Raw genomic sequence first — 144179 nt, forward strand, 5'->3', positions numbered from 1 at the left:
CTCGAGGAGAGGGCAGCGGGTGAGGCGCTGTGTCCGGCGGAGCTCATCGCGCACAGTGCCTGGGCTCGCCGAACCCGCGACGCAGAAAGACGTCCCTGCAAGGCCGCCGTGAGCGAGTTTGTGCTGCCGCTCAAAATCCACTTCAGGTACTGCTGGCTCTTCTCCGGGATTCCCGTCAGCGATGCGGCGCGACCGAGAGACGCGTGCCTGCCGGGAGTTTTAACAGATCTCGAAAGAGTTCGCTTCAACCGCGTAATGATGTCGGGAGACGGCGATCCCGAATTCTGCTGCGAGGGAAGGCTCTCGGACGTCTTCGGGATGAAATCTTTCTGGCTCACCACCGACGGAAGGTTGGTCGTCGTCGACTCGCCTTTCGAAGACGCCAAGTTGTCTCTGCTGAGGCACCGAAATCTCACGGACGCCCTGGCTCTCTGGGAAGTGCAGCCCGAGCTGTGCTCCCGGCTCACCGAGGACTCGAGCGCTGCGCACTCAGCCTTGATCGGGCTTTGCGGGGACGCGTGCCGCCTGAGCCGAGGCCGCTTCTACAACCTGTATGCCAGGTACCCTTTGCCCGTGGAGAAGCAAAGCGGCGGCCTCGCTTCCGCACCTCCCCAGAATCGTAAGGCCCCCGTCGAGGAATGCGACGTCTCCGCTCGAGAGATACGTTCTGGTCAGGAGTTGCTCTCGATCCTCGCACCTCTCTACGCCACGTATTTCGCCTTGGTGGAGGGGGACCCGGCTCTGGATGAGCTCTGGCGCAGAGTGGATCTCCTCGGGGCGAGGTGGCTGGTTCGAGAAGAGTTTTCGGAGCTGAGCCTCTCCGTCAGGCTGCGCGACAGTCGGTTCGCGAGATTGGCGTTCGCCTGCGCTTTCTTTCTCTCCGGCTGTTGAGCATGGCAGGTCTTTTGGGCGCAGAAACCGCCGCTCATTAATCCTGGACGCTGACCCGCGAAGGCCGCCGTGATCAGCTCTCGCTCCACCGAAGACATGGACCCTCCCAAGTTCGAAGACAAGGAAGAAACGATTAGGTCCATGCTCAGCACCCGCTTTGGCAGCTACCGCGTGGTCTTCAAGCAAGCTGCGTGCGACGTGTGGGTGCGAGGCAGAGATTGCACGGTCCAGTACCAGGTGCGCAAGCGCCCGGACGGGGCCGGGTGGTACGCCTACTCGAAATCCGAGTCCAGAATATTGGGGGAGTCGGCGGAAGACGTGATAAAGCTGTGCGTGAAGGACACGATTTCCGAACAGGACGAACGGGAGGACGAGGTGGTGGGGAAGGAGGACAACGAGGATGAGAACGAGGCGTCGCGGCACGACTACGAAGTGATACGCAAGCTCTTGGAGCGCGAGAAAGACAGCCGGCCCCAGGGAGAGACGATCCCGGACGTCGGGGACTATCGAAGGGCCGGGGGGTGGTTGAACTCGGGGCGGAGATGCGAGGATGGCGACCGATCGACCGAGGACGACGAGAGTGGCGATGAGCGAGACCGCTTGCGGGAAAGCTTTGGCAACCTCAGGCTCGGGGCAACGGATCGTGTGAAAGTCCAGCACCGCCATGCCGCTCGCCCCGTCAGCCCGAGTCTGGCTAACTGGGACCTCGACCCATCCGAAAGACGCTGGCCTGGCTTCCCCCCTCCAGTCCGTCGAGACCTGAAACCCGTGGAGCGCCTCTTCGCCAGGGGAATCCGTTCGATCTATTGTGGTGACGAGGAAGTCACGGATTCGAAAGGTCCATCGGAGTACGACAGCGAAGAGGATGGATACGCGTGGGGCTGCCGAGATAACAAGTCCTGAGCGTCGCAGCAAGCACCCGTACAAGCGCAAGGCAACGGGGCTGAATTTAGAAATTTAGAGTGTGTGTAATAATTTTTTTTTAAATTTTATTTCATTTTCTACCCATTTTCATCGGAACCACTTTACACCTCAGAGCTCCGGTCTATGTTCCGTGGAGATGAACGAGGTCGGACGAGCCTTTCCCGTCTAATTGAGCCCATAAGCAGCATAAGAGCGAAGAGACGAAGCCTCGGTCTTGTCTACTTGTCTGTTTCTGGAGCGTACACTCACACGAAAGCAGTCTGATACAACAAGCCCATCCGCCACTGCAGCAATGTCAACCACTCCAGAACAAGACTTGTACTCCTCGGATGTGACGCGCACCAGGGCATCGTCCTTCACGGTCACAACGGACACTGAATCGTTCACCACGGCCCGCAGTCCCGAAGGAGACGGTGTTGTTCCCGTATTCTCGCCCAGAGAGATGGCCCGCTCGGAGCATGACGGCGATTCGGGCCTTGAGGAGACCGAGGCCGAACCGGACAGCGTCCTTTACCTCCAGCTCTCGTCGAACCCTGGGATCGCAGAGCCGCGGATCGATTTCGAGCCCCCGTCCGATTCATCGGGAAGCGAGATCTACAGCTCCTCCGATGACGATGAGGAAGACAGCAGCATAGAAAATTATGATCGCTACGACCCAGCACTCCGGTGGCACCACCCAGACGTTGTAGACCACATGCGAGGACTGGGCCTGGCCATCGACGAAGAAGGATACTGGTTCGATCCGGGTTCCTTCCCCCTCTTCTCTGAGCCTAAAGGCGTCGTGTTTGAAGACGACGATTGAAGTTCTGCTTGCTGTGTGTGTGTCTGTTCACATTTTCGCTACCATCTTTATCTTATGAGACTCAATAAAGGTTCTGCTATCTGATAACCAGTGTGCTTGGGTTTGTCGAGAGCTCCCGACGCTCGTGCAGTGAAAGGTTTAGGGGGAGCATGGGTTCGAAACCCTAACGCCGGGAGTTTGAAATGGGGGACATAAAATGAAATAAAGAAACGTGACCACCGGCAACAGCAAGCGTTTGAGCCTTTTCCCTTTTCATTTTATTGAGGTGAAACAAAACAAAACACAGCTGCATTTCACGTACAATGAACCTCTCCGCATATTCTCACGGAGCTCTCTCCCCCGTGAATCTCGTCTCTTGTGTGGCAAAGGAGCAGAAACGCGGAGAGCACGTCGTCCCTGGTGTATTCGCCCGCCTTGGACTTTTTGCCTCCGGTGACCACGGTCCCCCCGCCGCCCTTGGCTGACTCCTTGATCGAGACGGCAGCCATTTCCTCCCTCAGTTTGCCCAAGAGCCGCTTCCCGTGCTCTGCGTGCAACCTGTCGGCCAACCTGCTGTCGGGTAGGGAGATGGTGTCTCGGATCTCCAGAGCTCGAGCGGTCGCGTCCGTGGCCAAATTGATACCGCTCCTCGACCTCCTGTACATGTGCACGGCCATGGAGGAGCCGGTTCTCGTGCTGGAGCCGGCGCCCCGAGAGACGCCCAGGGTGGCTTCCACGGCTCTGCCCTTCCCCACAGCCTCGGCCAGCACGGCCCAGCCGAGGGACATGACGCACTCACAGTAGCCCAGATCGTCCCTCTCTATGGCGGACACGGTGCTGAGCACCATGGCCAGTTTGGTCTTGGCACTGACGTGTTTCCCCAGCATGTACCTGGAGTTGACCTGGGACCACTTGCTGTAAAAGAGCACCCTGAAGCCAGCGCGTGCCAGAGCGTGTTCGAGCAGCTCCTTCAGGTCGGCCAGCGCATTCACGTAGGTGTTTTGCTCAAACACCACAACCACCGGCACCTCTTTCCAGTGCGCTGAGGGCAAAAGGACTTTGAGCAGCCTGACGTGAGCGCTCAATAGGGCCGCGTACACCCTGGTGACTTGATCTAGGTCACGTATCTCCAGCTCGTCCAGTGACATGATCTGCAAAGAGACGGGGGAGAAAGCGGGTTTAGGTACTTTGTGGCGAGAAACGAATTGCACATAGGAAACCGCTGGGCGCTCAACACGATCACATTCAGCTTCTTAATCATCATCATCATCATCATCATCATTATCATCATCATCATCACTTGTTGCAATATCACCCTTCGAATAAGACTAAGGTTACGCTTTGTCAACATGTCTTTCTGCCCCGCGTGCCGCAGGGCTCGAAGACAACTCTTGAGCCTGATGAGCATGCCGTGGGAGCTGCTACTCTCCCGGTACGAGTTCATGGTAGCCCTCGCTTCGTTCCGCCGCAACATGGACCTGTTCGTCGAGATGGACATCGGGCAACTGAGGACGGCGTACAGTCAGGTGGTGTCGTTCTCGCCCGCGAGGATACTGGTGACAGACTCGCTCGTCTCTCATTACGTGCTGAGTTCGAGGAACGAGCACTCGGGACGAGAAGCTCTGGCTTCGGCCCCGCGCGTCCCCGTGGAGCTTTCGGAGGCAGTGACCCTTGCCCTCGGAAACAGCGTGCCGAGACGTTTTGTGCACGATTGCATGAGCCAGCATGAGTGGCGTGGGCACGAGGAGATGGTTCTCTCTGCCTTCGCCTCTGCAGAGTCTGTGCGCGGCGGGCCCCTAAAGTACCTGGCCCTGGTAAAGGCCAGCTCCCGGAACGTGGCCTCTCTGCACACGGTGGTGGCGCTCGCCATTACGGGCTGGCTGATGGAGCTGTCGGGGCATAGCGTGGGGAGTTGCGAGTGCGGGGTCTGGGAACAGGCCCTGGAGCTCATCTCGTGCTCCGTGCCAGACGCGGAGACCTCCCTCAGCGTGCAGGACGAGAACCGCGTGAGCGCGTACATCTGCACCCTGATGGACGTGAAGCCCGGGCCCCAGGAGCGAGCTCTTCCCGGGCCGGCTCCCGATTACGGGTACGTTTTTAGAGATCTTCTGGTGTCCGGTTTAGGGGGGACAGAGGAGGAAGGCGCCGATCGTGGGCGGGAGACCTACCACTAGCTTGCCTCCAGCGATCTCCACGGCGCAACACACTCCGGCGCAGGACCTGGAACCTCCCCCGAAGGTTGGGTCCAGACACAAGTAAGCCTTGGTCACGATCGATCGGGCCACGTCTTCCAGGGCCCAACAGTTGTTGGACAGGAACCTGTTGATGACGGAAGCCTCGAACGGGACTGTGGTGTCGGTCTTGATGTCCTCGGACGAAGTGCTGCTGCTGCCTGTGACCTCGCTCTCGAAACCCTTGGGTGAGACCATGTTCATGAGCTCCTTGAGCTGCCCGTCCACCGAAATGTGTTGCGGGCAGTAGACGCCGAGGCAGCAGCAGGTGAGCCCCGGATCCCTTTCGTGGTATGCGCATTTGAAACTCTGAGACACCACGTGGTAAGCGGGGCCTCCCCGGTCGTCGCGGATGTCCGCGACCTTGTTCAGCCAAGGCGTGTTGTTGACGTGGCTGGTGATGTGAACCTGTTTCCGTCCTCTGAACGCGATGTTGGGCAGGACGGCCAGAAGCACCTTGGAATTCACGAAGCCTACTTCGTCCACCAGGATGAGGTCGGCGCTCTGTCCCCTGCTCGCCTGTGAAGAGAGGCAATAAAAATTGATAAGGAACAAAGAAAAGGGAAAGGAGAAGAACACAGAGAAAGGAAATACGAAGGGAGAGGAGGAGAATCGAGAGACGCTAAGGGAAATACGAAGGGAGAGGAGGAGAATCGAGAGACGCTAAGGGAAGCGCCGATGGACCGCTGGCCTTCAGAATTAATAGACGATCCGCAGTGGGTGAGCCACTGCGTGGAGGAGGAATGCGCTTTTGACGACCGATACATCCCGGGCTGTTACGTATGCTCAGCGCACCTCAGCAAGCACTCGTGCTCGGGATTCGACTGCGCCCTCGTGCGGGCTATGGCCGCCCGAGTTTCTTACGCCTCGGCGTCGGGGGAATTTTCCTGCCCCGTGGTGGGGCTAGCCGCATTTCGCAGGGAGGACCCTGACTTCAGGGGGCCCTGGTACTATGGAACGGAGGCGACGGTGGGCTACGGAGCATTGGAAGTTGACCCGCGGACGGGCGGACCTCGCGGAGGTCCGTGGGTCGAAGACCAGTGCGGCGTATCGGCGCGGGTGCTGAAATCCTGCCTGCCGGCCATGATTGCACTTTTCTCCACCATCCTCACGCGGGAATTTGCAGACGAGTACCGGACCGTTGAGCGCGGAGAGGGTCAAGTCCCGTCGCAGCGCTGCCGATGGACCTCTCGAGTGTTCAGGCTCGCGGGCTGTATCGAGTTCCGGACCGTCGGCGAGCGGGTCCGAGCGGACCTAGGAGATCTGGGAACCGTGAGGGACGCCGCTCTCAAAAGCGCAGCCGCCGTGTCCACCCTTTTCTGCTCACCCGAAGCTAGGATCAAGCGCTTCGTGAAGAAAATGGTGAACAAGCAAAGCGACAAGCACTCGAGGAGAGACGGCTTTTACACTCTGGTGATCATGGCCTCTCTTTGCTTCTTCCCTTACTTAAAACTCGCCGTGCTGAGCGAAATGTTCGACAACAGGACCCTGGTGCTCATGTTTTTCGACAAGACCCTCGCCAGGCACAACCAGTGGTCCATGCTCTCTACCAACGTCCACCTGCACGTGAAACGGCCTCAGTTTCAGAGAGCGCTCGCCGACGCCGACCCGGGTAGACTCCTGCCACTGGTCGTGAGGGCCGCCTTGGACGACTACGTTTCTCTATCGGGTCAGAGCAGCGAGCTGAAATGCCTCCCGGCCACAGTAAGGGCCGCGAGCCAGTCCGAGCCTCGCTCGGAGAAAATGGAAACGCGCTCCGATGCCGCTCCCGAGGCAAAAGGGGGATGCCCTCTCCGGCGGGCTTTTACGAGGTCCACAGAGGCAGGGTCGAGGAGAAGAGAATCCGCGTGAGCGACGAGTCGCCCTCGTCGCAGCGATCCAGACAAATCCGCGTGGGATGACGACATGCTACCTTTCGTCCGATGTCTTCGCATCTCACGCTGAACATTGTACCTCGAGGCTGTTGTTTCTCTGCTGTGTTGTACCTACGCTACCTTCAATAAAATCTCCAACGAAAATGTGTCTGATGTGTTGGTTTGCATGCCTTGCCATCTTTTCTACCCCTTCATCCCCCCTTAAGAAAAGAACGGAAAAAAACAAACAAAACAGCGCTTGTTCAAATTCAGGTTTGGTGTATCGGCTTTATTTTCCCAACCATGTCACCCCAATGATACAAAGAAACGATGAAACGAAAGACAACGAAACAAAAAACAAAACAAAACAACAAACATAGAACCAGCAACTCGCACACGTTCCACAGCAGCACAAAGACACAGGAGGGCCTTAGACATCCCCATATCTCTTCTCTTTCAGTTTCCTCCCTTTCTTTCGCTTGGAGCACAGAGGTCTCTTCCATTCCACCCCTTTGCGCCTCGCGCGTTTCGCCTCTCTCGTCTCCACGTGGCCGGACGCGTCCTGCTCCCGTAGGGCCGCGCTCTCCAGAGGCAGCTCTAAGAATCGCAGAGCACGATCCGATTTGAGCTTCTGCAGCGCCTCCCTCTTCCACTGGAGGTTGACCAGGGCGGTCAACGGCGCGTGTCCGAATCGCACCAAAGCGTCGTACGAGCTTTCTGGGTTGGCCCTCGCCAGCCTATCGGCGAAAAATCTCACAAACGCGATCTCGCATCGCAAGCAGTTCCGCGATGCGCTCGAAGGGCACGTGGGCTGAGGCCACGGGTTGGGCCGAGTCCGATCCTCTTTGTCCTCTCGCAGACAGCCTGAATCCAACGTGGTCGTCATCAAACACGTAGATCCCGTCCCGAGACAGTTCCTCGGGCGAGTCTCCCATGAGCACGTATCCATGAGGAAGCTTGCGCAGTGTGCAGTACGATGTGATGTGAGCGAACAGCCAGACCAGAGAAGCGATCTTTCTGTTATAGGGCGTGGGTCTTGTCGTGTGTTTTAGCTGTCTGTCCACTCCCTCGCTCAAAGTCGCTCCGATCAGCGGAACCTTCGCTACCCGAGACACGCTCCTCACCAGGCTCCACGAGGTCTCCACCGACAGCCCCGACGCCACCAGGTGCTTGAACAGAACGATCCTCTCGGCCGTCCCGTTGTACCTGTCCGTGTATCTGCGGACAGGGTCCAGCGAGGCCATGCACACGTATGAGAGCAGTTTGTCATTGGTACCCGTTGAGGCAACGGAGGCCAAAGACAGCTTGAGCTGCTCCACCTCGAGGCCCGCTCGCGTGCGATAGTCCTCCCTCGCCGGGTCGGGGCAACGCGTCGCCAGGAGCCTGGCCCTTTCTCGGCTCCTGTTCAGCGAACCGTAAAAGCGGTGCAGCCAGCGCACGGGATGGGTGCTCAGGTACCTCGGGGCTTCCAGCTCCTCCAGCGTGCGCACGTACGATCGGAGCTGATGAACCACTTCTTTCCCTAGGGCTATCTGTTTGTCCATCTCGTCCCGCCGCTTGATCGACTCCAGCTGCTCGAGGAACCTCACGGACCTCGGGCCACCACCCGTACCTTCCGCGGGCCGCTCCGTCCCGGGAAACGCGCCTCCGCTCGGCCTGGCCCCGGCCACCTCCCCGAAGCCTTCGCTGTTGCCCAAGTCCAGCGCGGCCGACGCGGCAGAGTCCGGGTCGACGGGGGGCTCCGCGCCCTCGTGCCTCAGCGTGAAGTGGCAGCAGGAAAACATTCTCCTGGTTTCTTCCCAAGTGTCCAGGGTAATGTCGGTTTCGAAATAGCACTCAGGGCACTCCTTGGTGTCTGCGACCAGTCTCGGAATCATTGGGTAGCGCAGCACCAACGCGAAAAAGTCCCTGAGAGAGTCCAGCGCGAGCAACGACTCTTCGGTCGAGATTGTGCCGAACTCCCTGCTCAGCCTCGCGTACACCTCCAGGGCTTCGGAGAACGTGAGGGGTTGGCCCGGCCGCCTGGCGATGGCTTCTCCTTCTTCTATGCCTCGCACCGCGAGCCACAGGGTGAACTCGTTCACTCGCTCTCCGCCCGGGTCCGCTGGGGTCGAGGCGGCCGTGCGGGGCTCGGAGAAAGTCCTCGCGAATTCTAGCAGCGTTGCGTCCGCGTGGCCCAGCAGGCGCGCCGCACAGGCTCTGTCGTACAGCTCGGCCACGGACCTCCGAGCCGTCACGGCTCTCGCTTCATCTCTGGAGCCATCAGGGCTTCCAGGGCGCCCGGAACCAGCGCGTTCGCGACGAGCCGGTGACCTTGCCACTCGGCCAGACAAACCATGAGTCCTATCCATCGCGGGTCCCCCGAACACGACGGGTGCTTCACGTCTGACCTGAGCCCCGCCTGAGGCCAGAGGGTTGTTAGTTGAGCGAACGTGGCCGCTCCGCTCTCTGAGAGGAACCGCCTGGGTTCGCCGTAGACGGGTCGCGCCCCGTAGCTCGACGAGGATGGCGATGCGGCCAACTCGCGGTCCAATCTCTCGGGCAGTTCTTCGAACTCGTAGGCCCCTGCCTTCGTCACGATCACGCAACGGGAGAGCTCTCGGGCGCGCTTCAGCATCTCCCCTCTGCCTCCGCGCACCACCAGCGTGACACCGAACCGTCCCGGGGGCGCGTCCGTCGATAGCACGTCGCCCAGCGCCAGAGCGCAAAGGGCCAGGTCCAAGATCTTATCCCCCGCCGGGTCTGCCGATCCGTGCTCAAACACTGGCCTGAGGCCGCAGCCGAACGTCAAAACGGTGTGAACGTGATACGTCAGGGGTGAAAACGAACAGGGTCTGTAATAGCGTACGAGCTTGCCTCTTTCCGTCAGATCGAAATGCCTTTTCCAGGCCGGGTTGGGAGTGGGTGCGAAAAAAACGTGGCCCTCCACGGCAGGGACGTCTGGAACCAATTCGATTTCCAGTCGAGAGTTCAACGTGAGGATACTCGAAAGGCCTCTCTCTCGAAAGTCGCACTTTACTCTCAGGGGCGCGGGCGTTGGTACCGCAGGGTCTCCTTCTTCTCCTTCATCCACAGCTACCCCTTCTAGATCTTGGTCTTCTTCTTCTTCTTCTTCATCCTCCTCCTCTTCTACCCGTTCGTCTTCATCGTTTTCAGCTCTCTCGGTCTGCACCTGTGCATTTCCCGCCTCTGCATTGAGCGTCAGGGAGGCAGCTCGGCGCCTCATCTCGACGAGCGACGCCTTTGTGTCCACCGAATGCCAAAACCTGTCTCGCTTGAGCACGAGTCGACCGTCTGGGCTCCTCTGCCATCTCGGAGGGCTCGAACGTAGACGGGGAAGCCATTCGCAAGGTCCTCGAGCTGGCGCTTCAAGCGGCGCTTCGGTTCCCGACTCCCACCTGAACTTCAGCTCGGCCACCTTTGAGCAAAACGATCCTGGCTGTCTCTTTGACCACGGCGAGGGGTCCTTCCAGGTCTCGGGGCCTCGTATCCCCCCAGGCACTCCGTTCATTTCGCAGAAGGCCATGAGCGAATCTTTGTTGCGCATTCGCAGAGTCTCCTGCTGCTCCTCCGATGGTTCGGCGTCCTCGGGTGCGCTGACGAGCACGTGCAGGCCGGGATCGCCCCGTATCGCTGCGGCCCTTAGGGTCCTGGGCTCGGAATGCAGCACCAAGTTGCCAGAGTGTCTCACCGGTATGACCCCTTTGGACCTTTCGACCAGAAGCGCGATAGCATCGTCCTCCCGCGGGCCGTCCGGACGTGACACCAGGTACCCCGTCCTTCTGCTCCTCAGCACGTCCAAGTCCCTCGGCAGCGCGTGGGTCCAGCGACAGGCGAAAGTCTGCGAGTCTGCCTCCGGGGTGTACACAGTTACGGCGCGACTCCTGAAGGGGCCCGTGGCTCCCGCGAACCAAGCCACCGCGCGCTGCAGGTAACCGTACAGACCGCGTCTCGAGCATCTGATCTCCAGCTCTGCGTGAGTGTTCCCCGAGAGCATGGCTCTCGCGAGCGAGTCGGCGAACTCTCCGGCCGAGCTCACCTCGGCCCGAAAGCTCCAGCTCTCGAGCTCCTCTTCGCCGTCGGCCTCCGGCTCGCGGCCGTCGTCCTCGGGAACCGGCTTCGCGTACCACCTTCCGGGCTCCGCTATTTCGATCAGGCTGGAGATGGGCATGCGAGATTCGCGCTGAAACCGACTGGTGCCTCTATTCGTGACGACGCAGAGGCCTCTGGTCCACCTTCTTTCCGAGGGGCACGTCAAAACGCGCGATCGCAGCACGTCGAACCCTCTCCACTCTCTTGGGTTCAGGGCCCTGGCGTGCCCGTCTGCCATCTCCACACGCCCGAGGCCCTCGCCGGGGCGGCCGTGGTGCGTGAACTCCTCCGGCGGAGCCCCGCAGAGCCATCTGACGATCTCGACCCCTGCGCCCTCCGGGCCCGCGGACCTGGAGCTCCGGGACACCGGGTAGTCTCGCTCCCAGTCGCTCGGGCGCGAGGTCTCGGCCGGGACTTTGGCAAAAGTCCACAGAGCGTCCTTCAGTCTTTCCCAGGAGCTCTCGCTCGTGGCGTAGCCCTCCAACGGATCCCTGCGCCCCCGACGCATGAACATCTTGTCGATGGCGGACGCTTTGTCCAGGCACTTGATGCGTGCCCTGGCCTCGAGCGGCTCGGGAGCAGGCCACGCGGGGTCTTCGTTCGTCAGCGCGTCGGTCCGGAACAGCGAACAGTTCTCCGCGACCACGGCCACGGACTCCAGCCTCTGAACCAATGGGCCTTTGCCCCTCAGGTAGAACAGGGGAGACTCAGAAGCGAACGCCACCGTGTGCCCGTCTATCACGGACATGCCGGGGCGTCTGGCGGACGCCGTCGACTCGGGTCTCGAGGCCCCTTCGCTCGCCAGCCTAAGAAAGCTCCAGTCCCCCAGGCTCGTCGAAACTCTGCCCGGGAAGGTCTCGACCCTCTCGAACACCAGCGCGGGTCCCAGCGTCTCAGAGTACGCCCTCAGGAGGAGGTCTTCCTCATCCCCCCGAGGCAGCAGCTCGCTCCCGGGGCAGAGCTCGGAAGCGCTCAGGGGTCTGGGCTCGCAGCACCTGGCCAGGAGCGGAGCCAGCCTGTGGTCCCGGGAGCAGAGGAAGGCTCCGATTGTGTTGACCCTGAGGCTGCGCGAGTGGCGGACCTCTGCGTCCGTTCCCCTGGTCCAGGCAGACGCACCCCTGTGCCTGCTCAGCGTGAACAGCTTGCAGGCCGGGTGGCAGGTCAGTCTGCAGCTCTCGGCCAGGTGGCCCAGGAGAGCGTGCGCCGGGGGCAGAAGGCCCCGTCCGTGCAGGACGAACTCGTAGTCGAGCATCACGTCACCCCGGCTCATCTCTGGCACGCAAGGGTGCACGGCTCTGTAGAAGCGAGTCAGGCAGGCGCTCACGTCAAAGTCCTTCTCTGCCCCCCTCGTCGCCAGGACTCTCGCGCAGTGGCCCAGCATCACAGCCTCATCCAGGCAGGCTTCGTACGCAGAGCCGCACTCTCCGGGGCACCTGTCGGCCCTGTCCAGCGCGAAGCGCTTAGGGCGCGCGTTCGCCGCCAGGTTCAGGTTGTATTCACGCAGGGGATGGGAGAGGGCGTCCTCCGAGACGCTCCCGCTCGACTCCTTCTCGGCCCTCGCCACCTCGACCGTGGGGAAGAACTCTCCGTCCCCGATGGCGCTGTGGCACTGTCGGTCCGCCGCCGGCGACCTGAGCCACGAACGCGTGTGTGGGGGCTCTCCTCCACACGGGCCTCGAGCGAAAGGCTCGTCTACGGCCAGCTCCAGCTCGCAACGCCCGGCCGTCCGGCGGGAAGATCTGAAAATGCGCGACAGCCTGCGCTCCTCGTAACCCCTGGCCTGATCGCTGCGCACGGCCCGTTCCAGGCTGGACGCGGCGTCTGCTGTGACCGGGAAGCGCTCCAGTTCGTGGCCGGAGCGGCTCCAGATACGTTCCCTCCCTGTCTCCGGGGCGTAATTCAGCTGAAAGTAGCAGTCGGGCGGCGGGATAGTCGAGGAGGCGGCGATTTCGCGCAAGTCCTCGGTGAGCCTCGTGCAACGGGCGCCACCTGATGCGCGGGAGCCCGGGCGCACGCCCTGCGTGTCGGGAATCTTCAGGAGGGCCCTGTGACGGCCGCGTCTCGAGTGAAACACCCCGCAGACCCTCAGTATGTTCAAGTCGGCGGGCCCCAGCGTGCGTATGCCTATCGTGACCCACTTGAAACGAGAGCTCGGCCCGAGCCCCCTCCCGAAAAGGACGATGTGGCCCGTGGTCCTCTCGCAGATCGACGGAGAATCCACGCGGGCCGGCGGATCTGCCTCTTTGATGCCCCTGGCGTCCGAGAGCGGCGCCCTGCTCGGGGTGCCCCGCAGCAGAGCCAGGTCCCCCTCCAAATCCTCGTGCATCGGGCGCTCGGGCGACTCGGACGGCCCAAGACTCGCTAGGCGAGGACAGGTGCCAGGTACGTGCTCTGACACGATCTGCCTGAGCTTCGACAGAATGGAGCAGTCGCTCGCCTCGAAGCGAATGCTGCTTTCCCTGGAACCTCGTTCGAAGCCCGCGTTTTCCATGCGTAGGTAAGAAAGGACCAGTGCCCGCGCCTCTGTCCACTCCAAGGGCCCCGAGAACCATAGGCTCGTCGGTACGTCTGGGCCCGCCAGCCTCGCGAAGACTTCCAGCGCGTACAGCACTGCCGCGCAGCTCGCGCCGTCGAGCTGAGGAGGAGCGATCACGTCCATGCCCCCGGGGATCAGACACACGGCCCGATCGAAGAGGTACGCCTCTGACCTGAAGCCCTGCGGCATGACACCGCTGTACCGAGGGGTCCTGTAGACACGCAACGTGGGCGTCCTGCTTGCAGAAGGTGATCTAGAGTTCCCTCGGACGACCTTCGGCGAGGATATCAGCAGGCGGGGCGCCCCTGGCGCGCCTGTCTCGATCTCCAGCACAGAGTGCCCGCTGGGAAACCATTCGGTGAGCCGTCCGCTCGGGCCTTCCGCAGCTGTCCTCGTCCTAAATCTGCTCTCGCTTTTGCTTTCGGCCTCCCGGGTTTCCCGTGCTGTCGTCTTCCCGCCTCTGCTCACACCTGCAGTGTCCTGGCGGCCCGTGCCCCTTCTGGCGTTCGGACTCGACTTGGGCACGATCACCAGAGCATCCCTGAGAAGGTGCCTCAGCACGGCGACGTGGTCGTTCTCGGCGAGCACCGAGAACGCCAGTGGCGTGGAGATCACCTCCCTCAGAGCCGCAAGGCCGGAGAATGCGCCGTGGCGACTTTCCGCCGTTCCGTCCAGTTCCCGTAGAAATCCCTGCCTCCCGCTGGCGCCGGGGCCTAGCGCGGGCCCCGGGAACCAAGGATCTTTAGGCTCCAGTTCCCTCAGGTCGAACGCGCGGTCGCCTTCTCCGGGTAGCACGCACCGCAGGGCGAACCGCGTCCCCAGCCCGCAGTCGCCCAAGGCAAGGGCGCAGAGCGTGCGGACAACCTCCTCGCGGCAGTCGGGCGAGAAGACGAGGCAAACGCGAGCCTTCCAAGAAGACACCACCTGGTAGAGCGACAGGCCATCTGAAGCGTAGATGATACCCGGGACGACCTCGGCTCCGCTCACGTCCCTCTCCTCGACCTCGTAGCCCACGCTCGTTTCTGGCCACCAGTGGGAAGAGCCGCCCGATTCGATCTCTGAGCGCTTCGAGATCACCAAAGCGGGCTCGGCCCCACCGCCTGCGAGCGCCCTGAAGGCCACGTCCGAGAACACAGACAGGGTCTCCCTGAACACGGCGAATGCGCTGTCTGCGGGCCGCAGCCTCCTGGGAGGACGGGGCTCCGCGAATCGCTGGATGCTCAGCAGTCTTCCATCCTCGTCGGCGGTGATCAGCGCACCGTCACCCAGCCGCGTCGCATAAAGCGTCGACGAGGAGCTCAGGGGGCTCTGGCGCAGGCGCCGCCGACGTTCCTGCTCGTATGCGTGGCGGCACCTCAAACGGTAGCCTTCGAGCCACTGCGGATGAAGGCGGGCTCGCAGGTTTCGACCCCGTGTCCCGAACAGGTAGGCCAGCTCGTCGTCCGAGAGTTCCGCTTTGCCGGCGCAGAGGCACGCGTAGATGTAGCAGATGTACTTATCACACATGCGGACGATTGGCCCCGAACGGCCCCCTCCCAAACGTTTCGGAGGCAAACGGGCTTCGAGGGAGCTGCTCCCGAAGGCTTCTACCCCATGGACATGACCGCGACTTTCTGCTCCGCGTGGAGCCGGGCCGCCGGACATGCCAGCGGATCGCAGCAGGCAACGCTGGTCCAGGCTGTGGAGTCTGCGTTTCGGAGGTATGAGGAAAGGGCTCGGAGGGAGAGCGTGGAACGCAGGGAGCGTGAGACGAGCGGAGGGGAGCGCGGCGAGCGCAGAGCCGGAAGGTTCCCACAAGACGACGTAGAAATGTACACAGAAGGCGAGTCGCTCGATCTGGACTCTCCATCCGAGAGGTCCTTAGTGAACCTGAGGCGCAGCGAAAGCGAAGAGAGCATGTCTGTGCACTCTCAAGGCAGCGAAGGCGAACCTGAGGGCGAACCCGCGGACAAACGCGAGTACAGCATTTCCTGGGTACCCGTGAGACGGGAAAGACGCCGGCGCGAAGACTCTCTGAGCGACGGAGGCCTCGGACCGGGAGATCCACCACAAGGGCCTGCCCGGTGCCTCAAGTGCGAAGCCTACGACGCCCACTGCAAGTCCGCTGCCGAGAGCTACAGACGGACCTTGGGCTGCTACACGAAAACGGTGTCCGAGCTCATGTTGGGCTTTAGAACCGTGCTGGAGAGGTATCCCGAGCTGAGGGTCGACACGGGCGACGAACGCCTGCACTTCATGGTTCAAGCTGCTCTGGGCCGTAACAACCTGGTCCGAGAAATGGTCCGCCTTTCCGCGAGGAGGACTCACGATCGCACGCGTGGGGAGTCCGGGCAGGGAGAGTCCTGTCGAGAGTCTGCGTCGGCGGCGGCGACCGTGTGCGAAGCGCTGAACTCCTGCTACACGGACGGCGAGGCGCTGCGGATGATCCTGGAGCGCTACACCGACCTGTACGTGAGATACATGGAGGTGTGGAGGGGGATGTGCGCAAAGATTTCCAGGGATGTTACGCCGCTGGAATTTGTGGAAATCGTGCGGGACAGACCCGGGGTGAGCCACGGCGAGCCGTGGAGCGAGGCAAGAGCGTACGTGGGTCGCTTGCTTGTCAAGGCGTCTTTGCTGGTGCCCAGGCGCGTCGGGGACGATTGCGCCCGGACGCTCAGGATGCTGGACGTCGAACTTTCCCGAGCCAGACCTCGAAGCTCAGAAGGTCGGGACAGGGTCCTCGTAGGGCACGTGGAAGACGTGCGCGATCTTCTCGACGAGGCAGGCTCCGGCATGTGGAGCTGGGATTTTCACTTGAACGACGCCTACTTTGACATCAGGAGCGACCTGGCGGTTCTCGAGAGCCTAATCGGAATCGGCGACATCTCCGTCAAGAGCCTGCTTTACGAGAGATCCCTACTGATCTCTCAGTTGAGAAAGGTCGTGAGGAACGAAGGCTCTCTGGAGCTCAGCCTGAGCAAGGCACGCGGTGAGCTCACGGAGGCCCAAGCATCGAGGCGCCGGCTTGAGGCCGCCGGCTCCTTCTTCGCGTTCTGAAGGTGTGCCTATGGGGGTGGGACGGGACACGGTAAGATACTTAACGCGGCCGGCAGCGGGCCCAACTCGACCACCCCCCTTACCATGGACGTCGACTGCGATTACTTGACGGTCGGCGGTGTCGACGCTGAACCTGACGGCCGGAATGACCCCTGTCCGCATTGCTCCTCCGCGCGCTCCCTGCGCAGGGCCCTGGTGTACAAGCCAGTGCACCAGGAATCTGATGGGGTCTCGGCATCCATTTCGGTCAGGCCGGTCACCTTCGAGGAGGCTTCGTCCGGCCGAATGGTCCCCTACGTGCTGTCGCACGAGACAAGGTACGGTCGCGGCATCGACCCGGAGGACGGGGACGAGACCGCGCATTACTACACGGTGCGGAACTGCCTCGCCTCGATCCGTGGCAGCGTCCACCTGAGAGACGCGGCGGAATACGGAACCTGGCTGTCAGAGGTGGACCAGTGTGCGGCGGCACTCGGCCGGTTGCGAAGCGCAGCTCACGTCTGCTCTCACCTGCCCGACCTGAAACGATTTGTGCTCGAGCAGAAAAATGACGATGGCCTGCTGCACCTCGCCAGCAAGTGGCTCAGGCGGGGCGAACACGCAACCGTCGGGATCGAGATGTTCGGGCCCTTTTTCGTCGATGTGGCTTTCGCGCCGGTTCTTCACAAGATCTTGAGATCTGACTGGCTCGTTATGCGCAAACGGAACTGTGGCACCTGCAACGAACTGAAACCGGGCTGGGCTCAGGAGTTCTACGACGCTCGCGAGGTCCCGCGCTCGCCAGACAGTGAGATGAGGTTCGTGGGCCACCCGACTTGTCCTTGTTGCAAGCCGGGGGAGGCGAAGGACCTTGGCGTCGTGGCTCGGGCCATTGTGAGGGAGATGAGGCTCTGCGGATACACCCCTTGGTCCGCTGTGCAGGCGGTGCGGCGCTGCGAAAGCTCCATGCTGGAGCTGTCGTGCTCCGAGTGCCGTCGGGTGATTTTTACCCATTGCGCATTTCTCATGGAGTGCGCTGCGGTCGAGGCTTCTCGGGAACGCGACTGGCTGGTCCGCAACGAGGCCGTGATTCAACTGTGCTGGGTCGTTCATTCCCTCCTTCCGCTCGAGAAGCAAGCCGCGTTCCCTGCGACGGACCTTTCAGGCGCCTGCTGCGTATCGGAAAACTTTGCAGAATCAGAAGATGGGGGTGGAGGAGAAGGAGAAATCCCCAGACGAGGAGAAGAAGGAGGGAACGGGGAAGGAGAAGAGGATTTGCCGGCCTGCGAGACGCGCCAGCACGGAGGGGCTGCTGCGATGTACGCTTGGGCTTTTTCGGTGGCCGCGCACTGCGTCGCGTTTCAAACCTACGAGCGAAACGGCTCGCTGGATTTGGAAAAGATCGTGGTGCTGTACGCAAACGATCATCTCCCCATGCTCCTCGACGATCAGGACGCCCGGGGAGAAGGCATCCTGACGACGAGCGTGTCGCCGGACCCCAGACTGTTTGAGACGGCAGCGCTGAACACTGGCTTCGTCTCTCCTGGGCTCGACCCGAGGGATCGCCTCGAGGAGCGGGACATGCGGGTCCCCCCCGCCGGAGAAGTGCTGTACGAGCTCCCTGCGCCGAGGACATTCCGTCGCTCGGGTTCCTGGACCCCGGTCGCCCTGGCGGAGATCCCCAGTCACACCGAGGCCCGGGCTCAGGATCCCGAAGCGATAGCGGCCGCCATAGCGCTTCACTTTCCCAAAGTGTCGCCGTGCGCTCTCGACCGTCTGAGCCTAAAAGTGCCTCGACCCAGCTCGCTCAGGGCTGACGCCAGCTTGTTCTGGCCTGTGTTTGTCAACCCCACAAGGTCCTGCCACAAGCTGTTCAAGGCCCTGGCTCTGCCCGCGTCTCCGAGTCCCGCTTACGCGCTAGAAACGTTGGCGCGAGGATGGCGACGGGTGAAGGACCTCGTGCGACCAGACTCGCCTCTGCCCACCGCCTCTGGAGGGTGGGTCGCTGTGGAGCGCGAGCATTACGAACGTTATTTCGAGGGCCCCCTGGACCTCTTGACGCGCGCAGGGTTGACGAGTGAGAGCGAAAAGGAGGCGATGCAAGAGGCTTTGGCGAGAGGCGTTTTGCCGTGCTTCGCGGCCGAAGGGGAAAGCTTACCCGACTCGCTTGTGAATTCCACCCTGGCGCTATCGTTCGCGGCCAGCGGGTTGAGACTCTCTGCGCCTCGTCACCTTGGAGGAGTAGAGCGGGGCCGGCGAGGAGTAGAGGCGGACGGCCGGTCCGCGGTGAGAGTCACCGTGGCGGGTCTGTTGTACTTTGCGGCGTGGTACGTGCTGGTGTACGGTAACGCTCTGCACTCTCGTCCCAGCGCTCTCGAGGTTCTGGCTCGCAACCCGGGAGGAACGGACGCAGACAGGCACTTGCGTGCGGCCATGGAACTGAAGATCGACCGACGCGCCACGACAGGAGACTGGGGAGAGGACGACGTCGGCCCAGACCCGTCTTGCCGCTACTCTGTCCGCGGGTACAACGACCGCAGCATCGTGAGAGCCATGCTGATCGTGTTTGAGGGATTGCTCGATGCTCGAACCGTGCTGCGCGCGGCACAGCTGTACGTGCCCGAGCTCACGGCTCAGCTGCCTTTCTTCATGGCCCTAAACGTCGTTCCCTGTACGGTGAAGAGCGCGATCGAGGCACGCGACTCGTGGTTCGCTGCCCGCCTAGGCAACGCGGAGTCGTCTCCGGACGACCCGCCTTACGCCTACCTGGGCGACATTGCCCACGGGATTCGCAGCAGTCTGAGAGGCGCCTTAGATCGCGGCGACGAGCGGCCCGTCGCGGCTCCTCCAGCGAGCCTCGACGCTCGAGCCTCAGACCCCTGGCACGGCTGCCTCCTGTCTCTGAGCGAGAGCGACGACGACTGGGGTTCTATCCTCAGTTGCGCGACGCGCGACCTGGAGAGTATGTCTGTTCAGAGCGACCCAGATTGCTGGGAAAACGAGGTGGAACCAGGGAACCAGTACGTCGATTCGACCGCTCGCCATCCAGGCACTGCAGACGGGACGGAACGAGTAGCGACCTGCTCTGAGAGCGCCCCTCGAGACCCCCCGGTCGCCTCCGGAGATCAAGACGTTCCGAGCGCGGCACTCGCGCAGCGTGACTGCCCTCGGTCGACGCTGGAAACGCTGCTGGTGGTGGACTCTCCAGATAGTCTCGGCTTTGCGCACCAAAAGGTTTTTCCCAGCGAAACCGCGGACGCGAACGGATGGCCGGGCTTTGTTGGGGTGAGCTCGGTTCCGAGTCTGAGAAAGCCTTGCCTGACGAACGTGTGGAATACGACTTTCGCCAAGACGCGCAGGGACGCCGTGCCGAGCTCAGAACCTGCCGTATGCAGCTCGGCGTCGCGCCCGTGCAAAACCCTGGCGGAAGCGCTCTGGCTGATGTTCGTCGGCGCGTACGGACGCCGAGAGTCGGACTCGGCTGCCCTGACGGTGGAAGCCCTCGCGGTTGTTGTACACTTGGCCTCGAAAATCATCGATAGAAATTCTACCTCAGGCCTAGGGCCCTGCAAAGACATAAAGGCCCTGTGCGGCGACTTGTACGCAGCGCCGGAACAGTTTCTGCCCGTCGTCTCCATAGCGGCAGGTTTGTTCGGGCGCAACGTCACGGTCTGCTCGCAGGGGACCTTCTTTCACATTTGCAACAGCCATCACGGGAACTCGTGGGTGCAGGGCTTTCTGGAATGCGACGGATCATCGTGGCAGCTGAGGGGCCTGCCGCCGCACACGACTCCAATCGAACTTCTGTTCGAGAGTGGACCGAATCACAGAGCGGGCTCGCTCCGCGCCTACGCGAGGCTACACGACCTCGATGTGATCGAGGTTCCTTCGGACGGTTACTGCGGATTCCACAGCGTAGCCCAGCTCCTGTTCAATGACACGGCCAGAGGGGAAACCCGCGCGTCCCTGGTGACGAGGACGGCCGAGTTTGTGTTTCTCAACGCGGAAAGGGCAGACGTCAGAGAGACGTACCTGACAGTCAACGGACCCAAAAACGTCTCTGAGCTGAAGCGACTCTTGTCTGAGGAGAAGAGGTGGCTCAGTGTACAGGAGGTAAAATACATGCTAGAAGCTCACGGCAAACGCTTGGGACTCCTCACGGAGACGTCGTACCCGATCTACGATAGGGCTTGCGCTCACATCGTGTGGACCCGAAACCATTACGAGCCCTTGAAACCCAAAGTGTTACGATGCTGAGCTATGCTGTTTTCTGTCAGATGTTTTTTTTTATTTTTCCTTGTTGTTTCGATGAGGTGATGGAAATAAAAATCAAAGACATACCAAATTCTGTGGTGCACGACTGAATTCTTTATTTTGTGAAAAAGGAATACACTGGAAATACTGTACATGAACACAAGTACATGAACACAACCGCAATGCAGTCAGAGGGTGAGTTTCTTTGCTTCATGCGAGATAAAGTAAACTGCAAAAATGGTACATGGCGACTGCTCTCGGTAGAAGCGATACGGGTCACTACACAGTCAGAAGGAACATTCGGTACACTGCCCCGTTGCCGAGTGAGAGACGGTGCGTGCGCTACAAATTGAAGCAAATTGAAGTGGATGAAACCTAATAGTACATGCTGCTTTGAGTGTCCTCTTCCCGCTGAGGGAGCCCTAGAGAGCTTTCCCCCGCCCCGTCACCGTGCGTGTGCTCAGACCCTCTCGAGGTCCACCCGTCTCCAGCCACTCCTTCCCCGTCGAGTTCTTCGTTCTGATTGGCAAAGGCGGCGGCGAGCGCTCTGGTGACCAGGTCGTACCTCTCCAACGGGTTGAGCTGAGCGAGGGTCACGGGCCCGGCGACAGCGGGCTCGACCACAATCACCCGATTCCACTTGATGACTTGATTTTGTATCCGTACGACAAACGGGCCGTAGGGTTGCACCTCGAAGCCTTGTTCCGTGGGCAGAGAAAGCATTTCGTATCGTCCGTCTCTACCCAGCACGTCCTCCAGCGGGCTTCGCGGTCCCGTGGCTCTTTCGGAAAAGCCGCACAGCCCGTACACTTGGTGGATGAGCTCCTCGTCCTCGGGCAAAGTCCACTCTCTGAAGTAGTTTCTCATATCCCCGGCCTGGAGCCACGACACGCAGCTGCGCTCCTTACTGCGGCCGCCCTTTGAGCACATCGGAGAGCCGTAGGCGGAGTGCGGGCACGCTCCGAAAACGGCGATGTACGCCCGCTTCAGCTTGTCAGCTGCCGCGTCGGGCACGTATTGTCGCAGGTTTAGCTGGGAGAGGGTTTCCCACACGGCGGCCAGACCTTCCAAGGCGCCCCATGCGGGCCCGTTCCCGTCCCAGACGTACAGCGTGTCGACAAGGCACGCCAGCAGGTCGACCCTAAATCCCGTCTTGACCCTCCAAATGCGAGCCGGCTGTATGCGCTTCATGGTGAAGCCGAGAACCCTCAGGGAAAGGATCTGAACTCTGAGGAGGCACTGTAGCACGTGGTAGGCCAGCAGTACCTTGTCGTCGTAGAACCACGACACGAGCGACCCCTTAGAGCACCCGAGGTTCACAGACCCGGGGCTCTCGCCCACAAACACCCCAAGCGCCATTTCCTCCGTGTCTTTGGTCACGCAGTGTAGGGCGAAGGTGCGTGCAGCAAAGGAGTGGACTTGCAGGCGCGTGTGCATGTCCAGCAGATTCACCAGAGACTCGTAGGCCATGTGAATCCTGTGTATGATCAAGCCCTGGACGTCCTGGACGGTGCACACGGCACCCAGGTAGTTGGTCTTTTTCCCGAGCACTCGAAGGAGATGTGGCGTGTCCTCCTTGCACAAGCTCGGCAAACTGTCCACGAGAATCTCCGTGAGCCTGAAACCCCGGTCCGGCGGAGCGGAGAGGTCCACGGTGAAGTACCACTGCTCCGAGAGCTCGCAGTTGAGCACGGTGCGCTCCACCGCCGGCACGTAGGCAAACCCTGTGGGCCATGAGAGCTTCGTGCACCGGGCGTGCCCCCGTCTCGTCATATCCCCGTCCCTGTGCGAGTACTCTCTGCCCATCCTCCACAGAAACCTTTGGCAAGTGATTGATCCGTGTACCAGGTCCAATACAGCTGGCCCCCGCTGCATTTGCTTGTCCTTTGCGCCCGGGCCCCACGCATCCCATCGCTCCGGCTTGTTGAGTCCGTGGCACGGCCTGCTGACGCAGTCCTCCTCTGAGTGACGTTTCACGGTGAGGTTGCTGATCAAATCGGTTATGTCCCTCGAAACCAGGTAAGTGACGGGGTGAAAGCGGGCGCAGTCTGACAGTTGCCTCTCCCGCCGCGAGAGCCCTCTGGACCTCCATCTCATGCAATTAGCCTTCTGCACCCGCTCGCGTTTGGCCGAGCTGAGACTGTCCTCCTCGCCGCGACTGTCCTCCATTCGGATGGGGCCCTGAAGCGACTGCCTATCTGCGCTTCCCGAGGGGTTGAGTCCTCCCGAAGCGACGAGCGCCTCTTCTCCGTCGCACCGGGTCGTCTCTGGCAAGGGGTCCTCCGATTTTAGGCGAAGAAGGGTTAGAGTCGTGTCCGCACTCGTGCTCTGCTCGGGGTAAAAGGACTCTTGTAAGACTCTGTACACCATGTCGCTGCTCTGGAAATTGTCGATGTCAGTTCTGGCGAAGAAGAGATTCGTAGTGTTGTCTGTCACAATGCAGTCCAGGGAGCCTGCCGTGTGGAGGGAGCCTGCCGTGTGGAGGGAGCCGGTCGAGCGAAGGGAGCTCGCCTCGTCCTCGTCGCAAAGTCCGAAGTCCTGCAGCTCGGCGAGGGCGTCCCGCTTTTCGACCTTGGCACTGGGCGAACTGTGGCAGCCTCTGGGTGCGCGGCGATCCAATCTCTCCCATTCCGCAGAGAAGAGGTCCTCGTTCAGGGGGTTCACGTCCGCGTCTAGGTAGGTCACGGTCCGCGGCTTGCTGGAAGGTTCGCTCGACGACCCGCGAGAGAGAGCCAGTTCCCTTGTCAGATCGCTGCTCATCTTCATAATGTGCTCCAGGCCGCAGCATTCTTCCAGCGTCCGCTGGCTCGCGGACTGGGATGCCTCTGGAAAAAGCGGCTGACAGGGATCCATCGTCATGCTTTTTGTGACGTGCGGATTGCTCAGCGTGTTACTCTTGCGCTTCCTCCTGCCGGTCTTGGTTCGGGCTGGACTGGTGGCACGGGCGCGTCCCGAAGCCTGGCAAGATAGAATTTCCGCCAGGGTCTTACAGCGCTCCAGTGTCCTCCTCGCTGGCCCCAGCGAGGACAACTCGTCCTCCTTCAGGACCTCTATCATGCAGGCGAGCCCGGGCGCCGCTGCGGCCCCGTCGCACCGCGTCAACCAGTCGAACCGCTCTCTCAAAGAGCTGCGATCCCTGGACCCGGGCCCCAGCCACGTGGCCCGCGGCCAGCGCCCCGTCTCTTCGGACCGCGGCGGTCTCCCGAGGCAATCCAGCACCGTGGACCAGAGGTGAGCGTCCGCCATGCCCGTCCTGCAAAACTCAGAGATGGCGGCCTCCGTTGTCGAGCCATCGTCCGGGAGCGCTCCGGCGCGCAGCACGCTCAGCGCCAAGTTGGAGCACGCGGCACGAAAACTGTCTTCGTCGTCCGTCAGCGCAGAGGCCCTGTAAAGCCCGGGCATGGAAACTAAGGGGAGCAGCGACATCGTCTCCCCTGTGTGTCGGTGGATGACGAAGGCGCATGAGAGCTTGGAGGTGCGGCTGTGAGAGTCGTCATCCTTTGCGTTCTGGTACAGAACTCTGCAAGGATGGCGATCGGTGGAGCGGAGGTCTCTCAGGGAGTCCAACACGCAGACCAGCGCTCTGCGGACCACGACGTCGCGGACCTGCTTTCCTCGGGTCTCCCTCAGCCAGCTGTGGAGCGGCAGCCACCCGGCCCCCGACGTTGTCACCACGTGCATGACAGTCGACGGCGCTCCTCCCGCTTGCTCCAGCGCGATGCAATCGAGCTGAGGGTAGTGCTGCCCGACCCCCGGCGAAAAGACCTGTCCTTCGTCTTTCAGCCTGACCCTCCGCCTCGCTCTGCATTGGTTCTCGTAAGCCCTCGCGGCTTCGTGCAAGGTTTGCTCCAGGTGTTTGTTGGAAACCAACACACTCAGGACGACGGAGACGTCCCCGTGGAGCGAGGTGCGCACCTCGCGCACCCTCACCAGCGGCTTACTCTGTGTCCTTTGGCTCGTCATTTCGGGTCCGGGCGCGGCCCTCAGCTCGTGAAACAGGCAATGGTTCCTCACGAAGCCGTAGAGGGGTTCGGGCATCCTCAGCTCGAAGCGGTCGGTCGACGGGGTCCACGACCAGCTCTCCAGCTCCGAGCCCAGGTTGAAGTAGTAGGGAATCGAAACGCCTAGCCTGGTGCTCTGCTTGTCCTGATATCTCCACCAGAGCTTGAGGATGCTGGCATGAAGGTGAAGCTCCTCTTCTGGGTCGTGAGGCGAGCGCCGGGATGCGTCGGGACCTAGCGCTAGAAGTAGGTGCCTGGCGACGTCCCTCAACTCGCCGGGGGATCTGTAAAACGTGTAGCGCCTCCTTTTGGCCAGGCTGACGAAGAGCATTACGAAGTACGGAGTGTGGAGGGTGGCCAAGTGTTCCAACCGCCGCAGGTTCAGCCCCACTTCTTGCGGTGCGCGGTTATCGCAGCGATCTTCCACCTCCAGCACGTGGCGACACAACGATGGTTGGAAACGTATTTTCACCCCTCTGCACAGCTGACAATATTTGCACTGGCCTGAGACGAAAAACGAACTTAGTCCGATCGAGCCCCTTAGGTCTTGCGGGTGGTAGAAGTAATCTCTGCGCTCTGCTGCGAGGCGGTCCCGCTCCCCCGGTGGAATCTCCCACGTAGCCCGATTGCAGAGGTAACAGATGGCCTCTTCGACGCAGTCGAAGCAGTCTCGGTCGACGTGGAGTTCCAGAGCACCTGCGTGCAGTGCTGCGGCTGCCACCAGCCACTTGGAGACGCCGTCCTTTGGATCCATGGGCTCAGCTGCGCAACTGACAAAAAGAACATAACACAGAGGAATGGTTGGGCAGGGGTGAGAGACAGAGGAAAGGACTCAGATGATGATGATGATGATGATAATGATTATGATTTGTCACAGACGCGGTTAGTTTTTTTTTTTTTTCACTGCGTTTTTATAACTTTGCCTCGTCCTTTTCACTGGATCGCTTCGCGCTTCGAAGAAAAGTCTGAAAAGTCTGTTAATATCCCTCACGTGACGCCCGCCATGTAAGCATCACGAGCGCCCCCCTGTCATCTTGACTCGGCGTCACAGTTTGTAAATGTTCAGCGAGGTGTCGCCGTCCAACACTGTGTGCGTTACCATCAGTCTGTACTCTCTGTCTCTCGCGTGGTAGTACAGGGTGTGTTGCACGGCTATGGCGAGGCAGCAAGCCCCGTCCGTCTTCCCGAGAGCCCAGGTCCTGAACTGGTCCCGAAAGCCTTGCGGCTCACACACACGGCGAGACCTGGAGCCGCTGCTGAAAGGCGTGGGCTTCAGGGTGCCCAGGGATGCCGGCAGCTCGTACCAGAAAGCGGGAGATCCTGCCCGCGGGGAGCCCATCCTGCTCGAGGCCTCTGGGAGCTCACCGATGGCCGCCGCGGCGAGCCCGACATCTCCCTCGAAGTACGTGTGCGCGAAGCAGGAGGCTTCACCCTCGGGTGGCTCGGGCAGAGTCCCCGAAAAACCATCCACGTCTACGATGATGTAGCGCACGCCGAGACTCTCGTTTTTGTAGTCTACGCTGCGGACGGCCGCGGGCAGCACGGTGACGTACCCGAAGAGCCAGGCCAGCACATCGGACTCGATCTTCACAGGGTCGGGCACGTGGTTGGACCAGACCACCGCCTGCATTCCCCTGATCTTCGGAACCGCCTTCATGCAAGCGCTCATCACGTCGAAGGAGTTCCAGCGGAGGTCTATCACGCAGGCTTGCTCCGTTCTCATGCCGATCAGGTGGTGCTTGCAGGCGACGGCTTTCTCGCATGACTCCGGAGACACCAGGTCGAGCGCCAGGGCTTCTCCGAAAAGCCTGTTTCCGTATTCGGGCGTGGGTGCCGTGATGGCGCGCCCTATCACGTACAGGGCGCTGAAGTTGTCGCGGCCCGGGAAGAGCTCCAGGGTTATCTCCTTGGGCAGCGCGCTCTCGAAGCAATGCGGCTCTTCCTCCACCGAAACCGGTCCCCGTCTCTGGACACGAAAATTAAACTGGTCCACCACACAGAGGGGTCTCTCTGCGGTGCATCCGAAGTGGGATGGGCGTGATTTGTACACGTACAGTCCCGGAGGCAGGGTCCTGGAACGGTCTACCTGGTAGACCAACACAGAGTCGCAGCATTTGGGGTATCTCGCGCTCCGGTTGCACATCAGCCACCTGTACGCCGCTGCCACCGGCTCCATTTCGTACGCCCACAGGACTTGGGACTGGGCTCTGGCGATTTCGCGGGAGGAGCCCTGCCCGCCCGGTTTGGTGGCGCACCGTCGGCGGCGTTCGGGGTTCGGAACATCTGCGCCGTCCCCCCCTCTGTAGCGCTGTTCCGCGGACGCGCTAATCCGTTGCGCGCAAGTGCAGGGCCCTTCTTTCGTGCCATGTCGCAGCAACGCGTCCACTGCATGCCTAAAGTTGAACCTGTGGTGGGAGCAGTTGGTCGTGCCCTCTCCGAGAGACCTCAGGCTCACGCCTTCAGTTCCGGGGGCGTACAGCACGCCGCCGATCACTGGCACGGGGTCTAGCGCCAAGGCCCTGTACAGGGAGCAGCACAGCTCCCGCTTCGCTTCCATCGTGGACTGAGCTTCCTCGGACGGCGGAGGGGGCCACGGGTGTTATGTCGACGATGTCGCGAGGAGAGGGGGAAGCTCCTCGAGAGGGCCCTCACGACGCCTTTGCAGGGAGGGTACCCGTCGAACTGTTGATGGAGTGTAAAAGAAAGCGTCAGAAGGCCTCAGTGGAGGCCGCTCTCAAGTCTACGAATCTATACAGGAGAGTTTCCACGATCAGCTACGTCGGCGGAGCGTCCAAGGTCGGCAGAGCGAGGGTCGACAAGCGGTCGGGGTGCGCAAAGTGCCTGTCGTGTCTGGTGACCTTGGTCAAAGGCAGCAAGCAAAGGAGCAGAGCCGGCATCAAGCTCCGATGTCCTTGCGAAGCCAGGGTGTGCGAGACCTGTTTCGTGAATGACCCACACTGGTACCTGACGGAGCCTCACTTCAGCAGCTGCCCGTCCCTCCGCGGGTTCATCTGTTCCACGTGCGCCTGTTTTGCAGGACTCGTCGAGAAACCATGTTGCCTCTGGATGTGCCCGGGCTGTTCGGACGGGGTCCGAGAGAAGGGCGTCGCCTGCTCGCTGTGCTCAAAACCCGTGCCTCGCGGGAAGCCATCCGCGCGTCGCTCCCTCTGGTGCGAAGCGGCGGATCCGGGTCGACGGGCTGCGGAGCCTCCCTCGGACGCCCCATGTTTGGACGAGGGCAAAGTCTCAGACGGCAGGGAGCTGATCAAGGCTCGCGTCTTGGAGCGTGCGGCAGAGAGAAGACACCTGTCGTCTGCCGACCTCGCCGTCCTCTTCCCGGAGTGCGAGCCTCGGCCGGGCAGATGCTCGTGCGAGGCAAACGGCGACCCCAATCCCATGTGCCCACGCTGCACCCCCGTGCTGGCCGTGTTGGAGCTGCTGGCCAGGAACCCGAAACCGCTCATGGCATCTTTCGCGGAGCGCGCGGTGCCGGGACGAGCCCTGGCCCGTAACACGTACGACAGGGCCCTGCTCACGGAGATGCTGAATGACAGAGGGCTCCCTAGGTGCGCTAATCGCAACTCCTGCAAAGGAATGCTGGTCAACGTGCGGACGGGCCCCTTGACGACTCTGATGTCCCCAGAGGCTTACAAGCAATATGTTCTGGAACGAGATAAGGTGCAGCGCTCGGGCGACGGCGAGCCGAACATCGTGCCGCAGCCTTCCTGCTGCGTCCTGTGCCTGCTGTTTAATCAGTCCGCCGCGGTCGCGCAGATGTGCGGTTCGCAGGGCCTCCGGCTCGAAACCCCCCGCACGGACCCCGTGTACTACTTCAACGTGAAGTTCGCACCAGACGTGGGCCTGCCTGAGGTATCGGTGAGAGACTACCAAGGGTTCCTTGTCAACTTTCAAGGTTCCGTGGGAAGCTACAAGCCCGCGTTCTACTACAACTGGAGACACATGCTGGAAATGTTACACAGAGACGCCTCTGGAGCAGTGACCCTCATTCACCCCGGACAAAGGCAGCTTTAGACTCTTCGAGGTACGATAAGCTGTGCTCGAAAAGGGCGACTGTTTTGTAAAAGAAAAAAAAAAAGAGAAAAGCCAACCGTTGATCAATTAGGATTTAAAGTATGAACTCACTTACGTGGTCCTGAGCTCTAAGCTGTGCGATCCAGGTTCAGCAACACGAAGCCTTGTGAGATTCTGCAAAGTGGAAAATGAGGGGAGTATGCAAAGGAAAGATTACCCTCCTCTGTGTTGCTCTTTGCAGCGTGACAACTGGCTTTGCACGGGCCCTTGGTAGAAATCTGCCACGCTGCACTGAGTCTTAATCTCTGTGGTTGGACCTCACTGTCCTCTTTGCCCCTCCCTCTTTCCCTGCAGCGGGTGTGGGGGGGCTTACAATCAGCCTCCTCCTCCTTCAGAATGAAGGCCCCACCTTCTAACGTTTCCTCTTTTTCTTCCAGTGTCCTCCTTCTCCCTCTCTGTCTGACTCTGCCTCGCTGAAGTCTGACGGGAGTGCGGCGGACCGGAAACGGAAACTAGACCAGAAGATTTGGATCACAGGCCCTTTAAAACTTGTTCCGTGCAAACCAAGAGAGGTCATAGTAACCTTACGCGAGTTTAACAAAGACTGGAGGGAAGTTGCTCCGTGAAGAGCGCGACAGTTCGAGAGAGAGAAAAAGAAAAATCAATCCTTCTGCCATGGAAAAGTACTGGAAGACCAGCTTTTGCCTGGGCAAGGGGGGCTTCGGCAAAGTGTTTCTGGGAAAGAGGCGAAGCGACGGGATTTCCGTGGCCCTGAAGATTATCCCGCTCTCGCGTACGAGATGCTGCGAGGTTGATGGGACCAGTAAGCCATTCGAAGCTGTCGCCTTGGAAATGGTCTCCAAAGACCCTCCGTTTCCTGGGATCATCCGCATGCTGGACTTTTACAAGACCCCGTATAATTGGGTGATAGTCACGGAGAAGCCAGAGAACACGCAAGATCTGTACGAATACATCACGATCAGTAAGCGTCTGCGCGAGGACACGGCCAGAGAATTTTTAGGTCAGGTCATCCAGGCCTTGCTCCACTGTCACAGCCGCGGTGTTGTGCACATGGACGTAAAAGACGAAAACCTGCTGGTGGACCTGACGACGCTCGAGCTGAAACTCATCGACTTTGGCTCCGCCGAATTTCTTGAACCCGACAAAGTGTACGACATGTTCCACGGGACTGCGGCATATGGGCCCCCCGAACGGCTCACACAAGGATGCTACAAAGCTCTTCCATCTGAGGTTTGGTCGTTGGGGATTCTTTTGTACGACATGGTGCACGGGGACATACCATTTGGAAACGACAGGGAGCTCCTACTGGGCGAGCTTAGATTCGAAAAAGACCTCTCTGAGGACTGCGTGGCCCTGATAAAATGGTGTTTGAGCAGGACGCCCGAAGAGAGACCGATGCTGAAAGACATACTGGCCCACCCTTGGATGCTGAAGCGAGGCTCGGAGGCGCACGAAGGCGACGCCACGGCTGGAGCCCCGAAGCCCACGCGAGGGGATCTCCAGCAATCGGAGCCCGGCTCTGCTCTGGCGGCCCGAGCCCACGATGTCGACACGCCGACCCGTCGAGGGTCCGTCTCGTCCGTGGGAAACGAAAAGCAGCTTCGTCCGGCGATGGCGACGCTCTGCTCCGAGGGCTTCGAATCAATCTGGAGGAGATTGCCGTCCTTCGACCGACTTCCCAGTCGTCAGGGGAGTATCGCCGCAGAGACAGGACTTACCGAGGCTCGTTGCCACTCAGAGGTCTCGCAGAGCGGAGCGCATCGTCCGGGTCAGGGAGAGCTCCCAAAAACGGAGTAGGATGTAGGATGTTGAACAAAATGGCTAACTGCTCATGTTGTATAGATGCCAGTTCCATGATAACTCAATAGAGCTTGTTCCCTGATGCCTACTGTACAGTTTTTTTTTTGCCTTGTTCGAATAAAAGTCAAACTGGAACCTCAACGTTGCATATTCGCTTTCTTTTTTGCTCATGGGTTTTGTCCCAACATGACTATTTGAAGAGATATTTTTCTAATTATTGGATACATCACACAATCTCGGTTTTTAAAGATTGAAAAATTAAAAAAAAAATACATTGGTGTGTACATTTTTAATCGTATAATGGTCAGTATATACACGTTAGATAAAGTGATTACCACACACAAAGGTTACATGATTTTGGTCAGCATATACACAGGTTAAATGAAGTGATTACCATATACAAGGAATGGCAGCCAGAGCTGTCTGCTGTGACGTTACTTTGATGACCCAGACCTCCCGCTCGCCGTAGCACCAACAGAGTGGGGTGGAAATGAAACGGTCCAAAGAACCTTCATGCAGCTCTACTCAAAAAGAAAAACAAAAACAAAACAAGAGTGTGTTGGAAAAGTCAGCAGAAGTCGATGGTATTTTCTTACCAAATACCAAAAGAAACAAAATTAGTTGTAGCGTTAGATACAAGGGGGCTTACAAAGAGGCTCCGACCCAAGTTTAGGGACACTGACCTGAGTTCTGAGACTCAGACCATCAGAGGAAGCTTTGGACCCTAATCTCTCACAAAAAGAGTCTCAGTGAAAATCTGCTAAAAATGTATACTAAAAAAAAAAATAGTTCCACACGCTCTCTTGTAGGTCCGTTCGACCCCAACACTAACTAAAACTAAACAGTAGCTCCGCGCACTGTCTCGCGGGGTCCGTGAGACCCAACGCCGACTGGAACCAAACAGTGGGTCCGCGCGCTGTCTCGCGGGGTCCGTGAGACCCCGAACAGAATTGGAACGAAACACAGGCTCCGAGCGCTGTCTCCCGGGGTCCGTGAGACCCCGTACAGAATTGGAACGAAACACAGGCTCCGCGCGCTGTTTGCACGGTCCGTTAGACCCCGAACAGAAGTGGAACGAAACACAGGCTCCGCGCGCTGTCTCGCGGGGTCCGTGAGACCCCGTACAGAATTGGAGCGAAACACAGGCACCTCGCGCTGTCTCGCACGGTCCCAGCGACCCCGTCTCGGTTTGGAACCAAACAGTTGCACCTCGCGCTGTCTCGCGTGGTCCGTGAGACCCCGTACAGAATTGGAACCAAACAGTGGCACCTCGCGCTGTCTCGCGTGGTCCGTGAGACCCCGTACAGAATTGGAACCAAACAGTGGCACCTCGCGCTGTCTCGCGGGGTCCGTGAGACCCCGTACAGATATGGAACGAAACACAGGCTCCGCGCGCTGTCTCGCGGGGTCCGTGAGACCCCGTACAGAGTTGGAACGAAACACAGGCTCCGAGCGCTGTCTCCCGGGGTCCGTGAGACCCCGTACAGAATTGGAAGGAAACACAGGCTCCGCGCGCTGTCTTGCACGGTCCGTGAGACCCCGAACAGAATTGGAACCAAACTGTGGCTCCGAGCGCTGTCTCGCGGGGTCCGTGAGACCCCGTACAGAATTGGAACGAAACACAGGCTCCGCGCGCTGTCTCGCGGGGTCCGTGAGACCCCGGACAGAGTTGGAACAAAACACAGGCTCCGAGCGCTGTCTCCCGGGGTCCGTGAGACCCCGTACAGAATTGGAACGAAACACAGGCTCCGCGCGCTGTTTGCACGGTCCGTTAGACCCCGAACAGAAGTGGAACGAAACACAGGCTCCGCGCGCTGTCTCGCGGGGTCCGTGAGACCCCGTACAGAATTGGAGCGAAACACAGGCACCTCGCGCTGTCTCGCACGGTCCCAGCGACCCCGTCTCGGTTTGGAACCAAACAGTTGCACCTCGCGCTGTCTCGCGTGGTCCGTGAGACCCCGTACAGAATTGGAACCAAACAGTGGCACCTCGCGCTGTCTCGCGGGGTCCGTGAGACCCCGTACAGATATGGAACGAAACACAGGCTCCGCGCGCTGTCTCGCGGGGTCCGTGAGACCCCGTACAGAGTTGGAACGAAACACAGGCTCCGCGCGCTGTCTCGCGGGGTCCGTGAGACCCCGTACAGAGTTGGAACGAAACACAGGCTCCGAGCGCTGTCTCCCGGGGTCCGTGAGACCCCGTACAGAATTGGAACGAAACACAGGCTCCGCGCGCTGTTTGCACGGTCCGTTAGACCCCGAACAGAAGTGGAACGAAACACAGGCTCCGCGCGCTGTCTCGCGGGGTCCGTGAGACCCCGTACAGAATTGGAGCGAAACACAGGCACCTCGCGCTGTCTCGCACGGTCCCAGCGACCCCGTCTCGATTTGGAACCAAACAGTTGCACCTCGCGCTGTCTCGCGTGGTCCGTGAGACCCCGTACAGAATTGGAACCAAACAGTGGCACCTCGCGCTGTCTCGCGGGGTCCGTGAGACCCCGTACAGATATGGAACGAAACACAGGCTCCGCGCGCTGTCTCGCGGGGTCCGTGAGACCCCGTACAGAGTTGGAACGAAACACAGGCTCCGCGCGCTGTCTCGCGGGGTCCGTGAGACCCCGTACAGAGTTGGAACGAAACACAGGCTCCGAGCGCTGTCTCCCGGGGTCCGTGAGACCCCGTACAGAGTTGGAACGAAACACAGGCTCCGCGCGCTGTCTCGCGGGGTCCGTGAGACCCCGTACAGAGTTGGAACGAAACACAGGCTTCGAGCGCTGTCTCCCGGGGTCCGTGAGACCCCGTACAGAGTTGGAAGGAAACACAGGCTCCGAGCGCTGTCTCGCGGGGTCCGTGAGACCCCGTACAGAATTGGAACGAAACACAGGCTCCGCGCGCTGTCTAACACGGTCCGTGAGACCCCGAACATAAGTGGAACGAAACACAGGCTCCGCGCGCTGTCTAGCGGGGTCCGTGAGACCCCGTACAGAATTGGAACGAAACACAGGCTCCGCGCGCTGTCTCGTGGGGTCCGTGAGACCCCGTACAGAATTGGAACGAAACACAGGCTCCGCGCACTGTGGCTCCGAGCGCTGTCTCGCACGGTCCGTGAGACCCCGAACAGAATTGGAACGAAACACAGGCTCCGCGCGCTGTTTAGCGGGGTCCGTGAGACCCCGTACAGAATTGTAACCAAACAGTGGCACCTCGCGCTGTCTCGCGGGGTCCGTGAGACCCCGTACAGAATTGGAACGAAACACAGGCTCCGCGCGCTGTCTCGCGGAGTCCGTGAGACCCCGTACAGAATTGGAACGAAACACAGGCTCCGAGCGCTGTCTCCCGGGGTCCGTGAGACCCCGTACAGAATTGGAACGAAACACAGGCTCCGCGCGCTGTCTCGCACGGTCCCAGCGACCCCATCTCGATTTGGACCCAAACCGTGGCACCTCGCGCTGTCTCGTACGGTCCGTGAGACCCCGAACAGAGTTGGAACCAAACTGTGGCTCCGCGCGCTGTCTCGCGGGGTCCGTGAGACCCCGTATAGAATTGGAACGAAACACAGGCTCCGCACGCTGTCTCGGGGGTCCGTGAGACCCCGTACAGAATTGGAACGAAACACAGGCTCCGCGCGCTGTCTCGCGGGGTCCCAGCGACCCCGTACAGAGTTGGAACCAAACAGTGGCACCTCGCGATGTCTCGCACGGTCCGTGAGACCCCGAACAAAATTGGAACGAAACACAGGCTCCGAGCGCTGTTTCCCGGGGTCCGTGAGACCCCGTACAGAGTTGGAACGAAACACAGGCTCCGCGCGCTGTCTCGCACGGTCCCAGCGACCCCGTACCGATTTGGAACCAAACAGTGGCACCTCGCGCTGTCTCGCGGGGTCCGTGAGACCCCGTACAGAGTTGGAACCATCAGTTTCTCTTTGAAAGCTCAAACACGAACCTGTTTCTGTAGATCCATGACATGTGGGTTACAGTGGGCCACAGGCTGGTTTACCTTCTCCCTTTGCTGCGGATCAGCAGCACCAGTGTTGCTGGCTTGTGACTGTGGGGCAAGTAAGATTAACTGAATATCAAAAAAATAAGTTGTTTCAAAGAAGTTGGATTTGACGAACATCCCACGTTGACCAACCTCAGAGTTCTTCATTGTTTTGGTCCTCGCCTCGTAGTTTAGCATGTCAAACGGGTCGAGCCACTCACCGTTGACTGTCTGTCCGGAATTGGACAGAAACAGACTGCAGGACAGCAAAAACAACCAGAGCATCTTCTCTGGAGACCAAATTGGTTTGAACTAACTAGCTAGTAACGGAAGAAGAAAACTATGGAAGCCGAAATTGCTTCCGGTTATTTTTTAAAAAAAAAAAGCAGCAGAAAACCATTTAGGTTTGTTCATTTGTTTCTCTTGACCTTTCTTGATTACATAAAAAAAAAAAAGAAACGTAAACACAAACAGTACACTTCGAAAAGCCTCAAGGGTGATGTAGAAAAGTGAATGCTAAAGAAAAAAAAAAATACTTGGGGTCAATCGCACCCCATGAGCCAGCGGGTGGAAGGGAACCGGAAAAACGAGACCCCCGGTGGTGGGCCATGAGAGAAGAGTGAATGCTAAAGAAAAAAAAAAATACTTGGGGTCAATCGCACCCCATGAGCCAGCGGGTGGAAGGGAACCGGAAAAACGAGACCCCCGGTGGTGGGCCATGAGAGAAGAGTGAATGCTAAAGAAAAAAAAAAAATACTTGGGGTCAATCGCACCCCATGAGCCAGCGGGTGGAAGGGAACCGGAAAAACGAGACCCCCGGTGGTGGGCCATGAGAGAAGAGTGAATGCTAAAGAAAAAAAAAAAATACTTGGGGTCAATCGCACCCCATGAGCCAGCGGGTGAAAGGGAACCGGAAAAACGAGACCCCCGGTGGTGGGCCATGAGAGAAGAGTGAATGCTACAGAAAAAAAAAAAAAATACTTGGGGTCAATCGCACCCCATGAGCCAGCGGGTGAAAGGGAACCGGTAAAGCGAGACCCCAGGTGGTGGGCCATGAGAGAAGAGTGAATGCTAAAGAAAAAAAAAAAACTTGGGGTCAATCGCACCCCATGAGCCAGCGCCAATCCCCTCAGTGGCCACACAAAAAAAAAAAAAAAAAAACTTGGGGTCAATCGAACCCCACGAACCAGCGGGAGGAAGGTGGTTGCTAAAAAAGTGGCGCCCCTGGTGGCTGAGGGCAATAAAAGAGAATGGGGTATTAGTGACCCCTAGAGGCAGGGTATAGAAATGAACGGTGGAAAACAAGACCCCTGGTGGTCTGGGGGTATAACTAAAATGGAGAAATGGCGGCCTCTGCTGGACGGGGACAAAAAAGAAAAGGGCGGTTTGGCGCCCTCTACCAGTCGGGGATATAGAGGGTGCCTGAAACGTACAAAAATTTTTTTTCAGGAACTCGACCCTCTTCGATTGCGGGAGGGTGTACCGGGGTGTACCTGTCTGGGGTCAATACCAAAGGGGGGTATGCGTTTTTAAAATGACCCCCCCTCCTTACTTTTTTTTTTAATCCATGCTTTTCTTTCCCCCTAAGACAGCACAAGGGTTATAGACTTTGCAAAATGAAAGAAGGAAAAAATATTATAACCAGCTTTGATCAAAAGGTTATAATTGTGTGACCATCCAAAGTTCAATGAGTACAAAGGTTTGTTTTGCATGATTGTACTCATTCTTGATGAGCACTTTTTTAAGTTGATCAAAATGTATTATTGTTATTATTCTTTTTTGAAATCCAAAATAACCCCCCAAAAATAAAGAAATATATGTAATTCAATCTAAAATCTAAAGATGGCACTGTTGACTCAAGTAAGACTCTCTCATACCAAGACTTGTAGCTGTCATTTCTTTTCAATTCCAGTCAAAAACATTTGATATGGAAACATAAACTGATCTCACACCCAAATGTATCTGTATAACCAAAATGACAGAACAATTGTAACTAAACGATGAACCCTCTTCCTAAGCGGTTTTGTGATTTAAAGTAAATCTTATCAATCCGGTTTCTAGTGAATGACTAAATTGTTTATTTTAATGTTTTCTTTGCTTTTTACTTTGCAGACCCATCATGTAATTATAAAATCATAGGTTTATAAAAAAAATAAATAACTAAAAGACATACAGTCATGAAAAAAATGGCCAAAATCGTTGTAATTTGTATTTTTGAATTCTGAAGTCATAGCAACAACAAAAAAGAGGCAAATACCTCACCTGAAACCCAAACAACACAAGCAACCACTTGTAAATACTTCATTTCTCAAAATCAAAAGGCTGCAAGAGAGCCCAGCTATTTACTGTCTTGACAACTGCGGCTGGGGGGGCTGATGGGAGCAAGATAAAGTCTTGACATGCTTGCAAAGGTCAATTGCTGTGTGCTGCCTGTATGCATCCAGATACCAGGAGGGCTTCCTTCCTTCTTAATTAAATACTACATCCGCCTTATCTTTGGTTTTCTTGTTGAACCAACTCACCTGTAAACCTGAGACAACTTTTTTTTTTGGGAGAGGGGGGCACATATCTGATATATATACTGATGAACAAACAAAGAATCCAGCATCTCACAAGGAAGTGAAAAAAAAACCTTCCTAATCAAAATTGAAGATCTTTTTTTCATCTTTCTTGACACCAATGGCTCAGGATTGGAGGTAATTACTTTGGCCATGGAGGTGACTGACTCTACAAGGTGGAGCAGGGTGAGGATTTTGACTTAAGCAAGCTGGAGCAGAGCCACCGAAAAGCATTACAACCGCTTCAAATCAGTGAGCAGACGCTTTCAGTTGTGTAATTACTGTCACCCAGAACTGTGACAGTCAATATTTGTCCCTTTTTGTCGTTTTCTATGTGAAATAATTGTTTTAAAATGAAACTGTGGCTAACAGAGAGCCACTTTGATTGTGGAGTGCTAACACTTTGCCTGCTTTACGCCTCAGAAACAGGTTGTTACAGAATTCCCCACAGAGATGAGACAAACAGTGGATTGCAAAAGTGTGGCAGCAGGGTACTTGAGCTTTATTTAGCTATGTGCCTTTAATTCACATGGGGATTGGGTGCAATGTCGTTTGTTCCTAACCACAACATTAAAAAAAAAAAAAAAAAGGAGGCCTCTATGATGTTGCCACGGTAACACACATTGTGCCTTTAATGACAGTGCCTGCTCACCCATCTTTTGCATGATCATTTGCAGCCTTGATAGTATCCCACTTAGACTGCTGTGCCGATGCCATGTAGAAAGAAGTTCCTGGCCTGATTTTGCCATTTGGTATACATTTAGTAATGGAAGACATTGTCACTCTTCCGTTTACACAAAATAATTAGCTGGCCGTGCGTGTTGGGCCATGCTTTCCTGACACTGTTTTCCTAGAAGTGCCAGACTGAAGCTCATGTTTGTGTGCATGTATCAACATGTGTTGCTGCTGCTTGGTATAACAGCCATGTTCTGCACCAGCGATGATAATTCAACCGTCCATCACCTCTTGTGCTCCCATGTGAATTCTGTTATAAAGCGGGGGGGGGGGGGGGGAGCACTGGCCGAGACGACATAAACAGCACAAGTATTTCTATCACGTTTATCAAACCGTCCACCATCCAAACGGTTTTAGAGTTACTTTCATTTTCAGCTCATATTTGTATGGCCTTAGGCAGCAGCCCATAGCAGAAGCAGGTTGGACCCAGACAAACATACATCACTGACGTATTAATGCCTTTACTCGATTAAGGTGAGGGCGCATGCTTGTGAGATGTTATTCCAATTAATAGCCCCGATTTGGCTGCCATTCATGCTCAATATTTCATCTGACGTGAATATAAATAGGGACACGTGCTGGTGTATTCATCTTTCCTAAATTGTCTCTTTAAGATGACAGTCTGTGCATGCTTAATTGCAAATTCAAAGGATAAGAGGATAATAACTTGCATGTGCTCACTGGCATGTAATGATCTGTACCAGCAATACAACCCCAAATTTTCTGAAAATATATACAAATCTTTAGTTTTCAAGTCAATATCAGCCCATTAAATCTTCACGAAACTTGTGTTGAGCTTAAAAAGATGCCTGCATTCATTTTTGGGGATGAGCTTAGTACACTTTGTTTGCACCTTGAGGCATCTGCATACATTTCCGTGGTCTTTCCAAGGAGAAATGTTGATTCTGAGTGAGTTTGAGTGAGTTAATAACCTTCCCCCAATAAGTGCATCTGATAAGCTGCTGGGAATGAAATGTTTTTTTTTTCCTCTACAAAGGAAAGGTTTTGAGGGGTTGGAAACAGAAAACACTTCAGCTGTGGGATACCTTGTAAGACCCCAAATATTTGAAAGGACCACATATTCACATGTTTGGGAATTGTTGGAGGGGGGCAATGGCTTTTATGAAGACTTCAAAGCATAATGGGATAATTACTGCACTTACCACCAGTGGCAAAAATAAAGAGAGAGGAAAACACAGAAGGAATCAGACAAAAAAAAGAGGGGGGGTGATAATGAGTGTTCAAAATAGACAATAAATCTAATAGCTTTCAAATTGAATGGAAATACGCTCTCCCAGGCACATCAAATATGGAATTATTATCATCAGCCCCGACTCTGTGATCATTCCTTGAGCTTATGACGGTTGATTTAACAGGAATTTGACAAAAATTTAGATTTACAGGGATTGCTTGGAGAGCTCAGAACAGGTAACGAAAAACAAATAAATGAATACAAATGGAGGGGAGAAAGGGAAAAAAAACAAAAAACAGATGGTGTAAGCGTGGCAGATAGCAGCATGCTTGCACTGATTAAATTGCAATCGATTCCAGCAAAATGTCAGGAAACGCACAGGTCTAGTGCCATTTAATGTGTTTCAGATGATAGCTGTAGGTAAGGGTCTGTGTTATCACTCATATGTCAAGGAATGCGGAGAATGACAGGGCGGTGCCAGGGGTTTAATTGGCGTTAACACTTGTGGAGCAGAGCTCAGGCTGAGTCTCCTAGGCAATGCCCCGAAGATGTGAGTCAAGAGAAGCACTTAACAGGCTTTGAAGGGAAGCAGTTATATTTACTTACGGAGGAGATTTATTTTATTTATTTTTGTCATTTTTTTGATAAGGCTTTACAACAGTCTGGAGAGTGATAGAGGGTATGAGGCACAACAGAAATACAAAATAAATAAATAAATAAATAAAAATGATAATAACCTCAGCACACACATATATGAATCCTCATAAAGCTTTTTCTTCAGCCAATAGATAAATAGAATAATAATCTGAGGCAGACATCAACATGACTGCAAATGGCTTTTCTTGGTTTCCTCAGCTAGCCAGACCCTGTTGTTTTTCAGAACCATGGAAAGAGACTCAAGTTTTTTTTTTTTTTTTGTAAAGTGAGTTCAAAAAAGACAAAACAATTTGGTTATCTTGGCTGACAAAGAACATATATACTAATTAGCTCGGTAATTGACAAGAAGGAGACAGGCAGCGTGGTCAATGTGCTCAGTTTAAGGTTTCACAGACAGAGGAGATTATTCTTTCGGATTACCTAAATGGCTTTGCTGGGGAAAGCCATTAATCAAAGGGCCCCTCTTGTTAGGAAATAGCTCTATAGAAAATATCTACAACCCTCTCATTTCAGCACAGAGGTTTCTGGCGAAGCTATAAAACACAGAGTCATGGATGACTGGCCCAACTCCAAACCTATTAATGATGTGACGACTGAACTCTCATTCTCAGAATAACATAAGACACTCAAAATGTCAGATCCGGTTTGTCAACAAAGGTTTCTGATGTCAACCAAGGTCACATGTTCTTGGAGGTAGTCGCTGAACATTTTACTTTTTGAAAAATGGCATCTTAGTACAGGACATTTTGTGTACAAAAACAATTCAGAGGGCCTCATATAAAACATTAAAAGAAAAATGTAAAAGAAATATAAATAGCAGCAATCATTAAACTAAAAAAAAAGTAACAAATAAAAACAAATGTAATGCAGCTGAGAATAGGTGGGTCTTTAACCTGACCTCAGCCAAATGCCGTACACCTGACATTAATTTTATTAAGTTTTCTTAAATATAAGTACAGCATGTATACTATAGAGCATGTACTAGTAGTTTAATAAATGAAAACTTCTTCCGACCGAATTAGAGCAGTTACCAGATCTGTAAAAAAACATCACAAAATAACAAAATTATGTGCAAAGATAATATGTTCATAATATAAACATATTTGCCATGTACATTCAGTCATTAAGTACAATTTATTTTGCAGACAAAGAACAATGATAATATAAAGAACTATGATAATATGTATCTATTATCACAATAGAATACTTTCCTCTACCATCTCTGAATTGACAAAGGGATCTCCCAGATTCCCTTATGAAGCATGACAGATAAACAAAGAGAAATTCAGTTGGAAGTAGTCTCAAACAACAAATAATTTATTCTGCTTTGTTTTCTTGTTGTTTTTTCTTCACTAGGGGTGTGAAATGCAAACATCCTTCCAGTGTGAAGTTTGGAGTAATTCATCAAACAGCAGAACAACGGAATATCTGATGGAAACGACGCATGTCATGTACTTTTTTCTGTATAGAGATGGCTCCAGTGGGTGCGTAAACAGAAAGTCAAGATATTATTATTTTTTTCTTTGCAACTTATTAAGATCTCAGAGTGGAAAGCAAGGTAGTGTGGGAGGATCAGAAAGTAACTGCATAAGCTGGATGGATTGTTGATGGGCTGTTTTGCATTTATATCTAGCAGTACAGTACAAACTTTTTTTTTTCATTTCAGTTTTTTTCTTCAAACTTTCTGAATTTGATAAAATGTTCTTAAAATCTGCAAAGACAAGACTAACAGTTTTGTTTTTCTGCTGTGAGAAATATGATGTAATATTATCCAATTACTTGAAAACTACAATCTTCCATCACACAGTCAGTCAGAAGATGGAATTATGAGTTCCTCCCTGTTATGGATTACAACCTGCTACGCTCCTGCTGTGTCTGCAGATTTTCTTGTTTGAAATGTTTTTCTTTTTGCCCGTAAAGTTTCATTTTTGATTTTTTTACTTTTGGCTTCAGCTCCTCGTCTGCCTCACTTGTTTCAAATGCATTTGCGCTTTGTGCTTTAGTCATCTCTACTTCCTGTTTCATTTTGGTAAATGTTTCTTTTGTGCGTCTGACCTTTCTTGTGTCTCCGATCTCCACTCCGTCTTGATTATTTTCCACCTGCATTCTGCCAGCTTCCATTCATTTATTTTCTTTCAGTCATCAGTGGATTTTAGCTCTTTTGTCCTCCCGGTTTAGCTCCTAATCTTTTCGGGGGATATACTCCTTATTAGTTAGTTTTTATATAGCTTGGTTTATGGCGCACTTTCCATCCAAGTACTGAAAAAATGCTCACAAGCAAAAATGGGAAAACACTCATGTTTGTTGTAGCTGTGAATTAATATATTTCACTCGATACGTCAATCCTAGCCGTCCATTGAAACAGTCAGTTTACAACTATAGACTGGATTTACTGGACTTTCCTTGAACTGCTAGTAAAAAGCCCTCATCATGTTGTTTGAAGGCTGTGTAATTTTAATTGTCTATACTGTACTTTTATTACAGAATTTATTTTTCATTTTATAGCAGTCACATTAAATCTAAACTGATTCGTTGATGCTTTTGCTTCTCCTTTAAGCTCTATCAGGCGTAGCTCCTCCTCTGCTGACACAGACATTCTTCTGATTGGTTTTACTTCCCTCGGCGCCATTAAAAAACATTATTTTAATCATTTTACTTTGAAAAACAATTGTCTCATTTGCATGCATAACAGTCTGTCCAAAAATGGTGGTACCAAATATTTGACATTCCTGAAATTTCTCAAAGGAGAAAGTACCTTGTTAGCAGATAGGTAATACATAACACTAAAAATGTACCAAAAAATTAACAATAAATTAAAAAATTAACAAATAACAACAATAATTATTGTCCAGTGTTTTGGAGTCTAATAGCTGCTATGAAGCAGTTAAATAACTGTTAAAAGGACTAAAAATGTGCTTTTGTAAAGTTTGTTTTCCAAAACTGTCAAATGTTTTTAGGTATATATTTTCTGCCCTTTGGTTTTTGTGCCATGGGGTTGATTTATTATTCTTTTTGTAATCATCTGCTTGTATTTTATTAAAGCTGCAATTTAAATGTAACACGTTTTTTATTGGAACAAACAAATCTTCGCTCCAATACTCACCTACGGTCATGAGCTCTGGGTCATGACCGAAAGAACGAAGTCCCCGAATACAAGTGGCTGAAATGAGCTTCCTCTGGAGTGTGGCTGGGCGCTCCCTTAGAGATAGGGTGAGAAGCTCGGTCATCCGCGGGGAGCTCGGAGTAGAACCGCTTCTCCTCCACATTTAAGGAGCCAGTTGAGGTGGCTCGGGCATCTAGTCCGGATGCCTCCTGGACGCCTCCCTGGGGAGGTGTTCCGGGCATGACCTACTGGGCAGAGGTCCCGGGGAAGACCCAGGACACGCTGGGGAGACTACGTCTCTGGGCTGGCCTGGGAACGCCTCGGGGTCCCTCCAGAGGAGCTGGAGGAAGTGGCCGGAGCAAGGGAAGTCCCGGATATGCGGCGGAAGATGGATGGATGGATTGTGTTTTTTATTTTTTACTTTAATTTATTTTTTCAGGTGAATGCATTCTTTACTTTGCCTCACCCAATTGCCCATTTACCCAATATGTGATGTTAGAAATAACCATTCCACTTAATATAATGTATTTTTAAAATCAAAATATGGAAGAGACTTTGAATTTGGCCTGCATCAGACTTATTTCCTCCTCTTTTTAACTCAGCAAGCGTTTGCATTTGCACAGCTGGCCCAACTGTGACTTTGTTTAGAGCTTTGAAGTGCTTCCTGCATCTTTTACCCAGGATGTATTTATTCTAAATTCGTGTTTTGTTTTGTTTTTTTACCTAGAAAAAACAACTTTGGGATATACAAGCGGCCCACAAACTTGCTCAGCTTATTACACTTTGAGATTTCCTGGCAGGAAATTCTAAACAACTTCTATGAGTGAGGTAGAAAATGGAAGAGAAGTAACTTCACTTCTGTGTGTGTGTTTTCAGTGAAAAATAACCCCATAATTGGTAATAATATGTATAAAAAATAATATTAACAATATGAAGATCATTTCAATGTAATTCAGGGTAATAGTTGTATTTAATTGGTGGACTTTTGTCAGGACTATACATAAGTACATAAGTGTGCAGTAAAAGCTGTCAGCATATATCTAATAGCATCAAAAGAAACGTATTGGAGCTTTGTGTATAGTCCATTGACTGTATGTGGGAACTGGAGTGAGTGACCCCCTCCCTTTTGCGTTCCAAACAGGAAGTACCTGCTGGCTCCAAGAAGCCAAAGTCCTACAGACTTCTATAGAGAAATAAACAGCATTACTCAGTCATTCTATTGGTCGGAATAAACATTCCAGCGCTTCCTTTTTTTTAACATTTTCCTGCCAATTGTTTTTTTTCTTTATATTTTTTCCTGTAGTGTATGTTATTCAAGCTATGAACTGACCAATCAGATGCCTCAATAAAAGTAGGTAGTCTCACGTCAAACGTTTGAAACATTTGACAAATTTTCCCAAGCCCGCTTTCAAATAGTAAGGGTGTGGACTTCCAACAAGCTTAGTCCTGATTTGCAAGAGTGGTTGCCATAGAAATGATGACTCAGACCGACTCGGACAATCAGTGCGTACTGACACTGGTTCCAACAGGACGTCATCCATATCACTAAAAAATGGCGACAGAATTGACTTGTGTTTCAACTGCTCTCTTTGCGGATTGCCACTCCAAATCAACCTCTATAACCCTTTCCTCTGCACGCTCCTCGCTCACACCAAACCACCCTCATGCCCTCCTTCACTACATCCACAAATCTTCTCTTTAGTCCTCCTTCAGGCCTTTTTCTTGGTGGTTCTGACCTCAGCATCCTTTTACCAACATAATCACTCTCCCTCCTTTCAACATGTTCAAACCATCTCAGTCTGCCTCCCTGCATTTATCTCCAAAACATTCAACATGAGCTGTCCGTCTGATGGATTCATTCCTGTTCCTATCCATCCTCATCACTCCCAAAGAGAACCTGAGCATCTTTAGCTTCTTCGTACAAAACCACAGCTTCTCTATTGCCACCTTTCCGGCATTCTCTAGATTCACAAAGACAATGCAGTTCCTTCTAACCTTCTCTGTTCTTTTCCAGCAGCATCCTCAAAGCAAATATTGTGTCTGTGTTCTTTTTCTCCACATGAAACCACACAGTGGCTCACAAATGTTCACTTGTGACCTCAGCTCAGCTTCCACTCTTTCTCATAACTTCAGTGTGTGATTCATCTGTAGTTAACAATTCTACACATCTCCCTTTTTTTTCTTGGAAATGGGCACCAGAGCTTTTCTCCTCCATTCTTCAGACATCCTCTCACTCTCCAAGATCTTATTAAAAAGCCCAGTCAGGAACTCTGCTGCCACCTCTCCTAATCTCCTCCATGCCTCCACAGATATGCTGCTTTCCCCCTCCTCATCCTCTTCAATGCCTTCCTCATTTCATTCTTGCTGATCTTTGCTACTCCCCGCTCCACAACAGCCATCTCTTTTACTCTGTGCCCTCTAACATTTCCCTCCTTCATCAGCTCAGCAACCATAAACAATGTTCATAGTGTTAGTGGTAATAGCATTCAAATCACCAGACAAAAACCTGAGGAACCTGCAAGCTCCGGACCCCTGCTGACTGCCTGAGGTGGACTGCTTAAAAGCTCCCAGATGTGCGGTATACTGGCATCTATAATTATCACATTCATTTTCCCACTGCATTCACTGTATGTCTCGCTTTGCTTCACATCTGTCCTAATAACTCTGAGATGCTTTGAAAACTGGATACACAAAGGAATGAATGAAAACATTTACAACTTTCTGATGTTAAGCTAAGTGTGCAGCTTTGTTTGTGTTGTTTAGCAGCAGTACTAAAGGCAAATATTCAAACTATTTCTGTTGCCAAAGTGACATTAATTATTAGACAGACAATTTTAGTTGCCCATCAATGTTAAATAAACAGTATATGTGAAATTGTTAAATTAGAACAATATAGCAGCTTGCAATAACACGACTTTGATATGTTTGTTGTATTTTTTTATATTAGCTAATATAGAAAATAAAATGGGGCTATATGGTGGTGCAGTAGGAAGGCAGGAAGGCCTTGGTTCAAACCCCAGCTGGAACCTTTGTGTGTGGAGGCTGCATGTTCTCCTGCATACATGGGCAAAATCAGGTACTCCTGCTTCCTCCCAATGTCTAAGAACATACTTCATACAGTATGTTAATCGGTGAGTGTAAATTGTCCCTTGGTGTGCATGTAAGATTGTGGTCCTGCAACCGGATTGGCGACCTGTTCAGGGTGTACCCTGCCTTTGCCAATCAGTAGCCAGGATGGCTCCAGCAGGCCTGCAAGAAATTCAGTGGGTTCTGAAAATGAATGGATGGAAAATACAATGGTAGTCTGGCTTGATGTAGCTTGAATTTACTGTACTGGTGTTTCTTTAGTGACATTATGAGTAATATGTCCAAAGAAAAAAAATATGATAAGAAGATAATGATGGAGTTACTAACCTAACAAAACTTAAAGATCCACTCCAATGTAAATTGGGTTTTTGCCGTTTTAAACATGTTCTTGTAGCATTTTTCTCAAAATGAAGGACAAATAAAGAAAATTAAGATAATGGCTGTGTCCGAATTACCGCCCTAACCCCTATATAGTGCACTATATAGTGCGGTCGCCATTTTGTAGTGCTGTCCGAATCTACAGTTCAAAAATCATGTGCACTAGAAATTTCCCAGAATTCTCTACGAAAAACCAGTGTGGATCGATGCTCACTCGATCGGCGAATATTGCCCAGAATGCACTGCGTTCATACCAGAATGCATTGCGTGTAACCCACAATACACTGCGTTTGAATTATTCAAAGATGGCGGACGGTTGCGCTAGAAAGAGGACTTAAAAATGTAAGTATCTTTAAAAGTATCAAGTATCTGTTGTAAAATATATTTGTAAATACGTAAGATGATGTGTTTAATATGTTTTATTCCTCAATCGACTATCTACATTGTTTTGAAGCTCATCAATTTTGGTAATGCTAAAGCTAACGCTAGCGCGAATTAGCATTGAAGGCTAAAAACAAACGCTGTTGATAGTACATCAAAAAACAGTGAGTTCTAACCGTAGTTATAAGTTATTAACACATTTTTTAAATGTGTTTATATATGTAGGGACTGACGAGGATGAGGAAAATCTGATCCATCTGTGGATGGAGAAAGATAGCCTGTTTGTTATCAGGCAAGCTCGTGCCGGATGGGAGTAAGAGACACTACTGCAGCACGAAGGGACAAAGAGTGACAGGAAAGTCTGTTAAGCTTACCTGAGTTTAAAATATTGTTCACAAAATGTAACATCGTCGTTGTTTTTGCAATTTGTTTAATAAATGCAGGAACAAAAATGAATTATTTACATTTATTATTTAAATCTGAGCCATTTTTAACAATCTCAAAAGTATTTTCATATAAATATCAAATGTACATATTTACATTTACGTTTTATATGTTAACATTTATTTTTATACATCATAACAATAATCCTGGTCTTCTAGAGTCATGTGTGTCACAGTTGGAGCTGAAAGGAAAGCAGAGATCTGTCCTCGCAGACGGCCGCCACTTTACCCGTCCTACTGGTTCCTGCTGTGGCTCAACATCTGTGGTTCCAAGCAGTCCCCTTCTCTGATGCACAGATTGTGCAGAACTGAACTGCAGGCAATGATTTTCATTGCAAAGGTTGGTTTTACTTCCAGTGCCCCCAGAAATATTGCTCTCCTCCTCATTTGCCAAATGCTCTCTCTCCACCACAGAGCGTGCCTTGGCGTGGTGCTGGTTGTAACGGGCCTGAACCGCATTCCTCATGGGTTCCCTGTAGGGTGTCAGCAGCGTGATGGGATGAGCAATGCAGGGATACCCACCATCACCCAAAAGGATCATTCAGGTGGGTAATGTTTTATTTACATAAATTGGGCTTTTACGTAGAACCTGTGAACTGTGGACTGATCCTTGATTCCCAACAAAAATATCTCTAAATTTGGCTTAGAGTCACATACAGCCTGCAGTTGAATGGAATAAAAAAGCTTCCTGTTAAAATAACAAGCTGCATTTTCTTTTAGGGTCTTTATACTTCAGTGGCAGCCATCGATGTTCCCCACGACCTTTTGGAAGGTGGAAGACCAAGCGAGCTGCTATAAAACCAGAGGTGACTAATGACAGTTCATTCCCACTGGATGCTGGGTGACCCTGCTCATCAGCTGGAGGATGCGGTCTGCCGTCCTGTGGACAACGTCGCTCACAGTGGACCGTGGCATGTCAAAGGCCCTGGCTACCACACCGTAAGATGTGCCACATGCCAGCCAGAAAAGAAACACCAGGACCTCAGTCTCCTGTACACCCCCCAGAGTGTGAGGAACCCGAAGCTGCTCCACCAGATGCTCAATGGTCCTGCGGGTCAACCGATCTGCGGTTCTGCCGGTCTGGTCTTGTGTCGGACTGACCGTCAGCGTGAAGGGCCACGACAGACACCTTTATGTTGGCAAAGCAGTAGAGACGTGGAAGACCCTGTAAAATAGAAAAATAATTATTTCATTGAGAAAATTAAATCTGATTTTTTTGAATGTTACATTTTATTCTGATGTCTTACATTTTAGTTTATGACGTATTTATAAATGCTGGAAAATCTCATGGTTTTTTTTTGGCTGGGTTTTTGGATTTTTATATAAATATTTAAAAATTAAAGTATTTTTGTTTAAAACAAGTGATATGGTTTGACTCTGAATAAAAAATACTAAACTTTGATCTCACAAGTGTTTCATGTAGTTAGACTATACAGTTCATAGTCCAGTGTTGAAAAAGAATTTTAAACTCTTACGCAGACTGTGTAACCTTGAGCACAATTAGTGACAAATGCTTAAATTGAACTCACAAGTTGTTCATGTCTGGCCAGGGCATCCAGAGGAAATCTTCGGAGACGTCTGCTTCTCCTTGCCGCCCTGTGATGCTGCATATCTGCTCGTTTTTGGTTTGATCCCATGAAAAACGGTTGAATTATTGCCAGGAACACGGACAGATTCATATATAAAGCTATTTTCAGTAAGGTAGAAGAGAAAACTACAGAAAAAAATGCCTCCTCGCAAGAGCCCGTAAATCGTTCAGCGGCACAAAAATATTGCCATGGAGTAATAACATGGGGGTTTATTTATCAACAAATACATAAAATCTACACCAATGTGTTTGTAATTTTATTATTTATAAATCAGCCACATTTTCCATGATCAGAACACAGCAGATTCATAAATACTCTTCATAAAATGTTCATATTTATTATATTTTTAATTTGACAAATGGGTGTCATTCTCCGCGTTAAATAGAAGTAGTTCCCCTCCAGACCAGGTGGTGGCGGTAATGCGCCACTTTGTTTCCGTGCCAAGCGCCATTTGAAAACACCCGAAAGAGAAAACTAGTGAGCACGGGTGTCCGAATAGACCTTTTTCGCAAAAACCGGAAGTACGTCATCAACGTGTAAACCTAGTTCCGGTTTGTGCTTCGCTGGCGGAGGAATGGCAGAGCCTAGAGTGTTTTCGAAGAGCCTGAGTTGTGTTCCGAAGTTCACCAGCACCGATGTGATGAAGAGTGTGAAGATGCAATCGTCCACTAAAGGAAACAAATTGGACATGGGATATAAATTCGTCCACGAAGAGTTTATCCACCATTACCAAGGTAAGCTTCAGCTAGCTTTAGCCATAGCCGCATCACCGGTAACTCTGTGTGTTTACGTCAACTGTAAATCCTGGTGTTATTAATTTGTAATATAAGGCATCGCAGTGAATATGTTGTGTTTATGTTTAAGTGAAAAGGCATGAGATTAACATAACACCCAAAAATTTGGTGAAGCTGTAAATAAGAAATGTTAAGTTGCCCGTATGCGTGTTCATTTTGCTGCGGTTGCGGCACTTTCTTCACTTACTAGTATTATTTTTCTGAAAGTATGGTGAGCAGAAGTCCTCTTTTCCTGGACATGTCCTCTCTTTTGATACTTATATAATAAAATAACATTGAACATAGATGAAATGTAATTATATTTGCTTCATGTATGCAGCTCTGAACACCAATTACTCTCGATGAAATATCTCACAAACTCACTTCACTCCTCTTTTTTACAAACTCAAATCTGGTCACCCTATTGACAGTTATAGTTTCATGTCATTCTGAACATTGATGTAGCAACATAAGTATGTCCTAATTTTAACCTATATAATTTATTGTGTCTAGATATCACTGGACGCAGAAAGTGCCAACCTGAAAGCTTTCGTCTGCAGTTGTGTGGCTGCTAAAGGATTTTGCAATCACATAGTTGCCATCCTGTTCCAGACCGCACATTATTCACAGCTGGGTCTGCAGGCTGCTCCACCCCCCTGGCCTGCACGAGTGGCTTGCAAAGATGGCACAGGTGGGTTTGTGATCATATTGTCATTATTTTTTAAGAACGTATGTGTATCCATAACAACTCTAAATTATTATAAAAACACCCCAAGTAGTTACTACAGACTTTAATTGCTTTCTGCCTTTTACTTATAAGGGAATCCATCCTGAACCGGTTAGTGAGCTGATGGTGCAAAAACCCAAAACAGTTGGCAGGGACGGTCAGAGGTCCACACTGTACAAGGCATACAGGTGATTAACTTTTTGTTGCTTTGTGAGCAAGTTTTTTTTTTTTTTAATCTTATGACTAACCAAATTATGGTTACAGCAGATATAATGAATTAAATTGAAATGTAGTTATGCACTTATGTCTAACTTTTGTGTGTTGTGTTTCTCTTGTGTAGGACCACAGCCAGATCCATATGATGGCATCTGGAAGCAGATTATGCCAGGTGCAGCCCCAACCTCTCATGGTTGTGTTGGATGGGTTTCTGAGATGGAATGAAAGAGAACTTGGATATATATTGTGGCAAATGCATGAATGCATACCTTAAATTACACTTATCTTGTCTTTAACAATCAGTTCAGCCTTCTGTCTTACTGTTGATCTGTAATGTTATTTTTTATTGTAAATGTTTGATGTTATTTGCATACCAAAAAATTAAACGAGGCACAATTTTGACCAAAATTGTTTTATTTGTTCATCTAATTTTTTTGTGTAGTCAGTCACATTTCAACAGAAAAATATTACGAATATAACAATTATATTTAATTAGATTTTAAGAATATGTGGAAACACTAAATTTTTCCATACTATTTGCACATTATACATTATTTACATACCAAACATTAATTCACTCTTCAAAACAAAAAAGTCCATGATAATTTGCCAAAACACGGCGGTTAAGCCAGATCTGATTCACACTGCCCATCAGTGTGAGCGGCACAGAAAGTTCCTGATGTGAAAGGACTTTATCCTACTGATCACTCTTTCCACCATAATTCTGAGGCGGGTGATGGCTGCGGTTTGTTCTGTTTCCTCCTTGCTGAATTGAGCTGAAAGCTTAAAAGGTGGAATAATGATCTTAGATCCAATGTCAGTTAGGAGGTCTTGAACGAGGAACTTTTGTCCGCCATGACATCGTCTCCTGGCTCCAGCAAAGGAACTTGGCTTCTAAGTCATGGATGTAATCCAAAGCCTCATCCAGAGCACCTGTGAAGATAAAGAAATTAAAAATCAGTCTTAATATATTAATGCTACCTTTCAACACAACACAGTAATCATGTTTTGAAAAGTATGTTAAGTATTTAATTACAAATACATTTCATTTATTTTTGTTAAGGAAATTACAAAATGACAAAATGCTCAAAAGTGATTAAATACATGTAATTAAAATAGGTGAGAGCATGAACATCTTTTATTATAAATATTAATTTGTTCAGGTAGAAATGCATGTATCCAATAACGGTACACATAGTTGACTAACGTTAACCAAACACATTATGAACAACCTTACCTGCAGGTGGGTGTGTCACGTAGTCGTGATCCATCTTTACTGTCTTAGCTTAGCCACCATGTCGCTAGTATCTTCACAGCTTAGCTGCATAGCCTGACGTCTGAGGTTCTGTCATATTCTGACTCCCTTCTCAAAGGATCAGTAAAGTTGTTCCAAGGGAAAATACTCGGGGCAACACCACTCTTCAGGCGACGAACGACGCAGCCGCACCACAATCCCGGAGCGAAGTTAGTAAGTGCCGGCAGCAGAGGGTGCTACCTGTGTTTACATTAAAACTATGCCCTTCATCTCTTCGGATCGCCTATATCCATTTGGGTTTCAGGTTTGGATCCACAGGAAAATAATGAAATGAAAGGTAAGGCTGTTTTTGGTTGGAAGACGAACAGCCTGGAACGCAACAGAGACTGCAACTCTTCGACTCTGCCATTCTTCATATCTGCTGCTACGCTAACAGGAAGTTGTTTTACACGTCATTGACGTATTTCCGGTCGAAAAATGCGGAAGTGTGAAAAAGGTCTATTGCTTTGAAAATTCAGAGAACTATATAGAGAACTATATAGTGCCGCACTATATAGGGTTTTAGTAGTTAGGGGTTAGGGCGGTAATTCGGACACAGCCTAAAACTTTTTTTCTGAGTATTTCTCTATTCAAATCATTGAAAATCAGGAGCAGACAAAAAATGTACGTGTAAAAAAAGCCTACAAACAATTGGATCCATGAACTTCTTAATTTTCCCCATTGAGCTGGCGTCTGACTCAATGGTTAAATAGTGTAACAGATGGATGATGGGAAATCAGTGAAGGCTTACTCCCTCCATACTAATAGCACTGCCCACAACTCAGAGGCAAATTTCGAATGAACTACTGCCCCTCTGCAGACACTATGTCCTAGAATATGACACAAGTTCTTTGATTTTGGCTAAAAACAGCATAATCAAAATTAAAAGACCACAGAGAGCGGTTTTAAATTAGATCAAAAGATGTTCGGAGTAGGACTTTCAAACACTTCACATCTGACTGTCAGTTGGGGTTGTGGCGTTACTGTGCTGGCTTTGAAAAATATAATTTAAGTCAATTTTCTTCAACAAGACTCTGTAACAAATAAAGCTGATTGGTTGTCTTTTACAGCAGTTTGCTTCTATGTTCAGGGTGCAAATTTTAATTTTTGTTTTAATACTTTCTTACCTTAGAGTTTATGTTTCTGTTAATAAAATGTCCAACTTGAGTATTGTGAAAACAGTTTTGCAATTTAAATTGAGAACATCCTTTCGTTTATGCATAAAAATGAATCTTTAAAAATAGCTAGAATGATGCCTGTGGGACTTTTTAACTGGAGAGCCTGGGGAGCTCACAGTTACAGGTTGACTTCGGGCTCTGCTTTATCACATATAATGACATAAATATCTGTACATTTTGACTGGTTTCCTGCAGCTGGATGTTTAGTCAAGCATTTCTATCTGTGGTGTTTTATGAACTCAAGGCAGCTAAATGCATGACTTACGACAGGGTTAAGTGCCAACTGGCCCAGGCAAAACTCTACTAGGGACAAATAAAAATCGGAGAGTAAAACCGTCCGTTGGCTTTTTCTATTTGATTTGTGATTTGGAGGTTGAAGTTGTTGTGTGAGCTTTTGGGCCGCACACTAAACTCGCTCACTCAGTTTAAGATGCTTCAAGGGCTGTTGAGTGTTAATTGTCACCAACCTTCTTTTACAACGGATGACAATACTTCAACTGAAGAATTAAACATGAGGAACACTTTAACATAAACAAATGATGAAAAAGGTGTAAAAGACAATTAGAAACAGAGTGGTTTAACTACACGTGTAATCGATATTACATCAAGAACTCAGAAAGTGAAAAAAAGCATATGATCCTTGTGTTTGCAAATATGTAGACAGTAAAAGGCTTCTTGCTCTTAAGAATTATTTTTGAGCTATTTATGTTTTACCTCCACCTTCCTTCCAGTTACTTAGAATTTTCTAAATAATACTGGACTTCTTTTGTCAATAACCAACTTACATTTTTAATACTTTCCTGACCACCTAATGTGTCTCAATCAAGGTCAGATAGGAGCGGTTAAAAAAAAAAAAAAGTGATGCAGTGCTTTGAGAGTGTTTAGTTTTTGCTTCACTCTCATTTCTTGACATGATGGAAGGAAAGGTTTACACATGGCGGAAGTCGGAGTGTTTAAAGGGGATTGGAATAAAAAAAAAAAGATGACGAGAATCCACGCAATCACTCCACCCTCTGGTGCAAGAACTAAATCCCTGAGGGAAACTCCTCATAAACATTCAATTTTTTCCAAGGCCACTCAGACTCTTCAGATTCTCATTTATTGTACCTTTGCTGCATATCTGAAGGAGAGCCCCAGCAGCGTGTCGACCAGTCAAATTACCTGGAAACGGGGTTTGCTGCCTCTGCCATGGCTAAAATTGCCTTCCCTCTGACAAGCCTTCCAATTCCATTCCATTTAGATAAATTCCACATTAGATTAATTATGGATTAATTCCTTGGGATTTAACTTTAATAAATGACTAGATTTATTTGTTTGGACTGTCAGGAGGGTTCAAGGCTGGAATGAAGTAGCCATGCTGCATGGTTGGGTTTTATTTTTCTTACTAAAAGGAAGGTAAAAGAGTAACCGAAGCAATGTAAATGCTTCATCACCTCATGTAAGTCAGGATGTAATGGAATTTTGGATGTCATTTTTCCCCATACAGGAGGGGTTTTCAAGAAAAGCAATACTCAAAAGAACACATTTGCCTCCACAGACTGCATGAAATTCAACCCTGGATTTGGTAACAAAGGTTAAAGCTTTGAAAAGCTGCACACACATCTCAGTGAAGCCTTTGGGGATGCTTCTCTTTTAAACTTTATTTATAATCATCTTTGAAAATAGCCTTGATGGAACTGTGGATTAATAACCAAGGTTAAAATATCTAGAGTGATTGTTAGCATCTTTCTTCTTTTTTCTAGGTTAAATGTGGTGTCCTTGTTCCAGACAGACCACAAGTAGAATTAAAATGAGGGTGCGCTGGATGGGAAGAATTGCATCATGTTCTGTTCTTGAGACTGTGCAAGTTAATGGAAAGTTTTAAAATGCAAATCCGTATTTTAGTTTTGCAGCCCCTCTCTTGGTCTTCATTTTGGTTGCAGCTTAAGCACATTGCACATGATTGTATCTTTGGACGTTTGAGATATTCCACTGTTTGCAAAACCTAATTGATGCATTTCTTGTTTACCGGCTGGAGTAGAAGATTGACCAGATGAAGAAGAAGCTGAGCTGGGTCTCTCATAGTTATGACTCTGGGGTCAATACAGTAAACAGTGTTTTGGCTCAAATACAAACAGTTTTGATCCCCGTGGTTGCACTCAGGCAAACATTTACTTATTCAAATTTACATCCAGCGATGGCCTGAAAGGACAAAGATGGCTTTTTTCTCCCGGTCTTGATAGATGTTTTGAATGATTGATGTCTTGGTATTTGGTATGCAGTGGCTGTCTGTCAGCTGGTTCTTTGATTGTGTTTTACTGCTCTCATTATGTGTTACTGACTCAAACTTAGCATGCAGGTGAGTGCTGGGACCAGCCTTACCTATAATGAGCCTTGAAACGGCATCACACAAGTACTGCAGTTTCTTACTTAAAAAAATGGACCATTATCTCACATAGAGGTCACAGAATGTTTGCAAATTGATTTCCCCTTAATGTTCTCATGTTCTTTTTTTTTTTTTTTTACTTTTTCCTCTCATTACAAGCTTCAAGATACAAGTGCATACTCACATTTTATTGGATCACCACTGACTTTGATTGTGGAACAAGTTGGAACTGCAAAAAATAAGTCGTATGATGTTCTTTCTTGTAAAAAAAAAAACATTCATAAGGTTTTTTTTCTTCTTGCACTTGTCAGAAAGACACCTGTGGTTGGCTTTTCTCAATCCAAAGGTTATCAATAGTGAAGATGATCCTGCAGTGACCAACTCCTAGCGGCAAATCATGTTTAATGGATATATTGATATTCAGTACTGCGCACGTTTGACCCCTAAAGTCCAAATTATTTTTAAGTCTCCTTAAAGGCGAAGGCCAAAGCACAGTGGGGCAGACTTTGTATCATTTTGCTGTTGCCTCTAAACATACAACAGCACAGTGTTTTAGAGCTGTGGTGTGAAAACGACGCCACAACTTCAATCGAACTCTAAACAGCATTGTGTAGAACAGAACAACAAATGCAAAATAGAAACATACAAACAATTAGCTCTAATGCTTGTTTCCAACCCCAAATTGCATCCTGGTAACAATAGCACAAGCAATTTTCCTGGTTGTTCCTATTCATTACCAGATGTTAACCAACACAGGGCCATCAATTCCGTTGATGTGTGTTGAACACCCATGTGAGCTCATGTCAGTCAGGCGGGAGAACTATTGTGCTCAGGCACTCTTTAAGGCAACCGTGTCTAGAATGAGTGCACCTCAAGACTCCCTGAAGCGCCCCTTTATGATTTAAACAAAAAAAAAAACTGTACAGTTAAAGAAATAACAGATGATGAAGAAACAATAAAAGAATCATGGACCAAGTTCATGTTCTTTCATGCCTGCCTTTGTTCACGTGTTGATATACAACTGATTCTGCTTATCAGACACACCACAGAAATGTTTTGACGATGAAAAATGCAAGGCCAGAAGTAAGAAAAATAAATAAATGAACAAAAAGTATTTTATTTCTAACAACAGTTGATTGCAAATAGGATTTGGTACAAAAGCAATATCCGGAAAGTCATTGAAGGGCAAAGACTGCCTGAGGATAGCATGCAACATGCATGAACTCTGATCTCTCATGCATGGCTGAATCCAGAGCTACTTTTGATCTACAGCTCATGTAAACCGCAGAGCAAGGCAGTGGTAGAGGGGGAAAAATAAGAAATCAAAACATGAAAAGTGTTACCCCTTTAAATCTCTTAAGGTGAGCAAACCTAGAACTAATGCCTATATTTGGGGGAATCTGAGATGGACCATGATACATGTTGCTCTACAAACCACAGAAAACAATCTGGCACATTTCTCAAAAACACAAGCACCCAAACTCTTCTGTTATTTTATAAAACTCCAAGAGCAAGGCTGTGTGGAAGTTTGGAGCTGAGTCAGTGACCATGGTTAAAAAGAAGGTTACTTCCACCTCTTTGATGACTGTTTATGCAAAGAAGTTTAAAGCAGCATATCCTGCCTTCATGATGACATAATTTTCAGGACAGTCCACAGCAAGCACTTCAAAGGTGAGGATGGCATAGCAGAAACCTGTAGTCCTGACCTGTCTGCAATTTATAATTAGCATGCATATATAACACAAAAAACTACTGCATTGGCATATATCTGTAGACGTGCTAGCATTGCATAAATGTATATAACTGACTGTTTTATACTCTTTTAAATCGAATAAAAGTCTAACTAAATGGAAAAGTATGTTCTTTCCCACTTCATGGAGTCTAAATAATCTTTTTATAGTGGTTTGATGGTGCAGGGTCACTGATTTAGTAAAAAAGAAAAACGGGGACTATTTTTTTCAGAATTTACTAATTTTGGACTTCTTGGTGTCCCATCAGCTATGTTCTTTGATAATCTCCGAATAATAACTCTTAAGAAAATTCAAAGTGACAATCAACTGTCTCTTTTCGGAAAGCAAGCGTCAAGTCTTGTCTGTATTTCATGAAGCAGACGACCTGTGTTACTTAGTGTGGATTGAAGGGGGCGCTATAACAACACTTCATGTGTCAGTGACACCAAGAGTCCTTTTTAGCATCAAGGTAGGAATCCATGAACCCCAAAGAAAAAAGGCACATCTCTGAACTTCTATTTTCAGAGCACCCAGGCTTTTTTGTCACCATCAGTGTAACACAAAAAGACAGAAGTATTTAGAAATTCTTCTTAATGGAGTGTTTTACTCTTTAATGTCAGCAAGCACTGGCCTTTTTTTTTCCCTCTGGGGCAGTAAAAGCTGATCATTTATGTTGTCAGTCAGATAAGAAACATGTTTCTTGTGGAGAACTAATATTGAAGTGGTCGTTTGGGAGCATTCCCAGTGGATCCCTTAACATTTGGGCTGGTGTTACAGTCAGGAAAAAAGGGCTTATGTTCAGACAGAATTTTTCTTCAAACCAGCACCTTTAAAGAAAAAAATCCTCCCACTGAAGCTGCAGCAGATAGCACACTGTTTGGAGTGAAATAGTAGTTTGCCTTAAATAAGGTCTGCTACTATAATATACAAGTTGGTACCAACTGAACTGTTTGATGTATTCAATTTCCATATTAAAAAGAAATGGGCTGGTCGCGGGATGAAAATCTGTCGCACTCTGGCCCTGTGGAAAACTGATGCACAAAAGGCATTTCCATCTACCAAAGTTCAACTGTTCGTTGGCACAGGAGAAAAACACCTGGAGGGAGTAAGTAAAAAAAAAAAGATCATTTTGCTTTTTTCCTCACAGATTTTTTGCTGTTTTCATGAAACTTTTGGAATGTTCAGTTTAAAAACCTTTGAAGGAAACACAGCTCATGTCAGCAGAAGCCACGCTCTCTGGCCTTTTGCACAACAAATGTAGCTGCAGAGACAACTGAGTATTTTAGTGTAAAATAAAGCAGGTTTTGAAGGCAGAACTTCAATACAGATACAAATAAACCTAAAAAATGTTAACAATTTTAATAAGAAATTGATTTCTAAATATTACAGAAAAGCTCCCTATGTTTTAACATGGCAAAACAAGACTTTGCTATGTATTTTTAAAGTTAATAATGCTTTTCAGGTTAGATCAAAGACATCAATTAAACTTAAGTTGTCTTGAAAGGACATTGAGAAAGTACAATGGCCCTGAAGAGAACAAATCACTTAAGGCAAAGACAGGTTAAAATACACAACAAAAATTAAAAAAGAAAAGCAAATATTTAAAAAAAAATACATTTTAGAAATTCAAAACAGGACTAAAACAAAATTTCAAAAAAACAAAAGGAATTAAAAATGAAACATTTTGAAAAGGAAAAGTAATTTCCAGAAATCAAACTCATAAAGAAACCAGAAAAGGTAGGAACTATGGGTCATTGCTGGATTGATTATTTTGGTTGTTGTTTTTTTTTCAAATGCTTCTCCAATGTCTGCATACTAATAACAGTTTTATGATTAGTACGGATTATATTCAGTATCACTTCATACCAAATAACTTTCAGTTGAAATGATGGAGAAATATCATCATGCAATGAGCAATGTCCCATGGTACCTACCCTTCTGGTTTCTTTTTGATTTATGGAAATGACCTTTATTTTCTGAAACGTTTCATTTTTATTTTTGTTGCGTCTTTTTTTAATTGTGTTTTGGTTTCTGGAGTTTTAATTTGATTCCTAAAATGTTATGTTATTTTGTCAAGGTCGCTGTGGTGCAGAGGAAAGGCGACCGTCCTCTGATTGGACGATCGCAGGTTCGGTTCCTCAGGATATAGCGTCACATTCACCTTTCATTTTCTTTTTTTTTTGTTTTCATTTCGAAGTGTAATTGGGTGAGACACTGAAACTTAAATTGCCTCTAGTGGGGCTATAGGTTGGCACCAGTGTGTGAATGGGACTGTGACTGTAAGACTGTAAAGTGTTTAGGGCCTTCAAGGAAGGTATGAAAAACGCTATAAAATTATTTACCATTATGATTATTTGTTCTGTTTGTTTAATTGTCGTCTTGATCTTTAATATGTTTTTGTGTTGAGTGATTTGTTGGTGTGAACGCAGAAATCTCACACACTTGTATTGAGGAAAATAAAACAGCTATTACTGACTCATTTCTTTTGTCAGAATAATCAGTTTTGGTCTGGTGCCTTTACATTTTTTACATGTTCTTACTAGTCTTAATTTGTTTTCATGGTAAACTTTCTGTAGTACAATTTATTCAAGTTATAAACTGGTCAATCAAACATCTGACACGTTTGATTGACAGATTGTCCTGAGGCCGGTTTAAATGTAAAGGGGTTTGGCCTTCTAACATGCTGACATCTGATTGGAGAGAGTTTTTGGCATAGAAATGTAGACTGACATGGATCCATCATGGCTTACTGAGGATGTCCTGTTCCAACATAGCGACGGACATCTACTGAAGTATGGCGACTGAAATTGAGTTTATTTGATTGGAACTAGAAGTAAGTCAATTTCAAAGTGTGACGTCTTACTGGCCTTGTCCAGTTCTCTGTATTCAGTCAATTGGGGCCCATAAGAAAGACCCATTTGTCTCCAATGGTTTGGTTTTGGGAAATGCTGTGAACATAAACAGGCTGCAGACGAAAAATGTAGTATTTTTGAGTAGAGAAATGCAAAACAAGGCATGAGCTGAAAATTGAGGATCTCCCTGTGGGTTGTATTAATCCACTCAACTGTCATGGCACCTTGTCATGCTATTTAAAAAAAAAGTATATTTTTATCACAATTTCATCCCACTCTATTTACATAATTTCTGCAGCTTTAAAAACATTTTTCAACCTTCAGAGCTGACTGTTTTCTCCGGTCGGTTCTGGTCTGACATCATTTCTGGCGCATCCATCGTGCAACAATAAATGCACTGTGCATGTGAAGCCCAGCACTATAGGACAGCCATGTCCTGTCTGTGAGCTTCACAGTTTTGTTTTGTGTCTGATGAATGCCTTTTGTGAGACTCTATCATCAAGCAGCTGCCAGGGAAAATGAAAGGAGTGACGAACTCATCAATACGTGTACATAAATTCTACGGTCTAGTGTGTCACGAGATTACACATAATCATGGATTTCACAAAAATGTGAGCTTCTGCAGTAACAGTGATTGTTACCGTGTGTTTATCTGTGACGATAAACCCCCTGTAAGGGCTGAGTCAGGGGCAATTGTTCTCCATGGAAAATCTCTTACACAAACTACTTTTTGGCTCAATGTGTGAAACAGTGATCAGTGTCCTATAAAGGTTTATATAGACAAATGCTATCTCTTATTTCATTACAAGAAGCTTGACTTGCTGCAATATTTACCCAATGTGCACAGTGTTATGGTTAACCTACTTTTGTTGGTTCAACGGGGGAAGGGTTTCTGGCACCTTCCCTTCACAGTTTAATGCCAGAGGACTCATCTATCCGTGGGTGCATGCGACTCATGATGCGGGTGGGTTCAGATTTTCTTCACTTGTCAGATCTTTCACCAAAGGCTATCAAAGGTGCACGAAAAAAAAAAATAGCTCAAGTGGTTTAACTTTTCAGAATTACGAGTTTAGATGTATTCAAAAACAAAAGTGCTCTCAGTTTTTCAGATGCTTCAATACGGGAAAGTATTACTGCTGATGTCCTTTTGTAAGAATAAGGTTTTATCGTCTTTGGTCGGTAATAAAAAAACCTTAACGTATCATGATGCACTAAAAGATGGATTACCAAAAAAGACAACAAATCTATTGAGTATTATGGGTGAAAAATGTCAGATGAAAATAGCAATCACCCCAAAACCTATTGTGCAGCAGAAAAAATGAACGTATTAAAGAGAGTACTGGTGCAAATGTCTTTTTAGGGGGGTAGAGTTGACTGCCATTGAAAAATGTTAAAGTTCTTAAATATCAAACTAAATGTTTTGCCATATTTGTATTAATGTATATTTAATATTTAATAAAGATTAAAATCTTTGTTTTTGGTGTAAAGTATGATTTTGTTGCAGTTGCTAGCCTCGCTCTCCAAAAAAGGCCCTGTTTTATTTGGAGGATTTTAGTATATTTCCTAATGTCCGTAAATCTCTAAAATTAATTAGTCAGTTTGGAAGAAATAATACCACAACCTCTTGAATTTATAAATATTGTAGTGAGGGGTCTTTGAGCGTGAGACGGATTACAGCAATGTTTCTTGTTCCAAAAGGATATTTATCCCGTGCAGCAGTGGATGCAGTTTGTTATTGACAGTGAAATGCTGCAGTCCTGGTCAGCCAACTATAGGTGACAGATTTTTAAACAAAAAATAATAATGCAAATATAATCTTTTTTTAAAGCTGCTTCTTAGGCCTGAAGGTGTTTAAACTAAATGAGAATAAATAAATAAAAAAATGAGGATTAGCAATGGCCTGTTTGTAACAGATTTGTAACTACATGGAATGAAATTAATCTGATGTGGGATGCTGTTTCCACATTTAGTTTGAAGTAAAAAACATTTGAAATTATTTGTTACAGGAGCTGCAGTGTAGATGTATTTAGCTTAAAGACCCACTCTAACCGTCATCCATTTTACAAGCCTTCCCAGTGGAATTTTTATTATGATTTTGCCATTTTTAGGCAAAATCAAAAACCTGTGTTGTTTTCTAGGACACAGTTTCTGCAGAGCGGCAGTCGTTCATTAGAAATCCGCCCATCATATTTTCTACGTTACTACTAGAATTGTTACAAGTCTTTTTGCTCCTGATTCACAGCTATTTGAATCAAAATGGTCTAAAGAGTCACTAGAACAGCATGTTTTGATTGGAGTGGGTCTTTAACCCTTGTGCCATCCTAGGCACTTTAACATTGGGAATTGGGTCATCTAGACCCACTAGACAGTGCGCTGAACTTTTTTCTTCAATGATTTGTGATCTTCACTGGTGTCCATGGATTACATGAAATCCTCTCCACCTTTATCCACCTTTGTCATGGTAGGGAGAACACGTCAATGGTCATCTTGACCCCGTTGGATAGCACAAGGGTTAAATTTTTACCAATAGTCTCAATCCTGTCTATTTATAAATGTATTGAATCCTGACTGTGTTTCTGTGAATGCCAGAAGGTAACTCTCATACAAAAAATAGGCTAATTAAAAGACACCCTCTAAGTGTGACGCTTGGTTGTGAATTTGTTAAATAAATCAACCAATCTGAAACCTGGATTCAAAACATATGTGGCATCATTCAGAGCTGCTCATGTTGGGCAGGGATTGACAAAAGAAATAAAAACCAATCTGTTTACAATATGAGCTTTTTGAACAAACGCCAAAAATAATGTTATTGGTAGTACTGTATGTGTTGTCATGAATGATCATAATATGGCCTCTTTAACTTTGTTTTTTACACCCAACCTTCAAAGAAAGTGCCGATTTATTGGGAAATTGATGTTTTTAACAAAGACTGGGGACAGAATGACATAAGGTGTAGGCAGACTCTTTTGCAGTTATGGTGACGTATCATCTGCTCTAATGGGCAGAGCTTGAGCAGTAATTACATGGGGTCTCCAAACTCTGTGTACTAATAATCACAAAGGTGTAAACTGACTGACTCCACAGATACAGAAAAGCTGACAGGAGACTGAGAGGGATGTTAGTTGAGCACTCATCTGTACGCACCCACTCAGTCCTCAGGGGAGGTTTAATCAGCTAAACACATGAAAACATCTGTGTGGGTGGATCATGGGTGTTTAAGGGCTTCAATCCTAATAAAACTATTGCTAAACACTAAACTTTTTTTTTTTTTTTTTAATGCAGCTCTGCTCTATCAAACGCTCATGACTGCTTATCTTCATAAATATTGCACAGTGCAGATCACTGAAATCATGGGTGGGATAGGCATAAAAAATACATTGAAGATGTTTATGGTCCCGAGGACAGAAATGTGAAAACATCTGAGGAACTTGTAACAACATACTCTGTGAGCACTACTCCTGCATATTGGAACAAATTTTAAAACAAATGTTGCCAGAGATAAACGAAAAAAAAAAAAAAGCTCAAACAAAGACTCTCAGTAGGAAGTAGAAATCTACATACTTTGTCGGTGGTAATGCTATGTAAACATATGCAAACCTTTAAAAAAATATGAACTTACTCAAACCGAAACCACCTCCAGCCAATGTGGCTGCATCATTAACTGCAGAGCTAACTTACAGAGAATGCTAATGAGACTTCTGCTCTTTAACAGCGATAAAAGGGAAAACGGTGAAGCTTAACATTCAGTGAAGCCTTGTGAAATTCCTGCCGTTTCTTCAACAATGTCACCGAGCTGAACCGGGGAAAGACTCGCTCAAAGATGCAACACCTACTCCTGCATGTCACTTAATCGGCCATCTTATTCACCATCTGGCACTTTTGTCTGACAGGCAGGTTTTGCGCTACACTAAACCGTGTATTGATTCAATAAACTGTCTATTGATTCCAAAAGGTTGGACCTTTTTTCTATACAATGCGTGGCTTTGTGTGGTGCTTTTTTCTTTCTTTCTCGCCTTATTTATGATGGCAGACAAAGCACTTAAAGAGCAAAGCTTTTTAGACTCGGGGCTCTTGAGCATTTGACAGAGCGAATTAGCTTTTCCACTTTATGCAGATATTGGCCCACTTTGTCACTAAAAAGGCATATAGATGACTATTTTTGCCCAATCCAAAGTGAGAAAAGTGTGTCATGACCCACTAACATGAAGGGAAACCTGTGTGAAGTCCTGCCAGATCCTTCCTCGTGCTCTATCGTTTTTTGCAGTGTTGAACATTAACAGTGATTGACAGATGGGTGTGTGTTTGAACTCCTCCCCAGAGGAGAAGGCTGTTGGTAACACCTTTTTAGCAAGCTCTCAAAAAGGAGACTGCTGTGTAGCTGGGACTTATCTGTCAGTTGGGGCTGTAAAAGGGGGTGCTAATTCCTCAGGTTCTAAATGAAAGCAAAATGTGTCTTTTAGGAAGTGGGGGAGGGGTGACACAGTAAGCATCCCAGAATGCCCTGAAAAACTCCACCGATTTTAAAAATGTGTTATAAAAGTGCCTAGGCTTCAACGCCACAGAGCCCTAAATTAAAAGCAATTCAAGTAAATCATTAATTAAAATTAAAATCAAGGATGCATAATTATTTTTCACGTCATTGATTTTTTGAGAATTAAGCAACAAATTAATTAATCTTTTTTTTCTTGCTGTTTTAAATAATCATCCAGAGAGAATGCAAAAACTAACTTTAAAAGAAGTAATAGCATTGCACTTTTTTTTTGTCTAAATGTATCCATTTATTATGTAAAATTTTTGTGGCAACTTTCAAAAACCAACTCCAATAAAAATTGTGTTTTCGGTGTTTTCAACATGTTCTTGCAGTGTTTTTTTCTGATGATGGAGAACACACGTGAAAAAGATGTAATTTAAAATTTAATTTCTGAGTATTTCCTTATTCAAACTGTTGGGAAACTGCAGTAGACGACAATATACAGTTTGAAAAAGAGTGTATTTGTTACCTTAAAAAAATATGGGAGCCCACAAGCTCCCTGCCTCGCCCCACTTTGATGTCTCCACTTGTAGACGACCATTTTTGTCGCACTGGTTATGTTAGGTTTGAGGTGTGATGCTAAGTACACACCGGGCTTGTGTGGTGCATTCAAAAACGTGCTGAAAGTGGGTTTTTGAACATGCTTTCACCATCGTGTTTGCACAGGTCTGTTGCTACACGATATTAGCGCAATTGTTAATGTTTCCTTCATGATTGATATTCAAACGAATGGTACTTCTGTGTTTTGAAAATGATGCAACCCACACATCACTACAAATACTGAGTCCTTGATTGGACAACTGGTTTAACTTCCAGCGCGTGTTCAGTTGCTGCACATGTACATGGAGCCTGAAAATAAACTTAAAAACCTGCACAGCGAAGCATGATCGCGAGAGTTTTGAATGTGGAAGACCGAAACACGCATATATATACATTTACAAAGACTTTTCATTGGAAGCTGTTGCACGAATGTGCATTTCCGAGTCAGTTGTGTACATAGCATAAAGAGGATCCCTCCTTCATGTGGACATCTTTGAGGTTTCTTCTTATTTTCCTCTGAAACCCGTTTTTTTAGGAGCTTTTCTTTACTGAGAAGGAGAGTCTAAGGCACATGTGTCAAAGTCAAGGCCCGGGGGCCAAATGTGGCCCTCCATGTAGTTTTCTATGGCCTGCGAGAGCCTACCAGTTTTTAATTTCTTAAAGTAAAAATAAAAATTGGTGTATATTTATTCATAACTAGGGGGAATCCAACTTGAAATATGAAATTGGTCAACTATAAATTAGGACTTAAACACTGTCCTTGTAACCTAACCTGAAAGAATCAAATGTAAAAGGATTTATGCTAAAGTAACAAGCAAACATGTTTTCCATGCAACTGGAATTGTCACTTCATAATAACTAAATAATGAGTTATTTAACATTAAGGAGTAGTTAAGTTTATTTTTCGTCATTTGGTTACATGTATAAGTTACATTTGGCCCTTTGAGGACAGCCGCTATCTGATGTGGCCCTCAGTGAAAATGAGTTTGACACCCCTGGTCTAAGGGAAGGGAGGCCCAATTTATCTTAGTATGTTTAGTTTAACAATTACCTATTGCATTTTATGATGGATTTGATGTTATTATACAATTACCGGTATTAAACCTGTTGAGACAACTATTGTTTTAATATTGAGCTATGTAAATACAATTTAATTTGATTTAATTGAGTAGCATAAAGGACTGTAAGCTAGTGGGAGAACATGTAAACAGACAGCCCTCAGTTATATGGATGACGGGAAAGGGAGGAAGGGTTGCTCTGCACCTACGGTCCTTCCCACAAGTCAGAGGCAAATTTCTAATAAACTCTTGCTGCTGTGCAGAATCTATGTCCTAAAAAAAGTTGGTATTTTATTTTTTGCACAAAATCATCCCTAAAAGACTACTGGGAACGCTTTTAAAATAGATGAAAAGATGATCAGATAGGTTTTTGAGGAGAGTCAGAGGCCACTCTTTGGCGATTACCTAAATCAAGAACTGTATGGATGTGCAGAGTGTTAGCACGTCCTTAAAAAATAAAAAGAACTTAAAAAATTTACACAGTAATTTAATTGCGATTCCCATTCTTTTCTTCTTTCATTCTTTTTTTGTGTTTTGTTTTCCTTTTCAATTCAGGTGCCTGTTTCATTGACAGCATCATTGAGAAAGAAAACCAGGTGCTCACTTTTCAACTCCAACTTGTACAGGGGTTGCAAGAATTTCAAGTGGTAAATAGCTGCTGTGTTTGGATCAGCACAAACTACTAGACAGAAAACATGTTTTCAGTTTTACTTTGAAAATAACAAAATCAAGGAAAGCAAGGAAACGGTAAAAGGAAAGAAGAAGATTGTTGCTCAACATCCTAAAATACACCTTGATTACCGGTATATCTATGCCTGCCCTGTTGGAAATGCTTTTATTTTTTACATTCCAAAATGATTAATTTGTCCTTTTTGGCCAGATGACTGGTTGAAAATAGAACATGCTTTTTACAAATAGTCTAAATTACTGTTTGGGTGCTTCCTTGGTGCCATTTCTAAAGCATTCTGCTCCATCCATTCATCTTCTAACCCCACTTTATTCCTTATCGTGGTCATGGCGATGCAGAAGCCTATCAAGCTACTAAACGTTAAAGGTGGGATCCACCTGGGACATTTATACAGGACATTACAGAGACAAACAAGCACACACTCACAACTAAGGGACAATTTAGAGTCACCAATTTACCAATGGAGCATGTTTTTTGGGCTGGGGGAGAAAGCTGGAATGCCTGGAGAAAACTCACGCATGCAAACTCCCTGACAAAGTCAGGATTCAAAACTACGGCCTTCTTGCTCTGGGCAGCTCTACATTTTGGTCTAAAATGTAACATTTTTGCTAAAAGTTAAAGAATAAAACAGTTTATATTTTTATTTTGAAAGTAGTAAACAGTCATGGCTTCCTGCTGTGTGAACATTACTACCTCTATCGTCGTAAAGCTACAGCAAACAGCCAGTTAATTTAGCTAAAAGACTGAAACACATGGATTAGCTAACCTCTAACCCTCAGGAAACCTGCAGTATGTCTCTTCCTCACTTTTGTAATGAGATCAAGGCATCATGTGTGAATTTCTCGTCTCTGGAGGGGATGGCAAACAAAATTTACCATCCAAGTGAGAGCCAAGCTTGCTGCTACCCTTTGCTTACTGTCTGCGTTGGGAGCTAAGCTAATTGGCTTGGAGCTATAGTGTCACATTTGCCATGCATACATGAGGCTGATGCATTTTTCATCAAAACTGACTCTTCGTAAGAAGACAATTTCTCGAGGATATATTTTTAATCCATGTTTAAATTCATGAAAACAACTAAACTGCAGGAAACATTTTAGTCCTGTCATGCCACATGAATTCTTGTCTGCCACTCGTTTTTTGTTTTTTTTTTTTGTTTCTAAAAAGGGGAAAAGTTCACAATATTAAATATTTCTGGAAGACTTTAAACGGATTTTATTAAAAATGAATACAGCCATTAATAAAATACAGTATGAGCTCAATATGTTTTACATAAAGTAACTTAAATGAGCATTAACATCTGAAGAGGCATTGCCTTTCCTTCAGCTATTTCAATTAAATTCCAACATTTGAGATGAACGTTCGAATAAATATATGAGCAGGCACTTTCAAAGTCGCCCCAAAGGCACGCTGACATCTCCCAGTTAAATGAAAACTACACTCTCAATATTGTTTATGTTTTGTGTTCACTGTTGTTTCCCCACCAACAGTTCTCAGCCAAGTGGAACCATCTCCCATAGAATTAAGTGGAGGTGGAAGACAAGCTCTTAATCGCCTGTGTTATTGAATTATTGAATTAAAAGCTTAAGTACTCCGGGTGAGCATGTCAATTTTTCACAACTGAATGGTACAGTGCTCATTCCATTTTCATCTGAATGGATCATTTGTGTATGTAAAATGTAGAAGAATGGAGGTATTACACAGATCAGTTTTATTGTCTGTAATTCCTTTTTGCTGTGGCTGTAATCATTCTGAGAGACAAGTCATATTCATCCAACAGCCCATGTGAGTGCTTAATCTGTATTCAGATCCCCTCAGCAACGCTGTACTTTTTTGTCAAGCAGCTGCGCTATAGACCAATGTTAATTAAGAAAGGGGTTTGCTTCAAGAAGGTTTTGTATAATTGTGGCACAAGTAGGAGTTTAACCTGCTTTTCCCCTAAGTGATGCTGCTGGAAATAGTCAGAGGAGCAAGTGTCAAAGCAAATGGTTCAGCCCCCATCCACTTGACATTCTGCTCACCTGTTTTCATCCCCCCTATGTTCTGAAACCCTGAGACTGATAAAGATAAAATAATGCGATGTTTCTGTCTGGATTTGAATGGGATGGGTTGCTGTGACCCACGCAATCTCCTTCTCAAAGAGTATTTCAACTTATGCAGATGAGCTCATCAGAGCAGCCTGCTGAGATGAGACGTTCTAGGTCTGGAATTGTGTCAATACCAGCACCAAAACAAATGCAAATCAAAATCCAAATTAATGTGTTTTCCCTGAGGAGAATCGGAGTCGTACTTATAGTCGGCTCTCAGTAGATGACAGGATTCTGTTATCCAAAGCCCATAAAAAAACAATGCATTTCCAATCTGCTCCCTGTGCCAGAGCACGAAAAGTCAGTGGAGGAAGAACCTAAACTCAGTGTAAAGAAATATTTGACTAACGTGGTTAAAAAATATTTTTTAAAACAGTCTTCTGATTTCCTAGTTTAGTGATCTTCGATGGCGTCTACAAATTTCATTGAGAAAAGAAGATGTAGCGAATATGCTGTAGGTTTTCTAAACAATATTAGTCTGGTCACACAAGTGCGTCTTCTTCTGGAATGAACAAGTAGCCCGGTGTTTGGAAAGCAGGTTAGGTTTAGATAGAAATGAGCAATCGGGGGATTGCTGCAGTCTGGCCTAATATGCCTACAGAGCATGGCCTGTCTGTCACCACATCTACCTTATTTGCATTTGACTGAATGGTAAACAGTGCATAATGCATACAACCGGCAAATTCACAGACGCAGGTTTGCAAATCTAATGAGGCTCACTGCAAATGATAGACATCTTAGACACATTAAAGAGGCACTGTTGAAAAACTTTTTGTATTTTTATTTCTTCTTTTTTTTTTTACACATACTGTACTTGTCATACTTTTAAATTTACTGTTACCTTAATTCATGGCTGCTTCAAGGATTTTACTCCATGACATCTCTCTCCCGTTTTTTGAAGTTTATGCTATCAAAGAATTAATTGCAAAAGACCTTGCTTGTGAATTCTCATTGAAGCAGTAGGTTGAGCATTTTTTTTTCCTTTTCTGTTCAGATTCATGTCTCAATATTTGTCAGATGCATTGACATTAATACAAACCTTCAGGAATACGGACATTTGAAAACACCACAAATGTATTCATGGCAATGATGTATACTTTGAGTGAAAGCTTTGTGCAGAGGAAGTCAACTCATCATCCGTTGAGTGCACTAATCCACAGTGCTTGTTTTTATTTGACTTTATTCAATATAAATAGCCGTGTAAAATGTTGGTTTCTGATTTTTCTTGAGAAGAAGTAGCTTCAACTAGCATGGTAAATGACATGTGTGGGCACACAGTGTACAACTAAGGGATGGCACATTTGCAGAGTTGCTAGTGCTATCTTTCTTGAACACATAAAAGCACCTTTTGCAAAGGAATGCGCTTCTTTCACACAAAACAGACAGCTTCAGAAGTTGTCACCAGTCGAAAATAACCCCTTCCCATGCACACAGTGTATACAAATTTAATAAAGTACACAACAAGTACAGTAGCCCACATTCACGTGTAAACCCAGCTTGTTTTCACATAAACTGCAGAGAGGACAACGACTAGAGTTACAAATACATTCTTAAAAAATTGTTTTCAAATGGTGTTGGTCTTTTTTTTTTTTATGAAAAGGGACATTCCCTGTTGCACCACCATAAACAGTTCATAAGACACTTCACTTTTGAATGTAACTTTACTGATATGTATTTCAGTTGCTTGTGATATTCAGAGAGAGAATCCTTATACACTAAATGGAGACAGAAAGCTTCACCGTACAAAAGCAGACAGGACTCAATAACGCAACAGTAGCAATTTGTTCAACAGCCTCACAAAATTGGAGTTGGAAATGTGTAAAATACAGACATCTAAATTGACAGGTACAGTACACCATGAAAACACTTGAAGTCAGAAAAGCACTGAGTCCCACCCCAACCCCCCTACCCCCCAAATCTTCACAGGAGTCAAGGACACATATTTCACCTAAACACAAGTCACAAAATAAAATAAAAAAAAATAAAAAGAAATAAAGGAAAAACATATAAAGCAGATGGTTTTTGGTTATACGATGTGTGTCTGAACACGTCTGTGGGTCAAAAATAAATCACCCATTGGTCATTACCTGGGATGTCCTCATCACACCCCCTGGCAGGTGAGGGGAGCACGATTGCCTCACCTGTCAGTTCCCAGAGTCCCTCGGGTTGAGAGTGCGATCCGACCCCCCGCACTCCTGGCTGATGACAGAGCTGTGAATGAGGCTGCTTGACAGAGACTTAGGCCTGAGCTCACAGGTCAGGTAGGAGGGCTCCTCCAGCTCAGTGTGCTGTGGGGAGCACTGGCCATCTGGAGGGCCATAGGCACTGCTGTCTGATCCACGGTCCCTCTCCTCTTTAGACTCTTGGTTGGCCAAGTCCATGGGCGTGCTACTCTTGGTGGGACTGCTGGATGCAGATGGACTCTCTTGTAGCGGTGGGCTTAGCGCACGCTGTGATTTTAAGTAAGGTTTGACATTGGCCACAAGGATAGTACTGTCCCGCTGCTCCTTTCCAAACGTGCTGAGGGTTTTTCTGCTGTTGCAGCTGATGGTGCCATAAATCTCTGTCTCTACCATGGCATCCATTCCCACAGGGATGAAAAGGTTGGTGCGATTATCTGCGCTGTCTGCTTGGCTTCCTACCCGTAACTTTGGCATCCAGCATCTGTCAGAATGTCCCAGTGCACGACATTCATCGGTGCAGTGGACTGATTTGTCTTGCTCTGCAAAAACAGTTAAACATTTTTTATTGGAGCCTGCTGGGGTATGAGTATGAACAACCTAGAGGAAAATGTAGATGACATTTTGAAGGATGTGCAGCAATATAAAAATGTAGCAAACAAACACAAATTCTAACGTTTTGCATACAACTTCGGCTGCTTTTCCTGACACATGGTTTTGTATATGTCATAGAAACTCGTAGTATAAAATGGCAACTTCTGCAAAGCTCAAATGTAACTGTTCTTTTAAATGTGCACTTTAGAGTACTAAAAAATAAACAAAAAAACCCACTAACTTCTCTTATTTTGCTAAATATAGAAAATTAATGATTTTTCTACTTAAGAGACACATTTTCCTGCTGTAATATCAAAGTTGTGTAGGTGTTTCCTGAAAAAAATAAATAATCTGGTGCAGAGGAAGTGATGTACTCCATTTGCATTTCCATCAGAAGCAAGAAGCGCAAAAGAAAAAAAAAACTATTCAGAAATTTACATGAGAGTTTTTCAGCATTTCTAAACCGGAGGCAAGATGTTTTTCATTAAATGTTGTTCACACTCAAGAGTAATCATTTTGTCACAGTTTTAGGCTCCAGACTTTCTTATTGACTTACTGGTACACTGATTCTACAAAACAGAGGCCAGTAAAATATTTCTGTGTCCCTTCAATTCCTAAAGAAGAGAAAAACTGACCTTTTATGTTAACCTCAATTGGTTCCTTTTTGGTTTGTTGGTTTTGTTTCTGGTATTATCTTGTTAAAAAACTGTTACTTCCTGTATAGAAAATACAATGACTCTCCTTCCAGATGTAACATGTTACATGTTTCACTTCCTTTTTACCCTATATAACCATTTTTAATATTCGATAGACACATTTCTGAGCCCACCATTTCATTAGCATGATCCTAACTTTCCTTACAACCCCAATGTATAGAATTGGGTCCAAGTTTTCTACCCTGTAGTTCACCAACCCTTCCACTTGAGGCAGTAGAAGGACTTTTCCTGCTCATTTCAAAATAGCTGCTTCCATGAAAACCCCAAAAAACTTTTAGTGTGAAAAGTTTTGTTCATTTTCAAAAACTTTATCAACTTTAACAACCTCAAAGCGGTATTTTGCTCCATTCACGCATCACTGAATATTTGTCTTAAAACCTGCTCTCTGAGCACCAACCCCTCCCAATCCTCCCAAAACTATCAGCTTCTCACATTGTGACGTAGATAAGTGAGGAAATGCCCTTTCCAGGAAGAGTCTAAGCTGCCAGCACCGCCCCCAGGCTAACACACAAACATCCACTTTCTCCACAGAGCTAGCAGTGATCGGCAAAAAACACTTTCCTTTTATGAGCACAATACGGACATCCATCGTTGTAAAAGTTTGGATGTTATTTATTTTCGTGGGCGAAACGCAAACACGTCGCCGAGGCCGGCTCTATGTTGGCGTAATGAAATGGGCGGTGTCCACAAGGAGTGAAAGGGGGTGCCTCAGAGATTGAGTCTTAATTCTGGATAGGAAGATAATCTCCCGAAAATAACCCATATTTTATAAGAAATATGTTCTTTAGTGTGCCAAAGGTAATATATTATCATATAGATATAGTTTATTGTGATAGGTATAAGAAAAGCAAGATATAGTTCCTTTAAATTAACTGTTGTGAGCAAAAACGTACCAAATCACCCAACACATCCTAATTTATAATCTATTTCTATAATTAAAAAATGCTATTTTTGTGAGTTTTATCAAAGAGTTTCAAAAAAATCTGAATTTTTAGTCAATTCCTTGAAGTAGGGGACTTTACAGGGTTAACTGGGTTTAACTATGTTTGCTCCTGGATATTTTCCTGTCACTTAAGTCCCTGTGATTATTTTTTTCTTTTTCTTTTTTTAAGCCTGATTTAGTCTAGTTGCGTGCTGTTTTTCAACCTGTTGTCCTTATCATGCATTTTGATTGCTATATGGACTGCCAAATTATCATCCATCCATCCTCCATACCCGTTTTATCTCTTAGGGTCGTGGGATGTTGGAATCTTTCCCAGCTGACATATGGTGAGTCGCAGTGTACACCCTGATAATGATGCCAAACTAATAAAATATCCAATTAAAATCGGGCTTTAAAAACATTTCCTCCCCTAAAAAACTAAAACACATTAAAGTTTTACCAATTTTCTAATTATTTTAAGAAGATATTTGCTGCATGTACAAGTTAACAATCTTTAAAAATGTTGGATTTTGATCCTGTTTCAAGCCTGTTGATTTTATGATGTAACATATAAAAGATTTAAAATGAAAATTTAAAATAATAGTAAAAAAGTCTTTTTGTCCTACTGCTTTATTGCAGCTTTGTAATGTTTTCACCACAATTTCAAAGTCAACACAAACAGAGGAGAAACAAACAAAAAAAGACTTTTTTCCTTTTGCTGTGATGTAGCGGGTGTCAGGTTTTTTTTTTTTTTTTCTTCTGGGGCCATTTTCACTAGGCTATCAAATTTAATGTGACAATAATGTACTGAAGTATTTTGCATGTAAAGGCATGAAGCAAAATGTCAAAAATGTCTGCAAATTGGTGGAAAATAATAGATTTCCTTCATTTGTTCCACATGAAAATGAAACGGTAATTTCATCCTCCTGTTGCTCTGTCTTGTGATTTAGCTTTACTCTAATAAATGAGTTTTCTTTGCTCTGATTTCCATGAGAGAGCGACAACGTTTTTGGTAAATAAACACATTTACGATAATCAATAAATATATTCAAATTTTTGTTACGCTTTTTTTTTTTTACTTTGTGCTTCCTGTTGGCATGTCAGGAAAGTGGCTAAATAAAAACTGTTTTTTTTAATGGATGCATCTTTCAGCAGGGAGAAAATGTTAGCTGAGTATAATCACAGCAGATAATGCAAATTTTCTCACATCTAACTGACATTTTGAAGTCACTTGACTCTCATGAATCTACATTGCCTTCTGACAAGAAATGCATCCAGTCATTTTAATGGAAATAAGCATCATAATTAATTCATCACTTCATAAATCTGATCAGCTCATCTCTGTTTTGCTCTCATGTTATGCCATGATATTAAAGTGCATGAACGCTGGAGGGATATTGAAACCTGGCTCAGATGACAAGTGTGTAGTATTTATAGGAGGCTACAAATGACGACTCTCGCTCGAAAAAAGTGGATAAATTATTCCAGCTGGCAAAGCTTTCCTTATCCTTGACCAGTGTGCATGAGGAAATATAAAACCAAGAACAAACAGATGCCCTCCCGGTGCCACAGTTCCCAGGGGACGTGGAAATCAGAACCTCGATACCACACATGCAATGCAAGCTCATTTGCAAGGTACATGCAACAGCTACTCTATACTTATGCTAGTCTATTAACACCCACACAAAAGCTCCCACTCTTGCCACGGGATATGATAAAACTGTTAATTATGCTATGACTGGACAGAGCTAAATCGCATTGTTAATTTTACATAAGAACTGTTAGTACTCAGCAATTTTTTTTTAATGGGAAATACATTCCCCCTTTCCTCTGAAAAATATTAATGCATCAGATGGGTTAAAGTTGTGCCTTAAGGACATTGTCTCATTTATCTATAGACTTTATGTACATTATAGCTTAATGAGTCTCAGTTGACATCCCATTATCTCCACTATACTGGATAAAACCGTTTTTTTGTAAATGCAAACCTTTTTGCAATGTTGCAATGTGCGATGTTTTTCTGACAAAAAATTCAAAAGATCTTGCAATTTGTCAGATACAGAAAAAAAAAATCTATTTCATATGCACTGGAAGTATTTTCTGCATCTGTGTTCAACGGAAACAACACACTGACTATAGAGTTGGTTTTTCATCCATAATGTGTAATTGTGCTGAATGTCCTTGATCTAAATACAGGTGTCTCCTGCTTCATCTTTGGATGCTTTGAAAGGAAAGTGAAGAGTCTGAAGAGGTTATATCACTTATCACATCAATCTTGTGATCTTTTCTTAAACCTAATTAATAAGGTTGGGTGTTAAACCCTCCAGGTGTCAAAGCTTCAAATGAAAGCAATTTTTAGATAGTGGCCTTATTCTTGATTGGCCTTATTCTAAATTTTAGAAGCAAAAAATCACAGATTCGAAGGCCAGTTATTTTACAAAAAAAATACATTTGAAATCCAAACAAAAATAAAACTACACCCATAAAATTCCAATTTCATGTAAATATTCTTCCTTTTTTTATCTAAAAAGATTAGGTTAACCCTAACCCTCCAACCATAAACTTTTAAGCGTTCCAAAAACCCGCATTAAGACTAGAGGAGATCTGTCATTTCAAGCCGTTGCTCCTCGTCTTTGGAACTCCCTCCCACTGCCGTTGCGTCACATTAACTCCATTGAGTGTTTTAAATCTCAGGTCAAGACATTTTATTTTATTGATTTCATTACTTGTTTTACTTCGTTTTACTGTGTTTTGTTTTATTGTTATTATTATTATTGTACTTTATTACATTTTTGGGTTTTGATATGATTTTATGCTCTTCTTGTTAAGCACTTTGTGATTCGTTCTGGGAAAAGTGCTAAAGAAATAAAGATATTCTAATCTATTCTATTCTAGGTGTTTTTGACGTGTCCTTGTGTCATTTATCTAATGGTATTAGACATGCATAAAGGAAATTAAGCTCAAAATTGCGTTTTTTAGTGTTAGTGTGTAGTGTTCTTACTGTTGTATTCAAATTGTTATACATTAGGAGTAGATGAAAAGATGCAGTTGGGAAAAGCTTGCAACAGTGACATAGATCCTACAATCTGCATCCACAAGCTCCCTGCTCCGGTCCATTCTGATGGATCCACTTGTAGTCAAATAGATCCATCAACATCTTCGTTTCACTCGTCTTTGCATGGCAACTGGCTCAAAATTGTATTTACCAATATTGCCTGCAATTTTTGTTGCACCGGTAATGTTAGGTTGGGGTTGTATAGGGTCGTGAGCTAGCAGCAGAGTGTTTTAACAGATGGATGTTGAGAATTGGGGCGGGCCTACTCCGTTCCAGCAGTCCCAACCACAACCATGACGTCTTTTTAATTTTAATCATAATTGGTCTTCTGATTTTAATCATAATTAAAAGACCTCTGGGACTCCTTTAACAATAAATCAAAAGATGATCTGAGTGGGAGTTTAAGACGCTTAGCAACTTCAAATGTGACAATTTATCACTTAATGTGTGTACTATATAACAGACTGAAAAATAAGGTGATTTTGAATAACTTGTTGATCCACAAAACTTCCCTTTTCAAAATTAAAGCATACTGTGGATCCTGGATTTTGCTGCCCTTGCCGGGCTATAATTCAATGAAAACTTGACAAAGAAAGTGAAACTCCATCATAAATGATTCAGGCAGGAATTATACAGCTAAAGATATGGAGAAAGAGGGGAAAAGTCATTTTATGGGAGCTGCAATCCAGAACCAATGTTTAAGTCACAGCTCACAAAGGGCAACACTTAGACTTACACAAACTGTAGATTATCATTAGAGCTCGTTTCATATTCTCACTTGATACATGGCCTTAACAAAAACCTTTTCCATTTTAGATGATAGTTTTAGTTGCTGGTTTCAGGTTATCTTCGGTGAGACTAATTATTCATGTTTAATAAATAGTTTTTAAAAAATGTATACACAACACTTTAAAGGCCACGGCAACCTTTTACGTTTGAAAGTGTGTCTTTAATTTCTTCAAATTATACACATTACTACTAATAAAGCAATTCAGGTCACTTTGATGGGGTTTTTAATGGCTCCATTAGTAAAAAAAAAATAACCCATAGTTTCTATTTATTAGGGTAACTTACTTAATGGGCTATTAAAATGTCTGGTATCTTTCTTTTTATTGAATATTTAGTTAGTCACTAAGATACCCATGAAGTATTATTGTAACTTGTTTGTCAATATTTTCCTCTGATCAGTACTATTAGGTTATCAGACATATCAATCATTTGGGAACCAGGTCGTTATTGTCTCTAAATGAAGAGAACTTTAATCTTAGATTAGCAATAACAATAACATTTATCTAATGATGAAATAAATACTTCCTGTCGTGTTAAATACTAGCTCACAGAGTATCTCGCTGTAATTCAGTATTAATTATTCTGACAATATCTGGGTTTGTGCTTAAGGGAGTATTAGCCTAAATGGTAGCTAGATTTGGCAGAACCACAACACTAATTCTGTGCTTCACTGTGCGCTACACGCATTCATGTTCACCCATATTTCTTCTTGGGCAATTGTGAAAAGCATTTTTAAGCATAGATACACAAGGCAGGAAGAATAAGCATAAGGAAGGAGAAGTGGGCAGATGCTGAATTCATTTCCATGGTTCCTGTCTGTGGAGGAGCTGGCAGATGACTAATGCAAAGGGATGTGTATGTGTGTCCAAGGTACAGAATACAGGTAGGGTTTTCTCTTGTCTTTGGAGCACATGTCCCACCATATAGGTAAAACACCAAAAATGTTTTTTATAAATCACTGAAAATACATTAAATGCTTATTAAAAATCGGCTCTTTATGAAAAAAAAAAGTTTTTCCTGTACAAAAAACATGATGTCTGCTAGGGCTGCAGGATTTGAGGAAAACTTGCGATTATAGTGATCAATATTGCGATGACAATATAACATGCGGTATATGAACAAATAGCAAAACTACCAAAAAAACTGTTTCCATTTCACTGGAACATAACAATTATCCTCCAAATGACGCTTGTCTACATAGGGGGTGAGCATCAAACATAAAAGGCCTAAATCTGATTGGTCAACAACGTGAAGGGGTGCATCTGATTGGTCAAATGCATAAATTGAATTATTTGATCCGTTAAATAATTCAAGCTGCCATAAGATTGTTTTTGCACATTTAAGGTAACTATTTATTGCAATTTTCTCCCTCTTTTGCGATATGCATATTGCACAGCTTGATCTCGCGATAACGATGAACTTGCGATATATTGTGCAGGCCTAATGTCTGCACAACAAAGCTACAGGAAAACTGTGTTTCAGACAGCTCTGTTAAAACTTTCAAATGTGAGTTCAAATGTGCAAATAAATTGTAACCTCTCATCTGTAACCCACTGCGACCCTGTCATATCCTCATATTTTCTGATAGAAACTGCTCCCACAAGCTATTGCTCAAATGTACTGACTTAGAAAAATAAATCTATCAGTTAGTAGCTGCTGAATTTGTATTAATAAAAAATAAAAGCCTCTAAAAGACGTACGAGGGAGAGAGAGCGCTTACATCTGTTCTGCTTGTCACTGCCTCTCCAGCACCATTTTACATTTCATCACAGCGTTTTTTTTTCTTTTCTTTTGATTTTAATTATAAATATTATTAACCTAAATTTCCGGAATGTGACCAACGAGGATTTTCCTAACTTTACAATAAAAAAACATTGTTAGCAAGAATGTAAATAAATATATTTAAAAATTAATAAATAAATAAAAAAACAAAGACTGACTGCTCATTATAAATAGAATCAGAGAAAGCCTAGCAACATGCCCACCATGCATCTGGTGTCTGTGAGAGTGAATAAATATTCAGAGTGCATGATAGTGGAAGCTGCACAGGTGCATATATTACCTGTATCAAAGCAGCCAAGAGACTAGAGGGATGGTAAAGGTAAAGACATAAAAGCAATGCTACTTAACCCGCAAGCTTTTGTGATGCTGCATTGGAACAAAAATTCTGCGGTGTCTCCATTTTGGATAATAGTGCTATCTTGTCTAAATCTGCAAAACAGCAGCTTTGTTGTTCAATAAATGTACCTGTATTTGTGCATTTGTGTGTGTGTGCATAGGGGACTTTAAGACCTGTGTGGGTTGGTGGCTGATGTTGTTTGTGTGATCAAGTCTTGGGCGTAATGCATAATGCGGTGGTTCCATCTTTCCGTCAGCAGACACTGACACCATTTAATGTCCAGCTGACCAACCCCAGCAGAGAAAGCCAATTTCATCCCACTGAGACTCTGGCTCCTAGGTCCATTTCTCACACAAAAACAGAGAAAGGCATTAGCAAAACACACTGATATTAAAAGTGACGCCTCACTTGATTTTATTAATTTTATCTTAGAAGAGCAGGTCTATAAATTAACTGACACTGCAGCCGTGTAAGCGTCAGGGCTGAACTGGTAAATATTCCCTTCCTTGCAGACTAAACAAATCTTTCGGTATTTCTCCAAGTGACTGGCCTTAGAACTTGGGTTGAATCAGATTTTGAAATGTACTGACAAAAAAAGTGTGATTGAATTTACACCTCCCACAGAGTCAAGTTTGGTCTGCCATAATTCCTGAAAGCACACACACAAACACGCATTCACACATACATAAAAGTGAGACAGATAGAGGGAGATTTGCAGATACTTCTGGCACCCACAAGAGTGTTTCCATCTCTGCTCTCCTGAGCATGCCGCAAACAAACAGTTCATAGCAATGTAAATGGTGTGGAAAGTGCCGCAGAGGGACATGATGACCACAGTCATTCCCTTGCAAGGCACAGACAAGAAAATGAAAAACATAACCCCTACACTAGAGTCCCACATTATTTTTTATCTTCTCGGTGAGAGTTGCTTTCATATTTTGAGTCCAAATCCAAAACAGCTAAATATATCGGTCTTTTTCAGGTTAGTCAGGTTGAAATAGATTGACAGTCATCAGTGATTAGACTCCTGGCTCAGTGGAGGGTTTCAGAATTGTGAAATATAATTTAACAAGTCTATTTTCAGTTTTTAAGAAAGCACAACCAATAGCTGGGAAAATGGTTCCAAGTAAAAAAAAAGAAAGGAGACTCACTGTCATGTTGCACCAGAAATATCTGTCATTTTGCACTTGAAGGTGTCATGCTTTCTTGTCTCGGTCATGTTTTTAAGACATGAATGCGATGAATCATATGATCAAAAGAGATACAGACTCAGGTAAGTTTTTACCATGCATTCGAGTCTCTTTGATGATTAAATCAGTCAGAATATGTTCCTTTTTTTTTTTTTTTACCTGCAGAGCCAATAGCCTCTTTAATCCCTTTAAACTACCATCTACCCTTCACTCTGGTGCCTCCATGCTGTCTTTGAAACACAGCTCAAGCTGTTTGCAATGTAAAGATGAGCAAAGTAGTCAGCTGCAGCAGCAACAGAGGCAGCAGCAGCAGATTCTAATAATGTTGATGGAAGTGTCTGCATTGACTGTTCCCAGAAGCTGGTAGACTTCCACTTAAACTCTAGCGAGTGGCGGACACGTTCTTGCTGCATTAAATACAAACAATGTCTGGTATAAGAGTCAGTTAGGCATCTTGAAGATGTCCACTCACCCTTGTCAAAAGGCTGGCCATTAACTGCCACCGCTTTCATCTTGAGGGCCTCCTTGGCAGATGTGTCGCAGTGTGAGCCTTTATTAGTATCCTGGTCACTATCAGCCTGGTCACTATCACCATGGCCACTGTCTCTGAGGCTTGCTCGTTCTGCATCCTTAAATGTTGAACTGCAGCCGAATAGAAGGAGGGAGAAATCAAACATAACGTGCCATTAGTTCTATGTGAGAACTTCCTTCTTTGATAGCAGGAGTTAGTGGGCTTGCTATATGTACTGGTCAGGAGGTATTTGGACCCTGCCCTTACCTTTGAACAAATGGCTGCCTGCTGCCAGAATAATTGGGCTCTGAGGAGAAATTTTCAGTCTAGAAATGAAAGTGAAAACAGTATTATGCAGGGGGACCACATTAAAATTCATGACAAAAGCAAAACACAACACAAGATTCAGAAAAGAAAAGAAAAGAAAAGAAAAGAAAAGAAATGCCCTCATCTTAATCTGATACCTTAAAAATGCGTGCAGATCACTTAGATGTTATTAGAAGAATCACAGGGCACCTGTCAGTAATGGCAGGAAGATAAAGTGCCGACCTACACTGCGACCATTGGACCATTTCCTTGGCAAAGCATATGGTCCAAGCATTGGCCACTGTCATCAGCATCCTTTTGCCTCTCTTTTGAAAGTAATGTGTTTGTGTTGATCACACCCACATACACTAGTGACTGGTGACAGTGCCAGGCCTTGTCATCTGTGTTAGTGTCTCCAAATGAGACTGTTTGCGAGACTGTCCTAGATATTTACTTCATTTACAACAGATAATTCTGTTGTGCTAAACACTACTACACACCCATGTTGTCCAATTTGCATGTTAGCTGGCTCATGTGCTCAACCCTGCCATCTCTACAAGGCAAGGCTGGAGCCTATTAATGGCCCCATCGTGCCAATTTTGGATGCGGATGGTTGGATCTGGCACATATTTGTGGAGGGGGGGGGGGCAAAAAATACGATTGTAAGGTTATGCTGTGTGCATCTTGCTGTCTGGTGCACATTGGTTCAGTAATGTGATCGGACAAGCTGCTCAAACACCTGTCCAATTCCACGTTTCAGGCGAGATTTTCCTTTTTTTTTTCTTCTTTCACTCTAAAGCTGTGAATCTGGCAGGGTCACTGCAGCCTTGTTCAAGACTCACACTGTTTTCATGTCTAACTCAGAAGACTTTCAGGTTATGAAGACCAACTGTGCCATTTTTGCAGGAGAAGACTGAGAAGGAAAGAAAAATTGAAACTTTTTTTAAAAAATAGATGAGTGCATTTCAGCACAGGGTTACCGTATTGTGCTTTATATTCAGAGAATGTATAATAAGAATAGTAATAAGTGAATTCCAGTCCTCCCTTTTTTGCAATTCCTTTTCTTTTGTAAGATTTTCATGTCAAAGCAGCATGTGCAGATGAGTGAGAATAATGCTCAGATGATGAATATGAAAGAGCATCCCCTTACCTGTATCACTGACATCCTGTTTCCTGAAGTGTCGGAGCTCAGCCCGGCAAAGCTGGAGTGGCACCCTGACCTAGGGACGGTCAGGCTGTTGGAGGTGGTTTTCAGGTACATGACCTCTGACCTGGGCAGCGTGAGCGGCAGAGGGCTCTGGTAGTCGAAACATATTGGTGAAGTGATGAGAGACGGACTGCTCACCACATTCATCCGACTGGCAGAATCTCTCTCCTCCATCTCACTCTGCACCAGCATGATGTCACTCTTGTTGATCCTTTTCTTTTTTCCCTTCCCCACTGGAGTGTTGGAGTACTCAGCCATGCGGCAGTTATAATTCCCACTCTCCTTATCGTGATGCTTGGACTTGACAGCGATGGCGGTCATGACGGCTAAGAGCATGACAGAGATAATGCAGAGGATAACAATAAGGGGCAGGGACACATCCCAGTGCTGTTTTTCCCCACTCGCGCTGGAACCCCCTCCTACCGCTGTCTCTGTGTTCACTTTAATGATGAGCTTAGCCACGGCAGATAAGGGGGGCTTGCCATGGTCAGTTACCCTCACCACCAGCTCAACTACTGGAGCAATCTCCTCCCAAAGAGCATGGGCTGTTCTGACCTCTCCTCCCACTGGATCTATCTCGAACAGGTGGTCGTCATTTCCCTCTGTGATTTCATAGGTTAAATGGCCACTATCTCCATGGTCATGGTCCACTGCTTTCACTGTAGCTACAATGTACCCAATCCCCACGTTTCTAGGCACTGGGATTTCCGCTGTGTCATTTTGCAGAAGCGGTAAAATAATAACAGGGAGATTGTCATTCACGTCAAGAATATTGACTCGGACTGTGGAAGTACTTTCCATATGAGGGGAGCCGCCATCTTTAGCCTGAACTTTGAACTCGAAGGATTTGGTTTGCTCATAATTAAAGGAGCGAGACGCGTATATGGCTCCATTGGTGGGATTAACAGACACATAGGTGTACACTGACACATCTCCTATGTGTGACGGCAGTATAGAGTAGGTCACTGTTCCGTTTCGGCCTACATCTGGATCGTGGGCCAAAATAGAGCCCAAGTACTCCCCTGGGATATTGTTCTCAGGCACCTGCAACACGTACAATGACTTTGTAAAACGTGGGGCATTGTCATTCTCATCCAAAATTTTTACTGTGAATGACCTAGTATTATTCAAAGAAGGGATGCCATTGTCTCTCGCCACAATTGTCACATTGTATTCGTCTCTCGTCTCCCTGTCTAGAGGTCTATCTGTGAGCAGAGTGTAGAAGTTATCGTTGTTCTCCTGCAGTCTGAAAGGTACATTTCCCAGAACCCTGCACTGAAGTTGACCGTTACGGCCAGAGTCTTTATCAGTCACTCTGACAAGCGCTATGACAGAGTCTGGGGGGGCCGCCTCACTGATGGCCCCCTGCCGGACAGAAACAAAAGTTATAACTGGCGAGTTATCGTTTTTGTCCTGAACTTTGACGGTAATTTTGCAGTGGCCTGGTATCGGGTTGGGCCCCAGATCCTTAGCCTGCACATCAAACTCAATGATTGGATTCTCCTCAAAGTCAATCTCTCCCTGGACCTTGATGACGCCGGTGTTGGGATCTATTGAGAACAAATCTTGTATTCGCTCAGATGCATATCCAGTAAAGGAATAGACAACCTGCCCGTTGCTTCCCTCATCTTGATCGGTGGCGTTCAGATCTATAAGTATTTTTCCTGGGGGTAAATTCTCTGGGATCTCTATCACATACGAGGATTTTTCAAAAACTGGGCTGTTGTCGTTCGAATCAGTCACTCTGACGTTGATCTGCATAGAGCCTGATCTCGGATACTCCCCACCGTCAATTGCAGTGAGAAGAAGGGTGTGATGACTCTGATCCTCTCTATCCAGAGGTCTCTGAACCACCAACTCTGGATAAATTGTCCCATCACCTCTCACTTTTAAATCCAAAGAGAAAGTGTTGTAATCATCTCTTGTAACTTGATAGGTCTTTATACCATTTTCCCCAGAATCTAAGTCATGTGCAATGGTCAGAGGAAAGCGGGTTCCAGCAGCCGCATTTTCCGAAATATCAATATTAACATGATCTGAGGGAAAACTGGGTGAGTTGTCATTTATGTCCTGTATATCAATCTTGATCATGCAGATTTCCTTGTCGTTGGCAAACACCTCCATGGAGAGCTGGCACTTTGGGTTGCGCCTGCATAATGTCTCTCTGTCAATCCTTTGTTTGGTAAAAATTAGTCCACTCTCGGGGTCAACATCCACAAGATGAGGTGCCGAATTCTCCAGCACTCGGAAGTTGGATTTCTTCCCCCTTTCAATAGTCCCATATCCAGCATCTTTTGCTATATTACCTATCACAGTTCCAGGTCCCTGCTCCTCTGGGACAGAATAATTGAGATTTTTTAGAGAGAGGGCTTTAACCCACAAAAGGAAAAAAATGGGTACAGAGAGACGCATCCCTTCTACACAGCAGAGGCAGACAGAAAAAGAGGGGAGAGAAAAAAATCCTCGTTGACTTTCAACCTGTTGATTATGGCAAACCTAGAGAACTAAACCCACAACAGGCGTGTGGTTGACGCTGATCTCCTTCTAATTAGGCATTAAACCCATTCCTTGTCTCATTTCAATCGTCTCTTAACCTCTTTTCACGTGATGAACTCTTTCTGTAAACAAAGATGACCGCCCAACGACACCTGATGTATGAATTAAACATCAAATCCAGCACAGCGCTCCATGTATCCTCCTTTTTTCTTCTTTCCAAAATAAAAGACTTAATTAATAATCGATGAGAATAAAGTATTATTATTCCATAGTGCTTCCAAGGTTAAAGCGTTTGGATCTCTGTGGTGAAGGTTAGACCGCGGCTTACAAAAGCGCATTGCCCTCATGCGACATCTACACCTACTGCAAACACTGACATGGCTATTCAAAATGCAGCATTGCCCCCGATGTTACCATTCACAGCGCATCTACTTTTTTCTCCCCCTCTGTGCAGCACACTGTTGCATATGCGTTCCGTCCGCGTCGCACGCGCAGCCCGTCGGCGCCACAAAGTGGAATAAAAGCAGGATATAATGGAGCTGATCCTCCCGTCCGAGCGTTTTCTCCCTCCCCGTCATTCAAGAGCATCAACCGCACGGATGCGACTTTTGCCCGATGATTGTCCTAGAACCAGTCCAATAATCCCATAATCCAGTCCAATTGGATCCGGTGCTCCTGCATCCTTCCTTCGGACAACACTCCAGGAAAAAAAAAACATGCAGAAAAAGATGCGTCTTTTCTTTTCTTTCCTTCTTTTTTTGCTGGAAGATTTCAGATAATCTAAATCAATCGCTCCTCCTGCGCTCAGTTCTCTCCGCGTCAACTGTTGAAACCTGCTCCTTTAACAGTGAGCCGATCTGACCGGAAACCCCTCGACGCCCTCAGAACAGACTCCTGTGCATCTCTCGCAGCATTTAACATAGTTTCTGATCGTCTTCCAGCAAATGAGTGAACGGTGACAGATCTAGCCTCCGGGGGGTTTCTCCAGCACGTCTGGCAAGATCGCATGAAGAAAGGCTGTTCTAGTGCTACGTGATTCATTTACTGATGTGCGCGCAGCGCGCAGCAGCATCACAGACAGCGTGCTGCTGCTGCTGCTGCTGCTGGATGTTGCACCTAATACATGTGGATGGGGACGAGAGATTATATAGAGATTGATGAAATGTGCCGGGCAGGGATTTAAAAGAAGTAGAAAGGACTTGACAAGTGGTCATTTTAAGGGAGAAGTGGAACAGATGGCCACCGCAGTGTGGAAAATGTAATATTAAAGCTGACAAAACATTTTGTCAGCTTTGGAGAGTAACTGAGAGCTCTGTGTTCTCAGTATCTTTGAAGCCAAGCATCATGAAATAAATGTTCTGTTCTATTACTGACAACAGTAGGCTCACACCTGTCTCTTTTTCTGCTCTTTGTTGGTTTTGAGGAAATTCAATCATAAGATTAAAAAGGAAGACAGACTGTTGGTGTTTTTTCAAGATAATCTCTGTAAAGGACATAAGAAGGCTGCTTATAGAAAGGGGGGGGGGGTAAAACAGGTTTATTTCACAGCTCAAATATCACAGCTGTGTGTACAACCTGCCGTATGAAGCTATCACATTCGCCTACAATGCCTTATCCGCATCAATCTCATATCTTACACTGAAAAAGATGGACTGACATTTAGTGCGCTCAGCACTTCAACAATATGATATTTGCATTTTTGCTCTCTTGACCACGTCTCAGTGAGGCGTAGAGGCCTCCTCGGTGATGCAGGCCCCCTATGAGAGCAATTCTGCCAGGAAGCTGTGTCAACATCAGGGTAAGATCACTGTGGCCTGCCTTCCCATTTAATTTCTTGCTGCCCAGGATCTAAATCAACTTTGAGTTTCTCCTGAGTTCATTTTCATTGTCTGAAAACATGGCTGCTTTCCTCCTCTGGGGAGCCTCCACTTTGGCTGGTCGGGGTGCAGCCTGCATAAATTGCCCATTTCTGCAGGTAAGAGATAAGGACAACAAAGGGAAACTAATTATCATTCAGTCTAAGTTAAAACCTCAGGAAAGAGCTGCTATTGACAATTGTGTCCGCATTGTCACAGTCATACCATTTAATATGATCTGAATTCTGAATGCAATGGAGGCTCATATCCTTAATAAATGGGACAAATCTTAATGTGAAGCTCAGGCTGCTTTGTTCTCCTCCCAGCTGATGACTTTTTACCTCATAAGTCTTTCTAATGAGACCAGAGCCTGACGTGGCGAGAACTACATCCATTAGCACATCTTAGACTGGAAATGCACTGTTTTGCAACAGATTGTTGTTTGCATTTAAGTACACCTCACTCGTGCTGCAAAAGCACACCTGTTGTTGGTCCAGGTGGAAATGGCGAACCGTGGCAACAGTCTGCTCTATTTGGTCACATTTTTTACATCTTGACATCTCACTCATGTGATTCACTTACCACTCTGCACTGGCATGATTAAAGGTGAGATTAAATTGTTTATCATTCTGTTTTTGCCCCTGTCTCTGGTTGCGGCTCACTTCCAGCTGCACACCAGAATACTGATGGTGGGGAGTGGAAATGATGATCAACACAAGCCACAGAGTCTCTGTGAAATAAATGCATAAATGCAGGAACAAGTTGTTCTTGGAACAAATCTCCCCACCAGACATTTCGTAAACATGTTAATTACCTGATTGAAATAGAGGGAGAAGGCAGTTATAAAGGAGACACAACCGCACCGCAAAACCTCAGATGGTTAATAATTTACGCATGACAACAAAAACGAAGCAGCAAAAAAAAAAAAAAGAGGGAAGAGTCAGTCCAATAGCAAATTATTGGAATGAAGTGAAAAGTCATTATATATCTGCTCTGGCTTTTGTAGTCCACCACAGTCTGATTTCTATCTCGTAATAATGATCCATTTTTCTGCATATTCCATGTCATGACTCCTCTGGGGGTACAAGTTTTAAAGGGACAGTTCATTAAATCTAGTATTAAAAAAAGAACTTTCTGCTTTACTTGTAACTGTCTAAGCAGATTTCTTTCTTTTTTTAAAATTCTTTTATACAATTCAAGGTGTTGATAAGTTTTCTAAAAGTTTTGCTCTTCTTCAGCTAGCACAGTGCAATTAAACTAGGATAATAGTGCCTGGCTTCTACTTACAGTCTGGGTTGTACAATCTTTGCTTGTAAGGGACTAATCAGATATATTTGCGGAGCATTCTTTCTTTCGTTTTTTTAAGGATAACATTTTAGATAGCATTTCTCATCTAAAACGAAGCTAACAACAACATTCGGATTATTTACAAGTGCTGTTTTAAAAAAAAGAATTATAGAAATATTTTCTGAGTGAATTAGTAGCCTGATTTGGGCAATATAGTGTACCAACAGTCTGGTGTGGTGCAGGCCTATGACTCCTGTGAGATTTCCTTGTTTAACCCTTGTGGTATCTTAGATGACCCCACCCTTACATTGACGTGTTCCCCCCACCATGACAAAGGTGGATAAAGGTGGAAAAATTTCATGTAATCCATGGACACCAGTGAAGTTCACAAATCATTGAAGAAAAAAGGTTCAGAGCACTGTCTAGTGGGTCTAGATGACCCAACTCCAAATGTCAAAGTGCCTAGGATAGCACAAGGGTTACCCTGCGGTAACACTGAAAACAAACAGCTTTTAGAAGGTTAATAAAAGGCTTTGGTCTGGTCTCATTTAAAGACCTAAACCATTTTATTGTTTCAATTTTTTATTTAAACAAACTAAAAAGAACTTTATTTCTTTTTGTCTACAATGTGCTGTAATGCAATAGCAACAATTTTGTAGATATCACAAGTGGACAGTTTTGCATCCGACTCTAGATATTCAAAGAACCACTCCAATGAAAATTGTCTTTTTGGTATTTTCAACATGTTCTTGTGGCATTTTTCTCATCATGGAGGACATATTTTTAAAAAGAAAATTAGGCATAAAAACATTTTGTGGACCCGGAACAGAGAAAAAGATGTTGTTGGAAGAAGCTTGTATCTGTGACATAGGAGCTACGGTCAGCAGGCCACAAGTTCCTAGCTCTGCTCCATTCTGATGCAACCACTTGTAAACGACTAGATCCGCGTACGTCTTCCTTTTCCTCGTCTGAGCTGGCATGTGGCTCAAAACTGTACGACTGGATAGCTTTGATATTGCTTGCCATTAATGTTACCGGTGCAGGGGTTGGGGTTGTGAGGGGCTGTAAGCTAGCGGGAGAGAGTGTATGCAGATAAATGATGGGCTTTGGGGGAAGGTTTACTCTGCGTCAACAGACTCACAACTCTGAGATGAATTTCGGATGAACTCCTGCAGCTCTGCAGGACAAACATTGTCCTCAGTTTTTTTTTTTTAGTCTAAAAACAGCATGATCCCAATTAAAATACCTTTGGGAACACTTTTTACAACAGATCAAGAGATTATAGGAGTAGGACTTTAAGTAAAATGCTCAATAGAAACTGATTTAAACCTGCTAAATGCTGTATTCAAACACATTTTTAATCAGTACTGTGAAAAAAAAAAAAGAATCCATGGGGTTTTATACTGCCTTAAAAAACATATTCACACTGGCAAATTTGTTGTGTATTAATGGAATTTCAGATGAGACGAGGCTGACACTTGCTCTGGATGGCACGCTGCTTCATTAAGAGGAACATGGGAGCTGTTGTTTATTTTTAGTCAATCCCACATACACCACCCTGCTGTCATAATTCGCTGGCATACCAAATGTGCATTAATCTGCAGCTGAAAATAGTCCTCAAGAAATGCCCTATTTAACAACAAGTCCTTCAAACTGAACACCCAAATGGGTCATTTGTACCAGCCCTCTGAAACCGGCCATAAAAGCCTGTCAGCTATACAGTTGACAGGCCGCAGATAAGCTGCCGAGAGTATACGACAGTGTTGTGGTAAAGGTTTGTTTGTTTTGGGGATAAGACTTTTTTTTTCAGTCTTTGACTCTTTGAAATCCTACTTTGGAGTTAAAATGGTGCTGCCATCATTTCCCAAAGAAGTGCAGAGATAAGTGAGCATCTAAAGGATACAGAGATCTTTGCACCCTGTTGAATATGTATGATGTTTCCAATTCAGAGAACAATATTTTGGAACAAATCACCAGGATTCGGTTTGCTCAGAATTTAACCATAATTTACAGCTGAAACAGAGCATATCTTGAAGTTTGAGCTTGATGAAGCTGCATGGGTCTGCAAAAGGGGATGAAAATAGTGTCTGTTGCAAAAACGAAAAAAAAGATACTCTATATATTTCACAGAACCACTCCAATGAAAATAGTATTTTAACATGTTCTAGTAGGATTTTTCTAAGGATGGAGGACAAAGAAATAAAGAAAATAAAGCTTAAAATTGTATTTCTGTGTATTTCTCCACCTGGCCAGCTCATGCGTGCTGTAGCAGGTCTCTGAGATATATATATAAAAATAAAAAAAACGCCCCTCTCACCCTCCGCGGGTGGTTTCTCCTCCAAGCTCGGGTCCTCTACCAGAGGCCTGGGAGCTTGAGGGTCCTACGCAGTATCTTAGCTGTTCCTAGCACTGCGCTTTTCTGGACTGAGAGGTCTGAGATCTTTCCAGGTATCTGTTATAGCCACTCCTCCAGCTTGGGGGTTACTGCCCCGAGTGCTCCAATTACCACAGGCACCACTGTCACTTTCCATGCTTTCTCCAGTTCTTCTCTGAGTCCCTGGTATTTCTCCAGTTTCTCATGTTCCTTCTTCCTGATGTTCCCATCGCTTGGCACTGCCACATCCACCACAACGGCTTTCCTCTGTTCTTTATCCACCACTACAATGTCTGGTTGGTTCGCCATTACCATCCTATCAGTCTGGATCTGGAAGTCCCACAGGATCTTTGCCCTCTCATTCTCTACAACCTTCGGAGGTGTTTCCCATTTGGACCTTGGGGTTTCCAGTTCATATTCTGCACACATGTTCCTGTATATTATTCCAGCCACTTGATTGTGGCGCTCCATGTCCATGTATGCTTTCCCTGCCAGCATCTTACACCCTGCAGTTATGTGCTGGATTGTTTCAGGCGCTTCTTTGCACAGCCTACACCTTGGGTCTTGTCTGATGTGGTAGATCTGAGCCTGTATTGCTCTGGTGCTCAGGGCTTGTTCCTGAGCTGCCAGGATGAGTGCTTCAGTACTGTCCTGTAGGCCAGCCCTTTTTAGCCATTGGTAGGACTTCTTGATATCAGCCACTTCAGTTATGGTCCGGTGGTACATCCCATGCAGGGGTTTGTCCTCCCATGAGGGTCTGTCCTCCAGCACTGTATCCTCTGTTCTCCATTGCCTGAGACATTCACTGAGCACACTGTCAGTTGGGGCCTTGAGCTTGATGTATTCATGCATCTTGGATGTTTCATCCTGGATAGTGGCTTCTACGCTCACTAGTCCTCGGCCTCCTTCCTTGCGGCTAGCATACACTCTCAGGGTGCTGGATTTGGGATGGAACCCTCCATGCATGGTGAGGAGCTTTCGTGTTTTAACATCCGTGGTCTGTATCTCTTCCTTTGGCCATCTTATTATTCTTGCAGGGTATCTGATAACGGGCAGTGCGTAGCTGTTTATTGCCCGGGTCTTATATATATATATATATAAATGTCAGCTATCATTTTTACCCAAAAATTGTGCACTAGAAGGAGAGCATCCTAAACAGAAAGCTCTCAGTTAATTGAGGGGGAGGGGGGTTCTGCACCAAAGGTCTCGCCCACAACTTGTAGACAAATATCTACTGAACTACTGCGAGAACAGAAAGAATGTCCTAAACAAGTTTGTTTTTTTTTTATTGTTCAAACATGGCATAATCATAATTACTTTGAAAGTATTGCAAAATATCATCAGAGTGGGACTTTAACTCTTTAAATTTCTTTTATAATAGTTCCTTTTTGCTGAGGTAAATGGATACAGGAGTGGATTTATTTTTTGTCAGAATGTCTTTCAGTTTACAAGTGAAATGTTTTTTTCTTGGGTGTAAGTGTGAGTTGATGGTAATGTTTTCAAAAATGTCTGTATCCATGTCCTCGGTGCCAAGAATAATAGCCTTACGCCTAAAGCCTATCTCTGCCACGGTCAATGCGCTTACAGTTAGGTAAGTCCAAAAGTTTTTCCTTGTCATCGTTAGGGCATACGCTAGACTTTAATTGCTTCCTCACTCATGCATGTTGTCCAATACTGAATCATTAAAAACAATATTTATTTTCAGTGCAGTAATATCAAAGACTGAGGTCTAGCGTTGTTCACAGACGAGTTCATTTAACTAAACAGATCTAAGAATAGGTCTGGTAATAAAGTTCATGCTTATATGTTCTGTTGTGTAGCAACATCAAACCAGCTGCATCTGTATCACTGGTCATTTGCAGACTGTTCATTATCAACATGTCTGTCTGTTTGTGGCTCTAAGCTAATTTGAGCTGCTCCTGCTAGACGGCTTCAGTCATTATTGGAATGAGATGGTGACGCCTGCGTTTGGAGATCAGCTCGGATTTTCCAGTCTCACTCACACAAAAAAATTCACTTCCATCACCGATGATAAATATTTTTCGCCACATCTAATTTGGACTGCTTAGTGAGTCTGAGCTATAATCCTCCCAGATCATGATCACCAAGGATCATGGTTTAAGAGTAAATAAGGTTTACATAAACCTTAGAGGATTTTTTGTTATCAATAAGTAGCAAAGGGCTTGTTTCCCTTTTCTATTGTCAGAAAATTTGAACTTCGGGTTCAAAAGGAAATTCATCTCGCCAGGGTTCAGCTTATGCACTTTTGGCTGAAGCTCAGTCATTTGGACCAGTCGGCATTCTGGCAGCTGCATTCAGCTTCCAGGTGTAAAGAAAATTGACCATACTTGTGCTTGTACAAGCTATTTTCTAGTGCATCTATGAGTATCTTGAGAGAAAAAGAGGTTTCTTGTGCTTGATAGAGATGGAAAACTTTTCATAATATCTTTTCTATTTGTTCATTTATCCAAAAATCTGGTCTTTTTTTGAGGTTTTTATTTAAACCATTAAAGCATGAAATGATTCTGGGTTTATGGAGACAAATTCTAATCATGCGACAAAATGAATGCACAAATTTAAGACTGAATGGTTTCAGTGTTAATGAAAAAAAAGTCTCAATTTACATTTCCCACTGTGCTTCTTTATTCGTAAGCTTTTATCATATTAATAATTACAAATAATTTTCCTCCATGTGAGGTTTGACCAATGCTCCTTTAATTATGTGATCTGTTGCACTCTTCGTCTGCAGTTCTGGCAAGGGAATTGGCATCATTTTCATCTTTTACTTAAGTTATCTCTTTATTATTAGTAAGATACACGTGATTTAATTTTCCTCCACATACCTTCCATAAGTTGAGATGAGTTCAAATTTACAATATAAACTATTTTAATGAAGTGGTCCTTGAACAGCTGAGTGTTCGCTGTAGTACCGTAGAGTTTATTTCTACTAATGGAGAAAGATAAATAACAATAATGAGTTAAATGTGCTTCTGCTCCTTTCTATAGTGACTTCAGGATGGGTTTTATTAGCCAACTGGATGCGCTGTCAGTGGTTCATTGATCTGATGTATTGAGCAAAGTTCAGCCATGATAGACAGATGTTTGATCCAGTCACCTTTCATATGTCTTTTGAAACTGCCTGCCCTTTTCCACATAATGTTTCCGCAGACATCCTCCAGAACAGTTCATTAACAAACCTCAAGGCGTTTCAGGTTTATGGAAAGGTCGTTGTCAAAAGAAAGAATGTTGACTTGATCAGATTAAAAACGCAAATAAATTGACTTCTACCTTCTTCTTATTGTCCAGTGTTTAGACAAAGAATCAATTTACCTGGTGCTGCTTTGAATAAAATGGAAGGGTTTGCTTTTGAAGAATCGAGCTAATTCAGGTTTCAAGTCCATGCACCACATTCTTAACCATTTATATACAAAAGACAAGCTTCTGACTTCCAGATTGAAGTTCAGAAAGGGAAGTCAAGTGTAGTTCACTAAATGGCCACTAGGGGCTTCCTCCAGAAGGAATGAAGTTGCTGTTGTACTAATGTAATAAAATTTGAGATTGTGCTCTTTTAATTTAGATATTAATCTTAAATTTTTGCTCCACAGAACCATTACTAGATCCATTACGCTTGTTTGTACAATTTATTCACCGATTTTCCAAAAGGTCAGAGTTTGACGACATGTTGGCAGCAGAAACTGGATCCAAATTAGTCCAATTCAGACAAATAGATCACCATATCTAATATCTGTCTCCTTTACATGGTGCACTACCTAGGGCGTGCGCCCTTTTGTAGTGATGTCTGAATCAAAAAGTCTAAAATCTAAAACCCTAGAAATTTCCCAGAAGTCTCTGTGAAATACCAATGTGCATCGATGCTCACTAGATTGGGTAATATAGACCACAATGCACTGCATTTGAACAATTTTTGACAAAAAAGATTTAAACTTTTTTTTTTTATAATAAACCATCAACGTTTTCATCTTTAGAACACTGGATAGTTGTCGTAAAATGTTCATTTTGATTTGGATTTCTCTCCGTGCAGATAGCCTAACTTCACAAAAGAAAAACAATAACACTCAAAGCCACCCCCCCACCCTCATAAAAGAAAAACTAAGTTGACTTAGTAGTTCATTTAAATGTGCCTGAAAATTAAAGTGGCACTAGATATTTATGGATTTCATGACTGTGTTTTGTTTGACCTTAAGTTAGCACACAAACAGGGAGACACTCTTGCATCTGACTCTTTAAATTTTGCTCCACAGAACCAGAACTATCCATTAGGCTTGTTTGTACAATTTATTCACCGATTTTCCAAAAGGTCAGAGTTTGACGACATGTTGGCAGTAAAAACTGGATCCAAATTAGTCCAATTCAGACGTATAGATCACCATATCTAATATAGGTCTCCTTTCTTCCAATTCTACGATGTTTAAATTTCTAGTGCTTTGTTTGAAAAATCTTTCTAAGTAAAGCCTATTTGGCTTCATAAATATGCAGTAAAGAGATTATCTATAAGTTACGGTAATATATTATTTCTTTGTCCAAGCATCCATCTATTTCGACTCCTGCTTTAAAATATTTAGGATTGCCTGGGGCAGGTGTGCATTACAGTCACCAATCAGTCAAGAATCCAAAGACATCCATGCTTTCATCATCCACTGGTAATCACTAATTACCATACCTGTTTTGCAACAGAAGAATACTGATTTGTGTTTAAGTGTGTTGTTTGTTCCTGGGTTCAGACTTAAACATACAGATTTAAATTTGATTATTTGCTGTTTTTGCTGCTGACTGACAAGACACTCAACAGGTTTCAAAAATGACTGAATTGCTTGTACCTTAAATGAAAGAATATTTATTCTTTGCTGTATCCTCCAAGTTAAAAAAATTATGATAAGATTTTTTTTTTAATTCTTCTATATAGAATTGTTAAAATTGTTAAATTGTTAAAATTCAAAGCAAACGCATAAAACAGGGCTTTGTTGCGTGTCATTGTGCTTGTTTCTCTCTGTTTCTCTCCACTGTTCAGGTGCACCTGTATAATAAACACAAACAAGTTAAACAGAATGAAATAATTTATGGATACAATTCTTCTTCCGTTATTCATTTAAAAATTCAGCGCAGTCAGATTTTAATCTTTCACTGGTAATAGTTAGTCTTCCATTTCTGTAGCTTGACAGTAGGCGTGCGGAATTTGTAAATACACCTAAAAGGCAGAGCTGCTGCTGCTTTGCCTGTTGTTGTGCAAGAAAAGCTGCCTCACACATCTCACAAGCCTTGTTATCACGATACATATTGAATAAATTATTTTTGTTACAGAGCAGCTGCATGTAAATGCAAATCCTCCAGAGTCGATGTGCCAGTTTTCCAACATTTTTTATTTTATTTTGGTAGAAGAACTCAAGCTTTCCTCACTAGAGTGCAAGGGTTAAGGAGTTGATGTTTTTTGCTTCAGAATTTAAAAAAACGTCTCCTTTGAGACTCAGAAGTTGAGACCAACCTCTGCCAAATTTTCAAAACTTAAAACTTGACTTGAAAGCATTGTGAATTCTGAATGATAATCAATGCAGTTTCTGCTGGTGGTCTCCTTAACAAAATGTGCAAAAAAACTATTTATTCTTTAAAAATATTAAGCCAAATATGGTAATCAAAGAATTGTTCATCAATCTGTCTGGTGTGTGAACAAAAAAAAACAGACTTTTTTTTAACAAAGTTCACAATAAATAAAACATTTTGCATTGGAAATAGAATAGAGTAGTATATTATATATACCGGTATATATATATATATATAAATCAACCACATAACATTTGGTGGGTGCGTGCATCTATTTATTCATTACTCCTCTTTTTGTTTATTTTTAAAATACAAAACACATTTTCAATTTTCAGGTGATTTATAAATGAGATGGTAATGTATTGCGTGTTGTTGGTGCGACTAAGCACTCGCACAATGTATACATACCAGTAGATCCATACTATTTATCATTTAATCATTACTGTTAAATAAAGAGTCTTGCATTCAGTACAACAAATTGGTGGTTTAATTGTAAATTGCCCAAGTTGCACAGACTATACAGTAGTGCAAGCAAAAAGAGGAATTACTCCTGGACTAAATATATATTGATTATTCATTCCAGCAATGACCTCGTGTCCTAGCCTGTTAGACCTCAGCACTTTCAAATCCACCACGTAGACTCCAGTTACTGCTCAAATTTCGGAACAAGCTCAGAACACATGTTTGCAATCTTTGATGATCGAACAAATATCATTTTGTTTTGGAATGTTTGCTTTAGTCTTTCACATCGATTTGTGAAGTGTGCAGAAAGCCACGTTTTTCCCTCTGATAATTCAAGTCATGGCAGCTTCCCTGAAGCATTCAAGGTTTAAAAACTCTTCACCTGACTTTCATTGAAATTCAAACCCCCCCTTCCAAAAAAAACAAAAAACAGAGGACACTCCCAGAGTTGGATATTGAAGTGATACTTCAATTTCATGACACTGCTCTGTGGGAACATTGTGTTGTTGCAATTGTGAGGACAAAGGACAAAAGACTGAATGAACAAGAGGAGCAGATAAAATCGGCCGTCTGTCGACACAAGATCAAAATCGGAGCAGGATAAAGGTCATAGCCCAGGAGTCAGGAGATAGCAGGAGAAAGATGAATGAGGCTGTACACCTCTCGTGCTATATGTTACACTCTTTGGTCGTATGGCAAAATGAACTAATATCATAACAACCGGAAAAAAATACGCAGTGACTCCATGAGCAGCACGGCTTAAATTACACCAGCACAAAATTCTGATGAATCATCCCAATTGGTCTCTAATCTGCAAAACTAGACTGAGTTATCATTCCAGTGTCAATTTTACTCATAAAAAATCATAAAAATATGTATATCACCAATCTTGATGTATTTATATACATGCTCATAAGTATGCTCAATTCTAAAATCCACAGATATCTGCAAAAGCTCATCCGTATGTACATGTTATATATGTGTATGTATATATGCTTATACATACTTCTGTCCACTTAAATATCTACCCAACGTCAACACTCTACCTCATTGCTACCTTTTGCACATAATTTGCACACAATTTTTGTACGCAATTAATTAATTTAATAAATTTTGTACATACTGATATATTTTATATTGTATTTTGTTATTTTTGTCTTGCACTGAAATGGCGGTGCTGCAATTTCATTGCACAATGGACAATGACAACAATCTCTGTATATGCATATCTGTCTGTCTGTCTGTCTGTCTGTCTGTCTGTCTGTCTGTCTGTCTGTCTGTCTGTCTGTCTGTCTGTCTGTCTGTCTGTCTGTCTGTCTGTCTGTCTGTCTATCTATCTATCTATCTATCTATCTATCTATCTATCTATCTATCTATCTATCTATCTATCTATCTATCTATCTATCTATCTATCTATCTATCCTAAAATATAAATATGTGCTTGGGTGGTTAATGAGAAATTCTGATCTTTAACTGAATTTGTTTGGCACCAAATTGTAACTCTTGTCTTTTCAAGTTGATTTCATTCCCCTTTAAAGACTGACTCCCATCAATATTGTGTTTTTTATGTCTCAACCCATTTTGTGGTATTTGTCTGATAACAGAGGACGTATTTAAAGAAAAATAAGCTTTAAAATTGCATTTTTTACTTGTCTTTTTCCAGATTGTTGTGGACAAGGAGCTGACAAAAGGAATACCATTTAAAACAAGATGGTATTTGGTACATAGAAAATATGCTGGGCTGAGGGGAAGAGGGGCAGGGTTGCTTTACGCCAACAGTCCCGCCCACAACTCAGAGGGGAAGAAACTACTGTTGCTCTGCAGAAACAATGTCCTAAAAAAACGACACAGTTTGTAAAAATTAGGCTAAAAATGGCATAATCATAATCAAAAGACCACAGGAAATGCTTTTAAAATACACAAAAAAATTATTGGAGTGGTTCTGAAGTTATGTTGTTTAGATTTACAGTTTTTCTCAGTCGCTTTAGTACAATTCTCAGATCAGAATGAAATTCCCAAAACTATTTGTTCAATCTTGACATCATGATGTCACTTGTGCACATCATATAAGGAGTTTCTCACTTCTTTGAACAAGTTGCAATTGCTTTGGTACATCCATGCAAATGATTATGTACAATTCTCTGCTCTTTGCTACATTATCAATTGTTTATGTCATGTTGATCAAAATGTATTATATAGTTCACTGTGCAATTGTCTTACTCCTCAAAACACCTAGTCATTAGTTCATCGTATAAGTCATTAACGGCAAAATGGTTGACCAAGTTGTCATAATGTGACAAACATATTTCACTGCATTGCAAGAGAGGATATTGGCTGTGATATGGGTGAGAATTTGTGGCCTAACATACAGGAACGACAAGAGGTGTATGAAGACCACACCAATTCCTACTGCACTGCCTGCACTGTTGTACAGAATATTGTCCTATCTTTCTTTTCCCTTTGTGTTACTGTTTGTAGTGGGTTTTTTCTATGTTGGTATGGCATGGTCTGTCAGCAAATTACAATATGAACAATAAAAGTGTAAATGTGAATCTTGTCCAGTCTCTTGCAATCAAACAAAAAAGGTGTAACTTACATTTCACAATAATTGTCATAAAAACTTTAGCAATATTTTACATCAGAACCTCCCTCTAAAGTACACAGTTATATTGACAACATGACTAAGTCATTTGACTGTCTTGTTTGTAGACAATGACACAAGGACTTGACATTCTGATGGCACTGACATGTTCAATGACATAAAGACTTAGTTTTGAGAGATGAACTAAAGATTTTGAGCAAGTTACAGGCTTTTGCAAGAAATCCATAGTGTTTTGCTGTTTGTACAAATTGTTTTGAGAAATGCACACACGTATTTGCAAACTTCAATTCTGATCTGAGAATTCTACTAAAGTGATTGAGAAAAACTGTATTATTTGACTTCTTGAACTTGTGCATTAATTTGGTTCAGTTTCCCTGCCCTCTTTGTTTATTTCTTTCTGTTAATTGTTCCCACCTGGCCTCTGTTTCCTCAGTTTCGCTGCACCTGCTGCCTGTTTCACCCTAACCTCATTCAGCATTTAATCGGTTCGTTTTCAGTTTGTCTGTCACTTCCTTGTGTCTGGGTTTTTGATTGTGTTGCCTGGTCATGCTGTGTTATGATTTTTTTAGCTTTTAGTTTGCGTTTTTGCCTTAGTTCCTTTGGTGTACCTCATCTTACTCCGTAAATTAATTAATTTACCACCTGCCTGCCTTCACTCTCTTGAATTGTGGGTCCTCCAGTAACCCAAAACAAGCCACTCTCCTTTTAAATATCAACTTTGTAAGTGGCCGGAGTGTCTCTGGTTAAATTCATTTTTTTTTATTGGTTTGAAAAAAACATAATAAACAGAAAACTCTGGCTCATTTCTATAATTTAAACCAATAAAAATAGTCTTTCGTAAAATGGTGCCGACTGTTGCACTCCTCTAATTTAGACAAACCTTTCCTAATCTGGAGCAGCGTGATAACTGTAATATTAATTTAATTTGCTAAATAACACTTTACATCAACTAAGCAGAATAAGCACAACACATTCTTTTTTGTTGTCACTGAGTGCCAATGTGTTCCCCTGGCGATAAGAAGCAAATAATTTCTTGGCTTTTTTTAAATTATATAGAAAAAAACACAAATATCTCAATTAGTGATGGTGCTGCTCAGGGTTTTGTGTTCAGATGTACACTTTTTACTTTTTATTATTAAGAAGTAAATACAACATTTCTGTGTTTTTGGTGTTTTTCACATGTTCTTATGGCATTTTTCTCATAATGGAGGACATATATAAAAAAAAATTAAGCTTGAATTTGGATGAATCAGAAGCAGACAAAAAACTGATGTTGGAAAAGCCTGTGGCAGTAATGTAGGTGCTACAATCTCCCTGCTCCGTGGATGCTGATGCATCCACTTGCAGACAAATAAATCTGTGGACGTCTTTGTTTTCCTCATCTGAGGTGATATCTGGCTCAAAACTGAGCTGGATAGCTCCAATATTGCTCACCATTTTTGTTGCACCGGCAATGTTACTGTAGGTTTGTGGTGTAAGGGGGGCTGTAGGCTAGCGGGAGAACTTGTAAATAAAGGGATGATGATAAATAGGACTTCTTAACTCAGAAGCGAATTTCTAATGAACTCCTGCTGCTCCGTAGAAACTGTTCAATTTTTGCCTAAAATGGGATCTTCATAATTATAAGAACACTGGGAAATCTTTAAAAGTAGGTTAAAAGATGATCAGAGCGGGACTTTATGAACAAGCTTTTTGGTCAAATAAAACAGAAATGCTATACCCTGATAATCCATGTCTTTGGATTGGTCCATTTAGGCATCCTCCTCTGGTCGCAGCCCAAATCATACAGCACTTGCACCTCACGGACCTTCCTGTTGTCGGTGAGTCTGTAGGAAGCCAATTCCTCTGAAATTGACATGCCTTAACAGTCAGGGACAGCTTCTTGGGACTGGCAGACCAGGGTGATCCTTTTCTGTTTTTGAAAAAGCCAAAAAACCAAAGGGAGCACTCCACCTATAGGGTGATCACTTAGACTCCTTGGTACTCTTCAGTACTCCAAGATCCTTAAGAGATTGATTTGGCCATTAGTCAAACCTCTAACTCATAGGAACAATAGTTCTTGGTTCTGGTTGTACTCGGTGGTTCATTTTAGTTCATTCATCCAATTCACTTGTTCTTTTGTGTATTTGAAAGTGTTCAGTCTTGCCCTTTGCAGTGTTCTCTTGAAGGTATGATAGAAATATGGGGAAAGATGACAGACCAATAGGTGCTGCAGTAATGCTGTCTTAGTAAAGAAGGATCTGACCCAAAAGGCAAAATTCTACATTCTACATTCTACATTCTAATCCATGTTCCAATCCTCACATATGGTGATGAGCTTTGGGTCATAACAAAAAGGATGGAATCCCATCTACAAGCTGAAGTGGGCTTGCACTCCCTTAGAGATAGAGCATAGCAGCTTGGTCAAACAGAAGGAGCTCGGAGAAGAGCTGCTGCTCCTCCATATAAATCAAAGCCATCTAGAGAATCCTAGTTTGATGCCTTCTGGACACCCTTTGTGTTTGGGACATGTCCCAGAAGGAGTCCTGCATGGATCCATGTTTCTGCTGGTAGAGCCTTGGAGTTCCTCGGTAGAACTGGCTGATGAGGTGTTGGTATCTTTGCTGAAACTTTTGACACTGCCACCTGGCAGGAAATAGATGGACGAATAGAAAGATAAACAAAAATGTTGGTTTTAAATCCAAGAAAGACATAGATAAGCTAAAAAGAAAATCCAATTTTTTTTTATTGCATCATAAAAATTTGTTTTTCCACTAAGAGTTGACATTTTAGATAAATGTAAGGTTAGTTTATTAACTTCCCTCTCACTCACCAATTATTTTTTGTAATATGTACAAATTGGACTGACTCGTTTTATAAATATTCAGAATTTTTTCACCTTCCATTCATTTTTTCTATTAGCTCATAGAGTGCACCATTTAAAATTTACATTTCCTACATAAATATAATTTCATGGATTTTTTTTCAGAACCAAAAGACTCAACACAGAATTAAAAACTATCACAAACATTAAAATTTATATCAGTAAAATAAATATGAGGAGTTGAAAAGTAATTTCTTTTTCGAGGGCTGATTCTTTTTATAACTTACCAATGAGTTTAAATTGTAAAATGAGAAAAAAGCCATCAAAGATAATCACATTCATGAAATCACATTAGCACACTTCCTGGTTGAATAGTTAAAGATCATCAGGTCAGTTAAATCAAAATTTACCACTGTGTTGTTATCTTTCAGGGAGGAGACGGGTTCCAACCAATGTTCATGACATGTGAAGACATTTTTGATTGGAATCAATTTTTTTTAAAAAAAAGATGGTTTTTACCAATCCCCTACATTTTACCCCTGATTTTTCATTTGTTGCTTAAAAAATACCATTTTTTTAAATTCATTGACATAGCCAGAATGTATGCACTGTAGTAAAGTTAGAACATTGTATTTATTATGGAGTATTAAAACACAAAGTTTTGACTATTTTTTGGCATGAACACAGTTCAGTTTACATTTTACAATCACAACATTTATGTTGAAAATGGTAGAGAGAAGGACAATAAAATGATCAAGAGACGTGATGTAAAAAAGAAATATGTTTGGAAAAGAAAGCTTTGGGCAGAATGTTGGATTTTTCTTTTATATCATGTATTTGTTGCATGTTTTCTTGCTCTTCCTGCTTCTTTTGAGGAATTTTAGTGAGCTGTCTTAGAAAAAAAACAACTTTGAATAAAAAGAAAAATAACATGTTAGATCACTTGGCTTTGGTTATCCTTTCAAAGCACAGGCAGAGGTTCCAAAACATGTTCCATTAGAGCTCTTAGAATGTTTTACCACAATTACATGAGCACAAGAGTTCAAAACAACATTTTTACATGCAGATTTCTTCGTTTTTCTTAAAGTAAACATTTTTATCTTTTAAGAGTAAGTCTGATATATAAATCAGTAAGAACAAACATAAAAAAATGGAAGAAATACCAGGGACTCCGGTAAGAAGGTGAACGTGACAACAGTGTTTGTGGTATTTGGAGAAATTGGTGCAGCTATTACCCTCAAACTGGAGGAGTGGGTAGCAGATCACATCTCAGTCCAGATATGTGCATTGGGGACAGCAAAGACACAGGAAGAACCCTCAAGCTCCCAGGGCTCTGGTAGAGGACCAAGGTTTGTGTGAGAAACTAACCGCAAGGATTAATTCCCCAAAACTTTGGTTCGTGGGTCATGATTTTGCTTTACTTCAACTGGTGATTTGTGTACAGGGCAACAACCAAAGCTGGGGCGTTTCTATCTATCTATCTATCTATCTATCTATCTATCTATCTATCTATCTATCTATCTATCTATCTATCTATCTATCTATCTATCTATCTATCTATCTATCTATCTATCTATCTATCTATCTATCTATCTATCTATCTATCTATCTATCTATCTATCTATCTATCTATCTATCTATCTATCTATCTATCTATCTATCTATCTATCTATCTATCTATCTATCTATCTATCTATCTATCTATCTATCTATCTATCTATCTATCTATCTTATATATATATGCATATTTATGTGTGTGTGTCTGCCTCCTTTTATCCTGTAACGGTTCTTTATTTTTCGGCTACTTAGTCACAGATTGCTATGCACAGTTTTACCAAAGCTGACATCGGCTTATTCTTCACTCAAGTGTCCCACATACAGTGTAAGAGAATTGCTGGTTACGCTGCTCTTACGACTAGCAGAGAATCAGCAGGTTAGAAAAAAAACAAAAAAATTCCCAGGAGAAATGATTCGAGGCATTACAGAGCCAGAAAGGCGAACAAAGTGAATGCAGTTTCAAAGTGAAAATAATGGAGGTCATGTCGTTTGATGCACCAAAACCAGTCATGAAAATAACTGGGTTGATGATGGAATCAATCACACATCCATGGCAGTGAATATTAATATCGATGTGTTTAGCTGTTCCTTGAATAAACAGTGCTAACATCAAGCTTTAGCCATCCACAGCTCCAAACAAGAACGAAGTGAAAAAAAGCTTTCTGCAGCCACACCGGGTGATATCAGCTGCAATAACATTTGAGATGTGACGGATGTTGATTTTTTTCTGTCTCTTATTTGCCGCTGTGCTTCTTTTGTGCTTCTGTTGTGACGAGTGATCGGGAGGTCGAAACAGAGTTTGTCCTCTGATATCACCTGCCAGTCCGAACACGGGAATTGTTCACTCAAGGTGACATTACTTTGGTGTCTGTATTCAGCAAGCAACAACATCTTTGATTTTTCTTTTTTTTTTCCTGTGAGCTAAAATTCACAACAATATGCTTTGACAGGAGTCGTAAACATAACTAAAATGACCCAGGCTGTCATCTTCAAAGTAAACAAAGAAAGGCCAAGAAATAAATAAAAAAATATACAATAAACCTCTGCTGTTTTTTTGTTTTTATTATTCAGAGTTTAAAGCTTTTAAAAAATGACATGAGCCTGCATTCTTACATAAATTGTTAGTGTGTATTTTTGTACAATGTGGGGGATTACCAGAAAGCAAAAGCCAGGAAAGGAACTGCACTTTAAAAAATTATGTACCGAAAAAGGATAACAGTTATTTACAATTCTAGCATGATTTTGGGAGTGCTCATGTCATTTCCTTATTAATTCCGAAACTGCACTTTATCTCTGGCCTGGAAAGTTATTTAGTATGCAATGGATCAATCACCATCCTCAAAAAGTAATTTAAATTAACTTCTAGGATATATATCTATCCAGCAAAGTGGTCCAGAGAGGCAAAGGACTATCAGAAAATTAAAAAGGACACGTCATTCTTAAACGAAACTGAAATATGATAGAAGTGAACAAAGACGCACAAAAATCTCCAGATTAACCCTGAAGTACTCTCTACTTAAACATTGTGGAGTTTTTCCTCCCAAACTTAAATTGGCAACACACTCACTAAACAGGAACAGGATGATAGCTTAACATGCTGCTAATCCCTCATTTATCAACAAATATGTCAGCTACATTCATTATTTATTAAAATGATGCTGAAATTATCAATACTTATCAAAAAGTAAGGGTATTTCTCATGCATAAAGTGAGCCCTGGGTTCTGATTTGAACAGCCAAAACCTTTGTGATGCATGTCTAATCGCAGGTGAAGCATCGTTTAAATGGAAAAAAAAACTGGGGGGGGAAAATGGATGCTGGTTGGAGATGCTGCAGTGCGGAGTCAAAGTGTTTGAATTTATATCTGAGATTCTTGCCATTTTTATGGAGAGTGTAATTTGTGCAGCAGCATTTCCGGAGCAACAGCATGTTATTAGTTTTGACAATTTTCAGTCATGTTAATCTTGGGGAGGAAGGAAGCCTGCATGCCACCTCGTGGGACGTGAATAACCCACATATCTCGCCACCAATTAGCATGAGGCTGTACTGTAAAGTGACAGGAAACTAATTCATAAATACTGTAGCAACATGATAGAGGAGGGAAGCCATCCACGGAAGAAAAATAAACTGTCAGTCCCGTACAGATAGGAGAACATCAACAGAGCCTTTCCAATTACTTCAAGGTTAACTGTGAAGCACTAATAACTTTAGGGAGCTGAAGAAACAAAACATTGCTAGCTAATTACATAAGCAAGTCATTTAGACTGATTGATGCAACATATTACTCTGTCCTCCCTCTCTCTTGCTTTCCTTTAATGTCTCTTTTCCTAATTTGTTCTTCCATATAGCAAAGAAAAGGACAAACGCTGTGTGGGTTTTTTTTTTCTGCTTTGGCTGCTCTTTTCCTTCCAGGATGGCCCACAGTGACACAATGAAATGCTCTCCCTGCTCAGCTGTAAACCACAATCAACTGGAGAAGAACTGGTGCAGATTTATCATCATCAGCTCAGGACCAAAGCTTCTGTGTGGGAACTGACACTGCGGGCGAGGAGCTGCAGCCAGGGGAGTGTCGGTTCAGTTTGAGACCAGGGTCAGCCACTCCGGTTGCAGAGGTGGAGCTCATGCATGCATGAATACGGCGGCAGATTCAGTTCATAGTTGTTAGCCGGCGCGAGGTGAAGCCTCTGTCAGTGTGTGAAGTTGGAAGACGGATCATTTGTGTCGATTTTGCTGTTTCTCTGGCGTTTTCTCCTGTTTGTCATACAACAGATATTGTTTGCTGAAAGGTGGATAATAAAAACCTGTCATGCAATTCCAGTGGAGATGTGGACCTACTTATAGATTGTAATAAATGAACCCACTGATAATTTTAAATAGATTACCCATCAACCTTTTTTTACATACACATGATTTCAAGTTTTAACGACTACAGTGGCCCTGAAGTGCAAATCACAGCAACATATCACTCAACAAAAAAAAATGTTAAAAAAAAATTAAACATTAAAAAAAAAAAAATCACAAGACAATTAAAAAAGCAGAACATATAGAAGAAATAAACACTACTGTTGAAATCAAAACAAATTTTCAAAAACCAAAACACAATAAAAAGAAAATGAATTTAAAAAAAAAAAAATATGTTTTGTAAAACAAAAGTATTTTTTAAAAATAAAAAGTAAAAAAAAAAAGAAACAAAAGGAGAAATCAGAAAAAGGTAGCCACTAAAGGTAGCCACTAATCTCATCGTTTATTAGATGAGATGTTTGATTTTTGAATTTTGTTGGGAACTGGTGGTGTAGGAGCCAAAATGCAGGAATCCAGGCTTGGTGGCAGAAACTAAAATATTTACCAAATTAATTGAAAAGTGACAAGGCAGAACAGAACCGATAACCTGACAGGGAAGAACTGCAAACCAGACACTTAAATAGACTGAGAGTATTCAACTGAAATGAAGACAGCTGTGCATCATGCAAACCTGAAACTGGTGTGACTGACGGACGATTCAAAACAGAACATGAGCAAAAACCATGACATATCTTACAACATAAAAAAACAAAGTTCACAAAACTTACTATGTCGAGTATTTTCAAATGCATCTCCAATGTCGGCATAGTAATGAAGGTTTTAGGATAAGTGTGGAGCACATCCAGTATTGCTTAATGCCAAATAACTTTTGGTTGAAACGATGGACAAACAGCATCATCCCATCAGTGATCTCACATAGTACCTGTACTTACCTTTATTGATTTTATTTTTTTATTTTTTAACATTGGATTTTGATTTTTTGGAAAATACGTTTGTTTTCATTTTCTTTTTACAGAAACAGAAAAAGGTAGGTAGACAGGTAGGTAGAAAAATCTCAAACGTTATCATCCAACAAGTGATATCCCATAGTGCTAACCTTTTCTGTTTTTTTTTTGTTTTTGTTGTTGCTATTATGCCAATTTTGGCCAAAAATCAAAAAACCTGTGTCGTTTTCTAGGACATAGTTTCTGCAGAGCAGCAGTAGTTCAAGGGACCATTGGCACCCCCCTCTTCCCCCTCCCTGTTGCTGAGAGCTCTCTGTTCATGAGCTCTCCTTCTAGCTTACACTTTTTAGGTAGAAAATGAATTCTAACATTTAGCTGAATCACAACAATTAGAAAAATCAGTAAAAATAAATCCGCAAAGATGCCATTTCAAGCTTAGTTTTTTCTATATGTGTATCCTCCATCTTTAGAAAAATACCAGAAGAGTTAAAAACATTTGAGTGGATCTTTAAAGGCAGAAAAGAGAGAATATCAGCCTCATTCCATTCCCTATGCGAGTTTGGTTCTTGGTTGGGCTCCAGATAAAGATGAAACAGCAGTATATGGAAGTGGTTTCACAGGATTACTAGCAGATGCGCTTCAGAAGAAAATGAGCACTCCATGATCTGATTGCTGAACCCTCTCAAGATGTGCCCGTCCTTTGTTTGTTCATCAGCCTTGAATGTAACACATCCCGAGCCTTTCAGACGAAGCCGCGCTAGATGAGGAGGGTTTTGAATCATCGCACACTCCTTTAACAACACAGTGTAAACAGGACAATAGCACTGTTTGATGAACTTGTCACCAAAAAGCCCCAGCCCATGCAACGAAGAAACACATCTGAAATGGCAGTGAAAATGTGAAAGTGCTGATTTATTATTTCCTCCCTGCGTGATGCTGCCGCCGAACACAAGCTTCCTGTGAAACTTAGAGGAACTCTATCAGAAACGGAGGTTTTGTTAAAGCCCAGCAAGAGCTCATGAATAACAGTGGCCTGCCTTTGCAGAGAAAAATCCTCCTGTTTTCAATATGCCCGACACTGCAGCACCACATTAAATGTGCTATTTATTTGATCAAATTATAGTTTTTATTTGATCTGAGCCAGATTGATGCATGTAAAGCTCATGTCTGCGAGCATAAATGGTATTAATATGGGCTTTAATTTCTCCCTGTTCCATAGCATAATGTTTCCCCCTAGTGGTATTGTGCTGGCATGAGCCTGTATATGAAGAGTAATTAAACATGAATGTTTTCTAAAAGCAAAAGGAAGTCTGTGAGACAGTTTTAAAGCCACATCTAAAGCTATCATAAAAATGGAAAGTGATCAGGAGCAGATTTAGTTTGATTTCATTGCGTCCATAACTTGATAAAACCTCATTAGAAAAGATTTTTGAACCCCCTACAGGGTTTTCTTCAATTGACAAAACTGTGTGCATATGAAAAAACAACCAGTCAAGCAGTACTTCAGAGTGGATCTTTACCATATGAGGCGATATTCATGGAAATAAATAAGAGTGATGACAAAGCCCTCGCAGTGACATCCTATAATTAAATGTGGAAGAAATTGTTGCTTTTTCACATGCCCACAACATGTCCCGTGTTTTAGGCGGCAAGCATGATCGCGGGGGGAAACTTGGTTTGATAAAAGTTATAAATGCGCCTGACATTTTAATGGTAAATGAATGGAAGCAGAGCGCAGCATCTAGACAAACTGTCAAGGGGAAAACAAATGGTGTTATTTTTCCACACCAGCTCCACAATTCAAAGCAGCCAAAAGTCAATACTCGCACTTGACAGTTTAGACTAACATGAAGACAAGTTGCAAGAAGTACAAAACATTGCATTATGGAATGGGCCTAAAGGGGCACACGCCATCAGTCCGGAATATGTCCATCTTTGCTTGCCGTTGTCATCAGGGGATTTGGGTTTCAAACTTTAGATGCTAAGAGGCAATTACATGATAATTACAGTGATACAGTTAGCTGTTTGTTAAAAATAAACCCAACACCACAGGTGCAGAGGCTAGAAATGATGTGAGCAGATCTGACTCATTTGTGAGTGGACTGCTGATGAGCTGAAAAACAGCTCTGCAATGTTTGCCTTTCTATTACCAGGGGAGGTTTCAAAGGTGCTGCAAGAGCTGCTGCAGGACATTAATTCAAGTCCTTTTGGATATAAATGAACATTTTGACCGTCAACAAAAGCAGACAGGCATTTTACTCGAAATATTTAGTAGCGTAACGTGTCAGGTCAGTGCACAATGTATTTGACTTACAAGGAAAAATATAAAGCCATGGCAGAGGGACCCATATTGTATTGATTGATAAATGCATTTCCCTCTGTTTACAATTGGCTATCTGTCAGAGCCATGAACTTCACTGAGAGGACAAATATGACCTTCTTTCTTATTGCTTCCCTTTTGTACTCCATGGCCTTGAATCCTCAAGTTAATATCTTGGTCATTTTCAAATTGTCGCGGCTTTGCCGAATAGAAGTATTAAATAAAAAAGAGGTGGACAGGACAGCTTAGATATGGAATTAGTTTTATTCATGAGGCATATTGTAGTATTATGTGAGAACTCTGTTTAGTGCTTTGCGCTTACGCAAAAGGTGTCTAATCCACTCTATTCTAGCTTTTATCACAGCTATCAAAAGCTAAAAAAGCATGTATTTATGATCATGCAAATGAGCAGTGCTCTTAGCCTCCATTTCCTGCAGATGAACAGAAAACTGGAAATGAAAAGTAAAGGCTCGCTCTGCCATCAGATTCCTCTGCTCTTTCTCTGCCACACTTTTGGAAATGATTTATTTTCTCTCGAGGTTGGTTCCTTACCTGGCTTTTGTATAATTCGCAGCAGCCCTCGACTCTTGTCTCATTTGTTCTCATAAATCAAACACTAATTCAAACTGACCTTAAAATTAATGAGGACAGAATACTGTGACAAAACCTGTGCGCCAACAGATGAAAGTCAGCGGGAATGTAAAATTGTTTAAAGTTGTGACTTTCTTCTCAAGCTATGCGCCACACAAGTCCACTGAGGTTGATAGAACAAACATAAAGCAGAAATTCTCACTTGAAGCTGTTCATAGAGAACGTGAAAACATGCATTTCCCCGTGGACATGTCCCCTTGATTAAAAGATAAATTCATCTAATGCTTTTTTCTTGCACCATTTATTTGCAGACTTTGAGGGATTTTGAGACTAAAATGCTCTAAATTTGCTTTCATACATCATGGCTCCATCATGAGGTTGTTAACACACAAGAGCTGTTTGTTTGTTAAAACTCCCCCCAAAAAAATGTACATTAAAATGGTAAATAATCTAAATGTTGGTTATTTGGGGGCCGCTCATTGTTTCATGGCCTCATCTGAGAGTGCTGTTTGTCACCAGTGTGGGATTTAAAACTCATCAGTGTCTCATCAATAAATCATTTGAGATGAGAAACAGTTTGCACATGCTCAGTGTGTTCATACGCCAAATTAAACTCCAAAACAGCACAACTGCAAATGTGAAAATTAAAGCTGTGCAATCGGTTGTCATAAACGTCAGGGCGTTTGAAAAAGAAAGAAAAACAATGTTTCAGTTTACATTATTATCTTACTTTCTATGCTAGGCAGAGAGATTCATTAAAGTCTGAACATTTGCTAGTCAAAGTGATGACTGACAGGCAGGAATTAGCACAGCAGTCTCATGCATTGTGCTGTATTGTGCAGTTAGGAAGAGAATTTTAAACAGCAAATTTCAATTTGACAGCAGTCTAGATGATTTTTGAAGATAAGGGTTTACTTTTTTGGGATATATAAAGCATTTTGCAAGAAACTGAGCTGCCGTGAAGTCTTCAAAGGGGCAGCCAATTTTACATCTTCTGACTGACATAAAAGGAGGTTACCTATTTACCTTATTCAAATAGAAAAACAAATATATAAGCTTTTTATTTAATTTGGTGAGATTTTAATGAAGAAAAGACAAGTAAGCATCACAATACACAAAACTAAAATTCAAGTATAAAAATGTTCCCAAACAAATATTTACACTTCTGTAATCTCATATTCTGAGATGCTGGAGTCATTTACATCCTACAGATACATCTCAAACAGCTCACCGCTTTTTTTCAAATTTTCTAAAAGATAGTTGCAACTTCTAACTCTGTCGCCACAGTCACTATATTAGGACTCTGCTTGTGTGCAGGAGCCCCCGCCACTGCAGCTTCATGCTGCTGCTGATTGAAGTAGGACGGAAGGGTCCCAGACTTCGAGAACGTCTGCATGCTGCTTCGTGATTTCGGCTGATTTGTCCCATAACCACAGTCATTCCTGTTGCCGTGATGATTGTTGAAGACGGGCGCTGGAGAGAAGCCCATTGTGTACGCTTGATCCCTGGAAGCTCGGAGGCTCTGCAGCGGGATTGCACAATAGGTGCCTTGGCAGTCTCCAGAAATGCTGTTTGCAGCACCTGAAACGAAAGTGAAATTCAAAAAGGTAACTGCTGATGCTGATCCTGCGATGCCACTGATCAATTGTAAATTTGAAAAGTTTCGCATAGTCGTGTTTGATTTTAGGATTTAGGAGAAAGCTTACTTTTTAGTCTCGGCTGAAAGGTACTGAAGTTCTTCTTGCCCCCATCCCCGCTGATGTCAGAGTCACTGTCGTTGAAGTCGCTGTCCCCTTTCCCGCTGTCCTTCACGCTCAGCTGGTCATTATTGTTGATGCCACTGTAATCAACAAATACAGTATGAACCACATGAACTGGGTTATTGATGTCCACTTTTTTTTTTCAAATGTAGGGCTCGACTTGCCCATCTAACCTCATTCTACAGTCATGCCACAAGCAACAAACTGAGTGCTTTTGAAGGACACTTGCTGTAAAGTGTTACATATCTGAGAAAAAAAAAGGTTTTTCTTACCTCACTTGCAGGCAGTATCTATCACCTTGCCACATGGATGCGGGCTGAAAATGCTTGGAGGGCAGGAAGATCTAAAAGGAAAACACAGTGACCTTAGTTTCTGGCAGATACATCAAAATATGACACGGAAAATCTTCCGAGCGACTTACTTTTGTGTCTGAGTCTCCACTCCTCTCCTCGTACAGGCAAGAATTGTCCAGCGACAGAGACGTCCCCTCGTGGAAAAATCCCCGCTGGCCTGTGTAAATGTTTGGCTCTGCTAAACTGAGCATGGGCAGAGGCCTCCCATCAAACAGGTTCACTTCTCTCTTGCTGCCATGGCTTCTCCTCCCACGACTCAGTTTGCATGTGACAGTCACAGCTATTATTGCAATTAACAACAATGCACAACCCCCACTGAGCATGATAATAATAATTAGCGGCCCATCAAAGCTGAAGCCTTCCTCATCACTTGACCGCAGCACAAGGATGACTTGGTCTTCGGCAGGCTCTGCGTCTGAGATGACAAACCTAATCGTGGCGCTGCTGGAGAGCGGAGACCTGCCGCCGTCACTCACTGTGATTTTTATTTCCAGCACGTCCCCATTTTCAGCTGTCAGCCTTTGTTTTAGAGCAATCTCTCCCGTGTCTTCGTTTATCGTAAACAGCTTGGGGTCACCTTGTACAATATGGTAGGCAAGCTCGCCGTTCAGTCCTTCGTCCTCATCTTCAGCTGATACTTGAAGGGCAAGATAACCAGAGGGTGCGTTGTAGGGCAGAGATATATCAGCTGAGTTATTCAGGAAGACAGGGAAGGTGAAGTATGGATAGTTGTCATTCTGATCTACAACTCTGATCTGGATTGTTGATGTGCTGGAAAGAGGGGGGGAGCCTCTGTCCTCTGCTTGGATGACCACCTCAATTTGCTGCAACGTTTCAAAATCAAACGACCTCAAAGAATACAAAGATCCTGAGTGAGAGTCCACAGAAACATAAGTGGAGACTGGAGATCCTCCTTCCACCTCTGAGTCTATGAGTTTGTAGGAAACTTTGGCATTTTTTCCAGTGTCGGGATCACTTGCAACAACCGTGGTTAAAAATGAGCCTGGAATATTATTTTCCAGGACTGAAATCTCATAGAGGGGCTTGCTGAAGAGTGGGGGGTTGTCATTCTCATCAGTCACGCTGATGGTGTACTGCCTGACAGTTTTAAAAGGAGGCTGTCCCAAGTCCTCTGCTACCACAGTCAGGTTATACTCTGGGATGCTTTCTCTGTCTAAAGTTTTAGTGGTGACGATCATGAACGTGTCTCCATACGCCTGCTGAAGGCTGAAGTGCTCGTGCCCGAGCAGGCTGACGCGCACGTAGCCGTTGGAGCCAGAGTCTCTGTCCGAGGTGCTGATGAGAGCCACAAAGCTCTCCGCGGCCGCAGCCTCGGTGATGTACGCCACCCCGTCGCTGCTGGAGGTCATGGGTTTGATACTGATCTCCGGCGCGTTGTCGTTCACGTCCACGACTTCTATCACAACTTTACAGATGGACGGAACCGAGTTCTCACCTGAATCAGAGGCTCTGATTTTCAGCTCGTAGGACCTCCTCTTCTCAAAGTCAACGCGCGCCTTTAAAGTCACATCCCCGGAGTGAGAGTCGACGTGGAAAATGCGAGCAGCCTCCGTGGACACGCCGGTGCCGAGCGCGTACACAACTTCCCCGTTGACGCCGTCATCCGGGTCGAAGGCGTGCACCCTGAGGACCCGGTGTCCCACCGGAGCGTCCTCGTTCAGCTCAACATTCAGAGAGCTGTGCTCGAAGACCGGGCTGTTGTCGTTGAAGTCCAGAACTCTGATGTGCACGGTCATGGAGCCGGACTTTGGAGGCTCTCCTCCATCAGACGCAGTCACTTGGATTGTGTAGGAATCTTCAAGTTCCCTGTCGAGCTCACGCACCAGCACCAGCTCCGCAAACTTTCCCCCGTCCTCCCCTTCACGCACTTCCACGGAGAAGTGTCCGCAGGGGGAGATAGTGTAGCTCTGGATGTAGTTTTCACCTACATCCTCATCCACTGCCATCTGCAGGGGGAATCTGGAGTCAAGGGGCACATTTTCTACGATCTCCAGACTCGTCTCGTTGAGTGGGAAGCGAGGAGAGTGGTCATTGATGTCTTTCACCTCTATCTCCACGTGGATGAGCTGAAACTTTTCTTTGGACAGGGCCACGATGTCGAAAGTGATGAGGCAGCGGGGGGACCTGGGGCATAGCTGCTCTCGATCAATCGGTTCTGCCACACTCAGGAGTCCGTCAGACTCCCTCATCTTAACCACGGAGGAATTACTCTCCTGCATGAAGCGGAAGGACGTGTCCGGGTCATCTCCAGGATCAATTTTTAAATCCTGAGACAAATTTCCAATCTCTGTCCCGGGTGCATCCTCTTCAAAAGTGAAATACCTTGTAGTTGTGCAACCAACGGAGTGTGAAAATACAGCGAGCAGCAGAAAAAGGCCAACTGTTGCAGCTGCGCAGTCAAATCCCATGATGAGGAAGGAGCCGCCGAAAAACGCACTTAAATGGTGCCAAATGGCGGTAACACGTCTCCTGGGCCAGAGTCAGCACTGTGTTGTCAGACTTAGCTGGGACTGTATAAGCTCCAGTGTATGCAAATGGGCTGACCAGCTGACCAATGGCCTTCCAGGAGTGCGCCAAAAGCCAAACGTTTGAGCTTCAACTCACCGTTTGGGCGCAAATGGCTCATCAGATAAACTGATTGTGGCCCTTCAATCCACATGATGATATTGTTACATAAATTAAACGGCAACTAATCAATTAACTTAATTACCTGAGTGGCTGCCAATTAGGTTAGCATGCAAAAGGAAGTTCAGGTGCTGGAACCTTCAACAACAATTATCTGCGTTATGTTGTTTGAATAATGCAATAGGCTACTCATGCCTTATATTATAAGTTTCTGCATAAAAATATAAGTGTGCCACGTTATGTAAAACAGCTAAGACAAATACTTTCCTCTATAACGTAAACACATAACAATGATTTGAACACATATTAGTGGAGTTTATGTTTCTTTTTTTTTTCTTTTTTTTTCATTTAAACTTGTCCTGTCCAACAGCTAGGCAGGCAGAATTTATGTTCCAGCACTTTTCCAGACTTGATAAAGCAGAAAAATCAAATATGTTAGAAAGGAAAATATATAGTTTGAAAATAACTGTAGCAAAGTGCTAAAAAAAGTTAAAGACAAAAGGATATTTTACCAAGAGCAAGACTTAATGGATTTAGAAGCATCTCTGTATAGGAACAAAAGACAACAAAACAAACACTGAATGGAACAAGTCCTCTGGCAGAACAGCATTTAAAACAACATTGATTCATTATTAATGCACAAAGCAGCAACAGCAGAAGGAGAGCACATTGGTTTGAGTACTTTGTTCTTTTAAAAGGAAACTTTAGGGTGTCAGTGCATTAAAAGGCAACTCCACAGCTTATATGAAGCATATATGAAAGTCTCACTGTACTTGCAATGTTTCCAAAAGTTATAAAATAATGATAGAAGATGTTTTAAACTACAGCATTTGTGATGGAAAAAAAAGTATTTTCTTTGAATGAAAAAAAAATCATTTCTGATAAGCAAAAACGAAGAGACATATTTAAAAATGACAGGAATGACTTTCATATTAACTGACTTGTTTAAAACTCTTTTCTGGTTTAATCTCCTCTTTTCCACACTACATTTTGTGTGTGTGTGTAATTTAAAGGCCCACTCAAATGAAAATTATGTTGTGGATGTTTTTAACAAGTTCTTGTGGTATTTCTCTCACGATGAAAAATTCTAATGAATGAGAAGGTGTGTCCAAAATTTTGGTTTGTACTGTATATAAAGTAAGTCTAAAATTGCACTTTTGGGTATTTCTTTATTCAAATTTTTGTGAATCAGGAGCAGACACAAAAATGCAGTTGGAAAATGTTTGTACTTGTGACACAGAGGTCATTATGGCAAACTAGAGGTTCCCTGCTCCGCTCCATTCTAATGAATTCCATTGTAGATGTAGATCCATGTACGTCTGTTATCGTCTGAGCTGGCATTTAACTATAAACTATAACTATTGGATAACTACAATTATTCTCGCCATTTTTGCCGCACTTCTAACGATAGGTTGGGGATATGAGGGGCTGTAAGCTAGCAGAACAGGGTGTAAACAGAGGGATGATGGGAAGTGGGGGGAAGGGCTTACTCTTCGTCAGAAGTCTCGCCCAAACCTCAGAGTCAAATTTTGAATTAACTACTACCACTTTGTAGAAACTATGCCCTAGAAAATGACACAGATTTTTTTGATTTAGCCTAAAAATAGCATAATCACAATCAAATTACCACTGGGCATGCTTTACAATAGATCATAATTTAATTAGAATGGGACTTTAAATTTATATTTGCATTAATTCACAGTGTTGCTTCCTGGCTGCCACACACCACTCATCGGTTTCCGCAGCGTTTTTCATTTGTTTGTTGCCCAGTTTTGTCATTTGATGCATGTTTTGTAGGTGTTGTTCCACTTTATGTTGACTCTTTAAAGTGGTTTATTAAAGCCTTGCTTGTCTTTTGGTGCTTATTATATCTCACATCAGTAACTATTTGAGTTTGTCCTCGGTTTTTGTCTGAAACCTTCATTTGACTCCTCACTTATGGTCACCCTCAAGTGCAAAGCACAGCAACAAATCGTTCAATGCAAAAACATATAAAAATTCACAACTATTAAAAAAGCAAAACTCAAAAAAAATAAAAATAAAAAAACATTGTTACATTTTAGAAATCAAAACAAAATAGCAGAAGCAAAAAGACAATTCCAAAAAACTGAAACAAAATGAAACGAAAAATTGAAATAAAATGTAAAAAGAATTGAAAGACAAGAAAGTACTCTGGGACATCACTGATTGGATGACAACCCGGTTCACTTTTTCAACCGGATATTATTTGGCATGGCAATATTTTCCAACAGAATATATTTCTTTACGAGGCCTATATCATGCTATTCTTAACCCTTTCAGAGGAAACTATATCCATGTATGATAATATATTACCTTTGATCCACTGAATAATAATTTTTTAAATGAAATGTGAATTATTTTCACAGCTCATTTTCCTCCCTGGGAGTAAGATGACTCAATCTCTAAGGCTTCGCCTTTCGCTCCTTGTGGGTACCGCCCATTGTATGTCATCAATTCACAGTCGGCCTCGGCACCGTGTCTGCGTTTTGCCCACGAAAACAAACAACATCTGAACTTTCGCAAAGATGGATGTGCATATTGTGCATATAAAAGAAAGGCATTTTGCAGATCACCGCTAGCTCAGCGGAAAAAATATGTGTTAGCCTGACAACGCAAACTCCTCCTGGAGTTCCCCATGTCGTTTTCGTGGGTTGGGAGGGACTTCTGCTTAAAAATGCTGGTTTTTAAAACTATGCTCAAAAATGTGTGAATGGCACAAAATACCACACTAGGATTGTTTTTTGTGAGGAATTAACATTATAATACACTTAAAAGCTCAAAACTGTCCTAGCTCTTTCAGCTTCTGGCTACACCCACTGCAAAAGTAGGGTATTTCCTCAATCCACTCTTTACAACAGTTCAGGCAAAGCATTATCATCCAATCACTTAGGGCCAATAATTCTTTCTTTTTCTTTTTTCCAGTTTCTTATTTTGTTAGATTTTTTTAAACATTTCATTTTGATTTCTGGAAATTAATTTTGCTTTCCAAAAGTTTTTTTGATCTGTTGATGTAATTTGTTCTTCAGGGCCTCTGTACTCAACCACAAGAAAGTAGGTGTCTAGTTTTCTTTTTCTTTTTTTTCAAACCAGCTGTACCTGCTGTTTCATCTGTTAGAAAACAGGAGGTGTAGAAAGCCAACAAAACCAGACACCAACAGTTTGATTAGTGTTGTGCTTTGAAACCCTACAATGTTAATTGTGCACAGAATATCAAGGAAACTGTGGAACCTGGCGGTATAATCAAGATTGTCTGCTGTGTAATAAACACCCAGTTGCACTTAATTTGCCCCTTTTCAACTGCAGTTTTGTAATAGAAGCCTTGAAATTTGGAAAAGAGTGCCCTGACTGCCACTCCCACCTCACACAGACTCAAAATACACACCGGTGAACCAGCATCAGCCTGATAGCAACAACAAAAGAGCTTGAGTCAACCAGACCTTTGGTCAGCCACATGGCTGATTAGCTTCTGCTGATTAAAAGGTGCCTATGGTCCTTCAAAAGGCTCTTGACACCTCACAAAAGTTTGGGTTAAATCTGTCTGAGCCCCCCAAGAGGGCGCATACAGGGAGGTGTAAAAAAACACACGGCAAAGCCCCAGAGAGACCAGAGACACTTGACAGTGCGAGGGGTGATAAGAAGCTCTGTGCTCCCATATTTAGAGTGTTACACAAGCTCAATTTCACTCATACACTAAATGTGAAAATTGATTCTCTCTGTCAAATAATAGCGCCTGGTGTTCTTGGCAGGACTACCGGGCAAAATTAGGGGGAAAAATAGAGGGAATAACAAAACCCCTGAAATGCTAGAGAGAAACCAGTTCAGCGAGTTCCTGAAAGCTGTGGCATATCCATATTTAACTTGCTTCAGTCAGATCGTATTAAAGCAGAAGTGGCTGAGCTGGTTCTCAAATCAACAGGGCACCGAGTCAACAAGTGGTTTTCATATATGTTGAGACCTATATTGTGCCACAAGTCATCACATCAAGTGGTTTTCAAGGTTGTGCGCCTCGGCAGACCGATGCAAAATTCAGCTCAAAATCCCAGCTCATACAGAGGCAGCATCTCCTCTGCCACTTAGCAAACCTTTCAAACAAATGCTGAAATATTAAACCCAAATCTACTATTGATGTCTTAGAATACTGGTTCTTTATTTGCATGTGTCCTCTAACCTTTTCCCTGTTTCACTCCTTTATTAAAAACCTGATCATGCTGAGCTGGTGAGGAGGAAGCCACCAGGGGATCAAACATGAGACACTTTTTTTTCCATTAGCAGACACACAAAGCCTTAAGCACAATAGTCACATGCTGGCTGGGTGTTGAAATCCAGGATTTTCAGGCAATGAGGAGTCAGAAGGTGATGTAGAATTATTTGCCAAATTAGATGTTTGCACAAAGAGGATTATGGTTTAATCTTATCAAAATGTCTTAAACTTCCCATTCTGAGCCTGTAACAGTTTCAGAGTAACAGCTGGTGTGAAAATGTGTTTGTCTGGTACACATATAACAGTTAATAGATCAGCTATGCTGGCAGTGATGACCTGTTCAGTGGTGTGTCTCCTTTTTATTATTTAATAGAACTGGCTACTTTAGCATCAAATCTTGTCCACATATTGATTTGTTATAGAAATATGTCATTATAAGGTCAGACGGGGTTGAGCCTCAAACAAAGCGAGGCTAACACAGGAGTGATACTTGTTTGTCACTTAAGTCAGGTGCTTATTGCAGATCACAGGCTGATTAAGACCTGTGCGGTGGCAGTAAGAGCCTCACAGCAGATTAATGGCTTATACCATCTGTTCTCTTACTGTGCTGATTTTAATTAATGTTAAGAATATTGCTAATCTTGCTTTGCCAATCAGCATCACAGTGCCATATCATAAAGTCCAGAAGTCAATCTGATCTCTGCCGTGCTTTTGACAACACTTTGAAGGCCATTTGAAAGTTGCACATCCCTCGTCTCACACACCACCAGGCACTGAGACAGAGAAGGCATTTGGCAACAGTTGGAGCAGTAATCCTGGCATATGTCATAAGGAACAAATGTCTCAAAAGCCCACCTTTTGAACTGCAGCCCCCACGTCACCCACGCTACAAAATCCCCCCAGTTTTCTGTCACAGATTCAAGTTAGATCTTACATAAATATGTTTTAAAAATTGGGAATATAATGGAAATTATAATTTGCACTTTTTTTTTCTCTCTCTCTTGCATGGATTTTGCCTCATGTTCTCTAAAACCTGTAATGGGAAACATGAATCACAGCTATAAATACCAAACATCTGCATAAATATATCAAATCAGAGTTATTGGAAGACTCATAAACTGCGACAAAACTCCCAATTTGTATGAAAAAATAAATAAATTGGAAACATGAGATAATTAAAGAATAAAAAAATAAAAAAATAACCCTTGCTTCTCACAATAATATCTATTTCTAAATTTACCAAATTCTGAGGTATTTGACATCAAGGCTGAATTCTTCAGTTAAGTAATCTTTTATACTTTCTGTTATTTGGATCTTTGAGTGTTCGCTCACAAAACTATTAGGTTTTCAGATCCCATTAGAATAATCTCTCCACAAATAATCTTTAATCCTTCAGAGTTCAAACAGTACAAGGAAAAGCAAGGGATTTTTAACTTTGCGTCTTTTTTTTCTTCAATTTATTTCATTCTTATTTTGTGACCAGCAACACTTTAGATAAGAAATTGGTGCTTTTAAGTTTTTTGCAGGTTTGTAAACTTGCCAATCCTTTTGACAAAGCGTGAAAGGCATTCTGGTATTAAGGGGTGCCAGGTGACAAAGTGTTTTTTTTTTTTCTTCTTTTTGCTGCAATCGTGCCTTTACCCACACTGGCTTGGTGCCCAGAGCAACACACACACACACATTTACACACAGTCATATTTTCAAGGCATTTGAACTATGAGAATGCTATTTTTATTACAGAACGCTCTCAAACACAATGTCAGAATCAGGAATCTGAAATAAAGTAGAGGTTTTACCCTCAGTTTCTCCTGTAGCACAAGAAAAAAAAAGAGGGAAAATCTTTCCCAAAGGGTCCAGAATTGTTTCAAATCAGTTGTGAACAACCCCCCCCCGGTCATAACAGATTAAAGTGTCCAATCATGTGGGGTCAGTGTTGAGACAGTTTTCAGTTCAGAATTCTCCCCACATTTTCCGTTGATTACGTGTGATTACGGCAGTCAGCCAGCCTGAGACCTGTTCCTTCCTCTGTCACTTTTGTAATGTGAGCCGAATGTGATTATGCCTTGATTTGTTGAAAAAGGGGTTGTTCTGAAGGCAGCACATGTTACACTAAAATCTCAATAATTTTCGGTGATACTACCATTATCAGGTGTGAATAACTTTTTCAATAGGGCCTGACATACAACACCATCACAGAGCTGCATTTTGGGCTTGCTGAAATCAGATTGGATGATCTTCCTGGTCCAAAACCACTTGAAGGCCTTTCTACCAAAAAGTCTCTGGAACTGACTTCCTTGACCACAATACAAACAATTTATGGTCTTTTTCTGTGTAGTGGTGCCCAATGGTGCTGACATTTCAAATCTTATCCAATGTTAAAAAATAAAAAGATAGATGGTAGTGGAAGGTCTTATAAATGTTGTACTAATAACTGTTTATGTTGTTTAGTAATACAATTTTAAAGGGCCAATATCATGCAAAATCAACTTTTTTTATCTTTTAAGTGTATTATAATGTAAATTCCTCATGAAAAACAAAACCCAAATGGTATTTTTCTCCATTCACGCATCAGAGTATTCTTTAGAAAACCTGCACCCTGAGCACCAGCCCCTCCCACTACACAAAAACAAGTGGGTTATCACATTGTGATGTAGGATAAGTGAGAACAGCCCCTTCCAGGAAGAGTCTGCTCTGCCAGCACCGCCCCCAGGCTCACACACTTTCTCCGCAAAGTTAGCAGTTATCGGGTCAAAAGTTTCAGGCTCTACAATATGCACATCCATCTTTGCAAAAATTCAAGTCGGGTTGGAAAATGAGCTGCACAAATAACTCATATTTCATTAAAAAATGTTCTTTACTGTGCCAAAGGTAATAATTATTATATATAAGTGTATAATTTACTCTAAAAGGCTTAAGTGAAGCACGATATAGGCCCTTTAAAATTTGTCCAATTTCTACAAAAAGTAAATATTTTCACAAATTTTATGTTGCTGTAAAAAAGGTTTAATAGTACCAATAATTTACTTTTTAGAAATATAGAAGTTAAAATGCTTTTATTTTTAAAGAAACACAATAAAAATTGTGTTTTTATTGTTTTGAACATCTTCTAGCAGCAAATTTCTCGGCATAAGTAAAGAAAATGAAGTTGCTATCTCTGATTTCTGTATTCAAATCGTTACGAATCATTCATTTATTCAATAATGTTAGGTTGGGGTTGTGAGAGGTTGTAAGCTAGCGGGACAGAGTGCGTCGTGTCCGTCATCTCCCATCATCCCTTTTGATCAAAAAAAGGGATGATGGGAGATGACGGAAGGATCACTTCACACCAACAGTCTCGCCCACAACTACTGCCGCTCTGCAGAAACAATACCCTTGAAAACAAGAGTGTTTTTTTTTATTTGACTTAAAAATTCCATAATCATAATTATAAGACCACTGGGAACACTTTTACAATAGATCAAAAGATGATTGAAGTAAGACTTAAAAATGCTGTTTTCTCATTAGAAAGTTATATTTATCTCACTTCATTTTGTTATTTGTTTGCAAAAAACAATAAATCTTTATAACGTAAAGATTGCATGACAATTTTTAGTATTTTTGTAAAAGTAACTAAAAATAATAGAACTTCATATTTTGCATTATTTGAGTTTCATACTTTATGTGAAAAACACAGCAAATGTTGAAAAAGCTTGTGAAACAGCAGTTTATTTCAAGGTGACAGCCAAAGGCGAGCTTTTTTCAGTCAATGGGATGAAAACCAGCCTCACAGCACACTCCTGTAAGTGGATTTAGACATGAACAAAGGTGATTTCAAGGCTAGTTTTCCGGGCTGGCCTCACAAAAGCACGTGGTATGTGATGGAGGCACGTAATGTGGGTCTGTTCTCATTTCACGTTTGTCCGTCATGCCAACCTGCTTGGTTTCCAGGGTTACGAGTCCCGCCCCAGGCATCGGTGACAGCAGCAAAGCCTCTTTGAAATGAAAAACCTGGACATTTATTTTATGAGACAAACAGAAGGAGATTCTTGCATCATTATCCAGTCATTGTCAGCCTACTTTGATTATGCATTGCTGTGAAAAGGGAAACGCCTTTAGTGTTTTTTTATAGCTTCAGAAAGTAAGCTTAATGAAAAGTTTTTGGTTCCTAAACATAAATACACAAGATAATCAGAATCAGTTTTTTGATTGTTGGAAGTCTCTACTATAGTGGATTATTTTTGTTTTTGCACTTAAAAATGTGTCTAAAAAAATTAGCTTTGATTTTTTTTTTCAGCATGTATATGCAAGTTAAGTGCAAAAAACGTTTCTTTTTACTTGGCTACGGTTGTAAACAAACAAACAATTAAACAAAAAAAAAATCTGAATATCGGAATCAACGAAAACACATAAAGAAAACACTAACATTTCAGAATATGTTTTAAGTCCGTGGTGGTAGTTTCATGGTCTATCAGTCTGAAATGCTTGATGTTGGACCTAAAATTAAGATTGTATAGTTTTAGAATGCTATATCCTATTAAAATGCATGTTTTTACGTCTGTCAGAGAGTCAAACCACTCAGATAAAAGTGTGACTGTAGGCAACCTTGTGCTTTAGTAAACACCTATAATTGAATATATGAGATATGATCTGTCCTAGGATGATTAGTTTAAGTTTTGGTTCTATGTAAACAAAATTGTCAGTTCAATTCTTAATTCAACATCAATGTTCTTCTATGAGTTACAAAGATGTTTTAAACTGAGAAACTTGTTGAGGTTTAGGTTTGTTTTTCCATCATAAATCTAAAAAGACAGAAACCTTTAAGCTCTAATGTACTTTCAAATTCATGAATGAAATTTAAAAGCAGCATAAACTTATCTTAGTTCTTCAAATTAAAATTAAAATCCAAAAACCAACGAGCTCCATGCCTGAGAAGTGTAATTTCGTCACATGCTGTTTTGTGGTATGCTTAACCACTGATAAACATCCTGCCTGCTTGTTTGAAACAGTTTCCTTGCTGCTAAACGTCTCAGCGGGTTCTTGACTGATTTGTATTCATGATGTAGCTTTTTTTAAATTTAGATAGGCACAGACTTTTTTTCTTTTTTTCTCCATGGCTGGAGAGTTATCAAGTCATTGCAGGCTAACACCTTATCAGTTTCCTCATCTCACTTTAACCTTAGGCGCACTAATAAACTGGGGGTATACATGTCAGTACCCTGGCCTTGAGGGTCAGGTGGAAGGTTTAATCTCTGCCATTTGGGCTGTCTGAGAGGCAGATAAAACAAGATTATCCTGTGATTGGTGCTGGTCCTTGGTGAGATGAGAGGGTGGAAGCATGTGAGCAGCAGCTGTGAAGGTGCCAGATACTCAGACTGGTTAGTGTTCTCTGTTGCTTTTGGCACCTCCTGTGGCGTCACAGGAACAGAGACCCCCCCCCTCCCCAATGCAGCCCATCCTCATAACTCTCCAATTGGCCAAATGTTTGACTTACAGTCCCTAATTATGCTTCACAATATGCCTTTACAAAGCGTTCAAGGCTGTATAAATCCCATAAGAACACGTGACCTTGGTCCCACATAAGTGCTCCTCCTGTCTTTTGAACTGCATCAAACTTATGTATTCAGATCGTTTTCTTGAGGGATGAAATCTCTTTTGCTCCACTCCCAAAATTCAGGCCATGTGAGGGGCAACTTAAAAAGATAGATTTGTAAAACAAAGATCAATTATGGAAATAAATGCATAAAATTAGAAAAATCTAAGAGAAATCTTCACACTTTCACCATTAAATTAATTAGTCTAATAGGGCAAGGCATGAATAATAAAAGGTTTCCTTCTAATTTGATCTCGGTGGACTCCACGTTTTAAACAAATCCAGAACATTAATATGGATGCCGTGTAAACATGTTTCCAGGATTTCTTCATGTTGGCCACAAAAGGCTGAGACTATTAAGAAATTTGGAAAGACAGATTTTGTTGTTTAAATCTCCTAAAAGCCAAAGCAGATCAAAAGAGGCATTAGTATGCAGAGACAAATCATGTTTGGCTGAGGTTCTTTCACCCCCACTCAATTCCAGTCATTCCCTTCTGTGTTGTAACTAATGCTCGCTGCCCTGCTAAAACTGGAACAACAGTTGCAAGCCTGCCTTTTGATTATGCATTTCTGAGAAATAATTGAACATATTTTTTTTAAAGATTAACAAAATAAACAGAAATGAGGCGGCGAAATTGCTGCTCAAAGCAGCACGCGAATTTATAAAGAGAAAATGAGAGGGGAATCATTATATTCTGTCTCACTGTCCTTGATAAAAATGTATCCAGCAAAGGATCATCATGACAAAGAAAACAAAGCAGGATCTGGAATTGAGGGCAGTCGTTTCAAAACAGGGAGTCGCCCTGCATGTTTGGCTAGAAAGCAGGTGTGAGAGTGCCATCTACAGGCTGAGGCGTTGGCACTGTCACATTTCAGCACTTCTGTGTTCTCACAATTACAAGAATGAAGCTCTTTAATTGGCAACTAAATCAAGAATTCCCCTTTTACATTTCTGATTTAAAAAAAGCCTTTTACTTGTAGACCCTTTGTGTTTGTATGCAGTGTGGCTTTCTTGCTTGTTTTAGACTTTTCTCAATAAAGCCTCCCTTATGAATTTTTACTTAATTATGTCACCACTTCACATTTCATGCCTCATATTGAATTTCACTGCCATAGGTGACATGGGTGAGGTTCCCAAAGATCAGTATATGATCCTTCAGGGACGTTCTGCACATGATGACTGTATGATACAATTTGATGCAGGATGTTCTTTGATTTCTATTTTCTTCAATGCAGCTTGAGTGGTCATCTGCTCTGGAATTGCATTGTTTCATTGTATCTCGAGCATATAGGCTGTATATACACCTGCGATGCATTTTACCATGACTTGTTGGCGTATCTGATGAGCTAAATAAGAATTTCCTCTGCAGGCCAGGCTCTGAATAAATTTCATTTCCCAGTATGGTTATATTATTCAAAGCAGGGAAGATAAAGTATAGCCTCTTTGCCTGTTGGTTTGTCCATGATTGCATTTATATGTGCCTCGGTGTATCACTGCTAATTTGTGCCTTTTTAAGGACTAGGTCCCTCTCCTGCTACTTGAATGGATTTCTCTTCGCCATGTTGTCATCCTAGAATGTCAGCTCCTCAAAGCAATTTCCTCTCAGCCATTATCTGATGGGTGAGAATGCTTTCCTACTGGCAGTTACAGATCATACTCAGGTTGAGCTGGAGCTGGCTGTTAAACACAGGACTGGCTCCTTACCAAGCTTCAGTCTGCCTGGCTCTGACAGTCCCCACAAGGCTGGCCACTGGGGGCGGACTGTTGGGCCAACTGGCCTCTGAGGGGTGTAATCACTCCATGTGACATATTTGCTGTAGGTATCCATTTGCTCCACAGCAAAGCAGAGGAATTGCACTGCTTTGTCAAGTTAGACCAGAAGATGGCAACCTTGAGGTGGGGAAAAAAAACCATTTGAAACACTTTATTACTTAAACCCTACACCGCTTAGTGCTGTAGAGAAAGAATAGGAGGACAAAACCATGGTAGATTAGAGGAAAAAAGATTACCAAAAGCTTATTTTATCTTAGTGATCATTATCATATGTCCTTGTTGTTTGATTATATATTTATATCTATATTTTCCTCACCAGCAGACCAAAATAACCAGAAATATTAGTGACACCCTACACCCCCTTGACAAATTGAGCATGGGGTTTTGTTTTAGCATGAATTTTTAACTATTCATAAACAAGCAAGCCCTGTGAGCAGAAGAAATGTTTAAAGATTCTTCATGGAGACAATACGCTCTTTTTTTTAGCCTCAATTAGGAATGCAAAAGCCGCGGCTAAGGCTCTGAAGAGGATGCCTACAGTGTGTGCATGTGTGCGAGTGGAGCACAGAGATAGATTATTGTTGAGGGGCATCAGCTTAGGATGCTTTGTTTCCCCGCTGTGGGTTGAGAGCATTGGGGAGTTAAAGCATTCCAATCTGGTCTTGGAGTCTTGCGGTGCAAAGGGTGTTTGGAGTACGCCTGGTGATAGCCGATTCCATAGCAGGGCTGATTCTCAGGGTAGTCATTGTGTTGGCAAGCGAGGAGGTTAATCAGATCTCAGATATATTAGGACCAGTTGGTACTTCCATAGGGCCCTATGAAAAGAAAAAACATAAGCTCTCCTAAAGCATCCGGGCTATTTCCAGACTTGATAGCAATCTGTGTTGGTATACATCTGAAGTGACTCGATATCCTTCAGAGCAAAATCCAACTTTTTTTTTTTATTTTCATTAAAGGTCTGACAATTAATTATCTGAGATTAAGAAATTCTCTTCGAGGACTGCGGGCACATTTCCATGTCTGCTTTGTTTGCTGAAAAGGGCAGATTAGCTTAATTGACTTTTTTAAAGTATTAAGTCAATTAGTAGACATTGTGTGAAGATGGGATCAGTCTGCAGAAAGCAGATTGTTCGTTATCATTCTCTCCTTAAGACCCACTCTGATGAAAATTGTGTTTTAACATGTTCTTGCAGGATTTTTCTGATGATGGAGGGCATCTATGAAGAAAATTAAGCTCAACATTGCATTCCTGAGTATTTCTTTATCCAAATCGCTGTGAATGAGGAGTAGACATAAAAGGTAGCTTGAAAAAGAGCTAGACGGACACATTGGTTGTAGAAGAGAACTGAACAGAGTAACCTCTCGCCCCTCACGTTCCAAATATGAAATACTGTTTGACTTCAAGAAGCCAAAATCCCATAGACTTCTTTTGAGAAATAAACAGCTATTACTCAGTCATATTTGTCAGAATAGCCATTCTTGCTCTGCTATAACATCTTCTTGCTAATCCTATTGTTAATTCATTCATTTTCTAAACCTGTTTTGTTCCTTTAGCCCTTGTGCTATCTTAGATGACCCCACCCTTACTTTGACGTGTTCTCCCTACCATGACAAAGGTGGATAAAGGTGGAAAGATTTCATGTAATCCATGGACACCAGTGAAGATCATTGAAAAAAAAAGGTTCAGCGCACTGTCTAGTGGGTCTAGATGACCCAATTTCCAATGCTAAAGTGCCTAGGATAGCACAAGGGTTAGAGGGCCCACTTGTGGGCGAAGGCTGGGGATCCTGGACAGGTAGCCGGTCTGTCACAGAGTCACAAATCACACATCCATTTAAACTCACATTCACACTATGGACAATTTAGAGTGGCCATTTAACCGATGAAGCATGTTTTTGGATGGTGGAAGGAAGCCTGAGTCCCCGGAGAAAACCCAAGCATGCACGGGGAGAACATGCAAACTCCACACATAAAGGTCCCCCATTGATGTTCTGTTTCAGTCCCCCAGCCGGGACTTGAACTAGTGGCCTTCTTGCTGTGAGGCAAGAGCACTAGCCCCTGTTCCTCCATGCAGTCTAATCCTATTGTTTTAAAAAATATTGTTTCTTTATAGCAAGTTATAAACTGACCAATCAGATGCTTCAATAAAAGTAGCTGCTGGCCCCCACCTCAAACGTTCGAACTGTTTTATCCACAGATTCTCCCGAGCCTGCTCTCAGTGGTAGAGGTGTGGACTTCCAACAAGCTCAATTCTGATTGGCACAGTGATTGCCATAAAAACGTTTATTCAGATTGACTCGAACCACTGCTTACTGTCGTCATGTGGCTCCAAATGGCGGTGTCCATATCCAATCTGCAGAAACTGTCCTAGAAAATAAAACTTTTTTTTATTTTGGCTAATAAGGCATTCTCACAATTTAAAAAACCATTGCAAACATTTTTACAAAAGCTAAAAGGATTATTGGAGTGGGACTTTAATAAATAATGTAAATTTGCAAAAGAGTTTTTGGACTGTGTGTTGTGTATTATAGATTGAAATTTTCGCTTTTGCACAACCTCCACAGTTGTTCATCAGGTTATGGCTGTGCATAGATGGGACTGCAGGAAAAGTAAAGACCCGTTTTTTACTTTTGACATGTAAGTAATACAAGTCACTAAGAATAAAATGCTGATTCTTCCTGGCTTTCCATGTTACCTTCTTAAGTGATACTTTCAGACATGCATTAGTTTGACAACATTTGTGAAATTCATTCAAACAACCACCTTGATGAGGAGGCTGTTTAAAGCTGACGCTGATGAGCTTGGATGAGACTCCACCTAATGTCCTGCATGCTACATTTCACAAGTATCAACTATTGATGACATCCCTGGATAACGACACCGGCATCAGACTGATGAATATTTAAATGCTTTTACGTCTGCATTAATTTGAATTTGCCCAATCTTTCTTTCTTAATGCGATTGTGTTCTCATCAACGTGCTTTTTAAATGCAATCGCAAAAAGTTTCAGCCTCAGAATATGCTTTTGGGATGGAGCTAAAAATGTGGTACGACTGAGAAGGACAATGAACAGAGTAGACATGACTTTTGAGGTGACAGCCTCAAGCAGGACATTCAACAGTCTGCCATCAAGGCAACATACATTAACAGTGATGGAGAGAGCAATCAGAGGATGCCTAGTAGGCCGGCTCAGATTTCACACAATTTGAAGAAAATCTAATTTCTTGGTGAAGCCTCAGAAACTGAAAGTTAAACCATACTTTGTGGAACAACAGAGCCCTTATCTATTAGGAAACGTGCTAAAAGGCCAGACAATGCTATTCTCAGGAAAGAATTATTTAAGTATGAAAGATGAAGTGAGATGGAAAATCTCATTTCCATAACACAACAGGAAAAACAGTCTTGCAGAAGGTGTTCTTTTTTTATTTATTTTTTTCCCTCTGTTGAATTGTCAAAGCAATCATGGCCAAGCCAAAGCCAGGCCACAGGCTGCAAGGAGTGGGGGGGGGGGTGAACTTGGTGGCGGGGGGGTTGTCTCCCCAAACACATACAAATGAACTTGAGAAATCGTCATGCCTGCACAGCACATACACACACACACACACACACACACACAGCCAGCAGTAACTGTGTCTAGATGCAGGGATGCACAAACATTGCTTAGTCTCAGAGGAGCAGACAGGGAGCACATTATGCAAACACAGTTTTTGTGTGTACGCTGCCGAACGTGCCTGTGTGTCGGAGAGAAAAATTAGACTGATTAAAAATCAGGAAAAGAATCATAAACTGTTAGATGAATCTCCTAGGGGCTAATTAGGGTGGTGGATCTTCAACCCCTAAAAAACAGAAAAAGAAATCAAATATAAAACAACAAATTTTGAATTGTAAGCTGAAATTATAATATGTTATCTGATGTTAACCCTGGACATGTTCATTGAAAAAGTATTTGCATTAGAACAGCGGGTGGCTCATGGGTTTCTCTGAATTCACAAGAAAATGGTTGGAAGTAAAGTGGAGGGTGTTGACAAGAAGCAGAGGTCAGTCTTTCATGGAAAGCAGGTAACAGTGGCGTACATATTTGTACTTCACAAGCATCTGATAAAACGTTGCCAGGTTCTTTGCTTGGAAATATGAAAAGAAAATGACAAAAGAGGAGCAACACTGAAATTGTCCTTCCCACAGAGTGATTCATCCACAGAGTAGATCATCAGTGAATGTTTTGACTTAATGATCAATAAAGATAACGGGGGAGTTCAAGGAAAGACCCTTCAGCTATTACAGTTATCAAAGAAAGGCTTCTACTTTGTCTCAAATCAATCATTTAGAAACTTTTGATTTCAATGCACCTTCTACCCGCCTGAAAAATAATGTTATCACACAGAAACAGTGAAGAGAGGAGAGTACTTTTATTTTGTGAGCAAAATGATATATTCACATCTAATTTTTTCCTCATAAGACCAAAACAAAGGCGGAATAAAGAGATAATCAAGAACACAGACATATCAGCATTCATAAAAAGGCTCTTTATATTCTGATTTATTTATCCACCGCTCTAAGCATGAAATGGCATGCACATATGGTAAAGGCTTTTAATATTCATTTATTCGGGTTTTGCTGCACGCACTGTGTAAATTTTATTGCGAGTTGAGCAAACTGCAACATGCATGAGCGAATAAAAGTTGTATTTCAAGCCTCCGTTATGCCATTGCACTTGGAAAACGGCTATATTTCTAGTGAAATTCGGGTGTTTTCAAAGAGACATTTCACCTGCTGCCTCAATTTTTCTGGGAAGATGGTGTCTCAGGGTAAAGCTTGATAGCCCAACAGAGCACGGACCGAGCTTCAGAAAGAGCCACAAGCAATCCAGCGGGTCAGCAAAGCACACCTCAGCCTAATTAACCTTTGCGTGATTGTGTGTCTGCTTCTGTGTGTGTGTGAGACGGCACATTAGCAAACCAGACTTGTGTGGCAGCACGCAGCAGAGCCATTAAAAAGACTCTCTAAATGTGCTGCACAGAAGAATTTGCTGAAAGGGATTTTATTTTTGAGCTGATATCCCTGCATCTGAAGCACCCATCAATCAATAAAGTGGAGTTGAAAGCACCAGCTGTAATGTTGTTCCAAACAATGTCATTCATTAGATGATAAGGCAAATCTTTTGCTGCTACAGTGTCACAGGACTGGCAGGAGGTGTACAGCTAAAATTCCAAACCCTTGTTCAATATGACCCAAATGTACCGCCGCACAGCTCTGCTCAGTAATTGCCTTGTGCAACGCATAAATGAAATCTGTCTGTGGTGCACCCACGGTCTGCCACCAGGAAACCCAACAGAAGAACCAGCTGTAAAATATTAAAAACCCACAGTGCTAAAATACAATCTAGCAGATAACGATCTGCGCTTGACTGGAAATAAAAGGCACTGACAGTTAGACAGGAGTACAGCACAAAAGTAAATTATTTCACATGCCCCCAGGCTTATACATACTGCCTGTTTCACAGATATTCACCAGGCTTAGGTAGCCACTGGTCTGAACACCCGAGGCGCCCTCCGGTCTGCACAAATCACTACAAAAAAACAACAAAGCAAACAGCAACACATGCTTGATTTTAGCAACATGCTTCCACACATTAAACATGACAAAACTACTGACCTGTTTAGATTTATGTCACTGATTTGACATTGTTGCCCTTAGTTACCAAAAATTAACTGTAATAATCTGTGCAATGAAGCAAAACACAAGGCTATGATGCACCAAAATCTTAAAAGAATTGAAAACTTAACAATTACACACCTTCTTTATGCAATTTTAAACAATAGATTTTGTAAAAGACTTGGGTCGAGTCCGAAGTCTTCCCTTACCCCTACGGCTTCTCCCTACCACTACATTTGGTCCTCCAAGCGCAGACTTATGGAAAAACGGGGTCTTCAAATTCAGACAACACTACCCCTCGATGAATAGTCACAGGTAAGATACGCTAGCTGTGTAGCGCTTGGGAAATACATAAAGTCGGTTTTATACCTTTAAGAAGTCATGCAAAAACAAAATGTCATTACTTACATTTAAATGTAAACTTCTGTGCTTCAGAGCAAAGCGTGACGCAAATCACCCTCCTGCGTGGCAGAGGGATACCCAACCCTAAGTCGCTATGGCTCCCCTTAAAAAAACAAAACAAGTTTGGACACCACTACAGCTTCAAATGCCCCTACAATTGGAGGGTAGGGAGAAGCGGGGGAGGTAGGGGAAAAATTCGGATTTGACCTTACTCTAGTCATCTATTGATCTATTTTCAAAGCGTTGCCAGTTGTCTTTTAATTATGATTATGCTAATTTTAGCCAACATTTAAAAAAAAACTGTTGTTTTCTAGGACATATTAGTTCCTACAGAGGACTTCATCAGAAATTCACCATGTAGACCGCCCTTACTTTCCCTCCTCGTTGCTTAAAGCTCTCTGTTTACACTCTCTCCCACTAGGTTATGGCCTGTCACTATCCTAACCTAACATAACAGGAACAACAATCATGGCGAGCAACTTTGAAGCTATCCAGCCATACAGTTTTGAGACAGATGCCAGCTCAGACGAGGAAAATTAAGACACATAGGCCAAGATCTAGTGGTCTGCAATTAGATGCATCAGAATGCCTAGTGTATACTACATTACAAATAAGATCTGTTTCCAACTGCATTTTTTTCTCTTCCTTGTTATCCACAACAATTTGAATAAAGAAAAAATCAGAAATGCAATTTGAGCTTAATTTTCTTCATCTATGTACTCCGTCATCAGAAGACTGCTACAAGAACATGTTAAAAACAGAACTTTCATCTGAGTGGATCTTTAACTCAGATAGCTTTGGTTGGTCTGAACAGTTTGGGGATACTAAGTGCAAAATCCACCACATAAAAAGGTCTATTTGTCACCATTGTTCAGTGAAAGCAAATGCCCGATAAGAAATCTCAACACAATCTGTGTCAATGTTGCCATTTAGAATCTGGAGATAAACCCGGACGAAAATCTTTTGCTGTGAATTCGGAAAACAAAAACAAAATGTGCTATTCATAAGAAAGGTCAACTGTAGCTTTATTGACACAATTTGTCTTTGAACAAAAAGGGAAGAACCAATTTTTCAAAAATTGCTCTCATTTCTTTTCAATCTCAAGCTCCTCTGCCCAGTTACTGATTTAAACAGATTAGTACAGTGAAATCTGAACCCCGTCTAGCCAGATAAAGATTTCCTTTCTTGTGCTAATTGCTGCAATATCAATAGCCAGTGGTTTCTTTGTTGGTGTAGAGAGCAAACGTCAGTCAATATCATGGTCGTGCTCTGAACTCTGAGCTTGTAATAGCTTCCAATTGTTCCAACAGCAGTGAATTTCTTTCTCATGGCAGTGTTTAGGACTGCTTTGTCTCATTAGAATTTATTTTAAGGGTTTAGTAAGGAGTAAGCTTGATGGGGAACGTGTTCAAAGGTTTCCTGATTCTCATGGAATGGCCATGAGATAGCCACAATGAATGTTTAAAATTACAATTCCCAACAAAGTTGTGAACATTTTTGTCTGCATTGGTTTTCATTTTTCTCATGTGGACTACAAAGCTTTGCAGTCACGGTCAAAGTCACAGTCTTGAATCCATCTCAAAACGTTCAGAAGTTGATTATCAAGATTCAGGAAGCGTGTAAAAAGGGATTTATCCTTGTTAGAGACTAGCAATTTTCCAAAAAAAGGTTTGCTAATTAAAAAGAAATAAAAAAAAGGTTGGAGAAAATCCCACAATGCACACATGGCACTCATTTGACACTATTAGCCCTTGTGCTATCTTAGATGACCCCACCCTTACATTGACGTGTTCTCCCTACCATGACAAAGGTGGATAAAGGTGGAAAGATTTCATGTAATCCATGGACACCAGTGAAGATCACAAATCATTGAAGAAAAAAGGTTCAGAGCACTGTCTAGTGGGTCTAGATGACCCAACTCCCAATGGTAAAGTGCCCAGGATAGCACAAGGGGTTAAAACTGCAGGATTGTCTTTTGCTGGTCGGTTCTCTTTCTTATATGGTTTGCACCAGAGGCGCCTTGTAAAAGCAGGAACTCTAGAAAAGTGCTCAGTAAAGACCCACTCCAATGAAACTTGATTTTGGTATTCTTTAACATGTTCTTGTAACATTTCTCTGAAGATGGAAGACATGTATAAAGAAAGAAAAATTAAGCTTAAAAATGCATTTCTGTGTATTTCTTCATTCAAAGACAAAAAAAGCGCACTTGTCATGTGGAAAATGCGCTGAACATTCCAAAAGCTCCCTGCCCTGCTCCATTCTGATGCTGTTACGACTCCTTCGAGCTACCATCTGGCTCCAAACTCAGTTGGGTAGCCCCAAAATTGCTTCGTGCCAACGGTCCGCCCACAACTTAGAGGTGAAATTACAATGAACTACTGCCGCTCTGCAGAATTTATGTCCTTGAAAAACCAAACAGGTTTTGTGGTTTTGCCTAAAACTGCAAAATCATTTTCAAAAAGGACCACACGGGAACACTTTGAAATTGATCAAAAGATGATTAGAGTGGGTTTTTAATAGTTAATAGTATAATAGTGAGAGGCTGAGCTAAACCGACAAGATATTTGAAGTTTTCCTTTTTATTTTTCAACCTGAATGTTTTGTTTATTTATTTATTTATTTATTTATTTATTTATTTATTTATTTATTTATTTATTTATTTATTTATTTATTTTTGACAAAACCACCCAAAATGAATAGTCTGCTTGATTCCACACATTTGGTCTGGTGTGAAAAGTGCCATGAAAGTAGTTCAAACCAAACGAAGGTGATGACTGTTTTAGGATTCCTCACCTACGGAAGCTAAGTTCACAAGACTATCTCAGTGTAAAAGAATTAGAATTTGAAAATAAATAAATAAAAGATTTAAATTAGAAAATAAGCAAATATTAAAAAGGACACCTGCTCAATGATTACAATTTTGGAGTTATTTATTTCTATGTAAATAAACAAACATTTGACATTCAAAATATAAATGATGGCCAGAGAAAATCCCAGCTATAAAAAAAACAGCTTTTTTGTTTGAAAAAGACATATACCATTGATAAACTGATATGTGTACAAGCTTCTTTATTAATGTTTTTCTCCTCAATGGCTGTCATGAGTGCTAAGAGCTCCAGACATGGTTGTGTTGCTTTGTCTTTTCATGCAAATTGGTGGCAAAAAAACAAAACAAACACATGCCTTTTATAGTGATGTAAAAAAAAGAAAGATAACCCTACAAAGAACTAAAAGCCTCTCAGCAAGATGGAGTTTAAGCAAATTTCTTCCACTTTTTTCCAACCTGTACTCCCAGAGCGCCATCACAGTCTGTCACCATAAAAACCAACCAGAGAACTTTCTGTCAAACTAAATCTTTTTCTCCCATTCTCCCTCATGTTCCTGGTCCCTTCTTCTACTCTCTTGGTTGCATGTTTCTATACAAACTGCTGTGCACAGCTAGATGTCGTGGAAACTGTGGAGCCGATTGGACTGGGTGTCTTCAGGGATGAGTAGAATCAAACTGACAGTTTGGATATGGAAGGAAAACACCCCAAGATCTTGTGGATAAAAGGTTGATCATCTTTGGTTGAAGTTGGTGTGAATATTGATGAAATGTGAAAAGCAGGGTTGCACAAACAGCCTTGCTAAGCTCATGCTTGTGTTCTCTTCAGTGTTTTTACTCGTAATTTTTTCAGGAGCCAGCAAATCTTCTCAACACCCTAAGACATTTCAAATAAATTCTTCATTGGACTGTCAAATTCCTTTTCCTCTCCCATCAACACCAGCAAGAGATTGCTGTGATCTGCTCTGAAATGGCCTCATTGTGCGGGGCATCAAAGATTCTACGGCTACATCTCCGGCTGTGCTCTGAACTGTGAATTTCAGATTCAGACAGCCTCAGGCCCAAGGCCATGCGCCGCCAGTACCTCTAAAGCACTCTGTTGCTTCACACATTTGGAATTGACTGACATGTTTAAATTTGCCGTACCTTTGCTCAATCTTTGTGCAATTGCTCTGAGGAGGCTCAGCCAAGGCAAGTGACTCCAGACCTACATGTGTCAGGCCAATGAAGAACTCCCTTCTCTAATTTTAGTCTGCAGTTCCTGAACTGCCATGTGCACATATTTCGATGAGATTTGGGGAGTACACAGATGGGCTATTAGACGCATCAGCATGTAAGGTGGTAATATGGGGCCAGAGCGTCTTTCATTCAGTCATATGATCCCGCAGAGGTGTAATCCTTTAATATTTTTCCAATAACTATTAAGGTTTAATGTAACTTGTGGTCTGCTGTGGCTTTTTGCTTGGTTTGCTCTGAGTTTTCCTGGAGTCACTGGTGACTGACTGAGCCCAGAAAATCTTTAAAGTCTCTTATCGTGGGTCACAGAATCAGGACTAGGATTTAAAATCTGGTATAAAAGTGTAGGTCCACTTTTAGTCATAAATGTTGAGACGATTTTTTTTTCTTTCTTTTGGTTTAACACGAAAAAGCTGAAACAAAATGAGACCCCTGTTCTCTTTCAAAGACTCACTTCAATCATCTTTTGATCTATTTTAGAAGCATTCCCAGTGGTCTTTTAATTATGATTATTTATCAAAAAACCAGTGTTGTTTTCTAAGAGAGCTTCTGCAGAGGGGCAGTAGGTCATTTGAAATGTGTCCCTAAATTGTGGACTGTTACCTAGGTGTAACCCTTCCAAAAGAAATGCAATTCTTTTTAAAACCGAATTTTTGCATCTGCTCCTGATTTACACAAATTTGAATGAAGAAATACTCAGAAATGAAATTTTAATTTTGTTCCCCATCATGAGAAAAATGCCACAAAGCACCAAAAATATGTTTTTCATCGGAGTGGTCTTTAATATATTTTTAAATTAAGTGCATGTCTGGCAACTTCTCAATACTCCAGCCAGTCAATGTGAAAAATGTAGATCACACTTGCAGAGAGGGATGGAAAAAGTCCATATTTTAGAGCACTGCCCAGTTAATTTTTCATGACCGTACCTCTTAAGAGAGTCGTAAGTTGGATTTAATGTTTGCCTGACAGTTTTTGGCTTTTGGTGTTTACGTCTTATCACCAAACTTCAGAGGCCAATTTATACTCTGAATGCACAGGAACCCGCATCAAAAATGAAGATCTTGACACCCTGAAAACGCACAAAGGCCTCCTGTAATGGCACTCTGGGCATAATTGGTTGGGCTTTTTTGTGATGGAGGGCAGAAGGCTTGTTAAATCCAGTATTTGTTTACCACTCAAAATTTAAAATTGCAAACTGACCTTCTTTTCATATTCACATTTGCAACATCACTTAATCACTGGGCTTGTGGACAATTTTCCTCTGAATGATGGAGTTCGGCATGGATGCTTTTGTTTATTGTTTTGCGCCGATTCCCAGAATATAATTTTATTCTGTCCGGTTAGAATTTTCAAGATAAACAACCGAGCTGCAGCGAGTGCTCACTGACACTTATTCTGGCACATTTAATCTTTAAAAGGGAGCTTACAGTGGAGAAGTTGTCTCAAATGGTTCAAAGGATTTGAAGTGGAAGAAGAGAGGATTGATGTTTGCGCTGCAAACCCCTGAGTAGAACTGGCCCAGGGTCTAATCAGAGACCAACAACACACCCCTCCGCGGTGCCCCCTCCTTCCACACCGCCACTGGATTTTCTCTCACTATTCAGGGCTGATAGATGAGCCTCTCTTTGTATTTCAGCCGTGCACTTTCTTAAACCTGAAAAGCCAATTCATCTTGGGCAAATGTAGAAAAGAGGATGGAGTATAGAAAACTTCAAAACGCTGTATTTTTGTATTTTTTTTACTCTTTGCAGACACTTAAATGTCATTCCCAGCCTCCCTGCATATCTTTTCTCCTTCGTTAATTGTATTACTGTCTCACACTTGTCTTGGCTACACCTAAAGAAGCTGGGGAGATTGTGTCTTGGCTCTTCCCTTCCGTCTTGTATGGTTTGCCCTGAGGTGCACAACACCATTCAACAAAGCAACACAAAAAAATATGACACATGTCAACATTTCAGTAAACAGCAAAACAGAAAACACAGCACTGCTGTCACAGCAGCTCTACAGGCTGGACCCAAAAGTAGACAACAAAAATGATGAATGGTTTAAAGGAGGTTTATTGACATCTTGCAAACAGTTATGATGTATGGTGCAGACAGAGTGATCGAGGGAGTGAAGGGCTGGTGAGCAGGCAGAGATTGACTGATGAGCTGGCAGGGAAGAAGGCATAGAGTCTGAGGAGAACCCAGAGCACAGGAGAAAATATTATTACAACTTATAGGAACAAGATTAACAAGTATACCTGACTAGATACTTGCAGCAGACCTGTTTTACCCAGATGGCTGTAAACAACATCATGACAATGAGTGGTGAGAAGGCTGGAGCTGATGGACTGAACTGTGCCCAGATAAACTGATGGGTTGCAGCCAGGCCAAGTAATTGACAGGGAGTCAGGATGCCACGCCCACAGCTGCAAGAGCAGAAAAACCCCACACAGAAACAGAAAACAGATAACCACACACAGAGAAGAAAATAAAGTGGGAGATTAAAAGGAAAGACAGATCTGAAGCCTGCAGGATATTGCATTTTAGCTGATCCAATGAGATTCTATGACAAAAAAATGATATATATATATATATATATATATATATATATAAATATATAAATATATATATATATATATATATATATATATATATATATATATATATATATATATATATATATATATATATATATATATATATATATATATCCAATACACGATATATGGTAATATTTTCCTCTGACCTGCTTAAAAACTGCAAAGGTCCCCCTCTGCAGCAAAAACCCACCCATGGTGGCAAAAATGCCTTCAGGTCCCTGAAAGTGTGCTGTAGTCTTAGGTGGTCACAGCATTAGGACCTGGTTTTAGGTCCCAATGCTGTGAGCTGGAGCCATCTTTAACCCTTGTGCTGTCTTAGATGACCCCACCCTTACATTGACGTGTTCTCCCTACCATGACAAAGGTGGATAAAGGTGGAAAGATTTCATGTAATCCATGGACACCAGTGAAGATCACAAATCATTGAAGAAAAAAGTTTCAGAGCACTGTCTAGTGGGTCTAGATGACCCAACTCCCAATGGTAAAGTGCCTAGGATAGCACAAGGGTTAATCAGGTGCCTTCCCGAGATGTCCTGTTAAATTTAGGTCTGGCAGCACTTTTACAACACTTTCATTTTGCTTTTGTGTTTGTCAAGTCTTTTCGGAACCCGTTTTTACATTGTGTTAGGGGGGCATCATGTTTTGGATAATACTATTTCCATGAAATGTTTAAAAATATCATCTGTAACAATGATTTTGGAAGGTGCTATGCATCAAGCATACGTCCACATAGATTCACTTTTCATTCTTTTTGTAGTGCATCCTGATCCAACTGCCATAAAGTTAATCCTGGCCATTGTTCCTCGGTATTCTTGATTTGGACCACTTTTGGTAGATAAGGACCACTGAACAACAAACAAGTATCATTCCTAAGTAATTTGAGTTTTTCTTTTTTTCTTTTTTTAAACTTGCTTAGATTATTTCATTTTCCTCTTTTCCCTGATTTTAACATGTCTGCCGTGTGTCATAAATCAGGAACTAACAGAACAGTTATGAACAAATAACTAATGGTATCCCATCAATTTTTATGCTGCCAGATGGTGAAACTAGGTTTTGTAAGCTCCCAGAAAACTTGGATGAATGGACAATTGGGGGTTGGAGGCTGAACACAGACAGACCTTGGTTACGCCTTCATTGCACAAAAGCAGCCATAATTGTTTCATTCTGGACAGTAGTCCTTAATTACTGATCAGTTCTTTTTTCTTTTGCATCGAGTACATGCAGCTTTGAGACACTAAAGTTTGGGTAAAACCAACCATTCATGGTCAGCAGATCTTAGCTTTATGTCAGCGGAATATCTGTATTTTACCAGTTTTAAAATGTGTTTTTTGTAGTATTTTGTAGTGTTACTGCTCCTGAAGTTGAATTACATTATTGGAAAAATCTACCAGAAAATCAAGTCGCTGTCAGTAATTTCAATTTGAAGAAAAACTAAAAAATACCACAACTTAACTGCAGCATCATCTGTCTCTAGAGTCACACAGATGGTACCCGGTTCTGTCTCATCCTTTTAAAGCAACAACTGCTACCTCAAATTCACTTCTGAAACTAACTTCAGAGGCAGGTCAAAGACTGAGTGAAATATTACACTATTGGAGATGAGTCTTTTCACTCAGCACAGTATGGTTCAGAGTTACAAATGGAGGTACTGGATCAGCTGCAGGTAAGGGGTAAAAAACTAAAGAATCATATGATAACTTTTATGGGAGAACAAACCCCTTTGGTGGTTGGGAAACCCTTCCAAAAGATAGTCCTCTGCCTCCTTCCTTGCAGCTAGCATACAGTCTCAGGGTGCTGGATTTGGGATGGAACCCTCCATGCATGGTGAGAATCTTTCGTGTTTTAACATCCGTGGTCTGTATCTCTTCCTTTGGCCATCTTATTATTCCTGCAGGGTATCTGATAACTGGCAGTGCGTAGCTGTTTATTGCCCGGGTCTTATTTTTGCCATTGAGCTGTCTTCTCAGGACTTGCCTTACTTGTTGGAGGTATTTAGCTGTTGCAGCTTTCCTTGTTGCCTGCTCCAGGTTGCCATTTGCCTGCGGAATTCCAAGGTACTTGTAACTGTCCTCGATGTCTGCTATTGTTCCTTCTGGGAGTGAGACCCCTCCTGTGTGGACTAACTTGCCTCTCTTTGTCACCATCCGGCTGCATTTCTCGAGCCCAAATGACATCCCAATGTCAGTACTGTAGATCCTGGTGGTGTGGATCAGGGAATCAATGTCGCGCTCGCTCTTAGCATATAGCTTGATGTCATACATGTTTCTGAATCGGTATCCATGGCCAGTATTGTTGATTATTTGGCTGAGGGGGTTCAGACCTATGCAGAACAGTAGTGGGGACAGAGCATCACCTTGGTATATCCCACATTTGATGGACACTTGTGCAAGTGGCTTCCCATTGGCTTCAAGGGTGATTTTCCACAGCTTCATTGAGTTTCATATGTAGGCTCTTAGAGTCCTGTTGATGTTGTACAGCTTCAAGCATTCAGGGATCCATGTGTGTGGCATTGAGTCATAGGCCTTTCTTGTAATCAATCCAGGCTGTGCACAGGTTGGTGTGTCGTGACTTGCAGTCTTGAGCGACTGTTCTGTCGACCAGGAGTTGGTGTTTGGCTCCTCTGGAGTCTCTACCAATGCCCTTCTGTATGTTACCCATGAATTGATTCATGTGCCTATTTATCTTGGTTGTAATGATGCCTGACATGAGCTTCCATGTTGGGGAGAGACAGGTTATTGGCCGGTAGTTGGATGGGACTGCACCCTTTGAGGGATCCTTCTGGATCAGGATCGTTCACTCTTCCGTTAGCCATTCGGGGTGAGTCTTATCTCTTAGCAGCTGGTTCATTTGTGATGCCAGGCGCTCGTGGAGTGCGGTAAGCTTCTTTAGCCAGTAGGCATGTATCATGTCAGGGCCCGGTGCTGTCCAGTTCTTCATACCTGAGACTCTTTCTTGGATGTCTGCCACTGTGATGGTTACTGGATTCTGTTCAGGGAGGTTGCTATGTTCTTTTCTCAGAGAGACCAGCCACTGGGCATTGCTGTTATGTGCTGTCTCTTTCTCCCATATACTTTTCCAGTACTGTTCAGTTTCTAGCCTTGGTGGGTCTGCTCGGCTGTTTTGACCTTGCCACTGAGCGTACACTTTTGCAGGTTGAGTTGTGGAGAGCCTGTTTATTCGTCTGGCTTCATTGTCTCTTGTGTACCTCTTTAGGCAGCTGCTCAAGGCTAGGAGCCTTTGTTTAGCAATTTCTAGTGCTTCAGGTATGGGCATCTGGCTGTATCTCTTAGGTACTTGCTTTCTCATTGTACCTCTTTGAGCCTCTGTCAGCTTACTCACATCCTTCCGAGTTGCCTTGACTTTGGCCTCTAACCGTTCCTTCCATGGTAGGTACTGTTTTCTTCCATTTTTGCTCTTATAGCCAAGCATCTCAAGGATCACTGCTGCTGAAGTGTAAACCAGTTCATTGGTTTCTGTGATGGTTGTGGTAGGAATTGCCCTCAATGCTTCATTCACAGTTTCCAGTAGACTTTCAGGCGGTACATCACTTAACCGTTGTAGTTGGTGTCGGGGTTGCCTAGTGTTCCTAGTAATAACATATCTTATCAGTAATAACATATCTTATCACAACTATGCAGATGATACTCAGATCTATGTGTCACTGACAACAGGTGAAAATGGGCCGGTGGATTCTCTCAACCACTGCCTCCAACAGATCAGCGCGTGGATGCAGAACAACTTTCTCCAGCTAAACTCAGACAAGACCGAAGTTATTGTTTTTGGCCCACAGAAACAAAGAGAAATTGTCAGCAGCTACCTTCATTCTCTGTCTCTTAAACCCTCAAATCAAGTCAGAAATCTAGGGGTAATCATGGACTCTGACTTGAACTTTAACAGCCATATCAAGTCAGTAACATCAGCGGCATTTTACCACCTGAAAAACATTGCCAAAATCAAAAACATAATCTCAAAGCGAGACCTGGAGATACTTATCCATGCATTTGTCTCCAGTAGGTTAGACTACTGTAACGGCCTGCTCACCGGCCTGTCCAAACGAGCTGTAAAACAGCTTCAGTACATCCAGAATGCTGCTGCTCGAGTCCTGACCAAAACCAGGAAGTATGATCACATTAGTCCTGTGCTCAGGTCTTTGCACTGGCTCCCTGTACCTCAAAGAATAGACTTCAAAGCAGCTCTGCTTGTGTACAAGTCTCTCCATGGCCACGCACCAAAGTACATCTCTGACATGTTAGTGCCATATGAACCATCTCGTACTCTGAGGACCTCAGGGACCGGCCTCCTGTTGATTCCCAGAGTCAGAACTAAACAAGGGGAATCAGCGTTTCAATATTCTGCAACTAAAATCTGGAACAGCCTCCCTGAAGGCGTAAGACAGGCCTCTTCTGTGTTCATGTTCAAATCTAGACTTAAAACATTTCTGTTTAGCCGTGTATATGACTGAAAGGTCCTATCTGCACCTTTCTTTCCTTCCTTTCTTTTTAAATCTTTTTTTTTTTCCTTTTCTTTTAAAGTAAATTTTATGTTGATTATTTCTATGATGTATTGTGATTTTAATGCATTTTTCTGTTTTGTGAAGCACCTTGAATTACTTTGTGTACGAATTGTGCTATACAAATAAACTTGCCTTGCCTTGCCTTGCCTTGCCTTGCCTTGCCATTGTAGACATGATCTTGTCTTTGAGGTCAGTTGCTGCCTCGCTCAGCGTTATTGTGTTTGTTGGGCCTGTGTACCCAATCTCAGGGTGGGAGTGTGGCATAACCTCCTCTCTGACCTGTTGTTCTGGCTCTCCCATGGCATTGTATTGTATCGCTTCAATCTCAAGTTGTGATAGGAGTTGCCGTTTGTGGATGTTAGAGCACTGGGCTACCAGTTGTTTGGCAGTTAGCCTTGATTGTGAGTTTTGAAGTATCCATTCATTCCACATTCTCTGCATGTAACTCCTCTGGGTGGGATTACTTGAGTAGTAGCATTCTAACAGAACCTTGTTCTCACATCTAGTCCATTTCCGTCTTGTTCCAGTAGCCCACTTTCCATCAGGGTGCTCTGGTCCCTCAGCACCTGACGCAGACCTTGTTTGGCCGGGCGACGTCTGAGCCGACATGACATGTGTGCTAAAGCAATGTAGTCCTTGCCATCCAGCAGTAGTGTAGGCCATAAAAAAACACAACTTCTTTGTTGCCCAAGGACTACAAATCCCAAAGTAATGGTAGAACGCTCCCCCCTTGGCGGTGGAAAACGACTGCACTACAATCCTGTGGGGCTTCCAGAAACAAACCGATGAGAAGATGATGCTACCAACCAGACATAATAACAGTGCACAAACCCCAG

At 44.2% G+C, this 144179-nt stretch overlaps 4 protein-coding genes, 3 long non-coding RNA genes and 1 pseudogene across 9 annotated transcripts; 4 read left to right on the plus strand and 4 right to left on the minus strand.

The window, feature by feature from the left end:
- Positions 1-2851: 2851 nt before the first annotated feature.
- On the minus strand, positions 2852-34840 carry LOC144988803 (uncharacterized). Of its 2 annotated transcripts, XM_078939772.1 has the most exons (4): positions 34565-34840; positions 34376-34477; positions 4765-5346; positions 2852-3747 (listed from the first exon to the last, which is right to left on the minus strand). In XM_078939772.1, the coding sequence occupies exons 1-4, from the start codon at positions 34694-34696 to the stop codon at positions 2911-2913; spliced, it is 1653 nt and encodes a 550-aa protein (XP_078795898.1). In that variant the 5' UTR covers positions 34697-34840; the 3' UTR covers positions 2852-2910. The 2 variants fall into 2 exon arrangements, with proteins under 2 accessions (XP_078795898.1, XP_078795897.1); XM_078939771.1 differs by having other exon boundaries at positions 34376-34840.
- Positions 20672-30957, minus strand: LOC144988802 (uncharacterized). Its single transcript, XM_078939770.1, has 2 exons — positions 30829-30957; positions 20672-25351 (listed from the first exon to the last, which is right to left on the minus strand). Exon 2 carries the CDS (start codon positions 25333-25335, stop codon positions 20956-20958), a length of 4380 nt encoding a protein of 1459 aa, XP_078795896.1. The 5' UTR covers positions 25336-25351; positions 30829-30957; the 3' UTR covers positions 20672-20955.
- On the plus strand, positions 29104-30517 carry LOC144988804 (serine/threonine-protein kinase pim-3 pseudogene; annotated as a pseudogene). The gene has a single exon (XR_013652831.1). The product of XR_013652831.1 is annotated as a serine/threonine-protein kinase pim-3 pseudogene (transcript).
- An 11484-nt stretch (positions 34841-46324) lies between the features above and the next one.
- Positions 46325-46958, plus strand: LOC144988806 (uncharacterized). The gene is made up of 2 exons (XR_013652833.1): positions 46325-46463; positions 46728-46958. It is a non-coding gene; the product is annotated as an uncharacterized LOC144988806 (long non-coding RNA).
- Positions 46959-47142: 184 nt separating this feature from the next.
- Positions 47143-48345, plus strand: LOC111946738 (uncharacterized). The gene is made up of 3 exons (XR_002872478.2): positions 47143-47285; positions 47360-47490; positions 47666-48345. It is a non-coding gene; the product is annotated as an uncharacterized LOC111946738 (long non-coding RNA).
- A 675-nt stretch (positions 48346-49020) lies between these two features.
- Positions 49021-50658, plus strand: LOC144988805 (uncharacterized). The gene is made up of 4 exons (XR_013652832.1): positions 49021-49268; positions 49821-49998; positions 50128-50222; positions 50375-50658. It is a non-coding gene; the product is annotated as an uncharacterized LOC144988805 (long non-coding RNA).
- Positions 50659-69706: 19048 nt separating this feature from the next.
- On the minus strand, positions 69707-85695 carry LOC101168002 (protocadherin-17). Its single transcript, XM_004081946.4, has 4 exons — positions 82103-85695; positions 80914-80972; positions 80608-80777; positions 69707-71292 (listed from the first exon to the last, which is right to left on the minus strand). Exons 1-4 carry the CDS (start codon positions 84569-84571, stop codon positions 70715-70717), a joined length of 3276 nt encoding a protein of 1091 aa, XP_004081994.1. The 5' UTR covers positions 84572-85695; the 3' UTR covers positions 69707-70714.
- A 25170-nt stretch (positions 85696-110865) lies between these two features.
- Positions 110866-116405, minus strand: pcdh8.1 (protocadherin 8, tandem duplication 1). The gene is made up of 4 exons (XM_004081781.4): positions 111990-116405; positions 111841-111911; positions 111515-111648; positions 110866-111389 (listed from the first exon to the last, which is right to left on the minus strand). The coding sequence occupies exons 1-4, from the start codon at positions 114348-114350 to the stop codon at positions 111058-111060; spliced, it is 2898 nt and encodes a 965-aa protein (XP_004081829.1). The 5' UTR covers positions 114351-116405; the 3' UTR covers positions 110866-111057.
- Between the last annotated feature and the right edge of the window lie 27774 nt (positions 116406-144179).

This window comes from Oryzias latipes, chromosome 21 (genome assembly GCF_053564925.1).
Source record: "Oryzias latipes strain Hd-rR chromosome 21, Olatipes_Hd-rR_3.1".
In the NCBI taxonomy this organism is placed as follows: domain Eukaryota; kingdom Metazoa; phylum Chordata; class Actinopteri; order Beloniformes; family Adrianichthyidae; genus Oryzias; species Oryzias latipes.

Bases quoted from the DNA above. Each gene is read 5' to 3' on its own strand.
- LOC144988803 (XM_078939771.1), bottom strand. From the start codon at position 34,696: ATGCTCTGGTTGTTTTTGCTGTCCTGCAGTCTGTTTCTGTCCAATTCC. The intron at 5,347-34,375 runs GTTCGTGTTTGA...CTCTCTTCACAG, and splicing joins TCATGGATCTACAGAAACAG to GCGAGCAGGGGACAGAGCGC. The intron at 3,748-4,764 runs GTAGGTCTCCCG...GTCTCTTTGCAG, and splicing joins TCGCTGGAGGCAAGCTAGTG to ATCATGTCACTGGACGAGCT.
- LOC101168002 (XM_004081946.4), bottom strand. From the start codon at position 84,571: ATGCGTCTCTCTGTACCCATTTTTTTCCTTTTGTGGGTTAAAGCCCTC. The intron at 80,778-80,913 runs GTAAGGGCAGGG...ATTCGGCTGCAG, and splicing joins AGGCAGCCATTTGTTCAAAG to TTCAACATTTAAGGATGCAG. The intron at 71,293-80,607 runs GTGAGTGGACAT...CTGTTTTTGCAG, and splicing joins TGGCCAGCCTTTTGACAAGG to AGCAAGACAAATCAGTCCAC.
- pcdh8.1 (XM_004081781.4), bottom strand. From the start codon at position 114,350: ATGGGATTTGACTGCGCAGCTGCAACAGTTGGCCTTTTTCTGCTGCTC. The intron at 111,912-111,989 runs GTAAGTCGCTCG...TTTTCCTTTTAG, and splicing joins GTGGAGACTCAGACACAAAA to ATCTTCCTGCCCTCCAAGCA. The intron at 111,390-111,514 runs GTAAGCTTTCTC...CTTTCGTTTCAG, and splicing joins CTTTCAGCCGAGACTAAAAA to GTGCTGCAAACAGCATTTCT.
- LOC144988802 (XM_078939770.1), bottom strand. From the start codon at position 25,335: ATGGATCCAAAGGACGGCGTCTCCAAGTGGCTGGTGGCAGCCGCAGCA.